This window comes from Kogia breviceps, chromosome 17, assembly GCF_026419965.1.
Source record: "Kogia breviceps isolate mKogBre1 chromosome 17, mKogBre1 haplotype 1, whole genome shotgun sequence".
NCBI lineage: Eukaryota > Metazoa > Chordata > Mammalia > Artiodactyla > Physeteridae > Kogia > Kogia breviceps.
In genome coordinates, this window is record NC_081326.1 from 76,617,056 (window position 1) to 76,738,951 (window position 121,896).

General features: G+C 62.9%; 2 protein-coding genes and 1 long non-coding RNA gene across 4 annotated transcripts; 1 reads left to right on the plus strand and 2 right to left on the minus strand.

The window, feature by feature from the left end:
- Window positions 1-14,912: 14,912 nt before the first annotated feature.
- Window positions 14,913-20,394, plus strand: LOC136792925 (uncharacterized). Its single transcript, XR_010837546.1, has 3 exons — window positions 14,913-15,289; window positions 18,775-18,938; window positions 19,038-20,394. It is a non-coding gene; the product is annotated as an uncharacterized lncRNA (long non-coding RNA).
- Window positions 20,395-36,958: 16,564 nt separating this feature from the next.
- Window positions 36,959-39,555, minus strand: MAFA (MAF bZIP transcription factor A). Its single transcript, XM_059043358.2, has one exon. The coding sequence runs from the start codon at window positions 39,213-39,215 to the stop codon at window positions 38,184-38,186; it is 1,032 nt and encodes a 343-aa protein (XP_058899341.1). The 5' UTR covers window positions 39,216-39,555; the 3' UTR covers window positions 36,959-38,183.
- A 6,653-nt stretch (window positions 39,556-46,208) lies between these two features.
- Window positions 46,209-119,611, minus strand: ZC3H3 (zinc finger CCCH-type containing 3). 2 transcript variants are annotated; one of them, XM_059043242.2, is made up of 12 exons: window positions 119,448-119,611; window positions 116,701-118,018; window positions 115,271-115,467; window positions 93,299-93,452; window positions 69,920-70,095; window positions 64,469-64,511; window positions 64,233-64,394; window positions 64,081-64,150; window positions 62,051-62,182; window positions 49,342-49,526; window positions 48,361-48,728; window positions 46,209-46,675 (listed from the first exon to the last, which is right to left on the minus strand). In XM_059043242.2, the coding sequence occupies exons 1-12, from the start codon at window positions 119,533-119,535 to the stop codon at window positions 46,644-46,646; spliced, it is 2,925 nt and encodes a 974-aa protein (XP_058899225.1). In that variant the 5' UTR covers window positions 119,536-119,611; the 3' UTR covers window positions 46,209-46,643. The 2 variants fall into 2 exon arrangements, with proteins under 2 accessions (XP_058899225.1, XP_058899228.1); XM_059043245.2 differs by having other exon boundaries at window positions 119,444-119,510.
- Window positions 119,612-121,896: the final 2,285 nt, after the last annotated feature.

Below are 121,896 nucleotides of genomic sequence, written 5' to 3' on the forward strand. Positions count from 1 at the left end.
CTGGCGCCCACCAGGCTGGAGAAGGCTCAGCTACCTTCCCGCCCTGCCCCTCCCTCCACACGGCGGCCTGGAGTGCCCACCGCACCACCTCCCACCTGATCGGGGTCCCAGCCAAGGCCAACTACTGCAACACCTTTTACTGCCCCTCCGTGCACAGACCCGGGACCCATCCCTGCTTCCGTTCCTCTGTCCCCTCATCCTGACCCCTTCTGCGTCGAGGGCCTAGATCTGATCCCAGCCCTGCACCTGCAGTCCAGTCCTTTTCCAAGCTGCCGGCCAGGCCCACCTCCCGCCCTCACTTCCCATCTGGCCAAGCTCCGCCCAGTGTCACCCCGCCAGGCCCCGCCCCATCATGCCAGGCTCTGCCCCACCTGTCCTCGCCCTGCAGTGGAGCCTGGGCGTCTGAGGCCCCTGCTCCAGCCTCGGGCCGGAGTCTGCGGGGCCGTTTCACCCCCCTGCACCTGAGCCGAGCACTGAGGGGTGCCACCAGCCCACTCGAGCCCCCGTGGACTCCTCCCCAGCCCCTTTGGCACTGAACTGGGCTCCTCAGACCGTGAGCCTTCAGTGTCCCCCCAGCCATGCATGCTGGTGGACGGCCCCCAGAGACCACGGCGGCCACACTCTCCTGGGTCCCGCGGTGGTGTGGCTTAGGATCTGGCCCCAAAAAGAGTGAGAGTTGGGACGGGGTGCCGCCTGCAGCCCTCCGCAGGTTAGGGTTGGGGGGCAGGGGTCCCCGTGGCCACCAGGGGGCAGCCGCTGCCCGCTTAAGTGCAGCGCAGGTTTGGGGAAGGGCGCGCAGCAGACCCAGGAGAGCAAGGAAGCCCCCCTGCAGACCAAGGCCCAGCCACCCCCGTCTCCGGACATCATCCCTGTCCCCTCTGTGAGGTCCCCAGGCAGGAGCAGCCCTGTGGGACCTGGCCCCTGCCATCCACCACCTTCTTTAGCATTACTGGGGCAGGGGAGTGAGTGGGGGGGCGTGAGAGTGTGAGGGAATGGGTAAGTGGGTGTGATGAGGGCACGCAGCTTTCGGAGTGGGATGGCAGGGTTGCGCCACCTGCCGGAGCCTGGGGACAGGGCATCCAGGGGCGTCCCTCCCCGACCCACCTGCCCCTCCTGGGAGAATGCCCCTCTCAGCAGAACCGGCCAAGGTCACCTCGGCATTTACTAATTTGATTAATAAAACTGTGCATCAAGGAAGCATTACCCGCTAATCGAGGACGACAGGGCTGGCAGGTCCTGTCCAGGACTCAGCAACTTCCCTGCTTCCAGCAGCCGATCTGGACCCCAGAGGGGCTGGGACTGGGCACGGAGCTGCTACCTGCTTCTCGCCCCCAGGCAGGTGGGGAGGGCCCCTTGCCAAGGACCAGACCCTCCCCATGCGGACAGCAGGTGGTGCACGCCCCACCAGGGCCTTCCCAGCCCCACCCTTGCCCTGCACAAGTGGCCCGCCTCCCGGCCCTCAGGCAAGCCAGGGCCTTTGCTCCCCTGGGCCAGGTGGGGCTGGGCATCAAGGGGAGCCCCAGCTCTCCATGAAGCAGTGAACCCACTTTCCAGATGGGAAAGTAGGTGCTGAGCGTGGGGCACGGGCCAGCCGGCGTCCCACAGGGCCAGCGGAGGCCCTGCCCACACGCTTCCAGCCACATGAGGCACCTGTCAGCTGCCACCCTGTGTCCAGCACACCTCAGCACACAGGAATGGCCTGGCCCACCCCGTCTCCCTGGCATCTCCCTAGTGTCCCTGGATGGCTGAGTTGGCCGAAGGCGGAGTCCTGGGCTGGCTCCGGGAGGCCTTGGGGATGAGGTCATGGACACGACTCGGCCTGGCAGGACCCCCAGCGGTCAGTCGTGGCCTGACCCCCACCCTGAGGGCAATACTGCACCCCCGTGGGGACAGGACTCAGAACAAGCTGGCAGGGGCCTGCCTGGCACCTGAGGGTGGGTCCCGCCACGCACGACATCAGCCTGGGGTCGTGTCAGCGCCTGGCCCAGCCCAGGAGTGAAGCAGGCGGCCGGCCGAGGGGCTTCTCCCTGTGTGCTGGGGGATTGTCCAGGCTGGGAGGGGGGCTTTGCCCCGAGGGCTCACCTGGGCCGAGTCCTCTCCCCCGTGGCAGCGGCTGCCCTGACGGGCTGGCGCGTGGAGACCTGCACTCGTTGCCGGGGGTGGGGGTGGGGAAGGCGCGTGCCTGCCTGGCCCACCCGCTCTGCCCTGATGTGTCTAGGCGCTCCGGCTCTTCCCAGCTGCCTGCCCCGTACCAGCGCCCCAGCCCCATTCTGCCCTGTGCTCTCTGCCCCCTCAGTTCTGAGCTGGGATGTGCTCAGCCCTCCTCACATGTGGCCCCGTCTCAGGTCGGTCACAGCTTTAGCCCCCCACTTTCTGGTCCAGCCACATCCCGTTGTCGCGATGCCCCGGGTGGGCCGTGGGCCACAGACAGGGACGGCGCCAGCTCATCCGCAAGCTGCACAAATACCTGGGAAGATGCAGCCGCCTGGTGCGAGTGTCCCGTGCATGTGCCACTCGCGGAGGGAGGGCGAGGCCCGGGAGCTCCTGAGGCGACAGCTGGACACTGCCCCTGTCCCCGTGCCCAGCGCGGGGAGGGCCCGGGGGGACGTGGGAGAGCGTGGGGCTGAGGGCGCGCGCGGAGCGCGCACGCGCTCGGAGCTCCCCAGTCCGCGCCCGGGGGCCGCCCCCGCCCCACCGCCCCCGCCCCACCCCACGCAGGGACGTCTCATTTTCCAGAGTGGTCTCGAGCCGGGCAGGGAGGTCAGGGTGAGCGCACGCTGTGATCCTTTTGCTTTGCCAACAGAAAACTGCCGCGAGGGGAAAAGGCAAACTCCCTTTCGCTTGGGTCAGCAGTGAGCGCAGCAGATTACCGTGAGGAGAGGCGTGGGCGAGGAAGGGAGCGCGGAGGCGGAGGCGGGAGGGCCAGGGAGGGGGTGGGGCGCAGGGGTCTCAGGGGAGGGCCAGGCGGAGGACACGTGTCAGGGCCGCCGGCTGCAGGGACCCCTCCTGGCTTCGCTCTTCCCCCGTACACCCTCAATTCACTTCTCCCAGGGCTCCCACCGCACCCCACCCCCACCCGCACCCAGCCCAGGCCCGTCCACCTCCGCCTCCATCTGCCCCGATCCCCCAAAAGGCAGGGTTGGCCCAGGAGCCTCCAGAACAGGACCTGGATCGATGGCACACTCCAGCCGGAACCCCACTAACCATGGCCACGTGGTGGTTCCCAGCCTTCACCCCACTGGACACCAGCCCCTGGGGTGAGCCCACAGGAGGTAGCACTCGGGGACCCGGAGCCAGTGTGAGAGGCCGTGCGGCTCACCAAAGCTGCACAGCCGCCGCGGGGGTGCGGGCAGCCAGGGGGGTCCCAGGGCCCTGGGGATCCAGAAGTGGGGTGCGTGGGAGGCAGTTAAGTGGGAGAAGCAGCCGCTCGGACCCCGAGCTCCTGGTGGGGCCGAGTCCCCAAGGCCCTGCTGAGAAGGCTGGGTCAGAGGTCTGCGGGCCCTCATGGAGGTCGGGAGGTCGGGCTCCAGCGTTGGGTGTCCCGTAGGGACCCAAGCCCAAGAAGCCCGAGGCACACTGTGCTCCCGGCATCCCGAGACAGAGCTTTTGTTGGAGAAGCTGAACTTGCTGCCTGACTGCAGAGGGCTCAATGGTGGCCCCCAAAAGATACAGCCACCCCGAACCTGTGAACGTGCCCTTGTGTGGAAAAAGGATCTTTGCAGATGTATTCAAGTTACGGATCTTGGGATGAGATCATCCTGATTACCCGGTGGGCCCTGAATCCACTGACACGTTTCCCAGTAAGAGACAGAAGAGGAGAGGCCACGTGAAGACGCGGGCAGAGACGGGAGTGATGAGGAAGCAGCCTAGGAGCACCTGGGGACACCAGAAGCGGAAGGAACCAGGAAGGGTCCTCCCCCCCAGCCTCCGAGTGAGCACGGCCCTGCCCACTCTTCGATCTTAGACTTTTGGCCTCCAGAACTGGGAGAGAACACGTCTCTGGTGTTTTAAGCTTCCGAGTTTAGGGTAATTTGTTAGAACAGCAGCAGGAAGCCAATAAGCCGAGCTCACACGAGTGCCCGTGTTTCTGGGCCTCAGTTTGTCCCTCCGTAGGATGGACATGATCCAGCAGGGCCTCGGGTGTTGGGTTAGAGGGGTGGGCTCGGCCCCGCTGTCCACGAGAAGCATCTCCCACTTCTGGAAAGCCCGCCCCACCCCCAGATTCTGAAGCACGTGGCTAGGGCACTCGGTCACAATGGCCTGAACATCTGCATTTGGGGCTGTCCAGCTAGAGACAGAGCCAGTGGATGAGGCAGCCACAGACTTCCCCCGCCCTGCTCATCTCCCTCCGCCTCAGAGTCCTGGGGGCTCAGAGCCTTCTGTGGCTGCCTCCCAGGTGGCTGTGTGCCTTTGAGGCACCTCACCACCCCTCAGACCCTCAGACGGGCCATGGGTCCCCCTGAGCTGCCTCCTGGGGGCTCAGCCCCAGGGGGAGGTGGGAAGCCGTTCTCTCGGTGGCTGGTGAGGCCTCTGCACAGGACCGTGGGGTCGCTCAGAGCCCGTGTGGAGCAGCCCGGCCACGCCCCTGGCTGTGTGTGTTAGGGGGGCCTGAGGCCTGGGGGGCTGCCCAGGCTCAGCCAGCACCCCATCCCGCCCCCACCCCCCCAGGACCAGGTACCCTAGCAAGCCTTGCCCTCTTCCCTGTGGCCAGGGTCTGTGCGTTCAGCTGTCATGCAGGTGAGTCTACCTCACCGAGCTCCTATGGGGGGCGGTGGACCCAAATACAGTTGCCCCCAGGCAAACTTAGAAAGCTCGACTGGGGCCGTCCAAGGAAGCGGAGTGGAGGTGACCTAGGTCGGGGTCAGTGGTCGGTATGGCCGCCAAGGGAACGGGCAGTGCACGGGTTTAGAGGACACTGAACCCCGCCCCCGTCACCACGAGCCCCAGTCTCCCAGCACCAGGGGTGAGGGTCTCCCGGGGCAACCTCGGGCCGCCCCTTCTGTGGCCCTTTGCCTCCTGGTGTGAGGGAAAGGAGAGCTGCCCTCAGGCCCCTGCGGGGCAGCCCCGAAGCACCCCTCCCCTCCCTGCACCTGCCACGACAGAGCCACCTCTTCATGGGGTGCTCCTGGAACCCCTCGGCGGAATCCCGGCCAACATCTCTGCCCGGCCAGTCTCCCGGGACAGAGGGTCCCTGGGCTCACAGCCCAGGAGGGACAGGGGAGGAGTGGAGGGGACAGCGGCTTGCCGGGGTCCTCAGGGACCAGAGCACACCCAGCACTCTGCTCTGGGAAAAGTCCTGTGCCTCTGGCCTGATGCATCGCTCTCTGCTGACTCTGGGCCCCCAGCCCTGGCCCGCGCCCCCACCACCCCCCCGCCAGCTGCGCCAGTGTCTGGAAGCCTCCTCTGCTTGTTCCAGTGCAGCTTAAGCTCATGAGAACCCCCACCTCCTCCCCTCCCCAGGGCCTGCACTCTCTCAGTGGCACCTAGCTCCGGGGCCAGGCGGGCATGGTCCTCACCTGCCCGAGTGGAGTGGAGGCAGGATGTGTGGGAAGGAGGGCAGGTGGGCTCCCAGAGGGGGCGAGGAAGGACGAGACAGAACTGCCCAGCTGAAGCCCAAGGCCCCACTTGGAAGGGGCTGTCCCTGGGGCACCCTGGCCTGGCCTGCGAAGAACGCATTGCTGGGTCTCAGTTTCCCTACCTGAGACCTCAGAGCCTTGCTGCGGGGTAGACAGCGACGTCTGGGAGTCCTGCGTCCCTCCAGGAGCGGACGTGCGCGCCGTGACTGCCTCCTCTCCGGACGCTGACTGTGGACTCAGCCGGGGTCGGGGTGAGCCCAGCCACCACGCGCTCACACACACACAGCCGCTCCTCTCCTCCCAGGCCATGCAGACCCCAAGCCGGCTCCAGGTCCCGCACGCTAGGCTCACGGCACCACAGGGAGCGCAGGAGGAAGCGCAGGAGGAAGCGCAGGAGGAAGCGCCGGGCCCGGAGGGCGGGGTCAGCCCTGGAAAGGCAGGAAGGACCCTCCTCACTTCCTGGATCCCCTCCTAGGCTCCTGGGCCTTCAGAGGAGCAGAGAGGAGCCGGCCTCTGCCCACCTGCTGCCTCTCCCCTCTCCTCCCCTCCCCTCCCCTCCCCTCCCCCTCCCCTCCTCCTCCCCCTCCCCCTACCCCTCCCCCTACCCCTCCCCTCCCCACCCTACCCTACCCTACCCTACCCTACCCTCCTCCCCTCCCCTCCCCTCCCCCCCACCCTACCCTACCCTACCCTACCCTACCCTCCTCCTCACTCTCCCCCCTCCCCTCCCCTCTCCTTCCCTCCCCTCTCCTTCCCTCCCCTCTCCTCCCCTCCCCTCTCCTCCCCTCCCCTCTCCTCCCCTCCCCTCCCCTCCCCTCCCCCTCCCCCTACCCCTCCCCTACCCTCCCCACCCTACCCTACCCTCCTCCCCTACCCTCCCCTCCCCCCCACCCTACCCTACCCTCCCCCCTACCCTACCCTCCCCTACCCTCCTCTACCCTAACCTCCTCCTCACTCTCCCCCCTCCCCTACCCTACCCTTCCCCTACCCTACCCTACCCTCCCCCCACCCTACTCTCCCCTACCCTCCTCTACCCTCCCCTCCTCCCCACTCTCCCCCCTACCCTACCCTCTCCTACCCTACCCTCCCCCCTTCCCCCCCCACCCTCCCCTCCCCTGCCAAGATTCCCCTTTGCCGCCATTGCCCGCTCCACTTGCCCCATTGCTCCAGGCAACATTCGGACCAGTAACAGCTCCACCTCTGTCTTCACCAGCCCCGTGGCCACTGCCAGCCAATAGCAGCACCTCCACCCCCACCCCGTCCCCACGGCCATCAGCACGGTCCCCTCCACACTGTCCCCTCCACACTGTCCCCGGCATCCACGTCAGCATCTCCCCCATACTGCATCTCCGTCACTTGACCAGCAACACCACCACCACCGCCATGACCGACAGCCACAGCAGTGTCACCACTAACTCGCCCTTAATCCCCTCAACAGCCACGACACGCCAGCTTTACAAGTCCCTGGCCAGGCTCTCCTACACCATCGTCCCTTCTTCTGGACAGAGGACCTCAGGTTGGGGGGTCCAGAGCTAGCCTGGGATCAGCTCAGGAGGGCCACCAGAACCCCGTCAGTTTGCATCACTGAGCTGGGCTCTAGGCACTAAGAAGGCAAGCCAGGCCCCGGCCCCGGGGGGCTGACCATTGATGGGGCTGAGACAGGCGTCTCAGGGCAGTGGCAGAAACAAGCTCAGGGAGCATTGGGAGCCCAAGGGGCCTTCACGCCCCTGCCCTGCGTCAGGTTGGTCCCTGGGGACAGGGCGCATGAGGAGAGCCTAGAGGGGGCAGGAGGCTGCTTGGCAAAGAGAGGCCGGGCCAAGGTGCCGGGGGTGGGGCTGGGGGCCGGGACTCACTGCACGAGCTGGGCCCCTGCCTGGGGGTGGGCATAACTCAGGGCTGCACCCCACTCCCGGAGGGCCCCTGGCGGCCTGGACGCTGAGGACCAGGGCTGAGTTCCAGGAGCACGTCTGCGAGGCCACTGTGGCGGTGCCGGGGCCGGGTGTGGCGGGACTGTGACTCCAGGAGGACGAGCAGGTTTGGGTGGGTCGGCTCAAGGTGCACGCGCGCGGGACGAGGGCTGCAGGCGGGCACCAGGAGCGCGTCCAGGGAGCCGCTGGGCGTGGTCTGGGGCCGGAGGGAGAGGGTGGGTTGTGGGAGGGCCCTGGAGGGTTACCTGAAGCCCTGGGAGAGGGTGGTGGGGCTGGAGGAGTGGGGGACAGCCTGGAGACCCCATAAGAGAAGGCTGGGGGCAGGACCTCGAGGGGGAGGTCAGGGGGCAGTAGGGAGCTCTGCCCCAGGCAGCAGAGGCGAGCGGCTGGGGGGAGGAGGGGAGGAAGAGGAGGTAGTCAGCTCCCTCCCGGCCCCCAGCCCAGCCAGGCCAGCCCTAATGAGGGGTGGTGGCTAGAGCCACAGGCCCTGGGGGCCCTGAGGTCTCTCTGGAGGATGCAGGTGGGCGTGGAGTCCAGGAGGGGCAGGGGCCCCTGCTGCTCAGACAGCGCAGACCAGGCTGGGGGTAGGCCCCCCAGTATCGGGGTGGAAGGGGGCCCTGAGCTGGTGGGAGGAGGACGCACAGAGGCCTGGACAGGTCCCCGTCAAGGTCAGCCCCTCTGGGGTCAGAGTTCTCACCTTACCTTGACCAGGAGGAAGGCCTCGGCAGGCCACCCCTTCTGGGAGTGGGGGCTCCTGCCTCAGTTTCCCCCTTGTCTCTCACACACTGTCTCTGTCCCTATGCGGGCTGCGCCGTCGCCTCAGCAGCCTGTGGCCTGCAGGGGGTCCCCCACCCTGGAGAGGGCCCTGCAGGGCTGCCTCCCCAGGCCCATGCATAATGCAGTATTTACCTGGGGATGATTGGCAGCCCCTCGGGCCCCTCGCTCCCCCCCCCTCGGCCCCTGGATGGGTGAGCCAGACGTGCATTAAGGCAAGAGTGACTTATCGAGCTGTCAGGGGGAACGTTTTAAGACAGAATTATAGGGGAGAGGAAAAAGATTTTTACCAAATTAATGAAAAATCAATCTGGCCTCAAAAATCCATTAGCCTTCATAATGCGCCGGTTACAGGCCAAGCCGCACGATCCGAAGGCGGCTGTTAAATACTGCGGCCCCCACCCCCATTCGTTACCCCACGGTGCTTACTGCTGAGAAGACACCTACCTCCCCGCCCCCCAGGCGTCCAGACTCGGCTGGTCTGGGGCTCCTACCTCAGGGCCCCTCGGAGGCCCCAGCCCTGGACCCCGGTGTCTAGCTGAGTCGGCCAGGGGCTCCCCCGTCAGACCCAGGGGTCCCCGGAGACTGAGCGAGGTAGCAATAGGTGAAGGTAGGGTAGACGGGATGAGGGATGCTGCCCGGGGGGTGTGCTGGTGATGTCGGTGTCCACGCGACTGGCCGCACAGGCGGAAGGCTGGCTGTGGTCTCGGCCGGGCTGCTCAGCGGTCTGTGGCCGTGAGGGTCGCTGTGGCTGGCGATGGTACTGCTGGCTGTGGAGACAGGCTGGTGCTGCCCTGGTGACCATGCCGAGCTGGGTGGTGGGAGGTGCCAGGCCCGTGAGGGGGAGTGGGGGGCTGTGGGAAGGGCAGGAGGCCCTGGGGTCTGTCACTCCGCGGAGGCTGCAGGGGCCAGGGGTCGGGAGAGCAGGAGGGTTCTGGCTGACCCCAGACCCAGGGACTGCCAAGGGGACCCCCTCCCCACTGAGAGGAGGGGACCGGGCTGTCTGAGGTCCTCCATGCCCAGCAGGGGGCCTGCACCGGCCCGGAGGCTGGACTGCTTGATTTTCCATTAAATCAGCAAATCTCTCTCTTTTTCTCCCCTCTCTCCTGGAACCCTGCCTTAAAACTCTCCTGCTCTGGGCTTCCCTGACGGCGCAGTGGTTGAGAATCCGCCTGCCAACGCAGGGGACACGGGTTCGAGCCCTGGTCCGGGAAGATCCCACATGCCGCGGAGCAACTAAGCCCGTGAGCAACAGCTACTGAGCCTGCGCGTCTGGAGCCCGTGCTCCGCAACAAGAGAGGCCGCGATAGTGAGAGGCCTGCGCACCGCGAACTGGAAAAAGCCCTCGCGCAGCAACGAAGACCCAACACTGCCAAAAATAAATAAATAAAATTTTTTAAAAACCCTCTCCTGCTCTGCCAGCTGCACCCGTCAGTGGCCCATCTCCCCCTGATCCCTCTCAGGAGGTGCAGTCAGCACCCCTTCCGTCACCTTGTCACCCACCCCCCTGGAGGGGCTCCCTCGGGCCTGGCCTCAGGGCCTAGAAGGCTGCCCCGTCACCTGGCGCTTCTCCCCGGGACCCCTGCCTGAATAGTGATGGCCACGTGGCCTCACCCACCGTGAGCCCGCATCCCACCCAGACCCTGTCGTGAAGTCATTCCGAGCTGCCACCCCCCTGAGTCCTCCCCGGGCTCTGCTCGCCTCACTTGCTCACCATTCGTTCATTCGCGCGGCTCCGGAGCCTGTCCTGCGGTGCCGCCCAGACGGGGCTCAGTCCCGGTCCCTGCCCCTGGGGAGGGGGTGGGTTACGGGAGGCCCGGCAGGTAAGAGGAGGGCCCACGGGCGTGGGGCAGGAGGCCGGGCTGGGCAGAGACAGAGCAGGCCGGCCCCGGGGTGGGTTTGGGGCAGATGCGGTGCTGGCCCGGGCTAGGCCCTAACGGTGGGTGCTGGGCGCAGCGGAGGGTGGTGCAGCCCCGGGGGCTGAGGCCGCTGGAGGAGCCCCTCGACCCCGCGAGCCCACCTCGCCGCCCCGGGGGCTTGCTGCCCGAGATGGCCCACGGGGGGCGGCACACTCAGGGGGCTGCCTGGCTGTGGGGACCCCCGGCCCAGAGGGGTGGCTGCCCCGGGCCCTGAGCAGGCGGGGCCTGACTCCGCTGCCCGCCCGCCCCTCCCCCGCCCGGCTGGAGCCAGACAGTTGCGCGGCGGCCGCGGTGCTGCTGCGGATCAAATCCCAATTCATTAGCGGTGCCGGCCGGGCTGGGAGGGTAGTTGTGGGCAGGGGCCGAGACCCTCCCTGTCTGCGGTTTTGCGGGAGGCCTGGCCGCCTGGCTCCGGAGGCTCCCAGACCCCACCGAGGGAACCTGCTTCCAATAATGGTCGGGGGTGGCGCGTGCCAACCGTGACCCACTCAGCGCGGCGGGCGGCGCAAGGCGACCTGAGCCTGGTCCGCCTCTGAGCGGCGCCCAGGAGCGAGCGGTGGGGGCCCAGGTCCCGGCCCAGCCCCTCTCTGTCCTGGCGAGTCTGTCACCCCCCTTCGTACCGTTCTCTCCTCCGGGCCTCAGCTCCCTTCTGCCCCGCCCACTCCTGGCCTGTCTCCCAGGTGCCCCTCTTCTGCTTCTCATGCACGCACGCACCCCTCCCTCTCCCTCTCCGTCCAGGCACCTGTCACTCCTCCGCCTGCACCCTCTCATACCTGGGCAGGTCTGGGGTGCCCAGGACCAGCCAATGCAGGAGGGAGACAGGCCCTCCAGGTCAGAGGGCCCCTCAGTACAGGCTGGCGGTGTGCCTGCTAGGGTTCAGAGGTCACAGCCAAGTTCCCACTTTGCCTGGGGCGAGAGTCTCCCTGCCAGGCAAGGACAGCGTGCTGGGGGTGTCTGGAGCCCGCACAGGGCCAGGGGCTGGCCCGCGGAGGCCAGAGGAACTCCAGCTCCCCACCACCGGCCAGGCCTCAGCTCTGCCCAGTGGGACAATGCCAGGGCAGCATCAAGATGCCCCGGCCTGAGGGTCAACCAGGCAGAGGCCGGTGGGCACGAGGAAGGGGGTGTGTTACACCTCTACGCCCACCCCCTGATCAGGCTGCACGGGCAACCCCCCACCTCCCCCAGGGCCCAGCCAGGCCAGCACCCATCTGATCGATGGCCAGGCACAATCCGACATCCCGAGCGGGGCATGGATCTGCTGACCCAGGCCGGCCTGCCGCATCCCGGCCCATCAATAGCAGACTATCCGGGGCTGTGCTGCTCTCAGCCCTCCAGGGAGCCCCGGCAGGACGATGGCCGGGCCCTGCAGCCGCAGTGGGGCAGGCCCTGAGAGCCAGCTGGGCAGCTGGGCAGCCAACTGGAGGCTCCTGGGCCTCTCCACCTACCCGTCTCCCTGGTGGCCTCCAAGCCCCAGCAGGGTGGGCCCCGAGGCTGCCTGGGGGCCTCCACGAGGCCTCACTCCCAGGACTCCTGCAGGGCTTTCAGGACGGCTGACCCCTCACCTCTCCCAGAGGCATTGCCTGCTGGGTGGCAGAGACTGGCAAGACCTTAGAATCCCACCAGGGCACTGGGAGGAATTCCTGGGCCAGACTACTCCCAGTGTGGAGAACTTTCTACGAGGCAAAGCTGTCTCAGATAGAGGGGGGCCATGGAAGGCTGAGCGCCCCATCACAGAGCTGTTCATGAGGAGGCCTAGTGGCCCTGACAGCAGGCAGCCGGGCCCCGTCTGGTCAGAGGGTCCACCACCCACTGTCCCCAAGAAAGTGGGCCTGAGCTCCCCACGCAGCATTCACACCACGTCGGTCGTCCTGCACTTCTGTGAGCAGCCTGACTGGCCAGACAGGGCTTCCTGCCCAAAGAACAGGGGCTCCAAGAAGAGATGAGCCAGCTGGGGGCAGGCCCGGCTCCAGAAGGCTTTGGCAGCCTGGCCCACCAACGCGCCGAGGGCCAGTGAGGAGTGGGTCATGGCCGGGGCAGCGGAGCAGTTGGTCAGAGGCAGTGGAGGGTGGGCAACCTGAATCGGCAGCCCAGGGCCCCTCAACCACCGGGACCACCACCCCTGGTCCTTCAACCCACAATCTCCATGGTGACTGAGCGACCTTCTGTCTGCAGCACTGGCCCTCCAAGCCCTGGACCATGACACAGCCTCTCAGGTTCATGGGGCAGGGCTTGGACTTCTGTTTTAGTGCCCAGAGAGGTTCAGAGACCCGTCCAGTGTCACACAGCATTTGGGCAGAGCTGGTGGACCTAGACACCCACCTCTGGGCCTGTTCAGAGCAGTTTGTTAGGGTTTGACTGGGAGCCCCGAAGGGCAAGCCCACCTTCTGTCTGCCTCTGCATCCCCTGCCGTGGGTGACGTGCACGGTTGGGGTGAGAGGAAGCAGGGCGGGGCCGCTGCGCTCTCTGCCCTGGAGGGAGGCTGTGTGAGGGCATCCAGCTGCCCCCCGTGGCTGACTTGGGGTGGGGGGGACTGGGATTTCCCTGCTCTTGGAACCGGTGTTTATGAAAATTCCTAAAGAGGAAAAATCAATCAATTATCCCGGAACGTGGCCATTTCTCTAACTGGGAGAACATGTAGTTTTATACACCTCAGAAGAGACGCCGGGGTGGATGGATGGCGGAGCAAGCCACCCTTTAAATCCTCTCTGGGCTGGCAGCTGTGCGGCCGGCCTCCGTGGGCAGCCTGCCATCTCCCCGCCAAGCAGCACCCACACAGCCAGGTCAGCAGCCCTCACCTCCCGCTCGTCAGGACGGCAGCCGTGAGCCCTGGGATGGCCAGATCCGCCAGCCTGGGACGGAATCACTCCTTATGGGCAAAATCTCAAGTGCCCCTGCCGAGCTCGCCTCCCCACGCCTGAGGGCCCCCCACCTACACTGTAGACACAGGCTTGTGGCCGACACGGGGATCCGGTGAGGAGCGCTCTGCGGGGTCGGGCCTGCCCTTTCCGACCGGCATCCCGGTGGTCTTGTGCTGAGGGGAGTGGCCAGCCTGCCCGGTGCAGACAGAAGGGGGTGGGGTCAACGCAGAGTTGAAAATCTCCAACAGACCAGCTAAAAGTCGCCCTGCTTTCTATCATCACCGCACTAACCAGTGTCAACAAGAAAATGCCCCTCCCTCTGGAGGACCCTCCCCTGCCCCCCCCCCCCGCCCTGCTTCCTGCAGTCCCAGCGCTGGTCCCCAGCCTTGCTCACGGGGACGGCCTGGGGTGCCCTCCGGAGCCTGGGCTTGTCCTTGGGGAGCCCCAGGCCCAAGCTGGCCCGGAGCACCAACCCAGGACAGTCCTCAAAGGAGGGCCTGGCTAGCATGGGAACAGAAGGACTGCGCGAGGCACACGGACCCCCTCAGTACAGACTCCGCGGACGGAGTTGGGCGGCGGCCAGGAGCTGGTGTTGAGGGCGTGGGACACGGGACAGATTTTTTTTTTTATCATGTTAAAATATACTTAACATAAATGTCACCATCTTAGCGGTTTTTATAAGCACAGTTCAGTGGCATTAAGCACGTTTACACTGGGGTACAACTTTCACCACCTTCCAGCTCCAGAACGTTTTCATCTTCCCAGACCGAGATTCTGCCCGGCTTAAAGTCCCCCAGCCCCTCCCCCAGCCCCTGGCCCCCTCCCGGAGAGCGGCCACATCCACCAGGCTCGGCCACATCACGGCATGTGTCCCCGCAGCTTTGGAGGAGGGCAGGTATTCTGCCCGGGGAGGGGCAGGCCTCACCCAGGGCGGGAGGTGGGGGAAGCCAAGGGAGACCCCACGGGTGGAGGGTTTGATGGAGCAGGCATGGGGGAGGGGAGGCGGCAGTGGTAACTACAGTCCAGCAGCAAATTGATGTCTCCAGGCGGCCAGAGGCGGAGAGGGTTTTTAATGGTCCCTCAAGCCCTCGGTCAGCCGGCAGCGCTGAGCTCAGCATTCCCCCGTGAGGCTGGGAGGAGGCTGGGAGGGGCCCACCCGGCACTCATCTCCCACCCCCTCTCCCCCTCCCCTCCAGGGCCACCGGAACTGGCCGCCACAGAACTCAAGGAGAGGGGGACAGAGCCCTGTCCTGTGGGTCTTCAGACCACAGTTCTGACCCCCGCCTGCCAGGCCGGAACTGCCCTGCCCTTGGGGGCCCTGTTGGGGGGGCAGGGACAGATCGGAAGCTCCCCCAGCATCCTCCATCCTGTTTGTCAAGGGACCCATTAGGTGCTGACAGCTGCTTCCCAGTCTGCCCACCTCGGGGCGGGGCCTCGGCCCCCACACCCCCATCAATCATGGACCCCGGGGTCTGCAGCCCCCTCCACCTTGGTCTGGGCCAGAGGCCCTCAATAGGACCGTTCGTTCGGGAAGGGCACCGTGGAGAACTTGGGAGCATGTGGAGGGGAGGCAGCTCCCAAGCCGGGGGGGTCCAGCCGCTGGTCTCATTGGGCTGAGCCACTGCCGGCATGGGTGCTGGGCCAGGGAGAAGGGAGCCACCGGAAACGTCTGGCCGCTCCTTCCCTCTTCCAGAGGCTGCGTGCAGGCCTGGGTGCAGGTGACGGCCTGCTCAGGCACACCAGCTGCCCCCGGGTCAGGACTGCCCGGCAGGCTGTGGTTTATTTATATGACGAGATTTATTTATTTATAGGGCTCCCACTGGGCGGTGCCCAGCCGTGGACTGGGAACTCCCAGCTGCCAGAGGGGCCTGAGCCCTGAGATACTCAAGGCCCCACTGCAGAGAGGCCCACTGCAAAGGTGGCCGATATCCACCCCCCCCACGGGGAAGCAGCCCCCAAGGGGCGTCCCTCCTCCTTCTGGGTGGGGGAGCAGCGGTCACGCAGCTGAGGGTCACCAAGGGGTGTCAGGTCACAGCCGGGCTGGACCACGATGATGGTAACAGTCCTCCAAGGCCATGTTTCTGGAGCGCCCACGCCGTGGACCAGCTCTCGACTTCTGGGTGCCCTGCTGGCGCTGACTTCGGGAGGCTGGTGGGGATGACTGGGCCCCGCCAGGCTCTGGGGCCACAGGCTTCCCTCCTGCCTGTCCCGGGCTCCCTCCCCACGGTCTTCAGGTAAAGCACAGCACCCCAGGGGCGTGTGCATTTTACACAGGCCATGAATACTTTTTAGTGTAAGTAGTCCCCAGATCAAGCATGGCGCGTACTTATAACTCAAACCGTTAAGTTGTTGTTGATCTGAAATCTGACTGTAACGGGGCCTCTTGGGTTTTTATTTGCTAAATCAGGCAGCTGTCTGGGACCCCCCTGAGGACAGAGGCAGCCCCACCCCCGCAGAAAAGGGCCTGAGGGCTGGCCTGGAAGGCCTGGCCAGACCTGTCCCTGCCCTGCTTCCTCCTCATATTTCAACCTCCCACTTGCCCTGTGCCCACACCCCTGCGCCTGGATTAATTTGGGAAGGACAATGTTTATATTAACCATTCATTTATCGATGTCTGCTTGCTGGGTCAATGGCCAAATTTATTGTCTCACAAGATGGGCCTCACTGAGCCGTGTACGCCCCTCCCCCCCAGCCCTGGGTGGACAGATGCTGTCAATATACAGACAGCTGACCTTGGGCCTGCCAGTCTCTGCTGGGGGCTGGGGGTCTCCCGGGAGAGGCTGCAGGAACAGGGAGGAGAGCAGGTGGGGGGCAGTTCACCCCTGGACCCCACCATCGCTGTGGCCCCTTAATCGGCTACACCCTCCCTCACGGATGGGGGTGGCACTGCCCAGAGGCCAGGGCTCTGACCCAGTCAGGGGGAGTTCAGAAGCTCTAGAGGATGGGGGACTTCAGACCACAAGCCCACTAGGCACCTGCCCAGTGATGCGGAGGCCCGAGGCATAAGTGCGTAATTACACATGGCACTTAGTGGCCAGAGCCTGCGGGGAGGGCCCAGGGCAGGGACGGGGCAGAGGAGCCAGGGGTGCAGAAGGCCTGAGGGCTGGCCACTCACCCTGCTGCCCGGCTGTGTAGACGGCTGGTGTAGACGCCTGGGTCAGCGCTGAGGTCCTGTGCAGAGAGACTGGGGTGTGTGCAGGCCTCAGGGACGCCTGCGCCTCCAGGTCGGGTCTGCCGCTGGCTGAGGGGGAGGGCGAGGCCCGCTTGGGCCCTGAGGGCCGAGCTTCCCCGCAGCCCAGGCTCGTTCAGGTCCCAGGGGCCAGGTGGGCTCTTATCCTCCCTCTGTCTGCAGAGTCCTGCGGGGCCTACAGACAGGGCTGTTCTGGGCAGGAGACCTGCCAACTCCAGGGTCCTGAGCAGGAGCGGGCAACAGGCTGGGGGCCAGGGGCCAGCAGAGCCCAAGGGGGGCGCTCAGCTTAGGCTTCGGAGGGGCCATGAGGGGTGAGAAGGTGAGAGCTGGCGTCTTTGAAGGACGATCACGTGGGTGTGAGAGAGGGGGTGTCTGGCGCTGGCGGTTGGGTCTGCACACTTCCGGGGCAAGGAGCTGGCTGGGGGTGGGGGAGAGGCGCTGCTAGGGAGCTGCTCCTGCCGGAGGTGTCCTCCTGGGGCGCACCCCGCACTGAGCCCCCTCCAGGTCCTCCCCTTTCGCCCCCACCCCCTGCACTGTGCTGCCAAGGGGAGCTGGCGGGTGGGCTCGTTTGTGGGCAGCAGGTGTTTGATGGGCGTGGGACAGCACGGCGCCGATGAAGATGCCACCCTGGAGTTACAGCCTCCTGGAAGAAGGGATGGTCCACCGGTCAGCTCAGCTCGTCTGGGGAGCAGGGCCCAGAGGCGGGAGAGACAGGGATTGGGAGGCTGGGTCCGTCCCTTGGGGTAGGTGGATCCCAGCCTCTCAGAGATCCCCCTAGCCCTCCATCCCTTCCAATGGGGACAGGGCCATACCAGGCCCACATCTTTTTCCTGTTTCCTTTGATAGATAGATAGGTGTACACATAAAATTAATAGACTTTTTTGGGTTCCTTGGTGGTCCAGTGGTTAGGACTTGGCGCTTTCACTGCCGTGGCCTGGGTTCAACCTGTGGATGGGGAACTAAATCCCACAAGCTGCGCGGCCAAAAAAAAAAATTAATAGCAGTTTTATATTTATGGAAAAATGAGCAGGAAGCACAGAGTTGCCATATACACCCTCAGTCCCTTCCCAACGCATTGCCTTAGTGTGATACTTTCGTTATAATTGATGAGCCAGCATTGATACATTATTATTATTAACTAAAGTCCGTAGCTTTCCTTCGGGTTCACTCTCGGTGGGGTATTGTACATTCTATGACGTGTTTCCACCATTACAACGTCGTACAGAAGAGTTTCACTGCCCTAACAATCCCCTGTGTTGCCCCTATTCACCTCTCCTCACCACACACACCCCCCTGGCAAACGCTGATCCTTTTACTGTCTCTATTAGTTTTGCCTTTTCCAGAATAGTCATAGAGATAGAATCACACAGTATGTCAGCTTTTCAGATTGCCTTCTTTCATTTAGTGATATGAATTTAAGGTTCTTCATGTCTCTTCATGGTTGGTAGTTCATTTCTTTCTTTTTTCGGTAGCCTTGAAGAAATCTCTCTCTCTTTTTTTAATTAAAGTGTAGTTGATCTACAATATCATGTTAGTTTTAGGTGTACAGCAAAGTGATTCAGTTTCATACACACACAGAGAGAGAGATATATCAATATATATATTCTTTTCCAGATTCTTTGCCCTTATAGGTTATTACAAAATATTGAGTACAGTCCCCTGTGCTACACAGTGGGTCCTTGTTGGTTATCTATTTTATATATAGTAGCGTGTATATGTTAATTCCAACCTCCTCATTGGTCCCTCCTGATAGTTCATTTCCTTTTAGCACTAATATTCCATTGCTTGGATGGACCACAGCTTATCTACTCACCTACTAAAGGACATCTTGGCTACTTCCAAGTTTGGGCAATTATGAATAAAGCTGCTATAAACATCCACGTGCAGGTTTTGTGTAAACATAAGTTTTCAACTACTTTGGGTAAATACCAAGGAGCAGGATCCCTGGATCCTATGCGAAGGATACGTTAATTTTATAAGAAACCACCAAACTGCCTTCCAAAGTGGCTGCACTATTTCGCATCCCATCCAGCGACGGATGGGACGTCCAGCTCCTCCACATCCTCGCCAGCACTTCCGCTGGTGTTTTCTCCAGGTTTCCAAATAATCTGTGAACGTGGCCCTCTTGGTTTTTCAGCTTCAGTCGTCCCCAGTCCCTTCCTCCTCAAAACGAGGGGCTCCAGCCCCTTGCCATGACTTGTTCACACCCTCATCATCGCCAGCTGTGGTCAGAGCTCCGTTTCTGCTTGGTCACTACTGTGGCAGTGTAGATCTGTCCACAGCTGACACTGTGTGCCTACAGCCCACAGGATCCTGGAGCCGGTCCCCGTCCCCCTCCCCACCCCACCCCCTCCTCCCTGAGGCTCAGTGCCTACGTGGCTTCCCCCACCCCTGTCTGCAGTGTGCCCTGTCCTGGGGTGACCTTGCCACTCCTGTGGCTGCTTCCCTGGGCCTCTCTCCTGTGCTGGGGACCCATGTCCTCCTCCTCCCTGGCTTTCTCTCACAGCTGCTGTCCGCTCACTTCCCCAGGAAGGACAGACACTGCAAGGCAAACCTCTGGGGACCTTGCACACCTTAAAGTGTCCTGATTCTACAACCCAGCTCAAGGGGCAGCCGGTCCAGGATTCTGGCTGCAAGTTGGCTGCGAGGGAACGCTCTGCTGTCTTCTGACTCTTCCCCTTCTGCTTTTCTTTGTATGTGACCTGGGCCAGCCCCTCCCCGAGTCTTTTAGGATATTCTCTTTGTCCTCAGGTTGGGAAGTTTCATAATGATGTTTGGCCTCTTTCCACCAGATGTCAGAGCAGGAGCTCACGGTCCAGGAGTGGGACGTGTTTCACCATCCACAGGCCACGGTGGGAGCGTTCCTCCTCCGTGTCCTGGGAGACGAGCGACGGGGCCCGTGGGACCCACTGGGGAAGATCCCACCTTTCCACACAGAAGCTGCCGTGCCCCCTGCCGGCCCCCAGCAGCCCCAGCTGCACTACCGCTCCACCACCCACGGCCTAGCGGGGACCCAGGGAGGCTGGGGTATAGGTGGGCAGCCAACTGGATGCCCAGGCAGGGCAGGGGCTGGGAACCTGGTGTCCTGGTTGGCAAAAGGGAGGCTAGGACGGGCTGGAGGCTCCGGGGGTGTCCCCACCCCCCAGGCTGAGGTCACCTTCCAATCTCAGCCAGCTGCATTATTCATGTCGTGGTAGAGTGGCCTGAAACCCAACCCCACAGCTCCAGTTCCCTGCGCAGAGCCCAGAGCCTGGCAGGAGGGCCGGGAGGGCTGGCCCACTGAGGATGCTGTCCATCACTGCCCACCAAGCGGAGCCATCACTGGCCAGGGCAGGTGAGGTGAGCAAGGGAGAGGGCAGAGGGGGGTGGGGGCACTGCTTACAATCACCTGGCCGGGGACCTGTCCTCGCCATTCCCTGGCTGGCCTCTGGCCTCTCTGCCCTGGCTGCGGGTCACCTGTGAGGTCATTTCAATGCCACCTCCTCAGGAAGCCCTCCCTCCCAAGCACTGTCCCTCCACCTTCCAAGGCCCTTGTGATAAGCCCTGTGATCCTGGGCCCTAGGAGGCCCTCCCCAGACTCCTGAAGGCAAATTCTGGGCGGGTCCTTGGCCTCTGGGCTGTTGTGCCACCCTGCCCGCGACCCCTCATCCATGGATGCTCCGCCCAGCAAGATCGCCTGTCCTTTCCAGCCCAGCTTGCCCCGCCCACCCCCAGCCCAGGGTCTGGCCTCCTACATGCTTGACCTGATGCCAGGTGTCCCCAGCAGAGTAGGTGGCGGGATCTCTGGGGTATCTGTAAAAAATGCAGATTCCCAGGCCCGCCCTCGGGCCTTGGGATCCCCAGGGTGGGGCGGGGCGTATGCACCTTGGACTGCTCCCGGTGCGGGGTGGCCATGTGGACGGTGCTGCCATCAACCACACGAGGTCTGGGACCCCTACAGAGCTAAAGCCTCCGGAGGATGGGAAAGTGTGGCCCTTCTCAGCCTTTGAGCACCTCACCCCCACCAACGCGGGTTATTTATGATAAATATATTCCACTTCGGTCAAATAGATTTGATTAGGAAAACACCTTAATTTCACTGCTTTGAGAAATATAGCAAATGCAGGTTGGAATGAAATGTATTCGTTTTAATAAAAGTGCACTGGGCCTAGTGGTTTTTTCTTTTTGGGGGGTGGGGGGCCTAGTGGTTTTTAAAAGGAGGCCACAGGCCGGAGCCTGTCCCAGGTCCTCACACGAGCCATTTGCCTCCAGGCTAAGCATCCCGTGCCCAGCCCCACACTCACTGCTCTAATTCCTGGCTGGCCACTCCTTCCAGGAGCCTTGTCTGAGGTGCCCCACCGCAGGCTGCACGACACCCCACTCAGGACCAGGCACAGGAAGAAGTCCTCAGACCCTCCAGACCCTTCTGCAGCCTGAGCCCAGTGACCTCACCCCGCTGCCCACAGCGGTCCCTGGGCTGCAGCACCCCCAATGCCTGCGATGCCCGCTCCCTCAGCCTCCACCCTGCCTGGACTGTTCTTCCCCAGGGATCACGGCACCACCTCCTCCAGGGCCTGGGAGGAGTTGCCCCTCTGGAGATCCCCCAGGCCCCGCCCCTGGCCGCCCCTCCCCCACCCCTTTGCCTGCTCCACCGGACTCACCTTGCCCCCCAAGAGGTGAGGCTGCGGGGAGGCGAGGCGGACCCTGGGCTCCGGGAACACCAGCCGCTAGCTCTGCCCTGCCTGCTACCTGCCGGGGAGCCGCGACCTCCTCCTCGGTCTCCGGCACCCGCACCCCACCAAACTGGGGGCCTCACAGTCAAGTGCTCAGCTCCCCTGGGCCCCTAGAGCCACCACACGGGGACAAGGCCACTGTCCGGGGACTCCCACCCTGTCCTGGCATGTCCCGGGCAGTCATGTGCTTTGAGGCTGTGTGTCCCCCACTGCCCCCCATACGCCTCATCCTCATCCTGGGAGTAGCCGGCCTGGAAGAAGCTAAGGGGGACCCAGAGGGCCCACCAACCGTGCCCTGAGGGTGCCCTTTTAGCTCCGTCCTTGGCGTAGGGCTCTCCGTGGGGAAAAGCCCCCAGGAAAACCGGGGTGTTTTTCACTTTCTGACAAGGACACAAGGGTGACTGGGGTTCCGTTCAGCTGGGCCACGGGAGCTGCTTTTTTTTTTTTTTTTGCAGTACGCGGGCCTCTCACTGTTGTGGCCTCTCCCGTTGCGGAGCACAGGCTCCGGACGCGCAGGCTCAGCGGCCATGGCTCACGGGCCCAGCCGCTCCGCGGCCTGTGGGATTTTCCCGGACCGGGGCACGAACCCGTGTCCCCTGCATCGGCAGGCGGACTCTCAACCACTGCGCCACCAGGGAAGCCCGGGAGCTTCTTTTTGTTGCTGCGTCTCCTCTCCTTTTATCCTTAAGAACGTCTGTTTTCTGCCTTACCTGTGGATTTCCTGCGCATTTTTACCTCAAATCGTTACGCGGCCCCAAGTCCTCCTTACCCCCGGCCTGGGTGGGGAGTGAACAGCTCAACTGGGCCGCAGGGGCAGCTCCGGGCAGGTGCCATGGCACAGAGGCAGTGAGAGCCCGTGGGGGGGATGCGAGGGCCGGTGAGAGCCTGTTGGGAAACGCGAGGGACAGGAAGGGCGCGTGGGAGGGGTCACAAGGGCTGGTCCCCGGGCCGCCCGCCCCGCCCTGGGAGCCCCGGCCGCGCACGCGCACTGGCGGCCCGGCCTGGCGCCGCGCAGCTGCGACGAGACAGCTGCGCCCGCCCGCGCCTTCTCACCTCGCCCCGCCGGGGCGCGTCGGGACAGCCCCGGGCGCCGGCGGTGGCAGCTCGGCGTGTCACCTCTCCTGCCACCCGCGCGGCGCAGCGGGCACGCGGCCCCTCCAGATGCGCAGGGCCCAGGGCCCCAACACGCTTCCTCGGCGGAGGCGGGGGTCCGCCCGGGGCGGCACCATCTGACGCCCCCCTCACCTATCCGCCCACCCCGCCCGCTGCCATCTGTCTGCCGTGGAGCCGCGCCAGGCCAGGGGCCAGGGCTCGGAGAGCGCCCCAGCCCCTCCCCACGTCCAGCCTTCCCGGTGCCCACGCCGGGCTGGAATGCAGAGCCCCTGCTCGTCCAGGATGACGCCCCTAGGGCCGAGGGCGAAGCAGAGGAGGGAGGGTGTCGAGCGGTACGGGTACGGGTGCCTGGACTTCTACGTGGAGCCAAAAGAAGAGCTACTGGGATCCTCCTTCCCGGGGAGTCTCCACTGTGGGGCCTCCTCAGCTTCAAGCACCGGCCTGCCCCGGCCCTCACCGCGCCCCGGGCCCCAAACCCTTGCTGCCCGGCTCCGGCTCTCCGAGGGCCCCCATCAGGCTCCTCAGGTTGGACCCTAGTTTGCAACCCCCGACATCTGCAGCCCCAGAGCAGCAAGGAGCCTGGAGGCGACTTTCTCCTCCACTGGTTCACTCAGCGTGGCCCCTACTCAGGACTGCTAGCAGGGGGGCTCCCCTTGCCTCCGTGACCATGCCTCCTCTCTCCTCGCCAGGGAATCAGGCTGATCAGCAAAGAACCACAAGGGGGGCCGGCCCCATATCCCTGGAGGGAGGCCTGTCATCACCACCCACTTTACAGATGAGGAAACTGAGGCTTAGAGAGAGTGTGGCCATCCTTTGGCCGTCCCACCCTCCTCACCTGCCCATTGGCTCCTTCAGGGAGAGGAGGGGTGTGGTCCTCCTGGGGAGGGGAGGGTGGAATCCCCCAAGCCTTACTGCAGTGGAACACAGGCATTGTGGGCTGCACAAGGATGCCAGGAAGTCCCTCAGAGGGACCCCAATCCCTGGGCTCCCCACCCACCCCCAGCCTTTCCTCCCTCCCCCTTTTTCATCAGCCTTCCTACTCTCTACCACCTCTCTACTCACCCCCAGACCCTGTGGGGAAGGGGCTTCAAAGGTATGGGGGCCTGGCCACAGTCACTTGCCTGTTAGGCCACTGTGTCCAGGTCCCCTGTGGGTCTGTGGCTGCTTGGGGTGAAGGGAGGGAGAGCCAGAGTCCAGAGGAGCCCAGGTGGTCACAGATGGGCCGGGAGCCTGGAGAGGGGCAAGGGCCCTGCCATGAGGTATGGGCATGCTGCCCTCATGGCCAGGAGCCACGGTCAGTGCTGGTGGCTGGAAGCTCTGGGACACATCTTCCCTGGGAAAGCCATCTTGAGAGGGAGGGGGCTCTCTGTCACTGGATGAGCTAGTCCTTTGGGCTCTCCTCTGGGCAGGGGTGCTGAGGGGGAAGGAGTGGCCAAGGGCTGATCCGTCTAAGGTAGTTGGAGAGGGACAAGAGAGGCCGTGGGGGGCTGTCTTGAGGGTGAGGGCGTCAGGGTGGGGGCCAGGCTGGGAGACTCCGGCTGGGAGAGAGCCGGAGAGCAGCCCAGCGGGGAGGAGCGCCCACTGCCAAGGTTACCCTTCACCCTCCTCCAGTCTCAATCAAGCTGCTAATTAGCATCCTGACCACTCAATTCATTAGGCTGTGCGTGCTTAATTATGACAGAGTGCCCGGCGGGGGTGGGGCAGCACGGTCAGCCCGCAGCCCCAGGCCCCCCCGGAGCTGAGGTTTATTGACCAGAAAAGACATACGAGGAGACCCTGGCCATGTGCCGCAGGGTGGGGTGCGGGGTGAGTGGAGGGGTAGGGGAGGGAGGCGGGAGCCCTGAGTGTGTGTGTGTGTGTGTGTGTGTGTGTGTGTGTGTGTGTGTGTGTGTGTAGGGGGCGCTCCCATATCCTTAGCCCGGTTCCTGCCCAGGTCCCTGGGGGCGAGTCCTCCCCTTTCCACATCTCTGGCCCCCAAGTTTCTACACATACCTGCCTTGCCTGAAGACAACAGATACCTGAAGTTATCCCAGGCAGGGTGGGTGTGTGGCCTGGAGCCCCCGGAGTGGAGGCCACACCCCTGCCCAGCCCTCTTCTCTTGGGGCCTGGAGCAGGTGTGTGCCCTGGGCCGGCCGGGACACCTGGTGTGCTCACCCCCGATCTGTCTGCTACGCTGTTCAACTCATATGTGTTCTGCCAGACCACCAACCAGAGTGGCAAGGCTCAAGGCCCTCCCAGACGAGCCCAGCCCCAGAGACTCCTCCCGGTTTACTGTTCTGTGGGCAGAAATAGTTTGGCATTGAGTTTTTCTCAGAAATACAAGAGGTTGTGTGTTATCTCCCAGCTAGATGATCATGAATCTAGCGAGGTCCACAGTAGGCATTGAAAGTGCGTAATGCAGTGGTGATAGTGATGATGGTGGTGCTGGTGGTGCTGGTGGCGGTGGTGGCGGTGATGGTGCTGGTGATGGCGGTGGTGGCGGTGGTGGTGGCGGTGATGGTGGCGGTGGTGGCGGTGATGGTGGCAGTGGTGGCGGTGATGGTGGCGGTGCTGGTGAGGTGAGGGGCCCTGCCTTGGGATGCTTCTCACAGGCTTGAGTGGCATGTGTCCTGAACACAGCCTGGCGAGGCTGAAGGAAGGCGCCCTCATCTAGGAAAGGCAGTGCAGGCTGTGGGCCCCAGGGGCCTGGGAAGATGTTTGGTGGAGGCTGGAGGTCCTCAACAGAGACTCAGTGGGCCCTGGGGTTCCTCTGTGTCCTGAGATTCTGGGCCTGACCTCACCATTTGCGTGGGGAAACCCAAGGTAGAGCTCTGCCTGATCTTTGACCTCTGTCCCAGGTGGCTTGTTCCAGGCACACAGTAAGGCCACACTGTTGAGGACCCCAGTGCCTCTGCCCAGCTGGGCCTGGCAGGTGACAGAGACCTGGAGGCTCAAGCGTGGGGAGGGGAGAGACTGGCGGTGCTGGGGCGGGTGGGGGCAGAGGCCGGGACCCTGGGGGTGTCCGGGGCCTCTGAGCTGGGTCTGAGGGGTTGGCAGCAGCTCCCTAACGTGTGGGGCTGGGCCAGGGTCCCCAGGTGTCTGCCCAGCATGACCCTGCAGGGACCGAGGCTCCCCCACTGTGTGTCTGCACCCACCGTGCAGCCAGAGTGGGCCTGGAAATCCCTGCTGGAAGGTCACGTCCCAGACGATTCGGAGGCCCACCAGCCACGCTGTGCAGCCAGGAGGCCCCCACGACAAGGCCCAGATGGGAGCCGGGGCGCTGTGGGGAGGGAGAGGGGGGGTGCTCTGTCTTGAGGCGTGCAGCCCCATCCTGGCTCTAGTTGGGGTGCCCTGGGCCCCTGCCCCGCCCTGGGAGGGAGGCCCCATCAAGTCTGGGGAGGTGAGAGCCTGGCATTCCGCAGACAAGCGAGGCCAAGGAGGACCCCTGCACCCAGGGGTCAGGGGCTGGAGGTTGGCCCCAGGCAGAGGGCAGAGCTGCCCCGGCTGAGAGGGCCAAAGGCTGGGGCGGCCCCGCCTGCCCGTCCCTGCGGCGTGGTGGGTTCCAGGAGTCAGATACAATTACTCACTCCGTGCATCATAATTACCGCAAATAGCCCATTAAAGAGAAATTACCGTCAATATGATATTAGCAGACAGCGGGGAAATGAAGAAAGAAAAGTGCTTATTCTCCCATTGTCCCCCTAATGGGGACAAGGGATGGGGAGGCAGTGACACCCCCCTGCACTGACCTGCAGCCGTGAGAGAGCCTGCAGGCCCGGCGCCCAGGCCTGGGTCGAGGTGGGCCTCACACCTGCCCAGGTGCCAGAGGCTCTGCCCACCCCCCCCCCACCAAAGGCAGCTCCAGCCCGTCCTGGCTGGCTCAGGCAGCCCTCCACGGGCCTCCCCAAGCCCTTTGCCAGGGCCCTCCCACCCTCACACCTTGGGGAAAGCCCTGCAATAGGAAGGGTCTGAGCTCTGCGCAGCCTGGCTCCGTGTGGAAACACCAGGGCCCTGTCAAGTCCTGGGAACCCAGACTTCTGTTAGACATGGCGGCGAGGGCAGGGGTGTCACTTCTTGGTGTCTGCCAAAAAGTGACCAAAAGGACAGAGAAACAATAGAGAGAGAGGTGGTCTGTGGGACCAAGAGCAAAGCAGAGCCAAGAAAGCCAGAGAAGGGATGCCCAGCAGGAGAGAAGCCAGAGGCTCTGCTCTGGGCCTGGGGCACCAACATCTGTGGGCCACTGGCCGCCCTGTGGCCTCTGCCAGCCACAGGGGACCAGAGATCTGCTGTTGGGGAAGCTGGCTGTGGGCACGGATCAGGGCGGCGAGGGGGGCGGTGTGGTGAGAGCACGTCTCTGTTTGCAGAGCACTCAGTGTCCCCCGTCTTGGCAAGCGCAAGGGACGTGACAACCCAGGAGGTACTTGCAGGATGAAGGACCCCAGCAGCGGACACGGAGCAGAGAACTGGCCAGTGGGGGGCGGCCTGACCCTGCTCTGTGCCCCCGCCTGTGTGCCAGGCCCCTGCCTGGGCTCACTCTGGTGGCAGCAGGTGAAGCGCAGACTTCAGTCTTGGGGAGAAATGGCGGTGGGCAGGGGTCGCAGCCGGACGGTGGCTCAGGGCGCCCCCAACGCTCAGAAGAGGGCGGGGATTGAGAGGGAGGCTCTCAGCGCTTCTTGAGCAACCCAGGCCACCTGGAGGGAAGCAGGAGCCAGAGAACGGCTCAGGGGGACAGCCGCGTGTGGGCAAGGTGGTCGCTGTAAGGAGAAGGAACGAGGGGCTGGAGGGCCCTACAAGGTCAGTCCATCTCTCCACCCTCTTTCCTTTGTTTTCTCCTTTCAACACCTATTTATTAAGCACCACCTCTGCGCCAGGCATGGCTGTCACAGCTCTAGGAAACCAACAGTGGAGTCACGCAGACTCTGCCCTCCTGAAGCTGATCCTCTGCGGTCAAGAGAGACAGAGTAAATAGAGCAGTGAGGTATATGAGAAGGTGACAGGAGTCCGGAGAGGAGCAAGCGTGGGAGAGGAGAGGGGAGCACTGGGGGCCCCAGTGATGATACAGGTTTCTCGAAAAGGCAAGTGTAAGATTTGAGGAGGGCTCTGAAAAGAGGAGAGACAGGGAGAGATGTGAGAAGGTTCTGGTGGGAGAATAAGAGTTTGGAGTTGCTCCATAGCTTTCTACAGCATCCATGTACCTATCTACCCATCCACCCACCCACCCAGCCATCCACCCATCCATCCATCCATCCACCCTTCCATCCATCCATCCATCCCCCATTCACCCCCCCATCCACCCATGCATCCATGTACCTATCCACCCAGCCAGCCAGCCAGCCAGCCAGCCAGCCACCCACCCACCCATCCATCCATCTATGCCCCATCCATTCATCACTGTATCCGTCCATCCATCATCAACCATCCATAGATCCTTCTATCCAGCCACCATCCTTCCATCTTCTCACCCGCCCATCTCTCCTTCCATCTTCCTAGTCACCCATCCAGTTTTCTGTCTGTCCGTCCAGCCAGCCAGCCTACTCATATTTATCAAGTGTCTTCTCACTCCAGGTGGCCAGTCCTGACCCCAGGTTCCAGCTGCTACCCCAATTGTGGTCTGGATTGCGGTGGTAGGAGTCTTGGGGTCTAGATCTGGACCCTGGATCGTGGGCCTGTTGCCTGTGGCTAAAAGTCAGGCTTTCCTGGAACATAATCTCAGCCTGGCCCTAAGTGCCCTGTCCACGCACCAGATTTTCGGAACTCAGCTTAATTCAGCTCCCCAAACTCAGTAGGAAGCGCTGAGAGATGGAAACAGGACTGTCCCCCAAGAATAACCCCTGGTGCGCAGGTCTGGACAAGGGCAGTGCAGGGACAGACCTAGATTGGAGGTGGAGGAAATCTGAGGGGCGGAGGGCTGGGCACCTCTGCGTGTCCCTGCTATGCTTCTTCCTTCCCTGCCCACCTCCCACCAGGACCAGGAGCCTGGCGCTAAGCTCCTGCAGGTGGTGGCTTCCACAAAAGCGTCCATGGACTGGGGACAACCCCTTCTGCAAACCCTGCCCCAAGGCGCCTGGAGAGGCATGTCTTGCTCCATGCCCTCCCCTCCGTACAGCACCTCCTCTTCCAGGAAGCCTTCCCAGACTGACAGAGAACTTGCCTTTTCTCATTTGTCCCTCACAAGGACCCTGTGTGGGCAAAGGGGAGCTCAGTGTCTTTTTTACCGATGAGGTGACTGAGCCCACAGAAGCCACTCCGCCTACTTCCAGCTGGTGAGGGGCAGAGCTCAGGCCTGACTCCAGCCTTGGTGTGGACGGTGATCGGGGGAGGGGAGCCTGCAGAGGTCCCTCCAGCCAGACCCGGCCCTTAGGCTAGGCCTCTGCCCACCCCAAACTGCCATAACCCACTTCCAAGGCATGGGCAGCCCCTATTCCACTCTAGAGAAGGGGCGCTGAGGCCTCTTCTGGTTCACCAACCCCAGGCGGAACCCTCCACACCACCCCATGCTTCCTGAGCCCTTGGGTTGTCATGGTGCTGGTGGGCTGTCTCCAAGCACCCACAAAGGTGCCCGAAGGGCTGCCCTTCGGGGGCACCCAGATCAGCCTCCTGCCTTGGCTTCTGGGAGGGCTGGTGGGATGGAGAGAGGGGCTCTGACCACTATGGGGGTGGAGGCTCTGGGGCCAAAGTTAACCTCACTACACCCGTGGGGGACATCTGTGTCACCCCCAACCACAGAGGAGACTGACGCTAGAACGGGGCAGCCGTTGGCCCGGGTCTCACCCCAGGCAGCCCGGGCAAGTGCATGCCCTGGTACAGCACCCCCAGAAACCGGAGGGCTGAGATGATGGCCGGTCAGGGGACCGCGTGAGCACCTACCCTCAGGAGGAACAAGAGGGTGAGGGGCCCATCCACGCCCCGCCATGGCTATACCCTGCCCCATTTCATCCCCAAGCAAACCAGGGGAGCAAGTTCTGTTATCATAATCGCACGCTCCGCTCCGCTGGGAAAACTGAGGGCTCTTGCCCCTTTGAACTACAGCACAGGGGAGGGAGAGAGAGCTCAACGGCCTGGCCAGCCTCCTCCCTGCACCTGGTGGTGGCCTCCAGCTCCATCCCCCAAGATCTGTCCCTAAGGACGAGAAGCAGGGGGTGGGGGGGAGAGGGTGCCCTTGCCCTGTTCCCAAACCAACCAGACTGCTGTGACCTGCCCTGCTTCCTCTCAGCCCTCCCCCACCCTCCCCCAGCCCCTCCCCTGCAGCTCTGTGGGCCCCACCTCCCCTTCAGGCCCAGCCAGGCACCCCTGCACCTGGGCACCTGCTGCCGCCTCTGTCTGGAGGGCTCTTTCCCTCTCCCCTCCGCCTGCAGTCCCCCTGCTCTCCCCCTCCCCCCGCACCCCCACTCCACCTCCCTTCTGCTCCTCTGCCCCCCACCCAGCTGCGCTGTCTCCTCTGCCTACCTCACCTCGCTCTCTGACTTACTCTATCATCTACTTATTTAACTTGCTGACCGGCTCTCTTCCCAATAGAGCCGAGCGCCCCCACCCAGCCCTGTCCCTGCAGTTCGAGGTGGCGGCAGTGCTCACACCTGCCCACCTGGAGTAACAGGTCCCAGGGCTGTGCTTCCACGTGTACGTGTCCTGCAGTGACCCAGCCAGAGCGTCTCACCCACTGACACACACATGTCTGCAAGTGCCACCCACAGTCACAAAGTCACGAAGTCACATGCCCCACGCTGGGAAGGCGTGGCTCCCACCCCCACGGCAGCACTTGAGGAAAGCCTCGGGCCGGTGGTGGGTGCAGGCCAGGGACCCCCGCCACCATCCTCCGGTGCCCCTCTGGCCTCGCCCCAGCCGCCTCCCAAACCCCAAACGGTGGCGTCCCCTGAGGATAGGGAGGTTTCAGCGGAGTCGTGGCCCCAGGCAGTGGGGGCGAAGATGGGGCTGAACCAGTGGCCGCAGGGGGTGGGTGGGGCTCCATTCAGCACCGTATCTGGGGTGGTTGAGCGTGGGATCACACCAGGAGTCGGCAGGCGTGATGCTGGGACCAGGTGGGAGTTAGCGGGGAGGGTGAGGGAGGACGAAGGCACCGGGGACAGTAATCAGAGAGCCCCGAGGCCCCAGGGCTACAGTCAGATCCCTCAGGAGCTGGGGGTGAGGGCACTGGGGAACCACAGGCGGCTCCTGCCTGGAGTTGAAGAGGAGAGACCAGAGGCACCAGGGAGAAGCTGGGGTCAGGTCTGGGTGGACCCTAACCATGGCCAGTGGTGTTTAAACCCCTTCTGTCTCAGGGAAGCAGTGGGCTCTGCCCCCCGCCAGGTCGTCAGCTGCTTGCTGGGGCACCTGTGCCCTGCAGAGAGCCTGAGGGAGCCTCGAGCGGGCCCCGCCCCCCCCCTGGGTCTGACACTGCGGGGGGAGGGGCAGCGAACTCTCCTTAACAGAGGAACTGGCAACTGCATGGTTGTCGACTGGCCTCTGGGGTCCAGCTGGGCCCCACTGAGCGACCTTGAGGACAGTCCCTGGCTTCTCCATGCCCGGCCCCTCAGCCCAGCCCTTCATCTGCAAAATGGGCCCTCGCCATCCAGGACCATTCCCAGGAGGCCATCGGGCGATCTGGAATCTGGCACGTGCTGGACACTCCACCGTGGCATTCCCGGGCCCCTCTCTGAGGACAGGGTGGGAGGGAGGAGCGTCAGGGGAGGGCCCGTGGGAGAGAAGGGGGGGGCAGCCTCCTGGGGGCTGGGCCCCGACTGAAGTGATGCAGGTGTCGAGGTGGAGTCGCAAGGGCCATGGCTGAGGCCACAAGGCAAGAGGCCAAGGCGCCCGCCCCTGTGGGGACCGGGAAGGGAGCAGGGGGGGACGGTGGGATGGGGGGGCAGAGCGTGGCTATCTGGGAAGGCAGTGACCCAGCGGTGGGAACAAATCCCCTTGAGGCCGGCATGGCCGATCCCAGCTGGCTTCAGGACGCCTAACTGGGGGTCAGCCAGCAAGGGCTCCAGAGTCAGGGAGGCCAGTGTGGAGGAAGTGGCCAGGCTCAGGGTAGTGCCAGGGCCAAGAGGGATGGGAGGAGGGCGACTGCTGCAGGCACCCCTTCCGCACGCTGCGCCCCATCAACTCTGTGTTGAGGCCCCACACCCACAGTCCGCTTCTTTCAGCACCACCCCCTGACTCTTGGGGGCGTCTCCCTGCAGGCCCCTCCATCCTCCCAAACCTGTTTCCTCCTGCGATCCAACCCGGCCCCCAAAGAAAACCTTCTGGTCTCCACACCCCCTGCCCTGTGGCTTCAGCCCCGAGCGCCCTAGAAATGCAGGTTCTTGCCGCCCTGAGGTTCAGGGCGTCTGCATTTTAGCAGGATTCTAGCTTGGCGCCCGAGTCCTGAGAATGTTCCCGACCCGTTCTCCTCCCTAGGCGAGGACGCCAGGTCAGCCTGGAAGCTTACTGAAGGAGCGGGTGGAGGAGGAAGAGGAGGTGGAGAAGGAGATGGAGGCGGGAGAGCAGGCGCGAGGAAGAGGGAGAAAGAGGAGAATGAAGAGCAGGAGCGGGAGAGCGCGGCCAGCGCACTTGGCCTGCCCCGCCCCTCCCCTCCCCTGCGCCCGCCCCTCCCCTGCGCCCGCCCCTCCCCTGCGCCCCTCCCTCCCCTGCGCCCGCCCCCCCGCGTCCCCTCTGACGCCCCCGCCGCCAGCCTTCTTTCCTCCAGGGTCGCGGCTAATCGGCTGTGACAACTCGAGCCCTCAGCAGCTGAGCGGTGTCACCACGAATTAGGCCGGCGCTGAGCCCGCCAACGGCAAATTACTCGTCGCTGCTGCGCTGGGGCCGCGGGCGAGGCTGCGGCGGTGGCGGCGGGAGCCTCGTGAACGGCCCAGGGGCAGGTGTGCCGGGAGCTCGGCGCCAGCGAGGGTGTGGTGGGAGCGAGGGGTGCCCCACAGCGGCCCTGCCCTCCTTGCCCTGCCCTCCCCGCAGCCGACCCCTCCCAACACTGCAGCCCCCGCCGGTCCTGCCCTTCCAGCTCCCGCCCTTCTGCCTTCCCCAGCCCGGCGCCCTCACCCCCAGGTCCACGCGCACCTTCTCTAACTTTCTTCCCGGTCCCCTGCGCTACCCCCGCCGGCTCACCAGCAGCAAACGCAGGACGGCCTTTCCGCCTCCTCTGCTGGTCTGGCCCCCAGGCTGGATGGAGGGCGGCCTCCCACCAGAATAGGACTCCCAGACAGTGAGCTGTCTGTCCCGTTCCCAGTTCTGTCCTCACCTTCTAGAATAGACTTAGCACACAGTAGGTGCTCCGTGAATAGTTTTGAGTGAATGAATGAGTCCCCTCCCCCTGGAGGAAAGGCAGACTTTTCTCCAGGCTGGCCCCCCTTCGATCTGGTGTGGTGTCCCCGTGGTGGCCAGGCAGGCTGGGCTTGTATCTGGGAGAGCAGGGGTGAGACCAAGCTCCTGCACCCCAGCAGGGCCTCCCTGGCCCGTGGCCAGACTCTGTGGCCTCAGGAACTCCTGACAGTGTAGCTGGGCCCAGGGAGGTGACAGAGCTGGTCCTGTGGGGTCGGAGCCTCAGGCAGGGCTACGGGCTGGGGGGGGGGGTGCAGCTTTGGACCTCCACAGGACTGGTGGCCCTTCCCTGTTCCCCAACTGTCCCCTCAAGTGCTGGCGACAACGCAGCCTGTCATCTCTGTGGCCAGCTCAAACCTGCCACTTGTCTGCTTCCCTGAGCGGCTAGAGGTGAGAAGACCCAGGCCCACCGGGGTCTGGGTGACTTGTCCTGACGCCCAACGCTCACCCTGTCCCAAGTCCCTCGGCCTGGGGCCAGAGAGTCCCAGGCCCAGTGCCACGGGATGGTCTGACCCTTCCTTGGGCCCCAGGCTCCCAGCCCTGCCTGGTGGGCAGGTCACACAGCCCCGGCCCCACCAGTTCCCCACAGGTCAGTCTGCAGCTCGGAATCCTTCACAGTTCCCTGCACCCTTCTAGGCCAGGCCAGCCCTGGTCTGGACCTGGTACCCCCTGAGAGAGTGAATTCTGGACATGGAGCCCCCATTCCAGTGCAACTGGTGATGGTTCCCACTGGGGCAGGGCATGGCCTTTACCACATGGGGGGGGGACGCGAGGCGAGCCTGAAGAGGCCTCTGCTCTTAGCCCAGGCAGCGGGAGGAAGCCTCCATCCTGGAGGGCATCTGGAACCTCACTAGTGGCACGGAGGACCCAGGCTGGCCAGAGAGAGAGGATAAAGGGGCAGGTGGGGCAGCCGTAGGGTCCGGGGCTGGGCAGTAGCTGAGGGTGGCACTTCCCTGGGATGACCAGTGTCAGAGTTCATGAGGCCACAGGGCCAGGACGTGGGGTGAAGGGCCTGGGCCTGGGACAGAAAACCCACGCGGTCCCTGTGTGTGTCTGTGCGGGTCCCGCGTGTGCTGTCGTGGGTTCCTGGATGTGTGTGCTCCTGAGCACGTCCAGTCCTGTGCGTGCGTGTGTATGTGGGTCTGTGCATTTGCACATGTCTCAGCCCACGCGTGTGGCCGTGTCTATCTGCGTGTGCGAGCCTGCGTGTGTGCCCATCCCAGGGAGGGGTGAGGCCAGGCAAGAGGACACCTTGGCCTTGGCCGACCCCACCCAGGAGCAGCTGCTATAAATAGGAGGCCGGGGAGGGGCCAGCTGCAGAGGGCTGGGCTGGTGTGGAAATGGAGAGAGGCGGGGGAGGGGGGCTCTGCGGACTGCGAGCAGAAGTGGGGGCCCCAGTACGGAGCAGCCCTGGGCCAGCAGCTGGGGAAGGGCCCCAGGGCCCGCCTCGGTCCCCTCGAATTCCAGCTCAGGGTTTTTCCCGGAACCCTTAACCAGCTGGAGGAAGAGGGCAGCAGCTGTGCTGTGTCTCGCGTGTTTGGGGTGTAGGGATCCCTGCACGAGGGGAAGGTGAGGCCCAGCTGCGTGCTCTGTGTGTGGGGTGAGGGCCTGAAATGCAGGGGCGGAGCAGGGCCCGGGAGGGGGTGTGGGGTGCTGAGGCCTCAGCTCGGGCAGCCTCCCCAGGCTGGGAGCTGGGGCTGTCGGTGCAGGGGTGGCCCTGGGGATCCCAGCGGGCGGCAGTGAGCACGGCTGTGGTGGGCAAGGGCGGGGGAGAGGGACTCCACCCTGCCACCCATGCCCGCAGTGGGGCAGCCGTGCAGGGCAGTGTGTGCAGTGCATTGAGTGCATGTGTGGGAGCCACAGCCGCGCTGTCATCTACGTGTGGATCCGTGTACGTCGGGTGTAATGAGTGTGCATGTGTCCAGTGTGTGTGTATGCTGCCCTGTCCTCTCCAGGGCACGGGTCACAGTCTGCTCTCTCAGCCCCCGGGCCCCCGGAGGGCGACTCCTGGGCCCTCTGGGAACACAAGGTCCTCACGCTGCAGTCCAGGCTCCCCCAAATCTGCTCTAATGTCCTAGACCACCCCCCGCCGAACCGCCACCCCCTCCTTTCCTCCAGGCACTCAGCCGCTGCTGCCCTCTAAGGAGCTTGCTTCCCGGGTGGGTGACCGTCTCCCCCTTGGAACGCCGGGTGAGGGCTCTCATTTTGCTCCCCGCTGTGGTCCCAGCTGGGCCTGGCACAGACTTGGGACTCAAGCTGAATGAAGTAACAAAGGAATGAAGAACGGATTCCCCCCAGAGGCGGGGGCTGGGGTAGGGGGTGGCCAGGGTGCTTGGGGCCCCAAGGCCGCTAGGTGCAGATTCTGTCTGTATGCTGGTTCTGGGGAGCCCCCTCCCGGAGGGCAGAGGGTGGAGGTGTGAGCTGACAGGGTGCGAGGCTCTGGGATCGGCCCTGCCAGGAGTGACCAAGGCAAGGGTACCACCACGGCCCCCTGAACATCCAGGCTGGCACAGCAGCCCAGGGACCTGGGCGTTGAGTAGGGGCATGTCCTGCAGCCTGGACACTGCAGTCACCCCTACCCCAGGCGGGGGCCCTCGCTGCCCCGCCAGCTCCCTCTCAGACCAGTCCAGGTGGCTCCAGGGATCGCGGTGCTGCCACTGCCCTCCCCACACCTACAGGGACACAGTCACGTCACACTCATACAGGCAGACAGAGACACACCTGAGCACTGGCCGTCACACGCCCGAGGTCCCCCTGCTCTCGTGGCCCCGGGCCCAGTGAGGTGGAGTCGCTCCACCACGCACCTCCCTCTCCCGCCCCCACCCCTGGGCCCCGCCCCACCCCGCCCCGCCCCGCCCCGCCCTCGGCTGCAGCAGCACCTCTCCTGCGGGCTGAAGCTCCGCCCCCAGCACCTGCCCGACGGCGCCCCGCTAGGAGGAGGCGGCGGGTAGGGGTTCTAAGCTCTGCACTCCTGGAGGACTCAGAGGTGCTGCTTTCCACAGGCTGGCTGCTCTCCTGCAGGAGTTCGTGGGTCCCCTGAAAGCTTTTTGGAAAACGTCTGTCTCTAAACACAAAAATGAGCGTGCCTCCTGCCTCCCCCAATAATTTCCCCGTCCTCATGTTCATTTGTCTTCATCTTATCCTAGAGGGAAAACCAGAGGAAAGAAGAGGTGGGGGAAGAAAGGAAGGAAAAAGAAAGAGGGAAGCAGGAAGGAAAAAGCAGAAGAAAACAGAAGAGGAAAGTGAAACCAAACCCAGCGCTCAGCCCCTCGCTCAGGCCCGCCCCGCAGAGTAACCCAAACACTGGGGCGCGGGGGCGGGGGTACTTCCCGAGCCTCCCCGCCCCACCCCAGCCCCACTGCCCGGTCCAGGCCCCGAGTCCTGGGCTCCGAGAGGTCTGGGGTGCCGGAGGGAGAGGGGTGAGCGCGGCTCCCTGCCCACCAACCCCTCCCCGCAACGGAAGACCGTCAGGCTGCCTGGCCCTCAGCCCTCCACCCGCTTTCTCTGCCAGGAGGATGGCTCTCCAATGGCCCCTCAGGCGGCAGCAGTGGGAACTAAGGTGCCCTCATCAAAAGCAGCCAGCAGACCGGCCCTCGCACGCACCCAGACTCTGGGCCCCTCGTCGTCGGCAAGAGTCTGAGCCGCGGGGCCGCCCTGAGGTTGGCTGGGACCCGCCGGGGGCTCCTCGTCCCCTCGCCACGCTGCAACCTCCCCAACTGGTCCCCGTAACTCACTCCCCCGCGCCCACACTTCTACTTCTCTCTGCACCAGCGTTCTTGCCCGCGCAGAGGGCAGCTCGCTCCCCTCCCTGGGGGCGTGGAGGACTCAGCCCCTGGGTTTGGGGATTTTGCTCAAACCCTCGCGGAGACCCAACCTCTCGGTTCTAAGTTTCATTCTAAGGCAAAGAGGGAGGGGGCAGCCCTCGGCTTTTCTCTGTCTTGCAGACAGAGACACTAAAACAAACTCAGGCGACATCCTCGCGGGAACTGCAGCTATCCCAGCCCCGAGGAGGAGCCTTGCTGTCCCCAGACAGAAAAGTAGGGAGCCCTTGGCAAGTCCCATGGCAAGCTCTTCTCCAACTGTGCAAACCAAAGACTTCACCGGACTCCAGCCCCCATCCCGTTGCGAACAGAGGTAGCAGTCAAGTATCTTACGGTGGCCCCAGCTCTCTTGGCGTGAAGTTTCCAGAGGTGCCGCCCTCCCCGGTGCCCTCGCAGTCCAGGCCTCGGCCCTTCAGGTGGGAGACCGCAGGCTCGGAAGAGCTGAGGACAGCGCTGGTCACCAGGACGCATCGGCGCTGTGTGTGGGGTCACCACCAAGGACGGCCTCACGCACAGGGCCGCGTCGTGCCTTAGCGGGGCCGGGGCCACCCTGTGCGGCCCTCTCCCCAGTGGGGCGGCCCAGGGGCGGCAGGGCAGGTGCCTGCGGGTCGGGCCCTGACAGCAGCCTTTTTTAACAGCTCTGGTCAGTCTCTCCCTGTCGGCCCAGGCAGGCCACCCAGACCTAAGGCAGGGCCCAGTTAGGGACCTCCTTTTCTTTCTATTCGGGAAGAAATATGGCAAAAACGAAAGCCACAGAAAAACCAGCCAGGCTCCAGTGACTTTTGGATCTCAACAGATTTATTTTGTGTGTTTTTTTTCTTTCTTCAGTTTCGTAGCAAAAGGAAAAAGAACCCAAGGAAATACAACAACACAACGAAACTTGCAACGAGTTGGAGTCTCCTGCGCCCGGTAGAAGCAGGCGCTGAAGGAGTGCAAGATGGGCTGCAGTCCGGGGCTGGGGGCTTGCAGGGGCCAGAGCACCGGCCTCCCCACCCTCTCTTCCGGCTACTCCAAAAAGTGATCAGCTCTTAAAACAAGAATCCACAAAAAACGAAACACATTTTAAATTAAAATAAAAACACTTTCTCCACCCGCCCCCATGCCAGGAGATTCAGGCGAAACCTCCTCTTAAAAATTTTTTTTTTCTGCTAGAAATACTGTGCATTACTTTTTTTCTTTCACTTCTCTTGAGGGTTAAAATAAGATATATTTTCCCGGGAGTCATAAATACGATCTGGTGCATAGAGAAATAGCAGCTCGGGAGTCCGGGCCAGCTCCCACCCCCCTCCCCCCGTGGAGTACAGTAGGGCAGCAGGACTGAACACAGCATAATGCTCCTCGGCTTCAATCTCTAGCGGACGCCAGTGGCAGGGTGGGGGGCAGGCAGGAAGGTAGGCAGGGGCCAGGCCCCTCCGAGAGCGCGACACATGCTGGGATACGCGACGTCCGAGGGCAACCCCGGCCGGGAAGCAGGGAGCTTCCTCTAGGGTTTTCTCTTCTAATCACCGAACAAAATAAATATGAATACTTCGAAAATAAGACCGCTTTAAAAAGGAGTAGAAAAGGGCAGGGTAGGGAGGCCAAAAGAAAGGAAACGAAGGAGCGCGGGGCGGCGGCGGAGGCCCTCGCGGCGGTCCGGGTGAGGTCGGGCGCAGAACCGCATCTCACGTGTGTACAAGCGGACGCCAGGAAGGACTTCGACCCGGCCCAACTCTCCCGGGGATCGCCGCGCTCCGTCCGAGCAGAGGAGTCGTGGCAGCGTCAGGACGGCCACCCGGTAAGGTGCGCGGGCCGGGAGCGAGGAGGCCGCGCCGCGGGAAGGGGCCTCCAGTCCAGAGCCTGCAGACGTCGCAGCGGGGCTCGCGGGGCCGGCCAGGCCGGAGGCGGCGGCGGGCGCCTCGGCCCGGCCATGCGTCCTCGCCCTGGGCCGCGGAGTCCGAGCCGAGGCCCCGGGCCGCCCGCGCGAGCCTCTTCTCGGCGGCGGCGCGGGCTCGGGGTCCGGTGCTCACAGGAAGAAGTCGGAAGCGCCCTTGGCCCCGACTCCCGGCGAGGACTCCCGCGGGAAGCCGGCTCCGCCCGCGCCCCCGGGGCCGCCCCGGCCGGCCAGCTTCTCGTATTTCTCCTTGTACAGGTCCCGCTCCTTGGCCAGGCGCCCCACCTCCAGCTTCAGCTGCTCCACCTGGCTCTGGAGCTGGCACTTCTCGCTCTCCAGGATGTGCCGCTGCTGCACCCGCTTGAAGCGGCACGACTGAGCGTAGCCGCGGTTCTTGAGCGTGCGCCGCTTCTGCTTCAGCCGGATGACCTCCTCCTTACTGAAGCCGCGGAGCTGCCTGTTCAGCTCGCGCACGGACATGGACACCAGCTGGTCGTCGGAGAAGCGCTCCTCCAGGCGCACGTGGTGGCCCGTGCCGCCGCCGCCATGGCCCGCGCCGCCGTGGTGGTGGTGGTGGTGATGGTGGTGGCCGGCGTGGTGCGTGCCGTGGTGGTGGCCGGCGCCCATGTCGTCCGCGCCGCCGCCGCCGCCCGCGAAGCCCTGGCCCCGGAAGGCCTCGTAGGCCGCGGCGGCCTCTGGGTGGTGGTGCGCGCCGTGGTGCCCGGTGTGGTGGCCGCTGCCGATGAGCGCCTCCACCGCGTCCTCGGGCGTCAGGTTGAGCGCCTCGGGGTTCAGGTGGTGCTGGTAGCCGCTCATCCAGTACAGATCCTCCAGCGCCGGCTTCCCCGAGGCGCCCCCGACGGCGCCGGGGCCCCCGCTTGCCGGCCCCGGGGCAGCCCCGGCCTGCGCCGCGCCGCCGCCGCCCCCCGCGCCGCCGCCGGTGCCCGGGCTGGGCGCGCAGAAGCTGGGCGAGGAGGGCACGGAGGAGCAGGGAGTGCTGAGCGGCGTCGAGGATAGCGAGCCGGGCGGCAGACGGTGGCAGAAGCGCTCGGCCTCGGGCGGCTCCTTCTTCACCTCGAACTTCATCAGGTCGAAGTCATTGACGTACTCGATGGCCAGCGGGCTGCTGGGCAGCTCGGCGCCCATCGCCAGCTCCGCGGCCATCGCCCGGGGGGGGGGGCAACAGGAGGCGGGGGGGGAGCCACGGGCCTCTCCCCCCCCTTCGCTCCCCACAGGCGGCGGGTCCCTGCGGGGGCGGCGGCGAGAGGCGCGGGCTCCGAGCCGAAGAGCGCGGGGAAAAGTTTCACGCAGCCAACTCAGGGGTGGCCACTGGGGACGCCGCCGGTAGGGCCTCTCGGGCAGCCCTGGGTCGCTCCCCGGCGGGTGCAGGCCGGCCGCGGTCCCTCGTTCCCGAGCCGGCGGCCGGGCGGCGGCCCGGCGGGTGGCGGTGCGGCCACCGCCTCCGGCTGCTCGGGTTCCCCTCGCTCCGCCCGCGTACAGCCGGCCCCGCCTCCACCGCCGGGCGCCAAGCCTTGCGCTCCCCCTTATAGTGCCGGGCGCCTGGGCCCGCCTTTCTGGGGGGTGGTACGCGCCTCCGGGCCAATCGGAGCCCCAGACCCGTCGCTCTCATTTGCCTATCCCCATGGCAACCCGGAGCCCAGCTGTCAATCTCCTGCGGGGAACAGCTGTGGGAAGGGGTGGTGACCCGCCGCCAGGGAGAGGAGGGGCAGGGCCCTCTGGTGGCCGCCTCGGGGGACTGCACGGGCAGAGGGCGCGGGGCGCGCGGGGGGCGCGGGACCGGGCCCGAGGCCTCCGAGGCCTCGCGTACGCCACGGGGCGGCCACAGAGTCTCGGGGAGCAGGAGGTGCTCCTCGGTGCCTCCTTCTCCCTGCAGCCCAGCTGGCCGTGACCCGGCAGCCTCTTCCCAGGCTTTTTTCCGGCCGGCCGGGAGCCCGCGTCCAGCCCCGCTAGCGTGGTGGCGCCGGGACATTCCGGTCTCCCGACACGGGTGACACTGCGCGGCCTGGCCGGGCGCTGCGCGGGAGCGCCGGTTATTTTTAGCTCCGCGGTTCAGGCGGGTTCAGGAATTTAGTCAACAAAGTTGCTGGCACCTCCGTGCGGCGGGATCCACCGCGGGACGCCCGACTCCAAGGGTGTGCGGCGCAGGTGGGGAGGGAGTCGCGCGCAGGCCGGCGAAGGGGGGGCGCCAGGGACCCTAGTATGGGGGCCTGAGCCGCGGGACGGGTGAGGCCTGAGGCTCAGGGGTTGTTTGGAGGGACTCGGGGTGGGAGGGGCGCTCAGGGCCAGAGGGCCGCCAGGCCCGCACTGCATTAGGCGTCCGGGCTCCAGCTGCTGACCTGCCCAGCTCTGGCCTCTTGGCGGGGGTTGTGGCGCAGAGCTGGGCGGGGGCGGGGGTTGGGGCGGCGGAGGTGGGGAGCCTCCAGTGCGAGGAGAAACCGGGAGGGCTGGGCTCAGGGAGCGGAGGCGCTCCTATTGCCCAGGGCTTGGTGACTAGGTGAAGAACTGTGGAGCAGTGGGTGCGCCCAGAGCGGGGGGGCGGTCCCTGCCACAGCCCGCCAGGGTCAGCCGAGATGGGAGGGCATGACCCAGAGAGGCCCCCAATTCTCTGTGTATTACGTGACTTTTATAATTTAAAAACTCAGTCTTAAATACAACCATCTATGAGCAAAGAAGCAAAAGTCTGGAGGGCCTGTGGGCAAGATGTCACCAGGGGCAGCCTAGCCACGTGCTGGGGGCATTTATCTGCCAGGGTTTTTACCTTGTTCCTGGCATGAATAGCTAATATTTTATAATAAGAAAAGTGTCCTACAAGGGGGAGTGAAACCACACTTCTTAAGATGTCATGGGGGTGGCCCGGCCCCATCTGCACAGTGGGCACCTCTTGCCCCTTCCTCCTTCCCCCCACGTCCCTCTGGGTGGGGCTGGGCTGTGAAGAGAACAAGGATCCGTCCCACAGGGATGGCCCGGCAAGTGGCAGAACACAGGCCCCAGGCCGGGGGTCTGGGCTCTAGGCTAGAGGCGTTGCCAGGTTTGGGGCTCCCTTTAAAGCCCTTGGCGTTCAGAGGGAGGCCATGGCTCAGGGGTGACGGAGGGCTGGTGGTACGTCTGCCGGCCTGAGGGGGAGAGCGCGTCTGCATTGCGCTGCTGTGTCTGGCCACCTGGCCTCTGCTCCTCACACTGTGGCTCCAGCCAGGCCGCTGGACCAGCTACGGGTTTGGTCCCAAGCTCAGAAGGATGCCGGGGTGGAGCCAGGCTTGTGCCCATGTGGGCCCTCCTCACAGCTCCTGGCCGCAGGCCGAGGGCCACTGACCTACAGCCATGCCTGGGCTCTGTGGCACCGCCGGTCCCGCCCAGTCGTCTCCTGTTGTCCTGAGACATGCAGTAAGGCCCACCCCAAGCCCACCCAGAACCCCCTCGAGTCCTCTGCTCAGCCACATCACGTCAGGGACAGTTCCCGCCACATCCAGACCAAAAATGTGATGCTCAAGGATGCTGGGCCCCGCCCCAGCCCAGAGCCGGCCAGCCCCTCACTCAGTCACACACACGGGTCGTTCATTCACTGCCTCCACTGGGGGAGGGGACCCAGTGCAAGGCCTGCTGCAGAGACTGCATTCAGAACTGGGGAGAGGCACGGGGGCCTTCGGGGCAGCCTGGGACCGAGTAGGGTACCCATGTCCCTGACTGGCTTACGCACCCGCTAAGCTCCCTGGTCCTGGACTTTGCCTCGGGGTCGGACCGGCGTCCTAGAAGGCCTTTGGGGCAGCAGGCCTGACCTCAGCTCCTGGCGGCCCCCGAGCGTGGGGAGCAGGAGCCCCTGCGGGGCCCTCAGTCTGCTCTGCGTGGTCTCAGCTGAGCTTTCTTCTCTCCTGTTAGTCACAGCCGGGCAAGTGGGGAAGGGGCCGAGAGTCCCCGTACACAGGCTTTGGAGGGCTCGCCCGACCACCTGGCGCCCTGCACAGTGGGCAGGACAGGCTCTCCCAGCCCAGGGAAGGCGCTGCCCCTTCCTGACTCAGGTGGTGGGCTCCAGGCTGGCTCCTTTCTCTTCAGAAACTCCTCTTTGCCACTTGCTGGCCTGGGGTGGGGCAAGTTCAAAGAGGCGCTTACAGCAGGGTCTGGGGAGCAGAGGCCGCGAGGGACCAGGGTCCATCCCGTCTGCCAGGAGTGGCTGGTCGGAGGCCACAGGAACAGCATGCAGGTGTGCTGTGTGCCCCGGCCGTGGCTGTCCTCTCAGCTCCCTGGACGGTGGAGGCTGGGAGAGAACACGCCAATTCCATGTTGCCCAGAAAAGGATCACTTGCTTCCCATCCAGCGCCACCACGTCCTCTGGGGGCCGCTCACACCCACCAGACAATCAGCACCTGAACCCATGGGACTCCACAGGGGGCACCCGTGGAGCTCGTCATTAAATGTACCCCACGAGTCTTTACTGAGCACATTCCATGTGCCCGGCTGCCTGCCCGAGGGCAGTGTCCACTGCCTTTCACCAGCGAGGTGGCCCTGGTGCGTGGAAAGCGTGATGCAGCCAACACTGTGCTCATGGGCTCTGCAGTGGACAGTTCGTCCTGGGTGCAGCTGGACGGCTCTCTCTGACCCCGACAGCTGGGAGGACTTGAAGGCTCGAGTGAGCGCACAGCTGACGGCTGGCAGGTAACGGGGGCTGTAGCTGGACCGGCTCCACACGGCAGCCGACTGGTTGGGCTTCCTTGCAGCATGGTGGCTGCTTCCCAGAGGGCGTGTCCAAGAGAGGCGGGCGGACGCGCCTGGCGTTTTTGTGAGGTGCGGCAGTGCTCAGCCCACGTCCCAGGGGGGCACAGACACCGTCTCCTACAGGTCACGCAGAGGAAAAACACTGCGCTGGTCCAGCATCTTTGGCAAATACAGTCTACCAGAGTGGGGATGAGAGAGCGGGAAATAAACCATAAAATAATAAGTAAATTATCCATTTCCCACTGCTGGGCAGGAAGTCACAAGTCCAGCAACTTCAAACAGCATCTTTATCGTCTCAGAGCTGTAGTCGGGAGTCCCGCAGGGCTATGGGGTCTCAAGGTCGGGGGTGGGTGCGTGTGTGCTGTGTGTGTGTGTCTCTCTCTGTGTCTCTCTAGTCTCGAGGTTTGTCTGGGGAAAGAGACCCCCAAGCCCCCTCAGGTTGTCAGGACCAATTTCTCGGAGTCTGAGGCACCAAGGCCCCGGGCTCAGGCCGCTGGAGTGCCACGCACGCCCCCTTCCAACTCCTCCCAGCCCCCAGGGGAGGCCGGGCCCCTGCCCAGATGGCACCTCCTCCAGACTCCACGTGGGAGTCACCTTCGCGTCCCCCAGGCCCCCCCGGTGCACCCCCCCACCTCGGGCGCCTCACCTCCCCTGGGGCTAGGGGCCCATATTCTGAGGGCCCTCGTGTGGTGGACCAGGCCCACGCCACCTGCTGGTCCCCTGGCTTCAGGTGTCACCTAGAGGGCCCGCCGGCCACGGCTCCCTGTCCTTGGGGCCATCATCGGAGAGGCTGCATGACCTGCCTCGCTAGAGCAAAGGGCAGTTCACGGGGTAGCTGGGGGACAGGCCTGAAGAGGGCAGCGGGCTCCTGACAAGGCAAGAAAGGCTCCAGGAGGCCCTGCCTGGGCTCCACGGCCCTCACGCAGTCGGGGCTGGTGCACGGCAGTGGGGCGGCGACCCGCACCTTCAACCCCGGGGTGCCCCGGCTGGCCTGCCCCTTAGCACGAGGCGCCCAGAGTGACCACTGCCCCCCCCTCCTGCCTGGGAACAGAGACTCTGACCAGGCTGAGCCTGAGGCTGACAAGGTCCTTAGGGGGTCACAGGGGCTGGAGGGTCCCCGGGGCATGGGCCCAGAGCAGCCGCTGGCGGGGCAACCCCTCTTCCCGGGGTGCCCAGCCCTTCCTGAGCCTTCCACGCTGGCCTGCAGCTGTCAGACCGGCTGCTTCCAGGCGGTGGGCTGTACCGTGGGCAGTGGGGCCAGGGTACAGGTGTGCACACGGAGGGGAGCGAGCGGCTGGGGAGGGGAGACCCCGGAGAGCAGCGGCGGTCCCAGGCAGGCGGTGGGCATCCAGCTGCCCACTGGTGTCGGGAGCCCCCGCGATGGACACACCTGTCCAGCTGGGGCCCACCTTGCAGTCTCGGGTGCGTGTCCCCTCTTTTCCTGTGGAGGGAAGTACAGGGAGGTAGTGAGCAGGTGAGGGTCTGAGCCGGCCTCTGAGATCAGGAGGGACCAACAGCTGTGTCCCCGGGGGTCTCCTACCTGCCCAGGCGGAGGAGGGAGGATTCACCCCCCGCCCTCCCATCATCGAAAGTCTGCCCGCTGCGGTGGCGGTGCCGTGGGCGGCAAGAGGGGGTCTGGGGAGGAGGGGGGGTCGGGCAGCGGGGCAGCTTGCATCCCCGGCTCCTGCTGTCTCCTCTGTGTCATCACGTAGCCCAGGATCCCCGGCCCCCGCCGCACCAATCCACGTGGCTCCTCCAAGGCCCTGGGCCGAGACCACCACCGAGACACCCGAGGGGTGGCCGGATGAGGATACGGGCTCTGCCAACATCTGCCCGCGGGGCCAGGCTGGGGAAGCTAGCCGGCCCACAGCTGGTCCACTCAGCTCCCTGACCGGCTGGGGGCCCTTTTTTAAAATTAATTAATTCATTTTTTGGCAGTGTTGTGTCTTCGTTGCTGCGCGCGGGCTTTCTCTAGTTGCGGGGAGCGGGGGCTACTCTTCCTTGCGGTGCGCGGGCTTCTCACTGAGGCGGCCTCTCTCGTTGCGGAGCACGGGCTCTAGGCGTGCGGGCTTCAGCAGTTGTGGAGCACACGCTTAGTTGCTCTGCGGCATGTGGGATCCTCCCGGGTCAGGGCTCGAACCCGTGTGCCCTGCACAGGCAGGCGGACTCTCAACCGTTGCGCACCAAGGAAGCCCCTGGGGGCGCTTTCTTCACAGCTGGGCCTGACTCCAGAACCCACCATCCTGCCGAACTGGTACACGCCAGGCCCCAGCGATCAGCGCGAGACGATAGGACCCCGGCTCCGCTAGGCTGAGCGGCGCCACCGCACGCCGACGCTGGGCAGGACCCTTGCCACGAACCAGCCTCGGTTCCGGTCACCTCTGGGGCTGCCGCAGGGACGCGCCATCACACAGACAAGGACTGGTGGAGAGCAGGACCCCCAGATCCTCACCTCGGCCTCCCGGGGTGGAGTGTCCGTCCCTCCCAAGCCGGGGCTGGGCCGAGGGGCCTTCTTTGGCCAACGCGACCCTCGAGGATGTAGTGTGGGCAGAGGCCCGAGCTGCACCCACACGGGTGGCCCTCCCACCCTTCAGCCAGTGCTGCCCTTTCAACGTGGGCCCAGAAGGAGCACGTGGAGGACAAGGGGCCGTGCAGCTGGCCCGACTCCAGGCCGAAGTGTGAGGCCGCAGGCTGGGGAGCAAGAGGGCCCCCAGCGCGCGGGGGGGTCTGTGATGCGGACCCCGGGGCGGCGGCCAGCCGATGGAGAGATGCCGGCACGTGCTGGCCACCGCAAGAGGGAGGCTGCGGGCACATGCTCCCAGGGGGAGCGTGGCTCACTTCCCTGAGGGTGAGGGGTAGTACCCTGTGTGGCCATGCACCCCTCTAGGCCTGGGCAGTGGCATCCAGCAGGGGACCGGACGCTGTTCGAGGCCCCCGTGCCCTCGGTCAGGGCTCCCCAGGCCCTGGGGCCAGAGACGCTGCCTCCTCCCTCGGGCCGCCCCGTCCCAGGCCTGGTGACAGCTTGGGGCAGGTCCTCTGGCCCCAGGCCGTGGCATCCAACATGTAGCCAGACCCCCCCGGGTCTCTCCCAGCCACAAATCACACTGGCCTGGCCGTGGGAGACAGGCTGCCCCAACCCTCTGAGCCATCTTGGGGCGGCAGGGAAGTGGCCCACGTTCCTGCCCGAAGGCACGGAGGGGCTGTGCCTCTGCCTCGCCAGGGCCAGGCGGGCAGGTGGAGAATGACTGGGGCCACTGGAGGCGTGGGTCTGTGGCCTGCCCCTCACCTCCCCCTCAATCTCAGGCCTGCAGGTCACCCTGGGGTGGCACCCCCGGGGAGGCTCTGGGGCCCCTGGGTGGTGTGCGTCCACCTGAGCCACACTCAGCAGGCCGGGCAGTGGTGGGGTGGCAGTCAGGACAGCCACGAGGACACAGGACAGAACCTTTATTGCTGAACACAAAACGCCCGCCAGGGAGCCCTGCCTGGCAGTCTCTCTCTCCCTGGGCAGGAGGCCTGCGGAAGGACCGGGGAGGGGGGCGGGGGGCAGGGCGAGGGGGGCCCGCATTGCACGGCCGCTGCCACACCCACAGCGGGGACGGGCCTGGGGGCGAGCCCTGCCGGGCACCCCTCGGGGCTAGGCTGAGGACCCAGGGGTGGGCGGGTGGGTGGAGCCCAGCCCGGGGGAGGCGAGACCTGGGCGCTGATCACACAGGACTGAGAGCCACGCGGGCAGAGCGGCGGCCCTGCAGCCCCCAGGCGGTGCTCTGTGGCGAGCGGTCCCCCCTCGGGGGCGGGGGCGGGCAGAGCCTCCTTCCTCTCCAGGGATGAAGGGCTGAGGTAGGCGTGGGCCGGCTCCCCGGGCCCTCACAGACGGGGTTTGATGTGCAGCGATTTCCCTGTTCGGAGAGGAGCAAAGGTCAGGCACCAGGAGCCCCTCAGCCAGGAGGAGTGCCCCGCTCCCCGAAGCTTCTGGGTCAGGGACCGCCAGCAATGGGGAGAGGGCTTTGACACCATCGTCCTCTCGTCCACCACCCACTGTCCTCCCTGGGGTCCGGAGTCTAGCAGGGTGCAGGCCTGGCCTGTGGGGCTGAGAGCTCCCCTGGGTGGGGGAGCAGAGGCCTGCCAGGTGGGGCAGCCCCTGGGGAGTGGGTGGGTCACGGCGGGAGCCACAGAAGTCTGGAGGCTGAGCTATAAACACCAGGTGCAGGCGGCCTGCACGCAGACACAGCATAGGCTCGCACCTGGACGAGTCTGAGGCTGCCAGACGGAGCCCGACGTGAAAAGCCAGGGTGGGTGCGAGCAGTTGCTGGGTGCGGGGCGGGGTGAGGCCCCTGTGCAGGGTGGCATGCCCGGGTGGGAGGGGCTTCCCCCAGCAGAGCACTCTCCTGCCCTGTGTGGCCCACGCTCACCGGGCGCCAATGCCCCTCCCCCGCTGTGAACACGTGAGGCCAGCAGCCCCGCTGACCACAGACGCCTCCGCGTGGCTGCCCAGCGGCACGGCACTGTCCACGTACCCCCTGACAGCCCGCCTCTCCTCCTGGGACCCCATTTCAGGGCCGAGGACCCCAGTCGCCGGCTCAGCCAAGCCAGTGCCTAGAGGTCAGCCCAGCCAGCCAGGGCCCCTGGCCTGCAGACTCCACCAGCCTCTGCCCGAGGGCCTCGGCCCCTCTCTGCCTGTCCTTCCAGCCCCCGGGAGGTCGGCAAGGCCTGAGCAGGGAAAGAGGCTGATGGGGGCCCCCAGGCCAGTGGGGATCTGCAGCCTCTCACCCACCCTGCCTGCTTCCTCTGATTCTGGGGCTGGTTGCAGGGTTCCTTATCTTACTTAAAAAAAAAAAAAAAAAAAAAAAAAAAAAAAAGCATTTTCAAAGGTGGCTGCCTCGGGCTGTCTGCTCCGTGCTCCCATGCCCCAGTGTGTCCTCCCGATGGAAGGAGCTGGTGACCAGCCAGGCCGGGTGGGCAGGTGGAGGGCCTGGCCGCAGCTTGGGGGCTGTAGCAGGCATGTGAGTGAGCTCAGCAGAGCTGTTAGAAACGGCTGCAGCGAGCGTCTTCCATTAACGCTACAACCGTGAAATATGACAATAAAATGATAGCCGTATGGTCGCAAATTTGCAGCCCGCCGAGCTGCGTGGGGTTTATCGTCACTCAAACGCGCAGAGAGCTGTAAAATGTTTACAGAAAGGGTCGTTTGCAGCCATAAAATCCTCTTTTCTCTCCTAAACAAGGCTGAGTGGAGCCATTTACCAAGCCCCAAATGTTCATGGGGGAGAGGGAACATCTGTTCTCTCCAGGAGCGTGCAGTGATCTTCCAGAACAAATTAACAGAAATGGGTGCTTTCTAATTAAATCAGCCCTCGGCTGGGGCGGTCTGTGCAGGCGGCGCTGCTGTCCTCGCACCTCGCTGGCCCTGCCCCTGTGGGCCTCCGCAGGTGCACACCTGCCAAGCCAGGGATAGGGCACGGCAGCGCCCAGCCCACGCCAGCTCTCCGGAACCATCCAGGCCCCACCTAGAGGTTCTGACCCAGTGGGTCTGAGGCGGGAACTGCAAGAGTGCAGGCTGGGCTCCGGCGGGCGGGCTGCCTACCTGAGTCCTTGGTGGGGCTGCTCCTGTGGGTCAGGGCCCTGGGCTGGCCTCCCGGGCTTGGCGGGGACTGCAGGGAGATGAAGGAGGGCAGCTTGCAGAGGCTGCCGGAGCCCGTCCCCGCCGAGGCAGCCTCCTCCGGCAGAGACGGCTCCTCCTGGTCCAGGGGCAGGGAGGCGGAGGGGGAGGAGGGGGAGGGGCGCGAGGGGGAGGACGGGGGCGAGGAGGAGGAGCGGGAGGAGACAGAGGAGGAAGAGGCTGAGGCTGCAGCTAAAAGCCGTGGGGAGGGTGGGGAGGAGGCCGAGCCGGCTGCCGCGGGGGTGGGGCAGCTGGACGTCTGCCTGGTGGGTCGCTGGGCGGCCAAGGACTTCCTGCGGGAAAGGAAGGGGAGCAGAGGCGTGAGGCTGGGCGGCCGTGGGGCAGGCGGGCGTCGGGGGGCCTGCCGGCCACCTGTATCCTGCCTGTCCCGGCGGCAAGGCTCCCGGCACCGCCCTGCCCCGGCAGCCATCAGGCATCGCTGTGCAGGTTCAAGGCTGGCCCTCGGCCCATGGACAGGCTGGCGGCGCTACAGGGCCTGCAGCCACGCCACGGTGACCCTGTCGTCACCTTCTGCAGCCTTCCTCATCCACACGGGCTCCCATACTCACAGGGCGGTGAGCACACCAGAGGCCCCAGCCGTGAGCATCACCTGGGACCCTCCCCCCTCCTGGGGAGTTGTGGGGGGCAGCTGAGAAGCCCCCACCTTCCTCCCCAGAGTGGGGGCTGGGCAGCCATGCACGGCTCAGTCTGGGCCAGGGATGCCCTTGGCTCCGCCCAGCCTGGGGACCAGGGGGTGGGGCACCTCGAGGTCACTTGATCGACTCTGGCCTGAGGTTTCTTTTGGGGTCTGAAGCCCACAGAGCTGGGCGGTGGCGGGGCGGGGGGCTCCTTCCTGACCACCCCCGACCCCACGCTTACACATGCAGCGCCCACCGTCCCCGTCACCTGGGCCCGTGGCTGGTGGAAGCCCTGCTCCTGGGGGGCGTGGTGTTGGGCTCCGGGGCCGGGGCTGTGGCTGCCCGCCGGCCGAGGTGCCTCTGGTTGCGGTGGAGCAGCTGGCACTGGGCACCCCGGGGGCAGACGCCCCTGCGGGAGAAGTCAGGACACAGCAGCGTGTGCTTCTTCTTGCACTGTGGGGAGAAGGGGCGCGGCTGGGCAAGCCAGTGGAGGCCTCTGCGCCACTGGGGCGGCCCTGCCTGCTCCGCCAGGTGGGGCCTGGGCCAAAGGCTTCCTGTTGGGGGACTGAGGCCCTCGAGCCAGAGTGGCCCCCCAGCCCACACCCCACCCATCAAGAAGATGCCCGTGAGCAGCCCAAGGGCCGAGGGCACCACCCTGGTTGTAGCAGCGCCACCCAGCCCAGCCCTGGGCCTGCACTGAGGGCCGGGCCTGGCTTGGGGGTCCTGCCAGGCTGAGGTGGGGATTCCCAGGGAGCTAACTCCTCCTCCTGACCACAGCCCACCCATCCTGGAAGAGAAGCAGGGTCGGGGGCGCTAGGCCTGGGGGCCCAGGGTGGAGGCGGGCCACACACCTGATCCCCCACACCTGTCACGGTGCTAATTACACCCTGTGGGGGCGGCCTACGAGCAGCTCGGGGCAACAGGCAGCCTCAGCTCTGCCTGCCAGGCCCAAGGCCTGCCTTTCCTCGGCCCTCCTGCCCCCGGGACTGGGGCTGCAGGGCCCAACTCCAACTCTGCAGCTGGGCTGTGTGCCCACTTCTTGCCTGGCTCTTCTAGGGAAGGGGGTCCTGTTCTTCCCCACCCCCAACAGCTGACTTAGGGGGCACGACCCAGCAGGAGAGAGCCAGGTATAGCAGGCCTCATGTTGGGCCAGGTGACAGGCGATATGCTGGAGACAGACCCGGATGGGAACCACTGCAAGCAAAGTCCCTGTCAAACCCACCGAGAGGGGAGTTTAAAACCAGCCCTGGTGCCTGAGCAGCTCGAGGGTGCCCACCGGCACAGCCACTGGAAATATACGGCAACAGCCTCGAGAGCACTTCCTCCTGGGGCCGTAACCTCTCCCAGGGCACGTGCCCCGAGAGTCCCGGATCTTAGCTCTGCTCCCAGCACCCAGGACAAAGCCGGCCGAGGACCCCACGGGGCGTGTACCCATCCTGTGAGCAGGATCTGGGCACTGACCCCATTCTTTTCCGCACACCTGGCTCCCGGCTGCCCCCAAGGGACTAGAAGCCCCTCACACTGGAGCCTGGGGGCTGGTGCAAAGACAGGCAGGCAACAGCCCCTGAGCACCCCTGCACCGCCACAGCAGCCGTCACTGCGCTGGGCACACCGAGCTGTGCCCCTGAACAGAAGGCAGGCTCAGGCCAATGCCTGCTCTCCCTCCCTCCCTCCCACAGGGCTCTCTGCCCTGGGCCTGGCCAGGGACACGACCCTGAACCCAGTGGCCCCGCCCTCACTAGTGCACATATAAGGGACACATGGAGACGCTGGCGCCACGCAGGGCTGCCCCTCGGGGTCTCCTGGGGAATAAGGGGGGTCGGGGCAGGTAGAGGGGACAGGAAGGACCTTTGGGTGGAGAGGGCGCAGCACCGGGCTGCACACGGAGAGATGGCTAGAGGGCACTGGACCTGCACTGTCCCGCCGTGACCACAAGCCCCGCGGCTGCTCTGAGCCTGGACGGTGCGACAGGTGCAACGCACAGGGGGTGCCAGATAAAAGGCGGCACAGAGGTTTCCTCCCTGGTCGCACGCTGACGTTTGCGATCTGCTGGGTCAAATAAACCCATGTCACCTGTTTCTGTTTCACCTTCCTAAGGTGGCTACTAGGAAATGTGAAATCCCACATGGGGTTCACATACAGCTGACCTTCCTACTAGAGACGGCTGGTCTGACCTAGCTGTCCTCCCAAGAACAACCGAAACCTAGGCTTGAGAATAAAGAACTTTCTTAAATCGTCCGAGAGCTATCGAGAAAGTGAAATGATGGAGGAAAATCTATGCAGAGACGTGGTGGACACAGGGCTAGTCTCAGGTCTCAAAGGCCCGACATCCCCCTTAGACCAAGGTCACTGAGGAAGGGGCAAAACCAACCAACCACACAAAACTCCCCGCGGAGCCGGAAATTAAGAAAGTCACTATTAAATAATTCATTGGTCAAACAAGGAACAATGGGAATTAGGTAATATTTAGAACCAAATGATGACACCAAAACAACCCATCAAAATTTGTGGAATGCAGCTGAAGCACCACTTGGAGAGAAGTCCGCAGCCTTACAGGCTTATGTTATTAGCAAAGAGGATATACCTCAAAAGTTAGAAGGGGGGCTTCCCTGGTGGCGCAGTGGTTGAGAGTCCGCCTGCCGATGCAGGGGACACAGGTTCGTGCCCCGGGCCGGGAAGATCCCACATGCCGCGGAGCGGCTGGGCCCGTGAGCCACGGTTGCTGAGCCTGCGCGTCCGGAGCCTGTGCTCCGCAACGGGAGAGGCCACAGCAGTGAGAGGCCCGCGTACCGAAAAAAAATAATTAAAAAAAGAAATAAAAGGAATACGAACTGGAAAAGAGGAAGTAAAACTGTCACTGTTTGCAGATGACATGATACTATACATAGAGAACCCTAAAGATGCCATCAGAAAACTACTAGAGCTAATCAATGAATTTGGTAAAGTTGCAGGATATAAAATTAATGCACAGAAATCTTTTGCATTCCTATACACTAACAATGAAAGATCAGAAAGAGAAATTAAGGAAACAATCCCATTTGCCTACATATCAAAAAGAATAAAATACCTAGGAATAAACCTACCTAAGGATGTAAAAGACCTGTACTCAGAAAACTCTAAGGCACTGATGAAAGAAATCAAAGATGACACAAACAGACGGAGAGGTATACCATGTCCTTGGATTGGAAGAATCAATACTGTGAAAATGACTATACTACCTAAAGCAATCTACAAATTCAATGCCATCCTTATCAAATTACCAGTGGCGTTTTTACAGAACTAGAACAAAAAAATCTTAAAATCTGTATGGAGTCACAAAAGACCCCGAATAGCCAAAGCAGTCTTGAAGCAAAAAAATGGAGCTGGAGGAATCACCCTCTGACTTCAGACTATACTACAAAGCTACAGTAATCAAGACAACACAGTACTGGCACAGAAACAGAAATATAGATCAATGGAACAGCATAGGAAGCCCAGAGATAAACCCACGCACCTATGGTCAACTAATCTACAACAAAGGAGGCAAGGACATACAATGGAGAAAAAGACAGTCTCTTCAATAAGTGGTGCTGGGAAAACTGGACAGCTACATGTAAAAGAATGAAATTACAACACTCCCTAACACCATACATGAAAATAAACTCAAAATGGATTAGAGACCTAAATGTAAGATCTGACACTATAAAACTCTTAGAGGAAAACACAGGAAGAACACTCTTTGATATAAATCACAGCAAGATATTTTTTGATCCACCTCCTAGAGTAATGAAAATAAAAAGAAAAATAAACAAATGGGACCTAACGAAACTTAAAAGCTTTTGCAAAGCAAAGGAAACTACAAACAAGACAAAAAGATAATCCTCAGAATGGGAGAAAATATTTGCAAACGAATCAATAGACAAAGGATTAATCTCCAAAATACATAAACAGCTCATTCAGCTCAATATTAAAAAAACAAACAACGCAATCCAAAAATGGGCAGAAGACCTAAAAAGACATTTCTCCAAAGAAGACATACAGATGGTCAAGAAGAAAAGCTGCTCAACATCACTAATTATTAGAGAAATGCAAATCAAAACTGCAATGAGGTGTCACCTCACACCAGTCAGAATGGGCATCATCAGAAAATCTACAAACAACAAATGCTGGAGAGGGTGTGGGGAAAAGGGAACCCTCCTGCACTGTTGGTGGGAATGTAAATTGATACAGCCACTATGGAGAACAGTATGGAGGTTCCTTAAAAAACTAAAAATAGAACTACTATATGATCCAGCAATCCCACTACTGGGCACATACCCTGAGAAAACCATAAATCAAAGAGACACATGCACCCCAATGTTCACTGCAGCACTATTTACAATAGCCAGGTCATGGAAGCAACCTAAATGCCCATCGACAGACGAATGGATAAAGAAGATGTGGTACATATACACAATGGAATATTACTCAGCCATAAAAAGGAAAGAAATTGGGTCATTTGTAGAGATGTGTATGGATCTAGAGACTGTCATACAGAATAAGTCAGAAAGAGAAAAACAAAATATCGTATATTAATGCATATATGTGGAACCTAGAAAAATGGTACAGATGAACCAGTCTGCAGGGGAGAAACAGAGACACATATGTAGAGAACAAACGTATGGACACCAAGGCGGAGGGGGGGAAGTGGCGGGGGTGGTGGTGGTAGTGGTGGGATGAATTGGGAGATGGGGATTGACATGTAGACACTAATATGGATAAATCAGATAACTAATAAGAACCTGCTGTATAAAAAAATAAAATAAAATTCAAAAATTAGAAAAAAAAAAGAATTTTATTAAATGACATCAAAGGAGAGGCCTGTACAACTAGAGACGGTGTGCCTTGATCACGGGCAGAAGACTCAATGGAGAGACAGATACCAACTGTCCAAGGAAACCTGACTACAGAGGGGCCCACGACAGATCCACGGGGCAAAGGGGCTCTTCAGTGCAAGGTGTGCGGGAGAAACAACACTGGTCCCCTACACAGACACAAAATTACTTCCAGCTGGACTGGTGGGGAACGTCCTACATGGCAAAGATCCGACCACAGAATGCAGTGGGGAAGGAGTCTCATATAAGCACAAGAGGTGCAAACTGTAAAGAGAGATGAATAATAATATTTCCATTAAAATTAAGAGCTTTTGTTCCTCAAGTCCCATCACAAAGATGGGACTTCCCTGGTGGTCCCAACGCAGGAGGCCTGGGTTCGAACCCCAGTCAGAGAACTAGATCCCACATGCCGCAACTAAAGACCCCACATGCTGTAACTAAGACCCAGTGTAGCCAAATAAATAAATAAATAAAATAAAATATTAAAAAGAAAAAGATATATCACAAAGAAGTGAAAAAATAAATGACAAACTGAAATAAGATACTTGCCACTAATGTGAATGACAAAAGATTAATATTCAGAATTTTTTTTTTTTTTTTTTGCAGTACGCAAGCCTTTCACTGTTGTGGCCCCTCTCGTTGCAGAGCACAGGCTCCGGACGCGCAGGCTCAACGGCCATGGCTCACGGGCACAGCCGCTCTGCGGCATGTGGGATCCTCCCGGACCGGGGCACGAACCCGTGTCCCCTGCATCGGCAGGCGGACTCTCAACCACTGCACCACCAGGGAAGCCCCAGAATATTTTACATTGATATATATATATATATATTTAATTTTAAAAAATATTTATGTATTTATTTTTGGCTGCATTGTGTCCTCGTTGCTGCACCTGGGCTTTCTCTAGTTGCGGCGAGCAGGGGCTACTCTTCACTGCGGTGCGTGGGCTTCTCACTGCGGGGGCCTCTCTTGCTGTGGAGCATGGGCTCTAGGCGCACGGGCTTCTGTAGTTGTGGCACGCGGGCTCAGTAGTTGTGGCTTGCGGGCTTAGCTGCTCCATGGCATGTGGGATCTTCCCAGGCCAGGGCTCGAACCCGTGCCCCCTGCATTGGCAGGTGGATTCTTAAACACTGCATCACCAGGGAAGTCCCACAATGATATATTTTTATGTTCACATTTATATTTTATAAATTTCCCATGAGTCAGTAAGAGAAAACCGACACACTGGAAAAATTGTCTCCACATTCACTTAAAAACAAAACAACAAAACCCCAGGTATTTTTCAGAAGAGAAGGCACAAGGGGTTTAAACATTAGGGAAGATGTTCTGCTTCATTTAAATCAGAGAAAGGCAAATTTAAAAATGCAAGGTAGCTTTTAATCCTTAAAACGATCAAGAAGAAAACAGAGGGCGCCGTCACGAGGAACGTGTGGGCACGGCCTCTGGGAGTCGCCTGGAGGTTCCGACTACAGCAACCCACCGCACACTCCACGCCTGCGGCCCAGACTGTCCCCAAGACGCCAGCCTGCCCTCCCGAAGCTCTTCTGCAGGGGCGAGGCCGGGAGGACCACTGGGCCGCACACCTGCACTTGCCCCTCAGCCACCGTGGCTCCTGGGGGCCACTGTGTCCAGGGCGCGGCCCCGCTGGCTGTCTGCGCCAGGCCTGGTGGTGACGGTGGAGGAGCTGGCGTGGGGCTGCGGGTCCTCTCCTCCTTGGCCAGCAACACGCCGGACTCTTCCGTCTGGACTGTCCACAGCAGCCCCACATGCTGGTGCAGCCCAGAGGCCGCTGGCCCTCGCACTCTACCTGGGTCCCGCCCACTCATTTCCGCCCTCCCGTGGAGGCCAGGTCCTCCCTCAGGGGACAGCGACACCTCCACTGGGTGGCCCATCAACGTCCCCAGTGACTCACCAGCTTCCTTGCCACCCTCCCAAACCAAAGCTGCCCCCTCTTCCAGCTCGGAGACCCCCTCCCTCTCCACCTCTGCCCACCACTGGCGCCTCTGCAGGCCTCGAGTGCGTCTACGCTTGGCCACTGTCCGTGGAGGCCCTGCCTCAATCACTTCATCGTTCATTCCAAAACTGGCACCCGAATGCAATGTGATATCCCAGAACAGAGAACAGAAATTAGGGGAAAACCGGGTAAAATCCAAACAAAGCCTCGTTAAGTTGGTAGTAACGTACCAATGTCAATTTTTTAGTTTTGACAGACAGTTACAGTTATGTAAGATACCAGGGCCTTCCTGGTGACGCCGTGGTTAAGAATCCACCTGCCAATCCAGGGGACACGGGTTCGAGCCCTGGTCCAAGAAGATCCCACACGCCGCAGAGCAACTAAGCCCGTGCGCCACAACTACCGAGCCTGCGCTCTAGAGCCCGCGAGCCACAACTCCTGAGCCTGTGCGCCACAACTACTGAAGCCCACATGCCTAGAGCCCGTCCTCTGCAACGTAGAGAAGCCACCGCAGTGAAGCCACCGCAGTGAGAAGCCCACACACCACAACAAAGAGTAGCCCCCACTCGCCGCAACTAGAGAAAGCCCGCGCGCAGCAACGAAGACCCAGCGCAGCCAAAGATAAATAAATACATATTTAAAAATAATTAAATAAATAAATAAACGGCACTTACCAAAATGATATTAAAAAAAAAAAGATACTAGCAGTGCAGGAGCCTGGGTGAAGGGTGCGCGGGCCCTCCTTCTCCGTACTACCTGCAACTTTTCGGACAATCTACGCGATCACAAAGATGCTTATCACGCGATAAATGACGAGCACGCGGGACCCCGCGCAGAGAACAAGCTGCCACCGCCCAGGCAAGGTGCCCGCTGGGCTCCTTCTGAGGGCATCAGAGGCCACTGCAAGGCCAGGGCCCTGCAGCAACAGAAGCTGGTCCCAAGGGTGAGACCTGTTGTCTGAAAAGGACAATTAGATGGGTAAGCCTCGGGCGAGACGGCCCAGAGGAAAGGCGAGAAAATGCCAACTGAACACAGAGGGAAAAGGTTAAGAGCTCAAGATACAACAGAGAATGTTACACACACAAAGGCACACCAATACACCGAAAACCTCGATAAAACAGATCAATTTCCAGGGGGAAAATAAGTCAAAATTGGCAAAATAAAGCAATAGAAGGGAATTCCACTTCCTGGAAGACGTCCCTACCCCTCCACTAAGCACCACCAAACCCCTGAGAACCGTAGGAAGGACCATCAAAGGTGGAGAGGAGACAGGCCACGAGGGACCTGGGATCCAAGGAGGGACGCGGCGGTGGCTCCTGGGACTTCCTGCTGCCTCGTCATCCTGACCCGGAGCGCAAGAAGTTGGCAACTTGGAAGCGTCCGTGGGTGCAGAATAAGGGGTGGTCCCCTCGCACCCGGGCCAGCAAGGGCTGAGTGGGGAGCCTTGACCCTGGCGTCCCTCCCTGCCCTGCTAGGATGGTGCCGGAGGAGGCCGAGTGGGAAGCGAGTACTGCCATCCACCCAGGACCACCAGGGAGACCCCTCCTCACGGGTCAGCGAAGGCCGAGTCGGGGAACCAGGATTTCTACCTGCACACCCCCTGCCCACCTGCTGGAGTGGACTCGGGGGAAACCTGCTGAAACAGCAGGTTTAAATAAGATCCAAACTCTCGCAACAACCGAAACATCCAGGTTTCAATAGGCAATGACTGATCACACCAAGAGCAGCTGGCAGGGAACCACATTTCCGGAGGAATAACTGTAAAGTTGCATGTGGATTTCCAACTGCGCCGGGGGTGTTGGGTGTTGGTGCCCCTGATCGCCCCCCCGCCGTGCTGTTCAAGGGTCAACTGTATTATGGCGAGCTGCGTCTGACCAGCAGAATAACAGTCGCCACACGCTAGATTCTTCTCGTGTCACACTTTATTGGAGTACAGCTCGGTTATGGAAAGATGGAAGGAAGACCCCGCAGCCTTAACGGCAGCTGCCTATATAAGATTCGGGGTACCGTGCAAGTCTCTGACTGGTTCATATCGAAGGCATAGCTACACGTCGCCTTCGGACTGGTTACTGCTCCAAAACCTTGTTAGCATATCTCAACGCATGCGCACTGGCTACAGGATGGATGACTCAGCTTTTTCTATCCCGCTTTGCGGCAACGCTTTGCCGCGCCCCGCACTGTATAGTGCAGAGACTGAATCAGTAATCAAAAGCCTCCCCACAAGGAAAAGCCCAAGACCAGATGGTTTCAACAGGTGAACTCTGCTAAACATGTATAGAAGAATTCATACCTAGTCTTCTTAGATTCTTCCAAAAAACTGAAGAGACAAGAATACTTCCTAACGTACAACAGCCAAAACAGTCTACGAGGCTAGCCTTACCTTGATTCCAAGACCAGACAAAGATACTACGGGAAAAGGAAACTACAGATCAATATTACTCAGGAATACAGCTATAAATCCTCAACAAAATACTACAAAACGGAACTCGTGGCATGTGAGAAGGATTATACCTCGTGACCCCGTGGGATTCTGGGATTCCGTCTCAGGATGCAAAGACGGTTCAACATCCAAAAATCAATCAATGTAATTGTGACTGATCAATGTGATCAACGGTTATTGACCAGCTTAACAGAATGAAGGGAAAATCCCACGTGATCATCTCAATTGATACAAGAAAGATTTGACAGGACTCAACACCTTCTCACAATAAAAACACCAAATAAACTAGGACTGGAAGAGAATAAGCTCAACATAATAAAGGCCACGTATGACAAGCCCTCAGCTAACAACATACTCACCAGTGAAAGACTGAAAGCTATTCGATAAGATGAAGAACAAGACAAGGGTGTCCCCGTTCACTTTCATTCAACATAGTACTAGAAGCTCTAGCCAGAGCAACTCGCCCAAAAAAAGGAAGGAAGAAGGGAGGGAGGGAGGGAGGGAGGGAGGGAGAAAAGACTAAAAGGTATCCAAATCAAAAAGGATGAAAATTATCTCTGTTAGCAGATGACAGGATCTTGTATGTAGAAAACCCTAAAGAATCCACAAAAACAATGTTAAGAGTTAATAAGTGAATTCAGGGATTCCCTGGTGGCGCAGTGGTTGAGAGTCCGCCCGCCGATGCAGGGGACACGGGTTCGTGCCCCGGTCCGGGAGGATCCCACGTGCCGCGGAGCGGCTGGGCCCGTGAGCCGTGGCCGCTGAGCCTGCGCGTCCGGAGCCTGTGCTCCGCAACGGGAGAGGCCGCAGCAGTGAGAGGCCCGCGTACCAAAAAACAAAACAAAACCCTACTGAATCGTACACCTGTGCAAACACATGAACGGGGCGATGTATAAACCGTACCTCAATAAAGCTGGCTTTAAAAAGTGGCACGACAAATCAGAGAGGAAAGAACGGACAGCTTAGCACGTACCTGCGGGGAAAGGCTCTCTACGTGGAAGAAATGAAGTGAGGTCACACCTCACACCACAGGCTAGGTTACAGGGACACGGGAGCCTCCCTGACAGCCCAGGGCCTGCTCAAAGTGCTGTGAAGTGCTGCACTAATGTATGTATGTATGTATGTAGGTATTTACTTACTTACTTATTTATTTACTTATTTATGGCTGCACTGGGTCTTTGTTGCTCCGAGTGGGCTTTCTCTAGTTGCAGAGAGCGGGGGCTACCCTTCGTTGCAGTGCGCGGGCTTCTCATTGCAGTGGCTTCTCTTGTTGCGGAGCACGGGCTCTAGGCGCGCGGGCTTCAGTAGTTGTGGCACGGGGGCTCAGTAGTTGTGGCTCGCAGGCTCTAGAGCGCAGGCTCGGTAGTTGGGGCGCACGGGCCCAGCCGCTCCGCGGCACGTGGGATCTTCCCGGACCGGGGCACGAACCCGTGTCCCCAGCATCGGCAGGCAGACTCTCAACCACTGCGCCACCAGGGAAGCCCCCTGCACTAACGTCTTAATCTTCACCACGTTCCTACGTCGTAAGTACTACCGTTATCCCAATTTTACAGAAAGGAAACCGAGGCCCAGAGGGTGAACAACTTGTGCAGGGCCACGGCCGCCAGTGGACTTGGGTCTGAGCCCCAGCCGGAGGCTCGCCTCCACCCCGCCTCAGCCCGCCTCACCGCAGCTCGAAAAGGCAAACTGAAGAAGGCGCAGGAGGGGCGCGTGGCCTTGAGTGGGGGCAGATCCTGGAACCAGACCCACATGGAGAAAAATGGAAGGACGCTCCCAGAAAAACAGGAAGGATTTCAGCCTGAGAAAGGGTACCCGGGGCAAGTTATCAGGCGGTGACAAGGAGACGCTGTCTGTGACTGCAAAGACTGATAGGCCGGGACAAAGAGCCTCCGAAGGGCAAGAGGAAGCGGGGGACAGGGGCGGAGGGGCCTCTCCAGCAGGCAGAGCAGCCTCTCCAGCAGGCAGAGCGCCCCTGGAGGCCCGGACGCTGACACACGCAGGGGCAGGGCGAGAAGGAGGCCGAGGAGAGTACGTGAGGGCGGCACACGGGCCGGGACGCAGCCGGGCGGGGCTGTCGGTGCAGAGGTGGCCGCGGATGAAGACTGCACGTGAGCTGCAGCAGGAGGGGCTGGAGACACGCGACACCCCAGCTGCAGTGAGCACCCCGGCCACAAGCTGTGAACACAGGGAAGAGGAGCCAGGCTGCCGGGAGGGACGGCCGTTCCAGGGCGGGGTGCGCGTCCTGCAGCGCCAGAAGGCACCCTGGGGAGCACGTGAGCAACTGGACAGCGACAGTGAGGTCCCGGTGGGAGTCGCCGCGTCTGCACTGCTACCCACTGCCGGCGGGGGCAGGCAGGGGAGGGCCACTCTCCCTGTGAGGGCAGCGCTGGTGGCGGTGTCCCCCACGGCACGCGCATTAACAGCTGCTCCGCGGACCCGACAGCAAGGGACCAAGGCGACCCCGCCACCAGTGCCAGGAATGACGGGACTCGGCGCTCGCGCAGGAAGCTCTGCGGCGGTGACCGCGGGACGTGTGGCCACTGGACCACCCGAGGTGACAGGCGTCCCACAGGAGGACGCCGTGTCCCCAAGTGTCCTGAGAGTCCGGAGGGACACAGTGAGGAGACGCAAGAGGCTGACCTCTGAGCCTCAGGCCCAGGAGCAGCGCCTGGCCCCCGAAAAGGGGAAGGAAGAGAGACCTACTCCGGGCCTAAATTATTCACAAGAAAAGGGAACGCGCCTCTTTAACAAGCCCGCGCTTTGTGAAGCAGGCTTAACAATTCCACTTGATTCAGTGGGATATTACAAACTCTCTGGGGCCCGTCTGAGGACTTCCACTTCAGGAGCAAGGTGACGACTCAGCACTTTTTGTATTATTTAGAGAACAAAATTAACCCTCGCCGGCCCAGGCCGCCGCTTCTGCTTCTGCCGGATCCGGCCTGCTCAGCGCTTTTCCCGCCTATAATTACAAGCCGCTATCCATCATGGGGCAGCCTCGCAGCCCGCAGCCCGAAAGGGACGCAGTAAGCACTTCCACTGATAGAGGCACACCTTAAAGACCGCTTTGATATTTTCATTTAAATGGAATCTCTTACAATAATCATCCCCAGCCTCCGGGGGTCGTGCCGCCCCCCTGTCCCACCTGGGCTGCTCTGGAGCTGCCTGCTGGGCCCCGGCTCCAGCAAGGGCCGCCCTCAGGGTCACCGCCGGCTCTGCCGGCTCCCTTGGCTTGGGGCCCAGGGTCTGCAGAGCCCGGCCCGGCCCGGCCCTTAGGCTTGGGGCAGGAGGAAGAGGATCCGGGGAAGGGCTCCGCGCAGGAAGGGAGGGGTGCGGCGCGCGACGCGGGGGCCGGGCCGGGCAGCTGGCCCCACGCTGACACGCACTCCCCAGGCCCAGGGCCCAGGCCTGGTCCCCCACGGCAGACGACGGGTCCCCGAGGCAGGGCAGTCACTCACAAGTGTGTGGGCAAGGGTGGCGGCGGGCCTTGCTGCAGCCCTAGGCTGGTGAGGAGGCTCCCTCTCGGGGCACCGGGCCCGAAGAGGCCTGTCCGGGGTCCCCCACGGCCGCGTGGCCTCCCCCCAGCGCCCCCGGGCCCGCGGGGGTGGGCCCTCCCGGAAGGAGCTGCCGGGGGGGCTTTCCCAGCCACGGCAGCCCCTGTGCTGAGCTGAGCTGAGCCCACAGGTGAGGACACGAGGACACGCCCGCGGGCCCCGCCCCCGCCCCCGCCCCTCACCTTTGCACCCAGCGGGCAGTAGCCTTTGAGGAAGTCAGTGCAGACCTCCGCCTTTCGGGACACGTAGACGTGGCTGTAGGGACAGTTGCTGTTGCTGCAGATCCCTTTCAGGAAGTAGGAGCACACGGGCATCTGGTGGGGGGCGGGAAGGCAGTGAGGCCGAGGGCGGGCCACGTCCCCCGAGCCTCACTCCTCACCCCACTTCACAGGCAGGAACGCTGGGAGCCCAGGGCCCCCCCCCCCCCCGGGCTCCACGGCCAGACATGAGCCGCACACTGACTGTGGAAATAAACAGTGCCGGCCAGCAGGAGGGGCCGCCCGCCCTGAAGTCAGACCCTCAGCCTCCCCAGGAGGCGTGGTCGCCCGGGCAGAGCATGTCTGCCCTCACACGGGCCAGATGCGGGGACTGAGACGGGGCACCCAGCCCGGCAGGCTGGCTCAGGCCCAGATGTGCTGTCACCTGAGTCCATCACCTGCCCCGAGCCTGCCTGGTTTGCAGGGTGTACGGCTGGGCCAGGAGCAGGTTGGTCTAGAAGAGCAGGGCTTGGGGCTAGGAGGGAGGCAGCGCGTGGGGGCTCTATGTCAGCCCGTAGGGCCTGAAATCCAGTAGGGTTTCCAGCTGCCTGACGCGTGGACACCTGGCAGCGTCCGTGAACTGGAGACCTGACTTGACCTGGTGCAGCCTGGCCGCGGGGCTCTGCTGAGCACTGACTGCAGGCGGGCACTGTGGAGGACTGGTGCAGAGGGCAGGCTCCCAGCACCCCGGCCCGTCGGCAGGTGGGCCCAGGGGAGAGCTGGTGGGGGACACCGGGTGGGCAGCCCCCCTTCTCCCCCCGTGGGGGGACTGAGGCCTGAGGGCCGGCAGACGGCGGGAGGGGAGGGTGTGTGCCCCTGAAGCCACCACTCTTCTGGGCAGACTCCTCGGGTGGGGCCCCTGGGGTGAGCCCTGCCCCTCCTGCAGGCCAGCCTCCTGGGGGGATGGAACCTTGCCACGAGCTCAGAGCTCACACAGCTGTCACCCTGCAGGTCTCACACCTTCCACAGGCCTGACACCTCTCGGGGGCCTCCTCCCTCCGCTGTCAGACCTGCCTGCCCTGCCCACGTGGTCCCCGGGCACCCCCCACTGCTGGCCTCTCCCGGCCGGACTCCTCACCGCACCCCACTGGACTCCCGCCTGCCTGCAGAGGACACACAGGGGATTCAAAAAGCCACTTTTCTGGGGAGGGGCGTGGGGTGGGGGGGAGCTGAATACGACTACAGCTAAGGAGGAAAGGAGAGAAAGCAGAGAAACAAAGGGTGATTTAGCGAGGAGACTTTATTTTTAATTGTCTTTTAACTGCAGCGCAGAAGGCAGCGGCCGGCCTGGGGCTGGCAGTGCCGTGGCTGCAGACAATTCCCTTAATGTGCGTTTTGATACAGGGCCCAAATTAGCGCTAATAAAAGGGTAATAAAGCCAACTCTTGCACCAAACGGAACTCCTCTAGCTGTCAGCACCACTATCAAGAGGAAACTGCGTTCTCATTTCAATTAACCTTGTTTGCACCCAGCACGTCCACACAAATAACAATAACATTAATTCAGGCCGCTGGTGCGGGGCTTCCGCGTTAGACAGCTCAGAGCCGGAGCCGGCGCTAATGAACCCGAAACTCGACGTGAATTTCCAAATTGCTCACAGCAGAGTTTCGAAGCTCTGCTAGGGAGAAAAATGCTGATTCTTTTCAAGTTCCTCAAGGGGAAAAGCTGCAGCAGCAGCAGCACCTCCGCCAGATCCTGCCTCCGCTGACCCGCCGCAGCCCCCGCTCCGGGCGGCGGGCGGCCCCCCGGCCAGCACTGACCCCTGACATCAGAGCTCCCCACACTGTAGGCGGCCCAGCTGTGCGCCCCTCTCCGCCACGGCCCGGCCCCACACAGCTGCCCCTCGCCAAGCCCAGGCGCACCTGGGGGCCACCGGGCACGTGGCGGGACGGAGGGGCAGAGCCTCCAGGTCCCACCCCCGGCCCCACGGGCGCAGGGGACAGGGGAAAACTCACCTTCTCCTTGGAGACGTGGTGGGAGAAGGGGCAGGTCCCGTCCGTTTTCTTGCACGTGCCCCGAACAAACCTAAGCGAACAGGGAGGGTCTGAGGGACGGGGAGCCTGGGGCAGCCCCCACCCGACCCGCAGGGAGGCCCCGGCGGGCACACCTGGTGCACACGGCCACCTTCTCGGGGTCGTGGATGTAGGGGCAGCGCTCGCCGCGGTTGCACCTGCCGAAGCGGTTGTAGTACATGCAGTACTCGTCCTTCCGCCGCCGCCGCCTCTGCCGCGCCTGCCGCACGATGGCCAGGCTGCGCTGCACGGCCCGGCTGGGGAGGGGGCGGACATCCGTGAGCCCCGGGAGGGCGGGGGGCACCCCCGCCCCCAACCCCAAGAGACGTACCTGGCCAGGGAGCGGCTGCAGCTACTGGCAGGGTCCAAGCGGCCTGTGGGGGGGGAGAGGCCGGGTCACTCCAGGCCCACCGCCCCAGGCTCCGCCCTCTCCCTGCTCACCTGCCTGGCACCGGCCCCACGGGATGCCCCACCCTCAGCTTGGGCACTGCCACCCCTCCAGGAAACCGCTTGCCCTCCTGGGCCCCTGCCAGGCCATCTCCCAGCCCCGTGCAGGGGAGAGGCCGAGGCGAGACGGCAGAAGCGGGCGGGGACGAAGGCTCAGGGACCAGATCTGGTGGCACAGCGCCCCAAGGCCACCCCGGTTGCTGGCCAGTGGTCTTTTTTTTTCTTAATTTATTTATTTTTGGCCGTGTTGAGTCTTCGTTGCTATGCACGGGCTTTTCTCTAGTTGAGGCGAGCGGGGGCTACTCTTCGTTGCGGTGCGCGGGCTTCTCTTGCTGCGGAGCACGGGCTCTAGGCGCGCGGGCTTCAGTAGTTGTGGCTCGCGGGCTCTAGAGCGCAGGCTCAGCAGTTGTGGCGCACGGGCTTAGTTGCTCCGCGGCGTGTGGGATCCTCCCGGACGAGGGCTCAAACCCGTGTCCCCTGCATTGGCAGGAGGATTCTTAACCAACCACTGCACCACCAGGGAAGCCCCTGGCCAGCGGTCTTGCCTCAAGGCAAGTGGTTCCAGGAACAGTGGGTGGTGGGGCTTCCCTGCCACCTCCTTCTGCCTGGAGGAAAACCCAGGGACACGTGACCTGAGTGGGGTCTGGGAATGCCACCACCTGGTTCTGCAGTAGTTAAGAATAGCTTATTTAAAGCATCGTAAGATAAAAACAAAAAAGATGTGTACGGCCACAAATCCTGAAACCCTCACTCCCAGGCCCTGAGGAAGCTGTGTGCCGACCTCGGCCTGTGTCGTGTGGCTGGAGGCCCTGGCGGGTACCCTCCCCTCACAGTTTCGGGGGCACCTTGTCAGACACTCCTCGGAACCCCACGGGCACAAACCAAGCAAGGCCTCTCTGAGGTCACTGACTGGTCTGAAGGGGAGTTGCTCACAAAGTGGTCAGTGGCGACGGGAAGGGGACAGGTGGACGCTCAGCCAAGGCAGCTGCGGTTTGGGTGGGGCTGGGCCCTGGGGGCAGGGGATGCGGGGCAGGCGGGCGGCACTGTCTTCTGCCGTGTGAGCTCACCCCACAGAAGGGGCGTCCGGGCTAACATACGACTCCCGCCTGCCTTTTTGATACCAGGTCACTCCCCAGGACCAAGGCGGGCCGGGCAGGGCGAGAGCTGCTCAGGATGGCCGCCGTTCCTCAACACACACATGACCCTTCCCAGACCAGATCCGGTTTCCCACAGGCAGCTGCTGAAACGGATCCGGCAGCAGGAGGCACGAGTGACATCACTCAGAAATTCTAGGGACCTGAGGCGATGACAAAGCATCCCGGGTTTAAAAAGGGACGTCCCCAAGCTGCCTGGCCCCGAGCCCCCCCCCCCCCCCCCGACCGGAGCCGGAGCCGGAGCCACGTGGGAGGGCTGGGCAGGGGGCCCTCCTGTCACCTGTAGGGCCCCCTCCCTGGCTCGCCCCAGGGTGTCCTCTCCCAGGGCCCGCCCAGCTTCATCTCGCGAGCTCCACACCCAGTCACACCAGCGTTCTGACACTTCGCGCGGCCTGTCCAAACCCAAAGCGCTTTGCGCCGCACGGGCCGGACCCTCAGACGCCCTCCTCCACAGCCCAGCCTCTGCTAAGCCCGGACCGCTCCCTGGACGCTCTGTGAGCCCGTTCTGGGCCAGTGCCCTCACTGCCTGCTGGAGCTGCCCTCCGGCCAGTGTCCGCCCTCCTCCGAGCCTCAGTCTCCTCGAGTTAAAAAAGGCGGCTCCGGGGCTCTGCAGCAAGACCCCCGCGGGAGCGAAGCGCTCTGCACGGCGGCCCAGGCGGCTGAGTTACTGTGTGTGAAAGGCGGAAGGGAACGCGACGACACAGAAGGGAGAGGGGGCGCTCAGAGGGTGAGGGCTGGCGGGGAGGGGGTCTTAGGAGGGCTCCAGGCCATACTGGGGTCTGGTTTCCAGGCCGGGGACACCCATCCTCGGGGTGGCAGCGGAGGCTGGCCCAGATGGCCCGCGGTGGCCCACCGCCTGCCAGCCTGGGGGTGACAGCGCAACCTGATCACCGTCGGTGAGCGCGGCTTCCGGGGCAGTCACCCAGGCTGCCAGTGGCGCCCTGGCGCCATCTGCTCCCGCCACGGACCCGCTGGCGTCATGTGCCTGCCTGTCAGAGCGGCCCGCAGGCCTGGCCTTGGGGCGCCTGGCCTCGGTCGGGGAGGCGCGGGGCGGGGGGCGGGGCAGGGGGCGGGGCGGGCAGGTTTACTCCTCTTGCCAATGCCACTCTTAAAAAGATGCCACTGCAGGGCCCTGTAGGAGTTTTCGCAAGAACAGGAGGCACCTTTTCAAATACTTCGTGGTGCTAAAAATTGCACATAAAGTAGCTGTTTGAAAAGAGGCGTGGAGGCGCTGAAAAGTTCAGCTGAAGACCCTTGGTGACCTCAGAGCAGGAGGCACTGAGCCTTCTGGAGAGCTTGCACTTCCCAGGGGTCTTCCCAAAATAGACTCAGGCGGTCAGGCAGCCCCCCCACCCCCCCGCCCCGCACTACCTGCCCAGGGCGCGTGGTGGCAGGTCAGCAGCTCCCCACCACAGCCTACGACTGCCCCGGTCTGGGGCCTGGGGCTCAGAAGAAGCCTGGGAGCCAGGCCTGCAGCCCCGGCTGAGCAAGGCGGCTCTGACAGGGGACTCGCGGCTTCTGCTCCGCTGCAGGGACCTGCTGGCTCCTGGGGCCGAGGCACAGGCCAGGCCCAGTGGAGCCCCCCATCAGAGCCCCTGCCTGGGAGGACCCCCCGCCAGGTTTCAGGCCAAAGCATGTGGGGAGGGGCCCCAGGGTTGGGCCCTTTGCGGGGGCAGACCTTAGACCTGGGAGGAAGTGCTTGGCCCCGGGCTTCCTGGGAAGCGAGGCGTGCCTGCTAGAAGGCCCTGCCCCTGGGGCTCGGGAGCTGGGTAGGGCAAGGCTCTCCCCCACGAAGCCTGGGGTGGATCGGGCACCCCAACCGGGGGCTGATGCTGTCCCCGAAAGGCTGGCAGCCAGGAGGAGAGGGGGTGGAGCCCCCGCCCCCTCCCAAGGAGGCCTGCACTTTCTCACTGGAGTCAAAGTTCTGTCAACTCCGGAGGAGAAAATTTATTTCTTTAATTATCATTCACCTAAGCGGGCTGCTGGCCCACAGGCATTCCCACAGCTGGGAGCAATCCACCGTCCTTACAGCCAGGAGTCAGCCGCCCGTACGGGGGTCCAGGCAGCTGGTGCTGTGTTGGGCCGGCCTCGTGCCCCCAGGACAGGCTGCCCTGTGGTCTGTGCTCCAGACCCCACCTCCCTGCCCCGACCCTGAGGTGGGAGGGCTGAGCCCCAGGACTGCCCCTTGGCCGCCAGCGGGCTAGTCAGCAGGGCGTGGGCAGCTGTGGTCTGCAGGAGCGGGTCGGCAGGAGGAGGCCCCCATCCTCACGTAATCGCCCAGAGGCTGGAGGGCTGGGGGGAGAGGGGTGGGGAAGGCCAGGGCGCTACCCTGCAGCCGTCCAGTCCCTGCCGCTCTGTCTGAGCGGGAAGGTGGGATTCTGCGGAGCTCAGCAGCCGGAGGGCGGCGGGCTCAGCGTGGCATCCTCCCCGGGGAGAAGCATCGCAGCCCCCTCCCTCCCCGGCCAGCTGCCGGCTCAGGCGGCGGGCCGTGCCCCACATTCCCTGACGCCGGCCCCTCCCACCTTCTCTGACCGCACCCCGGGGCGGCAGCTGGCTCAGACCCGGGGCCCAGTGCCCAGCAGGTGGCTCGAACGTGGGGCCCCGCGATGCCCGTGGGCAGGCGGAGTCCAAACCCGCTTCCTCCTCTCGGCCTCCAGGCGCCTCTCCTCTGCCTGGACGTGGGGACGCGAGGAGCCCAGGTGGCGCCCGGTCCCACAGGCGCGCCGGCCCATTTCGGCTCAGGCTCACGTGCAGCCCAGGGTCCCGGCGAGGGCCAGGATGACCCCAGACCACAACCTGTCCAGCCCAAGGGAGGACAGCAGGGAGTGGAGCCGGGGTCCTGCCTGCTGGGCCGGTCGTGAGGGTGGGGCGGGGCCCGGGCATAGCCGGGGCCAGAGGTCGGGCCCACAGAGAGGCTTGGTCCCTCGGTCCCTCGGGCTGCCAGATGGCCTCTCTGGCGAGCGGCTGCTGCAAACCCTGTGGGTTTGTCTGGATGCCCGGGCACCCACGGCCCTCTCCAGCCCGCCAGCAGGCCTGGCTGCGGCAGCCCGGTGAGGCGCCCGGCTTGGGGAAGCAGCAGGCGGGACGCGGCCACGGACAGAGGAGGGGTCTGAGGTCCCTGCCCTCTGAGATGCCCGCAGCTGCGTGTGGGCCCCACAGACTACGAACACACGTGCTGCAGGACCGCTGAGCTCTGGCGTCAGAGGCAATCGGGGTGGGGCAGGGCTGTTCCCTGACCCCAGGCACCAGCCCCTCGCGGCCGAGTCTCACCACGGCCCCGAGGAGGCCCGGCCAGGGCTCTGCACCTGCTCCTCCACCACCAGGCTCTCGAGGTCAGGGCAGAGGCCCTGAGAGCTCACACAGTCCAACCCCTCAAGGTGGGAACAGGCAGGAAGCAGGTGGAGAGTCTCTGTCCTGGGGAGCCCGGGGCACCTGGCCTGGAATTAGGCAGCTGGGTGCCCCAGGCCAACAGACAGAGGCCCTGGGAGAAGAGAGGCAGGGCTTCCAGGAGGGGCCCTCCAGCTGTCACCCACGCCCCACCTCCTCCCTGGACCGGGCCTCTTCTCCCTCCTGCCCCTTCGGGCGGGCAGGGCTGGGGGCTGGGGGTACCTGGGCCCGTGCGACCCCCATACCACCTGCAACCTCCGCCCGTTTTCCCTTTTCGACAGCAAAGGAAAAGAGTAAAATTGGACTGAAACCAAAATACTTTTCTAGTTAATGTGCACAATAAGCAAATCCAAAGCGTCTCCTTCTCCGCGGCCTGCCGCGGGGGCGCACGTGGTGGCGACGGCCTCCAGGCACAGCGGGGAGGCGTTGCCAAAGCGATTAGGCACTGCAGCCCCAGGTGTTCACTCGCCCAGGCCGCGTTTACCATACCTGGCTCATCTCCTTTGTCCGGGAGCAAAACACAGAAAATCAGAGGCGGCTTAGCCAAGCAAGAGGCAGGTGCACCCAAGCCATCCCTGGGGGGCCTCCCCATCATGGCCGCGGCCAGCCTGGTGAGGGGCAATTCCTGAGGCTCTGCGGGCAGCAGTGAAATGGCCCTGGGGCTGGGGCACCGTCTGGGAAGCCGCTCGGGCCGGCCCCGGGAGAGCCCCAGGCCTGGGGCCTCAGACGGGTGGCCGGCCTGGAGCGACAGCGCACGCACAGCCCTCACCCGCCTCACCCGCCGGGAGCCTCACCTGCGCGCAGGAGGGGCCTGCTGCCCCCGTCTCCATAGGTCTTGGAGAGCTTGTTGGCCGACACCTTGTAGAGGACGCCTCCGATGCAACGGTAGCCTCTGCTCCGCCACCGAGGGGAGCCGGGCGGGGCTTTCCCACCCGCTGCAGCAGTACGCAGGCCGTTCAGCACCGAGGACCTGTGAGGACAGGGAACGCCTGTCAGCCCAGCCCCGGGGCCCGAGGTCGGGAAACCTCTGTCCCCCGCCCTCCGCCGGCACAGGAGGGGGCACCCTCAACCCCACCAACCAGGCTGGGACTGAGCCTCCCCCTCCCGACACGCGCGCCCCTGCGATGCGGCTTCGAGGGGGCTCCTTTGTGCCCTCGGTGCCTGCGCTAAGGTGGCCCTGAGGGCCTACCCCAAGGCCTGTGGCCCTCACCACTGCCCGGGGACACCTCCTGGACGCTGCCCCAGTGGTGCCACAGCCCACACTGTGCGGTCAGCAAGCCCCACTGCCCGTCCTGCCCGCCTCTCCTCCCGCTGCACAGGGGGCCCTGCACGGAGACTGGGAGGGGACAGGACCACAGACCCCGCTCCCGCCGGCAAGCTGCGTCGGGGGAAAGACTGAGGTCTCCTCGAGGTCAGAGGCTGGCGGAGGACTGAGCCGCCTGTCCTGGGGTTAGCGGACGCCCAGGCCAGCCCAAGGGCAGATGGGTCGGGAGAAGTCCCGCGACAGGCACGCGGCGGGCGGCGGCCAACCCCCCAGACTCAGGCCCCACAGACGGCAGGCCTGCGGCTGCCTCGAGGGGTCTGAGGTCCTCCCGCTGCCCAGGGCCTCAGGGCTCCAGAAGGATTGGCCTTGCCCCCCCCCCAACCCGTGCGGTGCGTTTCAGCAGGAATCTGTTTATGCAAATTGCGCTTACTTCCCTATGAGCTCAGTTTCTGCTCATCACGCTGTCACCGCCCAGTGTACACTCAGGCCCCACCGGCAAACCCGGGCAAGGGAGCACCGGCTGTCACGTGAGCATCACCTCTACCCGAAGGTGGCCCCCAAGCAGCAGGAGGGGCGGGGCGTGAGGAGGGTGGCCCTACTGCAGGCAACGCCACCAGCAGCAGCTTGGGGCCCAGCAGAGGAGCCAGCTGGAGTCAGGGCCTGTCCTGGGGCACACATGGCACCCTCCCTCTGGGCTCTCCAAAGTGCTCCCGCTGAGGCCCCCACGCCCTGCAGCCCCTTCCCCTGAGAGCATAGGAACCCCAACTCCACCTGGGCAGCAGCACACCCTCTCCTGGCTCCCCAGGGCCAGGGAGGGGGCCCAGACCCGGGTCTGAAGTGCAGACGGGACGCGGCGGGCCTCCGGGCACCCTAGCACACAAGCTGGCCCGCCCCCTGGCCCCCATCTCTCCATCTGCGAGTTGGGGGTCGTTCTAACCAGCCGAGTGAGCCGAGTGCTGGGGACGTGGAGCAGCAGCACCAGGCGGGAAGCCGAGGAGGCCCGCCAGAAAGCGCGTAACCCCGTTTCCCTCAATTAAAACTTAAGTTCACAAGCGCCAATCTTGCAGCGAAGGACTCCTGCCGAGGGTCCTCGGCGGCCCGGCTCATGCTGGCCGTGCCGACAGGCTCCAGCTGTCCTCTCGCGGGGCGCGCGGACACCCTCTGGGGGAGGAGCCAGACCTCCAGGCTCTCCGGGACCTTGGGACCGCCGATCCACCCGCCTTGGCCTCAGGGCATCTGCATGTCCAGGGGGCACCTGCCCCGCCCCCTGGGCTCACAGCAAGGCCAGGTGGAGGTGTGGGGGGGGGCAGGGCTGGCTGGGGTCTCCCCCCCTCACTGCGGCGCGCTGTCAGCCTTGGGAGCCCAGGACCCTCGGCAGGAGCCATGGCTGTTGCCCGGAAGGCTCGGCTCGGCCCGAGTCCTGATCCCCAGGGTTGAGAGCAGAGCCCAGGCCAGCGGTCACCACAGCTCACTTGGCCCGAGGCCGAGAGGCCCCCGCCAGCCCTGGCCCCCAGCCCCACACCGTCCCCAGCCCTCGAGGTCTCCCCGCCCACAAGGCAGCTGCCCTTTCATATGCCAGCCCCGGGCCAGGGGCAGCGTCGGGCCCCCCCCACTCCGCAGCCCCCACCTGCGCACCCGGGGCCGCCCCCCGAGCGCCGGCTGCTCGTGGCGCTCAGGCCCTCACCACGGGGCGGCCGCTCAGGGCCGGCCCCCAGCCTCCCGCACAGGCTGTGCGTCGCGATCGTGGGACTGCGCCCGCCGGGAACAAAGACGCGCTCAGCCGCCCCTCCACGCACGGGGGGCACCCCCTCTCCCACCTGCCTCTCCCTCTGCCCACGGCGCTGGCCCCCATCAGACACGAGAGACGGCGGGGGGGAGTCCGGCCCTTCGAGGGCTGAGGAAGCTCCCCACCCGTGGGCATGCGCTCCTGGCTGAGGCTGGACAGGGACAGACCACCGCCCCCAGAGGCAGCCACGCAGGTCACGCTGTGGGGTTCAAGCAGCACGTGGCAGCCCAAGGAAGAGGAGGCCCCGCCCAGGCAGGACCCAGCAGGGTGGAGGCCGGCAGGTCCCGGGGTCAGAAGGAACTGGAAGCTTCAGGTCAGAGCGTGTGCCGGCCCCCTCGGGCGGCCCCCCACGAGGGCCTGCGTCCCACAGCTCTGCGCACGGAGAAGCCTCCGTCTGGGGCTGTTGCTGGCCACCCCCCGTGCCCAGGAGAAGAAGTGGCCCCGTTAATCACTGCCTTCCGCGATTTGCTCTTACAGCTAAGATGCCCGTCTCAGGTGACACTTCTTTCTCGGGACAACGCTGATTATTCTCATGGGTGAGCACGACCAACCGATCCACCCCCTTTCCGACCCGGGAAGCCCTGGCCCTGGGCTCCGGTGCAGTGGCGGGGCGACTGCGGGCCTCTGGGAGGAGCGGAGCCGCAGCAGGCCTCCTGCTCCGAGGTCCTGGCTCTGTGCTCACAGTCTGTGCTCACACCTGGGCCCGAGGACCCCGCATGCCTGGGCACAGGGCTGCAGCGCGACAACAGCCCTGGAGCCACAGCTCCCAGGGGCACCCCAGGAGCCTGGGAGCCAAGCTGGGAGAAGCTGCCTTCTGCATTCCCAGATGGTGCCCTGGGGCTGCCTGGGGGAGGTGGATGCACCCAAAGAACTCGGGGAGGGCTGGCGAGGGCTGGGGAGGGCCCCCCGCCCATGGAAACCAGCCTGGCCCGCAGCCTCGCAGAGCCGCCTCTGCCCTCTCCTCTCCCGCTGGTCCCGCTGACTTTGGACCTGTGGACGGGCAGGTGCCGGGCGGGCAGGGGCCAGAACAGTGGGCTGGGGGGCACCCCCCCAAAACGCCTTGTAGCTTTTCATTGCCGTGGGTGTCACAGCACTCCAGTAAATTGTTACCCTAATGGAGAGGACAGCCTTTGGAAACGAACTGTACTGAGAAGAGGGGATAAAATTAATGAGATAATAGCAGGGCCAAGGACCCGGAGAACGCGCCTGCCCTCGCAGCAAGGGCCTGTAATTCCTTTTCTACAACAGGAGCCTCAGATCTAAAGGCTTCTCCCATCCGTCCGGCAGGCCCATGCCGCCAGGAAATTTCATTAACGCTGGAAAATAGGAAAGGTATTAAGCGTGGATAATGAAGGCAGGGAGGGAACGGGGCCTTAAGATAGTCCTCTTTCTCGCCTTTGTAATGGGAGGCATGAACTTTCCCTTCAAATCCATTTCTAATCCATTTGAAATACTACAGCAAATTATCTTTCCTTCAGCCCGAAAGCGGCCAGCCAATTTACTCCGAATAGCAGTGACAATGCCCCAGGATTTATCACCATAACCTTGACTACTCTGGGGTGAGGGCTGGGCCTCCCCTCGGCCCCCTGGGGGCCACGAAGGACAGGTGGGGGGGAGATAACGTTTTAAATGAAAAGCGGCAGTAATGGGGAGAAAGACACACACGCCACAAAAGTAGGTTTAAAAAGAAAAGTGGTCCGCGTGTCTGCTGCCTGGGGAGCAGCTAGAAACTTCTAGGCCCAAGGCCATCCAGCAACTCCAAGGGGCTCGGCCAGCGGGGCGCACTGCCAGCAGTGGCCGAGTGCCCAGCCTGCCAGGGCTGCCCCAGCCCCCGGCGGTTTTGAAGGCTGGTCCTGGACACCCAGGCTCCCCGCACGCTCCCTGGCCACTGCCCAAGCAGGCCCGTGCAGCCCCCAACGCCGTGCGCAGGGCGCCCCTGCTGCGGGCCTGCTTCTCGGGCTGCACGGCTGAGATGGGCCCACCCAGGGCTTCCTCGGCTAAGCGGCCTGGCAGCCGGGGGCGCAGGTGTGCACGCACGGAGAGGACAGGCAGCCCAGCTCCTGAGCACCACGCACCTCGCCCGCCCCGGCGCACCCAGGACCCTGGGCCGAGGACAGGCAGCCTGCCAGGCCACGTCACCTGGAGGCCCACAGAGCGGCCCCTCCTAAGGGAGGGCACAGTCAGGTGCAGGGAGGCGAGGGGCAGGGAGCCGGCCTGGCCCTGGAGACCCTGGAAGCAGCCCCAGCCTCCAGGACACCTGGGCAGGGCGAGCCTCACCCTGGAGCTGCGCCCGGCTGCCCAGGCCTCCTCGCCAGGTCCACTGGCCTTTACGCTGACACCGCCTCAGGCGCCAGCGAAGCCCCGCGGCTCCTCCTCAGCCGTCACTGCTCAGGTGGGGTGGCAGGACCACACTGGAGCTGAAGGGGCCCCGCTCCGGCGTATCCACTCCTGAGGGCTCCAGGCCTCTCAGCAACCAGTCCCAAGGCAGCCTGGCACAGGCCACGTGGACCCAGAGAGGGTTGGACAGACCCCGCTGGGGACAGGGCCAGGCCCAGGGAGCCCGCGCCTGGACAAGAAGCTGCTGAAGGAACTGATGGCTGTGTCCACACAGAAAGGCCCCTCAGGCACAGAGGTGTTTTGCTGGCACCTTCTTCCCGAGTCCCACAGACTGCCCCACCCCAGGATGGGGACGCAGCCCAGACCTCTGTCACCGTTACGCTGCCCTCTCGCCCCAGAGGCAGTCTGGGGTCCTGCCCTCATTCACGGCTCCCTGGTGGGGTCCCCGTCCCATCAGTTGGTTTGAAATAAGCTGCAAGGCTGCTCAAGCTCCCCGCGCTCCACCCGCGCCCCCTGCAGGCGGATCTGTCTGGCCCTCGACGGCCACTGCTTCCTGGAGTGCACGCGACCCCCCCGAGCCGGGCCTGTGCACGTGCCCAACCTCTGCCTGCCACACGGGTCTTCCCGGAGACCAAGCTCAGACGCCAGGTCCTTGGGAAGCCTCCCCCAAACCCCGACGGCTCACTGTCACGGGCCCCAGGCCCCGCACAGGGCCGTGTCACACCTGGGAGCGAGCACCGGGGGTGGGGGCCGTGCCGGTGAGCGGGGGCTCCAGTGAGCCGTGCTGGGTGAACGCACACCAGGAGGGAGGCTGGGGGGCCACCCGGGTCCCGCACACGGGGGTGCCCTGAGGCGTGAGGGGAGACACGCAGGCAGGAGACCTCGGTGGGTGGGAGACGGGACACGCGGGGCACTTAACACCAGGAGAGTCCCCTGGGCTCAGTTGGAGGGACTGAGGCCGGGAGGCGGGCGGCGGAGGGCCGGGAGGCGGACAGCGGAGGGCCGGGAGGCGGGCGGCGGAGGGCCGGGAGGCGGGCAGGCTGGCCAGGAGCAGAGAAAACCAGCGGGGAGGCATTTTTCAGGAAATGGAGCGGCTTCCACGCAGCTCCAGGCAAGCGGGGAGTGCGCCGTCAGCAGAAGGGGCGCCCGGGGAGGCGGCTGCGCGGCGAATCCCAAGTAGGTCAGGCTCAGCCGCTGCCGCCACCGTGACGGCTGCAAACTGCTTAAGCGGGCTTTCCACGGAAACGCTGACGGCCTGGCTCCCCGCCACAGGCTGTGCCCTCCCAGCCGAGGCCTCACTCGGGGTCCCGGCCGTCGTGCAGGGCATCCTGTCGCGCAGGTGCTGACAGAACGTTCTGGGTTCTGGGGGCGAGGGCCCAGGAGGGGTGGCGGGGCGGGCTCCCGGGAGCCAGGGACTCAGCGGATGGACGGACGGACGGACGGACGGTGTGGGCCTCGGGATGTCTGGGGCCACCTGGCCTCCTAGGACCCTCCTCCCGGCGCATGACGTGCTCCCAGCCACCCTGGGGCGGGGGCAAGGTGACGGCTCGGCTTCCCGGGACACACCTGCTTGCGGCGGACGCGGGGCTATGGCTCTGGTGGGAGCTGAGGCCTGAGGGCCCTGGTGGGTCGCGACAAGGACAGGATGGCCCTGGAGAGGGCTGACCGGCCCGGGACACAGGCTGAGCACTTGAGGGTGGAACTGGGGGGCCGGGGGGTGCAGGCCGGGGGCTGGCTCCCACAGGCCCCCCTGGCCCAGCAGGACACCTAGGCGTCGTCTCTGAGGGTGCTGCTCCTTCCCAAGGGACCCCTGCCCCAACTCTCCCTGGTAACAAACAGAAGTGATCTGGGGCGCCCCTGGCCAGCCGGCATCCGGTGGGCAACACTAACCGTGCTGCCCGCAGTACAAGCGCCACGGCTGCGTGATGGGGGGCTGGGTTGTTTCATGCGCTCCCATCTATTCAACTGGCGTTTCGATCAATGCATGCATTACAAGCTTTCCCTTTAAGAGCCCAATAAACAACAAGATAGAAAGTAAAATTCTCCATAAAATGACACTTTAAAAAATCCATTTCAGCTGAAGCTATTGGCGTTTTGTATGTTAGCTGCAAAGAAACAGGTATTATTGGGCCTTAATGGCCTCACTCCAGAGGGCAGAGTTCAGCTCGCGGGGCTGAGGGGCTGGTGGGGGGCCCGGAATCAGGCAGCCAAACGGCTGGTGTAGCCAGGGCGGGACCTCGGTCCTCTGCGCCCAGGGTCGCCCTCCAGGCTGGGCTGTCGCCCGGGGTCCCCGGCCCCTGACTGCTGGTGGGGGCAGGGCGGGCCCTCTTCCCCTGCTCCCTCGGGGCCCCTCCCACGTCGCTCTCTCTTGCCCCCCACCCCCGCCCCGCTCACCGTGCCATGGAGTCCAGCTCACCCACCCCAGCCCTCCCCCGCAGGGCTGCATCGGGGAGGGGCTCCACGTGGCAACAGACGAGGGCAGGCTGCCCAGGCAGCAGAGCGCCAGCCCGGGCCCCCTGGCTCCCAGGGGACACCCTGAAGGAGCCCTGGGCCAGTAGCCTGGCTCATCCGGTCCCGGCCTGCGACCCGAGGACGCCCCTGGGCACCACCCGTGATGCCCGGGCTTCAGGTCCAGCCCAGCCTCCACCGCCCTCCACGTCCCAGCTCGAGCCACGACCTCTGATTCTGCCCCTCAAGCCCCGAGGGCGCTTCCTCAGGCTCCCTCCTCAAAGCTGGGCCGGCGCGTCAGCCCCTGCTGCCCACACACCACCCTCAGAGCAGACCCCCCTCTGCGCCCTGGTGTCCATGGCTCTGACCCCCATCACCAGGGATGCGGGCACCAGCCCGGAGAGTGCCCCCACAGGGCCCCAGCGGCGGGACGGGCCGAGGCCCCAGTGAAGAGCCAGGCCACCTAACCTCTGGCAGCAGAGGGCCCGCGCTCCTTGGCCAGGCCTCCCATCTCCTACCTGCGCGGCGGCCCATCTCGGGGCCTCTGCCCTCACACCGCCCCGCAGCCCTGCCGGCTGGCGCTCAGCACGCCCCACCTTGCAGCAGGCCCTTCTCGGGATGCGGCTCGCAGCCCCTCACTCGCTGAGCGCCACACGGCCTACTACCTGCACCCCTCCCCGTCGCTCCACCTCCCCTCCAGCCCCAGGGCCCAGGGCTGCCATCTGCTCAGCAGGGACCTCCCTGCACCCCCGCTGCACCTCCGGCTCTCACACCAGTCGCCCGTGTCCCTCTGGTGACCCCCTAGGACATTCACGCTTGAGTGTATACATCACGAAGGGGCCCCAGCACCTGGATATGGCCGAGCTGAGAGACACTGGAGGGCAGCCCAAGCGGGAGCGTGTGACACACTGGGAACACGACCAGACCCCCAAATGCTACAAGCCCAGGCCCTCAGGGACCCGCATGTCACCGCTACCTAAAGAGACTCAGGAGGGGGGGGCAGGTGCCCCCGTCCACAGTCCCCAGTGGGGCGGCTCCTCCTAGAGTCGCACGCGAGCACAGCCTGGCTCCCCGGGAAGGTGTGGTGGCCGCGCAGACGCGGGATCCGCACAACCCCAGGGAAAGGCCCACGAGCTCGCCAGCAAAAGTTCCTGAGAGCCAGAGGGTGAGGAGGCAGCTAGTGCGAAGCGAGCACACGCCGCCAGGACTCCAAGACATCAGCAGCTCTGGCTGGGACCACAGAAGAAGCAGAACTAAACACTAAAGGCAACACTTCGGCAGGTGTGCCCAGAGACGGCCAAAACCCACGCAACACAGAAGGCAGAACAAGAAGCTTAATTAAATGCAGGTGGGTGGCTTCGGAGGCTGGCTGGCTGGGGAAGGCTGAGAGACTGGGCCAGTGTTGCTACGGTTCACCTGAAGAATACGGAGGCCAGATACACAGGTGGGTGGTGAGGACGGAGAGCCCAGCAAGAGCACAGTCTCTGGCTCTGCATTTTGGTGGCGGGGTGGGGGCTCGTCTCAGCAAACGTCTCTGAGGAGACAAAGAAACCTTGACCCCCCCACCTCAGACGGCGAGTAAAAGTTAACTCACGAAGGATCATAGGCTGAATATAAACGCTAAAATAGCCAAGCTACTAGAAGAAAGCGTGACCCTGGGGTAGGCAACTATTTCTTCAACACGACACAGAAAGCACTACTCATAAAAGAAGACTGATAAACTAGACAGCACTGAAAGGCAAGCCCCACACTGTGAGAAGATATGTCAGAGAAATATAGCCATAATATATAAAGAACACTAGCAAATCAATAAAAAGACAAACTAATAGAAAAGCGGGCAAAAGACTCCACAGGGCACTTCATGAAGGACTGAAGAGATGGGAGAAGACGCTGGCACCGTGAGTGAGTCATCGGGACGTGAGATGCCTCCCCAGCCCCCGGGACCGGAGCACCCTCAGGCTGTGGCATAAGTGCAGGCTAGGACGGCCACGGGGGAGACCGGCCTTCCCTGTTACAGCCCAGCATCCGTGCACCCGCTGAGGCTGCAGTTCCATAGAGAGAAGGGCTCCTAGGCGCTTGGCAACATGCCCAACAGGACAGAGAGCAGCAGAGACTGGAAATGACCCCGACGTCCATCGAGAGCCAAACGAGCACAGCGCGGCACACCGAGGAGTACGGCGCAGCGAGGAAAAAGCAGCCACCTCTGCTGCACACAGCACCGTCTCAGCCGGCAGAGGGCGCCACAGACAGGCGGCTACATTGGCCCACAGTTCTGGAGGCCGGAAGCCCCAGCTCAAGGCACCAGCAGGGCTGGTTCCTGGTGAGGCCTTTCCTCCTGGCCTGCAGGTGGCGTCTTGAGTGCTCAGCTCTGGCGTCTCTTCCTCTTCTCATAAAGACACCAAACCTGTCAGATTAGGGCCCCACCCTAAATGACCACAGTTAACCTTTACCACCTCTGTAAAGGCCTCATCTCCAAATATAGCCACACTGGCGTTCCGGAACTCAGCCTATGAATTTGGATGATTCAGTCCACAACAAACGGTGCGCAAAAGAAGTTACACACAAAACAGCACCTACTATATGAATCCACTTGTATGAAGTTCCAAAGTTTTGAGACAGAGCTAGTAGCCTAGAGGCCAGAGGCCAGAGGCCAGAGGAGTGGGACCTATGGGCTGGCTGGCTGGGGACGTGACGGGAAGGAGCGTGTGGGAGCTTCCGGGGCAGGAGACGGGCGTACCCTGACCTGTGCGGTAGGCACACAAGATGAAAACCCACAGAACTGACCACTGAAAATACAAACCACCACAGATGTTTTGCAAAGGGAAATCAAAGAGAAGGATCTGTCCAGAAGGCCGAGTTCAGGAACAAGATTTGTCCATGACAGAAGTGACATTTTTAAATACTGGGAAAAAAGTCTGAACGTCTGGTGGTCCAGAGACAACCAGGTAAGCGTTAAGCAAAATTAAATTTGACCTTTAGTCTTACACCGTGTCTCCAATAAAGTCCAGGTAGGTTACAGTTTTAAATGCAAACCTTGAAAACATAGCACTAGAAGAAAATACTTGAACTCATGTAATCTTGGGATGAGGAAGGCTGTTCTAAGCAAATCAATATACTGAGTCTTAACATGACAGATTTAAGAACACAGAAAAGTAAAAAGTTCTGTTAAAAATCCAAAAGGGTACCCCCCACCCCGAATGCTTAGAGAGTCTTGAAAACCTGTAAGAAACAGGCCAGAGACAAATGAACAGTACACATAAAGAATGCTGAACTTGACAAAGAGTATGAATAAAACTGAAATTAAGAGTTCCCTGGTGGTCTAGCGGTTAGGATTTCAAGCTTTCGCTGCTGTGGCCCGGGTTCAATCCCTGGTCGGGGAACTGAGATTCCCACAAGCCATGTGGTATGGGAAAAAAACAAATGAAAACTGGATAGCATTCTCCTCCAGTAAACTGTCGAGAAGGTTCTGGCAGTGGCAGCTAACACCAAGGACATGAGAAGATGCAAACCAGCACAGCAGGAGGTGCCCCCCTGGCTCGACAGACCTCAGTGAGGTGGACAAAAGAGGCACAACGTCAACAGCCGGGTCAGGCTGGAGCCACCTACACGGCGAGCCAAAGGTCACCTCCTTGCCCCGGGAACACTTCCGGGCCGCAGACACCACCGGGCAGAGCCATCTGTGGGAGGGAGGAGGTGGCGGCAGTGCGGTCCCATCGGCACTGGGTCTCACGCGGCAGAGACCTTGCTAGCACCTGCTGGTGAAGGACGGTCCAGGTGGAAAGCGCTCAGCCGGGGCTCGGCCCCAAGGAGGCCCCAGGGGTGGGGTGGGGGGAGCCCCAGAGGGCAGAGCGGCGAAGCCCACCCTCCCAGGGCCCGGGGTGGGGCGGGTGGCCTGGCTGCACCCACATGCAAGCCCCGACCCGGGCATACCCGCCTGGGCCCCTACCGGGCAGGTGGGCGGGGTGGGGCGGACTGGGAGGGGCCTGGCGCACCCCCCCCCCGCCCTGCCCCACCCCCAGAGGATCCCCCTTGCCAAGGGGACAGAGCCTGGGCCATAATTTATGCTCCCCCGCCTATGCTTCATGGCTTTCTTAATTCGGCTCCTGCTACTATTAATGTAGTTAATGCTGAGATTATATCTATTTTCTGGCGTCAGACGGTGATTTATTCCAGCCATTTTTCCGGTGGAGGCTGCCGCGCTGTTAAATCAAGCGCCTCGCCAATTAAGTGCTGACTTGGGAAGTGGGCGCGATCTCGACAGACAGCAAACCGCGAATTAAACCGGGGCTCCTCACTCTGGGGAGCGGGCGCGGCAGCCACAGACACCTTGCTGACTTCGGAGAAAGTCCGAGGAAAACAAACCGGCTCTGCACCCGCTGCCGCTCAGGCTCCAGGAGATGGGGGCGCGGGCCCAGAGGCAGGCTCAGCTGGAGCTGGGCTCCGGGTCCTGCCTGGCCGTGGTGACTGCCCCACAGCAGGGGTGGCCGGGGCAAGGGCAGCCGTCACCGGGCCTGCCCCAACACACAGAGGTCTTCGCAACTGCAGCCCCTCCCACTTGGGACAAACCTTTAAAAGGAGACACCCCACGATTCCGCCACTGTCCACCAGTTCGCACGTGAAGTGGCTGGAGAGGCCCTCTGACAGCCTCAGCAGGGTGTTGGGTGGGAGAAGGTGTGACATGGACGCCCCAGCAGTGGGTGGACGACATTCTGGCTCAGCAACCCCGGTCCTGGTTGGAGCCCTCAATGGCCAGGGGTGGAAGGGGGCAGAACCACAGGCCCACCTCTGAGGACCCGCGTGGCGACATGCTGGGGGTGGGAGGGGAGGTTAAGTGCCGAGCCATGGCAGGGGGAGGACGTGCCCACCCCACCCCCCAAGGGCCCAGCAGCTCCTTGGGTGCCCTTGTGCCCTTTGGGAGCCCCCTGCCCAGAGAAGCTGAGGGTGATGCGGAGCAGGGCTGATGCCACAGGGTGGGGCACGGGGAGGAGGTGTCGGCCAGGCTGCCTGAGGCCCACCAGGGCCTGAGCGGGCACCTGCTTGTGGGAGCCCTTTGGGCACGGTCCTCAGCAAGGGGAGCCCCCCGGACCCCGCAGCCAACGCGGGGAGCCCATTTCCTGAGCTACGCAGACCCCCGGAACGACGCCTCCCCGCAACCCATCTCCAGAGGCCCCGGCTCGGCCCCGAGAGGGCAAGCGTGCCGTGGGGTAAGATCAGGCAGGAGGGTGGACATATGCAAAGAGTTAAATACGGTTTTGATTACTTGAACGATGCTTTACTACCACCTCGAAAGCCAGGATAAAAGTGGTGTTTAAAACGGTGTTTGATTGTGTAAGGCACCCGGGAACTGCTGGGAGGACAAGGACATTTTATTTCTTCCCGTCGGGGCAGTATTTTCAGCTTCCCCTGCTCCTCACCCCCCGGGACACTGACACAGACGCACAGTGCAAGGTGTGGCCACGGCCTGGGCACAGCCGAGGGCCATCTCCCACGGGGCTCCACGGGGCGGGACCTCACGGGACCTGCCCAGCTTCCTTCCAGGAGCAAAGCTCCCCCGGGGGCGAACGGCAGGGGTGCTCGCTCGAGAGGAAGGGCGCGGGGTGCGGGGACAGGACAGAGGGAGGCACGCGCGTGTCCGTCCACGGAGAGCGAGACGCCCGTGTGAGGAGGCAGCGACACAAAAGCAGGGCCAAGGATGAAGCGAGAGGACCGAAGGCTAGAGGGCCCGCGAGTCACACACAGACGAGGGAGCAGCAGGGCGGGGGCTGGCCGGACGACAGAGACCGTCCCAGGAGGGGCCTGCGGCAGAGCGCCCGGGCCTTCTCGGGGGGGCCCTGCACCCCAGCCTCGGCCCCAGCCCTGTGCGGCAGCTCCCGCCTCCCAGCATGGCCCTCAGGGACACTGACCCGGGGCGCACCCCGGGCCAGCGAGCTCCGGGCCAGCTCACCACGGGACCGGAGAGGGAGGGGACCGTGGCCGTGGAACAGCAGCCCCTGGCCTGAGACGGAGCAAACGGGGGCTCCAGCGTAGGCCGCCAGCCTCCGCTCCCACGCCGTCTGCGGATGGAATACAGGCGCCGCCGGTCACGTGGTCCCGCCACAAACGCTCTGGCCACAGTGCCTGTGAGCCTGGGCCCACGCCAGCGGTCCCCACGGCCGGGGAAGAAGTGGTGGCACAGAACTGCGTTGGGGGGCAACTGTCACGGGGGCTGTGTGGTCACCGGGGAGGACGGGCCAGAAGCTTGGACGGATGGGGAAGAGGCACGTGAGCCCCACCCGGCCCCACCCCACATCAGTGCCCCCGCAGTGCCAGCACAGAGAGCCGAGGAGGAGCATGGCTCAGCCTCGCCCCTGCCTGGGAGCGCAGGGGCCGCGTGGCACCGGGGTGGCCTGGCCGAGCGCAGCCTCCCCTCACTCAGGGCTCCGGACCCTTAGTGCTGACTCCCTGAAGCACTGGCCGTGTCCCCCGACATCACACGGGTCCATCCTAGAGCTGCCCACGTGGGGCAGGACGGGGACTGAGAGAACGAAAAGACCCCGGACCCGGAGGGACAGGCTGGCCCGGTGCTCGGCTCCTAAGGGCGGGGGGTTCCACGTGCCAGCCCACACCGGTGGCGGCGCTTGACAGAGGGCACAGAAAAGAAAGAAGGCAGCGGGGCCACCTCGGCCTGTGCACCAGCTGGGCCCTGGCGCCCAGGGCCCTCTCCTCACGGTCCTGCATCCCAGGCCTGGCCATGCCGGCGAGGGGCTGGGCTCTAACGTGGCCAAGAAAGGCCCCCCTTCTGGACCAGGTTCCGGAGGGAGAGCGGGTAGCCCTCAACGTCCCAGCCTCAGTGCCAACAGGGGACAGCTGTGCCCTGGCAAGGCTGGTCTCCTCCCTCACCTCCCCGAAACCATGAAGGGGGTGAGAGGTCAAGGCCCCACATCGAGCCCCAGGCACTCCCCAAACCCACCGGGGGGCGCAGGCAGGCATTCAGGCCTCAGGGCTGCCGACAGCTGAAAGGCCTGCTAGACTAAGACAGAGAGATAAATAAGTAACCGAGACGCGCTTTGAACAGACTTCCAAATTAAGAGTTGCATCCTTGCTGTCAGGCCCCCGCCAGCAGTTTCCGCGGCACCTCCCGCGCAGAAACGCACCTCAGCCCATTTATTAGAATGATGAAGGCAAAGGGACCTACGACTGCACTCCTTCCTTAACGAGCAGCCGAAGGGATCGGCAGGCATAATTTCAGAGGCCAGTAATATTTTATATAATCGCCGAGTGGTTTAAATTGAAAACCCCCAACTGAATCAATATTCACTGCATTGAAACGAAATGAATAGTAATAAGTCACTAAGCTCTCTGTCCTGTTTCATAAAATAAAAAATTATAAAAATGAGCCCAGGCGCAGGGAGGCCGTCACATTAACTTTTACAGCACTTGGGGGGCCGTAACCGCCTGTTCTCATAAAATAAAATTCTAAAAAACCTGCCGGAGAAGACCTGCTTCAGCACCACGTGGGGAAGCAGGTGGGGGTGGGGGGCGGGAGGGGAGGGGGCAGGGGCACCCCAGGTCCCTCCCTGACCCCTACTGGTGCCCACCAATTCCCTTAAAGAGGCCCCACCCTAATCTCTCCAAAGCTCAGCACCAAGAGCTGGGCCACACCTCCCTGTCACCCTCAGGCCAAACTTCCTGCTCTGATTTCTTTTCTCATAATCCTTCTTTCTTTTCTTTTGAAATAAATAAATGTATTTATTTTTGGCTGCATTGGGTCTTCGTTCCTGCGCGCGGGCTTTCTCTAGTTTCTCCAGGTGCGGCGAGCGCGGGCTACTCTTCGTCCCGGTGCGCGGGCTTCTCATTGCAGTGGCTTCTCGTTCCGGACCACAGGCTCCAGGCACGCAGGCTTCAGCAGTTGTGGCACGTGGGCTCAGCAGTTGTGACGCACGGGCTTAGTTGCTCTGCGGCATGTGGGATCTTCCCGGACCACGGCCCGAACCCGTGTCCCCTGCATTGGCAGGCAGATTCTCAACCACTGCACCACCAGGGAAGTCCTTCCTGCTCTGATTTCTTTACCTAATACTTCCAATCCCACCCTGAGGGATGCTCTTGGCTGCTCCCGTGGCACTTAGGAAAGGCTGTTCTGTGACCACTCCCAGGCCCGAGGCTGGTGAGGGGTGAACGTGAGTGAGGACGGAGGACAGGGTCCAGCACCGAGCAGCAGCCTGCGCTCCCCGTGGGCCCGGAGAGGTTGAGAAAGGCCAGGCTTCCCCTCTGGGGCTCCAGGTCCCCCAGAAGACTCAGGCCTGCAGGGTTCCCTTGGGGGCTGCGGAGGCTATGCTGGAAGAGAGCAGAGCCAGGTGAGAGCCTCGGGTGGGGGGGGGGGGTCCTTGACCTCACACTCTGAACGTGGGGCTGAGGATGGCAGCACAGCAGCCACAGGGCACAAGCCCCCCAGAGGGCCGAGAGCCCCCGTGGACCCACCACTAGACTCCCGGGCAGGAAATAAGGTGCTCATTCAAGTTGAGGCTGACTTGGCCAGGAAAGGCGCAGACACAGGGCCCTGAACAAGTGGACCACTCCCGCAACTCAAGAACAGGAGGCAGGGCTTCCCTGGTGGCGCAGGGGTTGCGAGTCCGCCTGCCGATGCAGGGGACGCGGGTTCGTGCCCCGGTCCGGGAGGATTCCACGTGCCGCGGAGCGGCTGGGCCTGTGAGCCGTGGCCGCTGAGCCCGCGCGTCCGGAGCCTGCGCTCCGCAACGGGAGAGGCCACAGCGGTGAGAGGCCCGCGTACCGCAAAAAAAAAAAAAAAACCAGGAGACAAACCTGCAATTAAAAACGGGCAAAAGATGTGAGCACAAAAGAAGACAAGGACAGCCTTAAACAATCCCGTGCCTGAGTGTCCAACATGACTGGTAACCAGGGAAACGCAAGTTAAGGCACCTTGAGGACGTGCTGTGACGGGACTGGACAGGACAGGGGCGCTGCTCCGGGCGGGGACCCGGGTCTACACACAGAGCCCTCGAGAGCGGGGCGATCAGCAACCGCCGGGGGTGGCTGCAGGTGGAAGTGCCCGGCGAGCACCTCCCCTGCGGCGCCTCGAACCAGCCAAAAGGACCACAGTGAAAGCGGCCAGAAGAGGGCTCCTCAGGGGAGTCACGAGGGCACAGGGGGAGGCGGCCTGAAGCAGCAGCAGCAGCAGCAGCACGGAGACCTAGCTGTGCGCACAGGTGCGCGGACTCTGACCCAGGAAGGCCTGCAAGGAGGACGCACCCCGCTGCCCAGGCCCGCTCGACATGCTCCCGTCACCCCTCGGCACTGCTGACGAGACCCTCGGCCGTGCAGCTGCGGGCGGCCAGGAGCCACCGTGCTGCCAGGAGCCAGGGTCCGCAGACGCGGCTGGTTCCGGGCTGGAAGAGGGCAGGTCCCAGGTGAGCCTGGAAGCTTCCCCTGGGCAGGTGAGGGAGGCTCGGTGAGTGACGGATGGTGCCACGTGGAAAGGAGACAGGGCCAGCCCAGAGCGGGCCTCCGCGGGCCAGCGCCATGGCCAACAGAGGGTCGAATGAATCACATCAACAGATTATAGCCTGAAAAATAAGAATCGGGAGTCCACACCATTATAAACAAATGAATATACAAAGCAACAGGGGATGAGAGACAGCACTTCCTTACAGGACCCCGACCAACCGATACGCAAGGACATGAGGGGCTGGAAATCACTAAGGGTCTAGAAGGAGCGGGTGAGGCCCAGCAAGGAACAGGACGCCCACACAGGCTCGACGCCACAAACACCCAGAGGGGCCCTCAGCACTCCTGCCCGAACGGCGGAGCTGAGTCTCGTCACGCACGAGGAGGCCTCTGCTGCCCCGGTCAAGGGCACCGAGGCTGCAATGTCCTCACAAACGGTGGTCTGCGGACAGAGAGAGGAAACAATACAGCAGACGGGGCAAAAGTACCTGGTGGATTCAGGGGAAGAACACGCAGCAGTTCCGTGTACTACTTGTGCAACTCTCCTATAAGCTCAGAAGTATGCGAAATAAAGTTACCCCCCAAAATTAAACGCAAGACACCGATTAGGAGACGGCCCAGGAGCGAGCCAGGAGCGCACGGCGACAACCCCCGGACAACCCGGACAGTCCCGACTGCCTGCTGCCGACGGAGCATCCGGGACCCTCGGCCCAGGGGGCATCCCGGTGCGACCAGGGGCATGTCCTCCTCGCTTGAGACGGGCACTTCCCGCTGTAACAGAACCAGTCCAGAGCTCTGCTGCCCACTCGCCACAGCCCCTTCGGCCCCTTTGCAGGCCAGCTGAGCGGCACGCGGCCTGGCCGCCTCCCCGGCCGTCGGTTCAAGCCGCCCACAGGCAGAGCTGCCATGGGGCAGCCGGAGGCGCGGGGCTGGACGGAGCCGGGCGTGGTGTGCAGCCCCCCAGGCTCCACATCAGAGGCAGGCGGGCGCCCCCAGGACCTCGCAAGCCAGGTCAAGGTCAAGGTTGGCCACGGCGTGTGCCCAGGGCCTGCACACAGCAGTCACAGCCTGGGAAGGGGGGCCGTCAGGAGGAAGGGTTGCAGCCCCCGCCCTGACATCCGCCCGGCCCCCGCGGGTCCAGCAGCAGGGCCCAGGTCCCACCTCCCACGCCAGCCTCCACTGCCCTCTGAGCAGACACCCCAGGCTCCTTCCCAGCCCCCGGGGAAAGGCCCTCACAACGCAGCCCACGCTGACCTCGCTGGCCCCGGCCCCAGAGGAGTCTTCTCTGGGCTGCTTGCTGGCCCGTCCGCCCTGGGTGGGTCTCGGCACTTCTCAGCACTGGCCGCCGCGTGCAAGTACTCGCTTCATCCTCTGCTTGCTTCCTGACCCTCTGCCTACCGGGAGGCGAGTGCTGTGGGCAGAGAACTCGCCCGCGCAGGACGGCAGCCCGCAGGGATCCTCAGGGGAGCCCCGCCGCCCAGCACCGGGCACCCTACTAGCTCCGTCACGGGGTTGCGGCCTGGGCTGAGCTGGGAGGGGTCTCTGCACACCACCAGGCTGGGGCCTTGCCAGAGACAGAGCTGGGCCTCAGGCTGCGGCCACGGTGGAGGCGACTGGAAGGGAACACTGCTTTCCCAGAAGGGTTCTCCCCGGGTCCCTCTAACTGCCACACCCTTCGGGGCAGGGCAGGAGGCTGTGGGGACCCCAGTTCCGCTGGCCTGCGCAGGACATTCCCTGCTCTGGCTGAAGGCTGTGTCTCCCCCTTCAATTCCTATGTTGAAGCCCTAGACTCAGTGTGATGCAGTTTGGAGGTGGGGTCTTTGGGAGGTGATGAGGGTGAGATGAGGTCGTCAGGGTGGGGCCCCGTCATGGGATTAGTGTCCTCATTAAGGCCCCGAGCCTTCTGCTCTCCCTCCACATGTGAGGACACAGCGAGCAGGTGGCTGTCTGCAACCTGGAGGAGAAATGGGCCCGGCCAGCACCCTGACCTCAGACATGCAGCCTCCCGACCGTGAGGAGCACACGTCTGTGGTGTAAGCCGTCCCGTGTGAGGCGTTTCGTTACGGCAGCCCGAGCTGCCCAGCTCCCCGATAACCGGAGGTGAGAAGGAGGCCGAGCAGGGTCAAGGCTGGCCTCCTGCTCACCGGGGAGCCGGCAAGGGGAGGCGTGAAGGGAGGACGTGGAGCCGAGGCCACCCGCAAGGACACTGCCCATCCTCGCCCCGAATTCCTCTTTAATAATGACTCGTCACTTCGGAGAAGCACTTTAGAGCCTTCAGAATCGCAGCCCAAACCTCGTCAAACTGCCCAGAGGTTACTTAAGATTTACCGCACAGACACAAAAATAAAATAAAATAAGGCAGCCCGGCGAGCAGCAGCCCCTGTGACAGCACCGTTTGTAGTCGGGATGGAGCAGCCGCCAGACTCATCTGCTTAAGCACAGGGGCTTCTGTTTATTCTGCACTTTCATGTCAGGTGAATTTGGACAGAAAAAAAGTGACAGGCAGTTTAGGGATCAAAGTCACATTTCCGCTTCAGTTCAGATTAATGAACTTGTTGGAAGCCGGCGAGGGCAGAGGCAAATCCACGAACCTCAGAACAAAAAAAATTAAATCCTCGCTCAGTGTGCGCCTCAGCCCCGGGGTGTGCTCGTGGGCTCCCCTGCTGCCCAGGTCTCGGGGGCCAGCTCTGGGCAGCGGCGCTGTGCAGTCCTCGAGCCCCGGCCACACCTCCTGGGGCCCTGGACCTGGCCTGCCCGGGCCAGCTACCACTCCCCCTGCACGCAGGCGGCCCCGAAGCCGGGCATCTGCTGGCCGGGGCAGCAGCACAGACGTGGCGCCGAGGATTCCGCCCCGCTCAGGCCACGGTCCTTCCCAGGAGGGGCAGCCCCCCCCAGCCTGTGTCCCTCCTGCTCGGGCCTCCACACGCTCCCCTGGCCGGGGCAGCGGCCGCCGCATCCAGCCCACGGCGCTCGATGGCATGGGCAGCGCCCACGGCGTCCAGGAGCTGCTGCCCGGCCGCCCCCCACCTTCCGTCTGCCCCAACGCGGACGAGGGCCGACCGGCTGACAGAAGTGACGGGCTAACTGCCCTCCTTCCAGCTGACTCTCCTCTCGGATGTTTCTGGAGTCAGGGCCTCACCACAGAAGCACCAGAACCTCCTCCACCTCCAGACCAGACAGCTGGTGGGGGGAAGGGGACCCCAGGACTCCTGCTGTGAATGTGGGCTACCACGTGGCCCCTCAGCTCCCCACACACTAGGCCAAAACCGACACGGGGCTCAGAGTAGGTTTCTGTCTAAACCGGGAAGCAAAGTGCAAAGCCGCCTTGCGAGGCAGGCGTGCAGCCCGGCGCCCAGGACAGCACTGTCAGCGGTGGCCACACTGCCACGGTGGCTCGGGTCATGGTGCGGGACACGGGCTTCCAGGGAGGGGACCAGGCCAAGGACCCTGCAACCTTCTGCCTCTTCCCAGACACCAGGAGCCAGGCCTGGGGCTGCCCAGCTCCCGAGCCCCTCCAGAGCAGGGAGCGGGCAGAGGAGCTGTGCCGCCCCAGACCCAGGGCCAGCAGGATGGGGAGGAGAGGAGAACACTGCAGCCTTCAAAGGCAACATGCCTCTCCTGAGGCCGCCGGCTCCGCCCCAAGAGTGTGGAAGGCGAGGGGCCCCAACACGAGTGAGGGCTGTGCTGAGTGGAGGAGGGGCCCGTCTCCAGCCTGGGCAGCGCCCTGTCCCATCCCTCTCGGGAGAGGGCTCGCAGCAGCCCTGCCACCTCGGAAGTCTTTCTAAAGCCAGGCCCCTGCGGTGCGGGACCGAGCGGTACCCACCACTACAAGGGGCACGTAATTCGTCGCACAGGGAGGGCAGGGATTTGCCAAGGCCATGGCCGTCAGGCGCGGGTCTGGGCTGAGCCCAGGGTCACACGCTGTGTGCCGCCTACCGGGGGCTCCCTGGGCTCCCCCAGGCTGGCAGCATCCCCCCCACGCACACACAGCCTCCTCTCTGCAGAGACTCACAGTGAGGGGTCTGCCGGGGGGTGGGGTCCAGGGCCACCTCATGCCAACACTGGCACTTAGCTGCTGGGCCACCCGCCTCACCTCCCACCTGTGTCCACCAGCCCCCAACTCTGCCCACTGAGATTTCCAGGACTGCTGGAGCCTGCCTGCCAGCCCCTCGGAGGTGTCCTCTCTCCATGGGGGACACAGATTGGGAGGCCCAGGAAGAGCCCTTGGCTCCTGGGCTCAGCCCCGCTGCCTGCTGGGACCGCCCTGCTTCCTCATCACTGCAGCAGCCCGTAGCCCACACTGGCCTCAGTCCGGCCACCAGCCCAACCCCCGCCTTCTGCCAGGGAGAGCTGAGGAACCTGCAGCTGCACAGGACAGAGGTCAAGGCCAAGGCCAAAGCCAGTTGGCCCCAGAACCTCTCTGGGACCTGCTGACCACACACAGGCAGCCCCAGCTCTGATGGAGCTGAAGGAGGAGGGTGGGAAGGCATCAGACTGGCCTCCGGCCCTGGAGACAAGCCCTTCCTGCTGCCTCGACAAGCTGAGCCTGGCGCGTACAGCCGACGGCGGGCTGGGCAGCTGGCGGGTGGCAACTGCTGAGAAGGCAGCCTCACCAGGGCACAGGTGGCCTCGAGCATAGGAAGCCCGGGCCACTGGCAGCCCAACCCACGCTTCCCAGGGCGTCCCGGCAGCTTGGCCCCGCCGCCCCAAGGTCCAGGCCTCTGGGTTCAAGGAGCCTCCCAGGTGCGTGGCGACGGGTCAGGCAGGCCTGCAGAGAGGCAGCAGGCGGGCGGAGGGAGGCTTCACCGAGCACAGCCCACACGTGCCCTCAGTGCAAACGTGGCCATCCTGGGCTGGGCTCGGCCGCACCTCCACACCCAGGGAGGGCACTGGGGCCTGGCGCAGCTGGGAACCTGCCTCAGAGCACCCAGCCACCAAGCACAGGCCAGGGCTGCGGGGCCTGAGCCGTCTGGCACTCGGCACGGCCCCTGGTGGGGCTACACACAGCCATCTAGGGGTGCGCCCTCCCCACAAGGCCCGGTACCACCTTCGCTGGGAGCTTGAGGCAAGCAGTGGCCGGGGGGGGCTCGCAGCCTGGCTGGGCCTGTCCTGATGGCCTGTCCTATCCGCCTGACCCGAGTGCGGACCTCACACACCTGTCCATGAGGCAGCCCCCACCTGTCTCCAGAACTGAGGGGAAGGTACACTCCCCGCCCTGCTGCTGACCAGGCTGTCCTCGGCCTGATGGGCTTGACACTCCAGCCGAAAGTATGAGGCGGCAGCTGCCTCAGGGGCGCACCCAGCTACCTCCCTCCTCAGGAGCCCTCGACCCCTAAGCCTGGCACCCGTTTCTGCTCAGTGACCACATCAGGGCCTGGCACACTCAACACTGGGCCAGCTGGACCCACACCTGGGCTTCCGTGGCACTCAGAGGCCAGTAAGGAGAGGCCCGCTGGTGCCTCCCTGACGAAGGTCACCCCTGGCCCCCAGCCAGGCCCCCTGGGAGAGGCGGGGCCAGGCCCCCTGGGAGAGGCGGGGCCAGGCCACGGCTGCCAGTGTGGGCAGGAAGGCCGACTGCAGGAGGGGGAGAGAGGAGCAAGAATCAATAAATCTGAACCTCATTCACGAAGATCTGGGGCTCTTATTAAGTAAATTAATTTAAGTTAATTTAGCTCGATCATGACTCCCGATCACAGTGATTTAGTGAGGGGGAAATTGCATTAGGAAAGGCCATGCTCACCAGATAAGAGAACGGAAGAAAATGAGACCCACTTAGCACTGTGAATTAATATGGAAATAGCAGGTGTAAATTTAACCTTACCGAGAGAGTGAAAATTATCTTCATAAATTTGTAGAAATAGCCCCCAAGATGCTTATAAATCTATTTAAAACAAAAATACTACAAAAAGTGCAGTAAAATTAATTTAAAATATACTTCCAGCTACTGCCTCCAGAAAAGTCGGCAGCAGGGCCAAGTTTCGTGCAGTCAGGTGGGAAGGGAGGAGGCAGCGGCCACCGCTGACCGCCTGGGCAGGCTGACCTCCTGGCATAGCTACCATGGGCCAGTAGGCCAGCACCTCCTCTCCCATGTCCAGAGAGTGGGGGGGCCCGTGGGGGGCTGGCAGGATGGCCCCGGCCCAGGACTATAGCTGCTCTGCCCCATGGCCCAGCCCTTTGGGGCACAATGGCCCCTTGGCCCCAAGGCCCGAGGCCATGTGCTCTGGAGTGCCCAGCGTGGCCAGCTGGAAGCCCACACTGGGCCAAGGGGCTCCCACACTGCTCCCCAGAAGGACAGAGGACAGAGGGAGGGGACCTGCCACTGCCCGATGCCAACCCACCCAGGCTGTCACCCCTGCACCTGCCTCACCGAAGGAAGGAGCCGCAGCCCTCCTGCTTCTGGGCCCAGGGGACCCAGAAAAGAAGAGAGAGGTGACCTCACCGCCCGTGCCCTCTGGCAGAAGCAGCCTGGAGCGAGGCCACGGGCTCAGCGTGCAGGCCAGACCCTGGTGTGGGCGGCTGGAGAGGGACACAGCCTCAACCCCGCCCGAAACAATCAATACATCGACAGTGATATGGTCCAGCCTCTCTCACCAGAAGTTTCTCCCTGAGGGACACCCAGGCATGGTGTGGCCTCAACGGTCTGGCAGCGGCTGCTCCCAGACCACCTCCCCGCCCCGCGCCCCAAGCTGGCAGCTTGCTGCTAACGGACAGGGAGCGTGCGTGTCTGCGTGAGTGCACAGCACACACAGGCCGGCCACGCGTCTTGTGCAGAAATTGCCAGACAGAAAAATTAGCCCGTTCCCCAGCCAACAACTGCAGACCAAGCACTTCTGGGGGCGTGCTCGGTCCTCAGGCCCCGTCCTGCACTTTGGAGCCCGCCAGCCACAGGCCTCCTACCTGGACAGGGAGAGCCGCAGTGCCCGCCAGGAGGGCGGGGCCAGGGGACCGGGGGCGGCGCTGAGAGGCGAGGCCTGGGTCTTCTTGACGATGCGGTAGCGAGTGTTGATCACTTTGCTGGTGGGAGGGGTCCGCTGGCTGTGCAGGCTGGAGGCTGCAGGGAAACCCAGACACGGGTGGTCAGTGGAGGTCGGTGGGGCCCCCCATCACCCCCCGACCCAACCGCCCGCCCACTCCCAGAGAGCTCAGCAGCCCAGGGCTGTTGGAGCCGGAGGCGGCCAGCGCGGCCTCCAGGAGAGCAAGCGGGAGAGGTGCGGCCGGCTGCAGCAGCCGGCATGGCAGGCCGGCGCTCCCCGCGGCAGTGAGGAGGGGCCCACGGGCGCGTCCGTGAGGCTGCGGGTGTGAAGCACTCACCTCCCTCTCTGGGAACCCTCACCGGGTATCCGCACAGATTTACGTACTTAATCACTTCTGTTTTCAGAACATTTTGCAGGGTGATGCACACCGCAGCTTCATCTCTTGCTGAATGTTTCATGCAATTAACAGGGGTCTGTTTTGCCCCAGTTCCCTTCCACTTGACGGCCAGCAATTTCCCCATAGCTATGAGGAACGCATCTAATTGCCCGACTTTCATAATATACAGCTCTAACTGCCCAGATAATTAAAGCTAACGCAGCACGGGAACATGGGCGCCACTGCCTCTTGTGACCCACCCAGCACCCCAGCCCCTCAGGCCAGGCTGCTCGGACCCAGGTTCCCAAAGGCGCCTCCTTGCGGCCCCACCTAACCTGCCTGCACGAAGCTCAGGGCTCTGCTTGGAAGGGGCGCCCCTACCAGCCACCCCAGCAGCAGACAGCTTCTGGGCAGCACAGCCAGGCAGGGGGTGAGGGGTGTGGGGGGAGGGTGTGGGAAGGGGCAGAGACAAGGAGGCCAGGAAAACACACAGGTGCTCTCACCACCAGAGCTTCGGCACAAGGACAGGCCTATGATGCCTGGGCAAGAATTAGCTGACCCTCAGCTGAAGGCCGCCTGGGGTCCAGGGTGGCCCAGGAGAGGGAGCACGGCAGGGGCACGGTGGTGCCAGACCCACAGGTTCCTACACTCCTGGCTGCTCAGGGCCAGCCCTGACAGCGGCCAGGCACCCCACTCCCTGACAGCACAAACCGGCACTCCACGACCCGAACCTGCTCCCCTAGGCCCCAAGGACACATCCTCCCAGCATCTGTAAACTCCACGAGAAGCAGTGACTGCTCCGTGAACAGTGACGTAACACTGGGTAAAAATCACCTTCCAGAGCCCTAAACACAACAGACCACCAGCCCACAGCCAGGCCCTCCCCCAGTCAGCAATCAGCACCTTGACCCAGATGCCTTCTCTCCAAGGCTCACGCAGCCCGACGGGCGGTGGGGTGCGGGGCCTGCCTGGGAGCAGGCAAGACAAGCCCCCCCCCCGGGAGCTACCACACCTGCACGGTCATCGGAACGGCACGGTGCCTCCTCGTCCAGGTGCTGGAAGAGCCCCTCCCTCAGGTGTCCCCAAACCCATCCCTGGGGCGCTGCAGCCTCTAACAGGGCTCCCACGCGCCCACATGAGAAGGCCAGGACACAGCACAGGCTCAGAGCCCCCCTGAGAGCCCCCACACCAGAGGAGCAGGACGTGCAGGCTCCACGCACCCAGCTGGGCTCGGGGTGGACATGGGGCTGCAAGGCCCAGGGAGTGCTGAGAGCGGAGGACGCCTCTGCCCCCAGGACTGGACGCTGCCCTCCAGGGGTCCACAGAAGTCCGTGCAAGGCCAAGCCAGCACCCCACCCAGTCTCCGTCTCCGTCTCCGTCTCTCTCTCTCCTTCCGAGGGCAGCAGCTCAGGGGGCGGTCAGGGAGAAAGAGGGAAGCTCGGCAGAGGCACCGGGCGTCAGCCAGGGCGCCTGATCCTGCTGAGCGACCAAAGCGAGGGACTCTTCAGCTCCAGGCAGCCCCCACGCGTGTGGGATGTACGGGAGAGCCTAGCGCACAGGGGGCATCCGTAAGTAAATGTCTGTTGAATTGAATTTTCAAGGTCTTACAAGCAAGAAGAGACCAATGAAAATCAGTAACAGCTTGTTCCAACTAAGCGCTCAGGAACACGGGAATTCCTCTAAGTTACTGCCAAGCCCCACGCTGACCCCACGGCCTCCAAACCCACTCCCTGCTCCCACAGCCTCTGCACCTGGACAGCCCACCTACCTATCCCCTCCGCCGCTGCCGGGGCCACCCGCCCTCGGCCCCCTTCTGAGGGGGGGGCTCCCACACCAGCCACCACCTGCCAGTCTGGGCTGCGACACGCACCCTAGAGCCCCAGGGCCGTTGGCTCTGCAGCTCGGGGGCACCAGTGTGCAGGGCGGGAAGGAGGGCTGTGCTGTGCTGGGGCAGGGCCCCTCCTCACCAACCTTGTTTTCATCCTGAGCGCTGGGAGCCCCAGGCCTGGCCAGCTTCACTCCCCCCTCGCCCAGATGCACAGCATCGGCTTCTCCCATCCCCCTCCCCGTTCCACCAGATGCCACCTCCTCCAGGAAGCCCCCAGCCCCCAATGGCCAAGGGACTGGACTCTGCACTCTGCAAAGTTCCTCTCGGGACACATACCACCTCTGGGCCTGGCCCTCATCCCTGCCCTTAACAGGCATGAGTATTTATAACATTCCTTTGCAATGCAGCCCCACTTGTGAAATTTAACTTTTCACTAACTTACTGCATTTCACTTATTAGTACCTGATAACCACTTCTAAGAAAACACAAAGTAATAAAGGAGGCCCCCCTTAAAAGGCTAAGCGTCACCTCCCAGGCTTTGGCGCCCGTTAGACCCCAGCCCCCGCGATCCCGAGAGGCAGAGGGGAGGGCACACCAGCCCAGGCCCCACCCCCCAGAGTGGGGCTGTGACCCTCACGGGCCCTGCAGACCCTCCCGGTCTTCCCCATGAGCCCTTGGCCATGGAGATGGAAGCACTCATGACAACGGCCCTGAAGAGAACAGTCCAGGGCACCCATGCTGAGGGCACAGACAGCTCAGCAGGGCGGACAGACGGGTGGTGTCGCCCCCCCGCGTCCTACGGCTGATACGAGTGAGAGCTCCTCACACCACGCATGGCACCCAGGGACCGGAACCTCGAACCCAGTGCAAAGGCAGAGCGGCAGGCGTGGGCGAGCTCCCCGCGGGCAGGGCGCCTGGCCTCCCCCTGGCCCTGTGGTGCTGGAGGGTTGCCCCGGCAGCAGCCCCGGCAGGCAGCACTCTCTCCCCTTCCTCCCGGCAGGCTGAGGGTTCGTGTAGATAATCATGTTATTTAGATAGGATGTTGGTTTAATTCCCTTCATTACAGACTCCCAGGGCTGTAATTTTGTTCTCTGCGTGATGTACTCCCCGTGGCACGTTTCACTCAAATCAAACCCTTGGTGCCTTTATCGCCAACGACGCCCGGGCGCCGCATTATCAGGCCCCCACACAGCCCTCTGCGCCCTGCCGTGCAGAGGTCACTTCTAATGACTAATCGATCTCATTAGCTTCCCTAATTAAAAACTTTACTACCGCAATGGAAGACAAACTACAAAAAAACTGCTGGCATCATATGTGAATGGGATGTGAGCCCATCCATCAGCGGGGCCCGGCTCCTGCAGGAGCAAGCTGGGGAGGGAGGCCACCGGCCAAGAGGCGGGGACTGGACCGATGGCAGCAGAGCCCAGGCGACCTGGCACTCGGGCTGCAGAAGCGGGGAGAGCGGCAGCCTTCCCAGGGCCTGTGCAGCTCGCGTGGCCAGTCCGGCGGCGCTGTCTACAGCAGCCCGGCCTCCGGCTGACCCCAGCCCCGGCCTCAACGAGCCACCACAGATGGCAGAGCCCATCAGATGGAGGTCACGGCTCTTGCTCTGTTTCACTGCGACTGGGGGCGGGTTGAGAGGGAGTTCAGGCTTTTATGGAGCTTCAAAAGGAGAGAGAACTAGGAAGAGGGGGCGCTGCCAGTCTCCCCACTATATAATGAGTGAGGAAGAGAGGGAGCCAGAACTCCTCTGAGCAGAGACTGCCCGGGGCCACCCGCAGGAGAGAGGCGGCTGCGGGACCAGCCCCAGGAGCCCGGCCGCGAGCAGCCCCCGCGGCCTCCCAGCAGCCCCCGCGGCCGCCCAGCTGTCCGTCCAGCTCCAGACGTCCCAACAGAAACAGGTCAGGCTCCGTCAGGAAAGGCAGGGGCAGGGGCAGCAAAGCAGACCTGGAACCTCGGCGGGCAGGGACCAGAAGGCCCCCCCACCCCGACTCGCCCTGACCGTGCCCCAGGCCCCGCGGTTCGTCATCCACCAGCCTAGAGAAGGAAAATTACCTGCCGGCCATGCCCAGCAGGATGGGGCCCAGGCTGGGCCAGGGGGGCACTGGGCCAAGGGGCCTCTGCTCAGAAGTCTCTCAGGAAGGACAGAGATGGACTCAATTCCCACTGACATCAGCCTAGAAGACACACGCCGCTCCATCCCATAAAGACAGCTAGAAACACACCTGCAGACCTTCCCCTGCACTCCCAGACCTCCACCTGTGCCTGTAGATCTCCACCTGTGCTCCCAGACCTCTCCCTGCACCCCAGATCTCCCCCTGCCCCTGCAGACCTCCCCCCGCGCCCCCAGACTTCCCCCTGCACGCCTAGACCTCTGTCTGTATTCTCACCCGGGTGCACTGCTCACCTGGTGCCAGCGCTGGGCCCACTGCATTCAGCGCTCCGGCACCAAGCCAGCCCCGGCCAGTCCCGGCCGAGGCCCTGCAGGTGCAGGGAGCACGCAGGTGACAGGGCTTGGCCCTCCTGCTCCCACCCACGAGAACACAGCCGTAACATCATGACAAATCCCCAGCCCCGTGAACGGTTCTTCACGTGCTTGCAGAGGCCTGTCCATTTCTCCAAAGGAGCAGGGACGGCAGCGGGCACAAGGCAGCAGACGCCCCGCCCTCGCCCCTGCCACGGCGGGAGCTGCCAGGGACCGCGCTCGAACAAGCTTCAGACGTGGAACGACTGGGATCGCAAAGTATGAATTTTTATGAGTCTGAGAAAAATCACTCCACTTTTCCTGCGCTTGATGGTTGCTGACACTTCCAATACTGGAACAGCCCCGCTGCAATCAGGCAGCTCAGCCCTCATCTCCAGTGGCAGTCACAGAGGAGGTGACGGGACAGCCAGAGGCCCCTCCTAGGCACCCAGGACACCCCAGCTCTGCACCCTGGGGCCACTGGAGGCCAGCACTCATACAGGCCCCTCGGGCGGCCCGTGGAGAGGCCCTGCCGGACTCCGACACACAGGTGGCTGCAGCACCTCTGCGTTCCCGGCCAGAATCCACACGGGCGGCCCTGGGAGGATGAGCGGACGTGCTCGCTCACACACGCACACACACACACACACAGACACACGGTGTGCACACGTCTGCAACGGTGCGGGGGGACGGGACGGGACACCAGGCCCTGGGAGGAGAGGTCTGGCCCTCGAGGGAGAGGGAACGGCCCCCAGCCCAGGGCCTCACCCCGCTGGGCTTCCTGCAGCTCTGCTGTCTGAACTGGGGACCAGCCTCTGACACACATTTACCGATTACAAAGACTCAAAGCAGCCAAAAATAAAAAATAAAATAACTTTATAAAAAAACACAACATTTACCGATGACTAAGTCACAGTGGCAGCCCGACGGGGCCGCACGTCGTGGAGCAGCGGTCGGCCCCGCCGCAAGAGGAGCGTGGCAGCTGCGTGATGACAAACCGCCACTGTCAGCTGCCCGTCCCCGCGGCCGCCTTCTCTGTCGTCCCGCACTACCTGGTGTTTAATGACAACACTGTCAGCCTGAGACACGCGGTGCTGGGACTGTCGGGGCCCTATTAGAGGAAAGATTGAGACCCTACTCTTCTCAAACTCACCCAAGCGACACAAGCCGCTCGCTCCTATAATTACTGTGCGCGAGCCATCGATCGCGCGACGACGCTGACCCGTCTGTACGAAATGGGAGTAGTTTGCTCCCTGACAGTTGCTGTACGTTATGGGGGTGGGTCTTCCCTCCCCTTTTAACCATCCCTCTAGAGGATGGAAGAGGAGAAAGCGAGCACCTCCCAGCCCCCACCCCACCTGCAGGCCTTGGGCCCAGGGGGAAGGGAGCCCCAGCACATCCCAGGGAGGCGTGACCCAGAAGGCGGAAGTGACAGCACAGCGTGTGGCTGGCAGATCCAGGTAGGGGGCAAACTCCCTGAGCGGGGCCCACAGGAGCAAGAGGCGGCCACACCCCAAGGCCATGAGCCCCAAGTGAAGGCAGGGAAGGCAGGGTCCGTGCCAGGCAGAGAGCGCGCCCTCCCAAGACGGCCCCCCGGAGACAGGACCAGGCCTGAGCGTGATGCAGACTCGCCCAGGTGCTCACCCCTTGCCCAGCAGGCCAAGCAGCCCCTGCCCGCCTGGGGCCACACCCTGTAGGCACCGGACGGTGAGGCCAGCTGCTCCCCCCAGTGCCCTATCTGACCTCAGCCAGAAGCAGCCAAGACAGAACACACCCTGGGACTGGGTACCCTACCCTGCCCGCTTTCACTCAGACCCCGATGAGCAAAATCCACCTCCTTGCTCAGGACAAAAGGCAAACCCACTTCTGGCTCAGCAGCCCCGGCAGGGCTCCAGGACCCGCAGGCACGAGAGGTGCCAGTGTCCAGGACAGCGCGTGGGGTGGCCACGGATGTACCAATGCGAGCCCCCAGGGCCTCACAGGTGAGGGCACGCGCGTGCACGTTAGAGACAGGAATCTGCCCTCAGCGGGGGGCCGGTCCTAAGGCTCAGCTCCAGCCTCCAGAGATGGAGCTCACGACCGGGGGGCCCACCCTGGTCCCCTCCTCCCCTTGGCCCTGGGTCATGGAGGACTGTGCCTTCCTAGGCTCCGAGCCCAGCCCTGACCACAGTGACCCTTGGGGCCCCTCGGCCCTTCTGCGGCCTACTGGCCACTCCTGCTCGCCTGCAGCCCTCTGACCGGGCGTCCCGGGCCCCGGCCCCTCACTGGACCCACGCTGACGGTGCACAACGCTAGGTGATCAGCCATCTATCTGCAGCCCGACACTGAGCCAGGCCTGCCATCTCACAGCCTCTTTTGCTTTTGTGGCTTGAGGTCCTCTTATTCCTTACGTGGAATCAAGTGACCAGGGACATGAAAAAGCTTAGAAAGAAAACATTGAAAGTGAAGTGTTTTAAAAGCAACTGCAGACCATGGAGGAAGCCAGAGAGGGAAATAGACCCTCATGCTTGACAAAAGCCACCCCAGAGGCCAGAGGGCCGAGGAAAGGATGCCCAGGCAGCACCAACGCCAGTGTGTCCCTTGCACAGAGCTCGCTCAGTCAGTCAACAGACATTTGGCAGGCCCGCCGCACGCTGGCCCCTGGCTCTGGGGAAGCGGCAGGGAGCACAGCAAGCGCCCCTTCTCAGGCCAGGCGAGTCCCCCCATCTCCTCCCGGGAAAGGCAGGTCCCTCCACAGCACGCCGGAAGAGGCAGAGGCAGCACGTGCCCTCCCCTCTGGGATCCTCCAGTCCCTGCACAGGATGCAGCCCCTGAGCCAGCAGCAGCGCCCGCCTCAGGGTCAGTTCCCAAGCACACAGCCGGCAAAAAGTTCCTGCTGGGGCCAATGTAAGGTTGGGGGCGGCTGGGGCCATACAGGTGGGGACCAAGGGCCATCCTGGGGCCCCTGAGAAAGGGGGCTCAAGGCATCCCCACCCATCTGTGAGAGCTGGGGCACCCCCAGAAGACAGGGTCTCGGCCCTCTGTGAGAGGAAGGAGGGAGAGGGTTGGGGAAGGGGGAGGAAAGGGGGCAGGGAGGAGGGAAGGAGGTGCAGGGGTCTGAGGAAGGGCTGTGGGGCACAGGGTTGGCCCGGGCAGGGCAGGCAGAGGCCTCCCAAACTCAGGGTGGTGGGTGCCCGCAGGCCACTCTGTGGACCCTCAAGCAGAGGGCGCCACACATGATGCACATGTCATGTGGCGGGGGAAAGGGAGCCCCGAGAAACTCGACAGAAGGAAGAGAGGGAAGCAGAGGGGCTCCCAAGACAGGGCCCGGGGCGCAGGCTGCCCCCCAGTGCCGACGCCCCAGGTCTCGGTGCCCACCGGCACCACAGCCTGGAGGGGCAGCCGGGGTGCCCGAGCTCAGCCGGGGAGGTCCCGGGGTCCAGCCCGCCCCCCATTTCAACATTCCAGACCCCCACGCGGGTGTAGAGCAAGCAGTGACGGGAACACACGGTGCTGGTGATTTGCTGGACCACCGTGGGCTCCAGCGGGGCTCACCCCAGACACGCTGGGAGATGGTGGGCCCGGGCCCGCTCGGACCCCCGGTCTCCCACCTCGAGCAGGGCCTGGCACAGAGCAAGCCTCTCTCCTCGGCCTTCCCAGACTCGGCAGTAGGCCCGGGCCACAGAGTTCCACTTCTCTCACAACGTCAGGTCTGTCTTCCATCTCCTGCAGACACAGGGAGGCGCGCCCTCTCGCCCCGCCGCCCCATGCGCCTCCCCCCGCCCGTGGCGGTTCCGGGTCTGGCGGCTGCCCTGCTGCAGCCCGGCGTGCAGGGTGGGAGCAAGCCGCTCTGAAGGCAGCCCTGCAGCGAGCCATCCTTCGCGCTACGAGACGTCTCCTGCCAAGCAGGCTCACGCCCCTCCCCGCACCCAGCACGCACTGCCTCACAGGACGCCACCTGCCCGGTCAGGCGGCCACTTGCTGCCAGCGGCCGTGCCGCCGCGCCCACTCTCAGCTGCCACCTACCCGCACAGCCGCTGGCGCTGCCAGAGCCCATCAGGGATTGGCACAGCTTGGGATACGCCGTGAAAAGGAAATGTAACAGCTCTGAGTTCATTTAGAAAGCACAGCGCCCCGAAGAATGACAACAAGCGGCCGGCAAGCGCTGGGGGACAGGCAGGACGGGCCCTGCCCACCGGCCCACGGCTCTCCTGGGCGGAGCCAGCCGGGGGTGGAGTCTCTCGGAAGTCTCCCCATCCACAGATGGGCAGGAAAGGCAGAGCGGCAGCACGTCCCTTAGGTCCCTGCCACACCCCAAAACTTTAACGAGACGGGAGGGGGCGAGTGTGCCAGGGACAAGACCGCTGGGCCGGCGCCACACCCTGCAGACGCCCTGAAGCATCCCAGGATGGGTCCCGGCACAGCTGCAGCGGCTGCAGACAGGCCCGCACGGGGCAGAGGCAGTCGGTGGCCCACGCCCGGCCCGCAGAGAACGCTGGCCCTGGAACCCGCCCGGGCCTCTCCACGCACAGCACCTGAGGGTTCAGCCCCCGGGGGGCACAGGAGGGCCTGGGGAGGGCAGCGGCTCGCTTCCACGCTTGCAACCCCACGGCAGGGGACCCGCCGCCTCCCTGAGCTAGACACCTTGTCCCAGTGCTGCCCGGAGCAGCCCACAGTGGGAGCAGGAACAGGGCGGACCCGTGAGCACCACTGGGCCAGAGACACCAGAAGGGCCGGGGCTCCTCTTGCCGGCCCGGGAGACACTTAGGCAAACCAACAAATAACTGCGCGCCTGACCGTTAGAAGCTGGTAGGTTCACAGTCGCTGCGTGCGGCTACCGATTTTCCTTGCAGGTTCCATCAATTCTGTGCATTAGGGCCAAAGCTTCAGAGTGGAAGGATACCTGTGACTGCTGAGAGCCCCGGGCCACACAGGTGATGCCCAGGTGGTGCCGACGGGGCCCAGCTGGGCTGTGGCGCCTTCTCAGCCTGGGATCTGCCTGGAAAGGGCTCAGTCTTGGGGGAAGCGCTGCTCACTTCCCATGGATATGAGAGGCAAGACGGGAAAGCAGGAGGGCTACGAAGAGCAGAGGGCCCCACGGACACCGGCGCCTTTCCGGGGTCATACGGCCTGTCCAGAAGCCCCCGGCAGAGGGACACACAGCCCCGCCCTTTCCAGGACAGCTGAGCCCACCGCCCTCATGGCCTCCCTCTGCAGAGCAAGTAGCGGGGCCCCGGCACGGTGGGAGGCAGAGGGTCTCAGCTCCTTGGTGCCCACCCTGACAGGGCTCCCCCTCTGCGTCAACATGCTCCCAGGAGGACACGGGGGCGGGGGGCGACCAAGGGGACACAGCCGAGGGGGCTCCAAGCAAGTGCACCATCACGGCCCGCCGGCTCTGGGGCAGCAAGCCCTTCCTGCCCATGACCCTTCCCAGCACCCCAAGAGGAGAGACGCGGCCTCAGGTACAACAGAGCTGGAGCCAAGTGTCACCAGATGCTGCTCCTTTCCCAAAGCCAGCAGCTCCAGCCCACATGAGCTGCAGGAGCAGGGAGGGAGCTGCTGGGGAGTCTGAGCCCCACCGGCCCAGCCTGCAAGCCCTGCGGGGCAGAGGGACACCCACCCTCCCAGGCTGAGGCCTTTCGATGCTCGGGTGGCCGGGCCCAGAGGAGTGTGTCCCGCGGCGGTCAGCTCTTGTCCGGACCAGGCTGCCCCACTCCTCGGGCAGCCTGTGCACCAGGGCCCTCTGCCGGTGGCCACCTCAGAATCCAACGCTCTCCCTGGAGGTCACCGAAGGCCCTACTGACACAAGCACCGCCACCCCAGCTGTCACGCAACCCCACTGCAACTCTTCGCCCACCCCTGGGCAGGCAGCACCTCTGGCCCCTCACCCAGCCTCCACCGCCTGTGCCCAGGCCTGCCCGGCCCCTACAGCAGGCTCTGCATGGGGAGGCAGGCAGGGCTGCCAGAGGCCCCTCCCAGGGCCTGGAGCGGAGGCGGGGCAAGGCCTACAGGCGCAAGGCCACTGTGCAGGAGGCCCACGGGCTGCCCCATGTACCCCTCACCCGGAGACCCCTACCTCTCAGAGGCCACAGGTCAGTGAGCCCCTCCTGTCCCCAGCACACAGGTCGCTGGGGGTTGCAGGGAGCCGCCCTTCTTCCCCCACCAAGCACACACTGGGGACAGGTGGGCAGGTGGGCTCCTACAGCCCCTCTCTCGCCCTTCTCCCGCACAGACCCTGTTCTGCAGGCCAGCCTGCCCGTGCGGTGAGCCCGCCCCAGCGCGGGGCCCTCCCTGGGCAGGAAGTGCCTGGCACCCTCACTGCCCACACTGCCCTGACTCTGCAGGTCTGCTCCCCCAGGGGCCACGCACCCTGTCCGGGGGAGCATGACATCATCCGGCCTTGAATTAGCTCCAGAACTCCGTACGCAACGTCCACCACTCAATACAAAATAACCAGACATACAAGCAAATCACACTCGACCCAAAACTAAGAAGGAAAAACACAGGCAGTGGAATGAACAGGGATCCAGATAACGGGGTGTCAGACACGGGCTTTAAAAACGATTAATATGTTCACGGGCTTAAAGACAAGATTGCAGGGCTTCCCTGGTGGCACGGTGGTTAAGAATCCGCCTGCCAACGCAGGGGACACGGGTTCGAGCCCTGGCCCGGGAAGATCCCACATGCCGTGGCGCAACTAAGCCCGTGCGTCACAACTGCTGAGCCTGCGCTCTAGGGCCCGCGAGGCCCAACTACTGAGCTCATGTGCCTCAACTACTGAAGCCCGCGCACCTAGAGCCCGTGCTCTGCTACAAGAGAAGCCACCACAATGGGAAGCCCGTGCACTGCAACGAAGAGTGGCCCCCGCTCTCTGCAACTAGAGAAAGCCCACGTGCAGCAACAAAGACCCAGCACAGCCAAAAATAAATAAATAAATATTTTTTTAGGGCTTCCCTGGTGGCGCAGTGGTTGAGAATCCGCCTGCCGATGCAGGGGACACGGGTTCGTGCCCCGGTCCGGGAAGATCCCACATGCCGTGGAGCGGCTGGGCCCGTGAGCCATGGCCGCTGAGCCTGCGCGTCCGGAGCCTGTGCTCTGCAACGGGAGAGGCCACAGCAGTGAGAGGCCCGTGTACCACAAAAAAAAAAAAAAATTTTTTTAAAGACAAGATTGCAAATTTTGGCAGAGACCAAGTAACTATTCTTTAATAGAAATTTTAGAATTTAAAAGTCACTAAAACTAAGACCTCAACGGATACGTTTTGTAGCAGATTATACAAAGCTGAAAAGACAATAACTAAACAAGAAAATAGGTGAGAATTAACTACCCAGATTTAAGCATGGAGACAAGTCACAAAAGACACAGAGAAGAACATAGAAAACATGTAAGATATGGTGAAAAGGTTCAGTACAAATGCAGCTGAGGTCCCAGAAGGAGAGGTGGGAGTGCAGCACCAGCAATGCTTAAAGACAGGATGGCTGAGATTCCAAAACTGATGAAAAGCATCAAGCCACAGATTCAAGAAATACCACAGACCCTAAGCAGGACAGATAAAATGTACAGGAAGCACACCACAGCACACCTGCTGAAAACCAAAGACAGAGAAAGCCCCACAGCCAGAGAGGGAAGAGCCACGCTACCCTCCTGGGAAGGACAGCTGACTTCACCAAAAGCCGTCAGCTGGCGATGGGAAGGGTGTCTCCCCAGCACCGAAAGCCCCACGGCTTCCCAGGCAAAAACACTCTCCAGAGAGTAAGGCAAGAACAAAGACTTTCCCGATACACGTCTACTGAGAGCCACGGTCCCCAGCACACCCGCAACAGTACAGGATATAGTAAGAGGTGTTCCTCAAACAGAAGGCAAGGAAGGGGTGAAGAGAAATGGGAAAATAAATACACAGTCTAGGTTAATGCCGACTGTACACAATGTTTTCTAGGGTCTAAAATACATGGAGAATTAAAATCATGGCAGTTCCCCACATTTGATGGAAGAGAGGAAAATAGGGCTTAAGTACTCCAAGCTTCTTACACTGTCTGGGGAGGGATCAGACAGTAATTTCTAAGTACCAATAACAGTGAGTCAAGAACGCACAATATAACCTCTGGGGAAACCACAAAAAGAAGTATAAAAGAATGTAAAATAAGCTAATTGAGGAGAAAATGGAATTAAAAAATATACATCCAAAAGAAGAAAAAAAAAGGGAGAGAAAAAAAAACAAAACAGGTGCAACAAAGAAAAAGCACACAGTAAGACAGTAAATTTAAACCCAATACCCTAGTAATTGCATTAAATGTGAACAGACAAAACCCTTTTTTAGAAAAACAATTTCAGATTGCACTTAAAAAACAACTACCTGCTAGATACAAAAAAATCTACACATAATAACGGCTGAAAGTAAACGTTTGCACATGTTACGTGTAAATACATTTGCATAGTGTGAGTGTGTGTCTGAGTGTGTGTGTGTACACGTGTATATACACACATTTCGTGACACTAACTAAAAGGAAATTGGCCTAGCTATATCTGCTTCAGAGAAAGAAACTTTAAGGCCAGAAGCTTTACTGGAGATAAAAAAGACATTTCGTAGCAGTAAAAGATTCAATCCACCGGGGAGATATAACGATTCTAAGTGGTTTGCACTCAGTCAAATGACCTCAAAATGCTTAATGCAAAAGTGACAACTGGAGAACAGTGGAAGACCTTAACATTCTCTCTCCGTGACTGGAAAAAACAGACACCCGCCCTGCCCCGCAAAATCAGTAAGTATACAGAAGACCTGAACAACACGATTAATACAACTTACCTTACAGAGCCCCAAACTCCCCAAATGGAATCATTCTCTCTAAGTGCACACAAGAGCTTTACCAAAACTGACCCTAAGCTGGTCCTTAAAACAAGTCTGAGCACACCTCAAAGGACTGAAATCACGCAGACAGCTCGCCCAGTGGAGTGAAGCTGGGCAGCGGCCATTACAAAGAAACTCAAAAGCCCCAGGCGTTTGGAAATGAAGCAATCCCTTTTGAACAACCCTGGATCAAAGAAAAAATTGCAATGAAAATTAGAAAAAATTTTGGAGGAACACAAAAATAATTAACTTGCAGAAGACAGCTAAGGCTATGCTCAGGGGAGGATTTATAAGTTTACACCTGCATATTTCAGAAAAAAAGAGAACCTGAAGGTCAACTGTCCAGCCGTCTGGTCCTGTTGCGCTCCGTCCAAGCTCAGCCCCACTGGCCGTGTGGGCAGCTCTGACCCTGGACGGCAGCCCCCGGCGCCGGCCTCTGCTCCCCAGCTGCCTGTCTGCCCACGTGCTGCCCCTTGGGGCGCTGTCTCACGGCCCAGGGTGAAGGACATACACAGCCGGGCCGGCCCCGGGGTCAGGGCAGCAAGAGGGGCGGTACGGCCCTGCAGCCCCTCCCCCTGCTGCCCTGCCTTCCCAAGCTGAGGGGACCACACAGCATGGGGGTGGCAGCCTGAGCCAGACGCAGGCCACAAACCCCCGCCCCACCTGGCATCTTCCCCCTTTAAAACGCAAGCAGTAAGGAGAGCCCAGCTAAAGAGAGCTCCACAGGGGAAACGTGCTTTTGGAGTTCCTTTCTCAGATGCCTTCTCTGTGCCCAAGCCCAGCTGCCCACTTCGGTGGCCCCAGCTTCACTCAAAGAGCCGGCCAAGGAGGAGCAGCTCCGGCCCAGACCCCTGTGGCTCCGAGTCTCGTAGGGAGGCCACTGCATCGCCGTCCGCCCTGGGCGCAGGGCCAGGCAGAGTTAGGCAGGGGAAGGGCTGCTCCGTGGCGTAGCCCGCGGCGGGCTCCTGGATTGGGAGCACAGCACGGAGGGGTGGGACGTGGGCCTGGGTGGGGGGCCCAGCAACACCCTGAAGCTGCGAGGGAAGGACCTGGAAGGCCACGGCCCACCTCTGGCAGGTAGGAGCTCCCACGCCCCCATCACCAGGTGGCCCCCACTCCCCAAGGGAAGAAGGGGCTGGGCCCAGGAGGGCAGGTGGGACAGACCACCTGAGGGGCCAGCGGCAGCCACAGGGAGACAAAGCAGCCCTAGAAAGACCCCGCGCCCACTGACGGGAGGGCTTCTGGGAGCGCACCGGTTGAGAGACCCTCAGGTCAGGCCAGGCCCAGCTGGCAGAGAGGCTGGGCTTAACTCGGTCAGCCAGGACACAGGGGCGGGCCACCCTCAGCACACCGTCTACACTCGTCAGACACCTGGGGACCCTGGCCCACGAGACCCCAGGGCTGCGAGCTCTGGCCATCGTGAGAACATGACCCCTCCTTCCCGGGTGAGGAGCGGCTCCCAGGGCTTCAGCCTCACGGAGTCACTCAGGTGTCCCCGACTCCACGGAGGTCACAGCTCCCCTAGAGGCCCCTCGCCTGCCGGGCACCACACGGGCAATGCACATACACATACACGCACTCCCACGTCAGCTCTCGTGGAATAATTAATTAGCACGGCCACGACGAACGTAAAGCTGGAGGCCTCCGACACGCCTGATAATTTATGCGAGGCTCAGGATCGCTGCGGCTGCCTTTTGCGGGGCCTACTTCAGCATTTTCATTTTCCCTTAGGAAAGCAGGGCTCCAGATTGCACTGCTCTCCCGCCCTTTGCAGCGTCTGCCGTAGGAAAGCCAACAGCCCAACTGCACGCCAGAGAGCGATGAGGGATCACAGGCCGCTCCGTGACGGGAACTCCAGCAGCCACCCAGTCTAGGATCCGCCAAGCCGGCCCCAGCCCCTCAACCCGCACAGAGACCCCCAAGAGATGACCCTTCCATAGCTGTGGGAAGAGAGCAAGGCAAAGCCAGCACCAGCCCGGAGGCTAACAACCAGGGCTTGCCCGCACCTCAGGACCGGGACCCGGGACCAGAGCAGTGGACAGGACGGGGACACCACCGGGGTCGCCTGGCCCAGGCCCCGCGTCCAGCCGTCTGGCTCACAGCAAGCCTGCCTCCTCCCTCCCTCCCTCCTGCCCTGGCCCCTGAGCATCGCAAAGTGCTCCCAGCAGGCACGGGCGACGAAAACCGCTACTGATGAACGTGGAGCCCCAGGGCAAGGCTTCGCTCTGCTCTGCCTGACCGCCGGCCCCCTGCGGTCCCGAGGCCGCACAGGCCACGCACAGGGCTGCCTCCCAAGAGCGATGCTGCCGTGTCAGTACCTGGCCCACCGCCTGCCCGTGTCCACTGGGTACATCTGGTCAGAGGGGAGGCGGGGCCTGTGGGGAGAGGCTTGGGGCGCGGTAAGACGGGCAGGGCCCGAGACCACACCTTCCTTTTCTGATCCCGGTGACCCAGGATGAGTGGCCGCCCACTGCATCCATAAACAGGTGACAGCAGATCCTCCAGACCGCGTGGCCGGCACGGCAGACCAAGCGACACGTGGGAAGCGCCCGCCGCATGCTGGCAAGCTCCGAGCCAGAGGCAAGCGGCTGTGTGAGGCCTGGCTTGAGTGAAAGCCTCGGCAGCGCTCAGATCCACACCTGATGGCACCGTGAACACTGCCCTGAGCGACCCGCCAGGCCCACACCCCACCCACTGCGCTGGCCACGTGTCTGTGCGGAGGCAGGCGAAGGAGAGGTGGGAGGGCTCTCGCCACACATGCACCGTCCTGGGCGCCCCCTGGGAGGCGAGGACGCCACTGCCCGCCCACCCGCCCGTGGCTTTTCCTTGGCACCTGACAGCAGACCTCCCCCAGTGACTGAGAGGAATCGCATGGCCTGTGGCTACCAGGAAGCCCCCCAGCCTGGGGCCGAGTACACCGCAAGCGTCGCGCTGGGTTGCTGTGGATCAGGCAGCACCCTCTCTGCACACACGAAGCCTGTCACCTCAGGGCAGCCCGAGTCATGGCGCTGGGCCTGCTGTGGCCGGGGGAGAGGAGCCCCGGAGCTGGCCCCTAAGCTCCAGGTCTGCGCCGGAAAGCGCACGTCCACACCGCGGGCTGTGACGACTAACGTCCGCAATCGGACGGGTGGCCAATCGGAGACCCTTTTTGAGGTCTACGAAAAGGTCTCTTCTCTGCTGCCTTCTCTGGGGTCTGTTGGCCCTGAGGTGGATCAAGTGGGGCCTCTGGCAGCCAAGGAGGTGTGGTTATCCCCCAGGGAGCACGGGGTGGGGTAGGGGTGTCACATGGGGACCCCCAGGGACCACCTGCCCCACCGCCCAGCCGAAGTCTGACTCTAAGCCCAGGGAACTAGGCGGGAGGGTCAGAGGTCTCGGCCGGAGAGGGCCGGGGTGGGGGCAGAGCGAGAGGAGTCTTCGTAAGGCCAGGTCCCCCAGGCTCGAGGCCCCAGGCCTGCTGAACGTGCAGTTTCGAATTCAATTAAAGCGATTATCTGCTGTGTCAAATAAACTGTGCGCAGCATATATCCGGCGGCACTGTACACCTCGGGCTCATTATTCCCTAACTGCTTCCTCCTGTTTACGCGCCCTCAAATTAAACTGCTGATGATATAAGCCAAAATAAAAAATGAGCACACCTTGTCCCGAGAAAATTGATTCTCCCTTCTCCCGAACCGGCGATCGCCAGGTTTTATGTGCTCCGTTCCTGGTGGTCGTCAGTAATTCCATTTTCTTTTTATTAGCCCCCTTATCTGCTGAGCAATACAGTGGCAGAGCTGACCTCTTTCACACGGGTAAATGTTTAAAATCTTTTCCCTGATTAATTTTGCCAGTTAAGAAAAAGAGGAGAAATGGCCCGGCTCTTAGCCATCACAATGAATAAAGCTTAATGTTGATTGTGATGGAATTTCTAATGCCAGGGAAATTGATTGAACGCGGCAATTACACTGCAATAGTAACTCAAGGGAGATGGGATCGCTTTCTCCTGGCCGTAGCCTTTTGGTTATTTAAAACAATCCAATTTGCAAGGATAATTATGTATTAGTGTTTTATCTGCCACTTGAAATGAACAGGGGAGTTTCGATACTGGCCCAGCATTAGCAGGTTATTGCTGCAAATTACTTGATATCTGCTTTCTTTCACATAAAGAGGAAATGAGGCAATCAATTCCCAGAAAAAGGTGGATGAGGAATAAGAGGGGCAAGTGCACCCTCTGCTGGCCACCGGGCTGCACAGCCGGCCTGAAGCGGGGACGCCCACCTCTCCCTCTCCCCCTCCTCAGCCCTCCCGGCCTCAGCAGCGAGGGAGTCCCAAAGGGGTCAGCTCTGACACCGCTCCAAGTGGAGGGCTGCACCTGGCACTAAAAGTCTGTGTGGGAAACAGGGCAGAGACGCCTCAAAGCAAGTAGATGCAGAGGCAGCCTCTGTCCCATTCCCAGGGAGCCCCTACCAGTGGCCCGTAGGTGGGGTCTGCACTTTCCAAGAGACAGGAGAGCACGCCCCGAGAGCGTGCGCGCGCACACACGCACGCACACGCACAGCTGCCCAGGCCCACCAACGGAGGGCAGGCAGGCAGAGCTGGGAAGCGGGGAGCCGGGCAGGCCTTTCCAAAGGAGGGGGCTGGGGGAGCCGTCAGCCCAGGGCAATGACCTCCGCCTGTCCCGGCCTCACGGCGCCTGCCCAGCACGCTCGCCCTCGCCAGCGCAAGCCTCTGCAGTGAGTTCCCTGCCATCGAGTCTCGAGGATGAGGAGCTCACCCCTCGGCCTGGAGTTCAGTCCTCAGCCGCAGTCTCACCCTGGCTGCTGCCCCTCCGGGACCGCTGCACACTGCTGGGGCCCCGACGCGGCTGCCTTGTGTCCCTGAGCACACCCATGCAGGCCCAGGTGCCTCCACTGTCCCTCAGGGGCTTCCCAACAGAACCCCCTTTTCCTTGCTGTGGCCTAGCACCCCTTCCCGTCACCTGGTCCTGCCTGCCCTCTGGCCTCGGCCCCTCCCACCCTCCAGGACACCGGCCGCAAAGGACCAGTCTCTGCTCCCGGAACAGGCAAAGCAAAGGCTACCTGTGGCTTCGCCTGCACAGGTGTGCCCACGCGCCCCTCTCCTCACGCAGGGCTCGGTTCAGATGTCGCTCCTCAGAGACGTGCCCGCCGCCCCCCTCCCCGGAGCCCCCTGCAACACGCCGCTGTCCCCTTCTCCTCAGTGCTTCTGCCACCTGAAAGCAACTTTTCTTTTCTTTTTTTTCGGCCACGCTGTGCAGCCTGTGGGATCTTAGCTCCGCAACCAGGGACTGAAGCTGGGCCCCCAGCAGTGGAAGCGCTGAGTCCTAACCACTTGACCGACAAGGAATTCCCCCTGAAAGCAACTCTTCAGCCTGTTTACAAGCACCCGAGGAGCCGTTTGTGTCCACCGATGCAGCACAGCCCCAGCACACACACACCCCAGGAGACAGACGTGCAGGAGATGGGGAGGGGATGAGGGGGTGGAGGACAGAGGATGTACGGGGGGATGGACAAGCGGCTCAGTGAGGGGAAGCCTCCTGCAAGCCCTTCCCCCAGCAGGACCCTCTCCCCTCCTCTGCCTCCACCTCTCCCACAGGGCATTCTGTACGCGGTTATCACACTGTCTGTAACTATGAGCTGATTCATCTGCCTCCTAGTGGAGAGGAGCGTGAAGGCAGGGGCTGTGGCAGCCCCCCTGGCAGGCGCCGCAGTACCCACCTGACAGCGCCACACCCAGCGGTGCCCTCAGCCTTTCTCTCCCTCCCACCGAGTACCACAGCTGCCCTGCCAGCAGGCGGCAGCCGCCACCATCCGCAGCCTGCACCCCACTCTGCTCTAGGCCTACAAAGGGGCCAGGCTATTCACAAGTGCAGATGCAGCTCCAGGGAGGACACACGCCACCTCCTCTCCCACCTGGCCTGGTTACCGAATCTGCAGGCCCAGCGTCCGCGCCCCCGCCAGCCTCACCCCTCTGTGCACCCCGTGACCGGGTGAGCATCCCAGAACATCTCTGGCCCATGGCCCTGGGACGCTGCCCACAGGCCCCTAGCCAGCTTTCCAGCTCCCCGGCCGCCCCTTGACCCGTGGTTCCTGCAGCAAGGATGCTCCCAGGCTGTTCACGTGCCTGGGGCAGCCCTCACCCCGGCCCCCAAGCCACACCAGAGCCCTCCAGCCTGGAGCCAGGAGAGAGGGCACCCAGGACCACCTGGCCAGCTGGTGGGAAAGCTTGGCTCTGCAAGGAGAGTTCCCGGTGCTACCGCTGCCCACCCGTCTGCAGGGGGCCCCTCGGGCCGTGGGTCCCCAGCCCATGAGACAGGAGGACCTCCTCGACCATGTGGCGCTCCTTCCCCGGGGTGCCCACGGCACGGGCCAGCAGCAGCCTGCCTTGGGACTGTCGACCCCCAGGCCGGGCTCCTTGGGGGCAGGGGCAGCACAGGCCTGGCAGGGACAGAGTCAAGGCCAGCGCGCGTACCTGCATCAGGACTCGGCACCCCTGGGCAGCAGGAAGGGCGCCAAGAGGCCCGGGGCCCTGTGTGCCACGACCACGCCACACTCAACACCTGCCCAGCAGGTGCTCCACACTCACACCTGCTTCCAGGCCCAGCAAGGGGGCCCGACACCCAGCGGACACCCACCAGATCCCCCAAGAGCTCTGCTGTCAGGAAGGGCCCGAGAAGGCAGGACAGGGCCTTAGGGCCTTCCCAGCACGCTGCCCGGGCTGGGACACTCCTCCCCCAAGCCACCTCCAACCACGTCCATCAGTCAAGCCTCGCTGAAATACTACCTCCACAAGGGGCCCTACCTGGCACCCCGCTCCCCGTCGCCCCAACACACCCTGCTAGTGGCAAGTCACGAAGGGAACGTCTCAGCAGCTGGCCAGCTCGAATGCAGGCACCAGAGGGCAGGAGGGAGCACCCCTGCCTTGGGTCTCCTGGACCGCCCACTGCCCACCTCCCGCAGCCGCCCTGAGCGCCACCGCGGCCTGCACGCCGCCATCCCACATGACGCCTCATCTGCGGGGACAGATCTGTCTGCAACGTCTCCACACACCCGACATCTCGGCCAGCTAAGACGACGCCGTGACAGAGAGGATCTGAACAGGGGCCATGAGTCCCCACAGAGGCCCACATGTCCACAGACGCCACCTTCTGGCCTCTCTCCCAGCTGCCCCAAGAGGCCACCTGACCCCCCACCTGTCCTCAGGCTCCCTGGGCCCCCCCCCACCTCCACCAGTCTCTCGAAGCAAGGGGCATCCTCAGCTCGTCCTCTCCAGTCACGCCGCGGCAGCCTGACCGCTGGTCACCTCCAACCTCTTCGCTCCCAGCCAGTCCTGCGGCCAAGGCCCAAGCCGCAATCCAGCCACCTCGCAGCAACCAGGGGCCACTCACGGGGCTTCCTCGGCTCCGTCACCCGGCAAGAAATCTACACTTGCCACGGCGCACAGGACACGGCCAGAGGAGAATGTGTGGGAGGCCGGCACCCTCCAGCCTCCCTTCCCCACAGCCCTCTCGCCGCCCCGCTAGACCCTCTGCCTGGGACCCCACGGCCCACCCTCCCACGGCCGGCTTCGCGCAGATACTCAGCACAGCCCAGGCCCCAGCTCCTTCAGAAGCCTCCTCCAAAGCCTCCCGGCCAGGCCACGGACCACGCCCTCAGCGGGGCTCCCCAAGCACCAAGCACGGCACAGTTGTCAGAGCACAAGGCCCCGGCTGGAGTGCCCGGCGCCCAGCCTGCCCGGCCCCAGCCCGTCACCTCCAGATCTCACACGGGTCCGTCTAGAAGCCACTGCCGCACGTTCGCCGCGCCGCTCAGAGGGGCCACCTCAGGACCGGGCACCCAGATGACGCCCGGCTCTGCAGCCTCCGCAGAGCACTGCCACCGCGGCAGCGGGGAGCCGGCCTCCGGCGGGGGCCACGCCCACAGCACTCCCCGTTCTGGTCCTGGACTCCGGAGCCTCATTAAGAGGGCAAACCGACCCCTCGCAGGCCCGCTCAGGCTTCCTGAAGAAAAGACAGCAGCCGGCAGGGAGGGGAGGGGTAGACCTGCGGCCCAGGCAGCGAGGAAAGGAGGGAGGGGCCCTGGGCGGCACAAGCCACGTCTCCTCCCCCTTCAGGGCTGCGTAGCTGCCACCCTCTCATCTACCTTCCCGCCCTTCCTGCCGAGAGGGACTCGGCTGCACCTACCCGGAGGGATGCACTGAAAAGACCACCGCATGCCTGCCGACCCAGAGCGCAGGGCACGGTTCCCCGGTTCATCCCCTCCTCCACTCACCAGCCCAGGCAACCCGCTGCCCGCCAGGCTGAGCACTCCTGGGCCAGCGCCCAGCAATGCAAGGTGGATGGCGAAGGCGGGTCCCAACAGGGAGCAGAGGCAGCACAGCCCAGGGAGCCCCTCCTCCCGGTCATACCTTCCTTGGTGGGGAGCGGGGCCCGGCCAGGAGGCAGGCGGCACAGCCGGTGCCTGCTGACCTGCATCAGGCCCTTGCTGGGTGTCTTCCTCAGCACGGGGCTGCTCTTCCCCCGGAGGGCCTGCCTCCGCCGCAGGCTGAACTGGCTCTTGGACGTGGCAGGAGGTGGGGGGCTGCTCTTCTTGTCCCCAGGAAGGCTGCAGAAGAAACAAAGAGCAGACAGCTCCTAACAGGCTCCCCCAGCGAGTGGCTCACCTCCCCAGCCCTGCCCACCCAGATCCCAGCAACATGGACTCAGCCCCCGGAGGCAGCCCGCTTTGCTTTCTCACCTAACCAACCTCAGCAGCCGTCAGAAGGCTGCTCTCCGCCCATCCCTCCCTCCACCACCCCCCTCCTCCTGCCTGCCGGGCTCCCAGCCACAACCCTGGAGGATCCCAGGGCCAAGGCAGGCGGAGAGCACAGGAGAGCAGCCCTCGACCCCCACCCAGTGTTCCACAAGCACCTCCTGCACCTCCCCAGGCCAGATGAGCCACCGCCTGGAGCTGGGGGAGAAGCAAATCAGGCAGGCCTTGTACGGAGGAGGAGCTGCCACCAGCCTCGTGACCCCCTCCCCACACTGGCTGAAACAGAGACCGCTGTCCAGAAAAAGTGAGGAGGGCAGAGAGCCCGAGGAATCCAAGACAAGACAGCACCTATCTGGGAGAGCAGGGCCCAAGATCAAGGTCAGACAACAGAAAGGACCTCTGGAATGGGACTTGCTGTGAGGACAGCGAGTGTCCCCACGTCTGATGGCAGAGGCAGGCCCTCTGCCCTTGCCACTGGCAGCCACCACAATTAAGTCCTGACCCCAGATGGAGTACTGGGCCATGACACCGTCCTCGAGCCTCCTCTAGATCCGAGACAACAGAGGGCAGGGCAGGTGACATGGGTTCAAGTGAGGCAGTGACTCACCCTGTCACCCGGCCATCAAGGGGCAGCCTTCCTCCCCGGTGGAAAGGCGACCCCCTCCTGCAGAGACACTGCACCCTGGGTTTGCTTGCCCTACTCCTGGCCTGGGCACAAACGCTGTGGGCCCAGAACAGAAACCACCCAGCAATCTCTGGTCTCCTGCCCACAGGAGAAAGGGTGGGATGCTGCCACCACCTGCACCTGTCCGGCCTGGCTGGGGGCCCAGGCCAGCCCCCAGCCAGGCTGAGCCCTGTCATTCAGCTATAAGGGACAGCAGTGACCCTGGCCTTATTCCTACTGACCATGGTGATACCACCACAGGCAAAGCTCCGCGCTCAGGCCCCTGACGCTCAGGTCCCATCAGGGGCGATGCTTCCCTCTCTGCCTCCCACACCCTGCAGGTGGGCCCTCCCACCTGCTCTGCACACAAGGCAGAGTCTGCCTGGCCAGACAGGGCCCTGGGGCGGGGCAGGGACACACACCTAGCACTCCCCCGCCTCCGGATGATCTTGGTGCGGCTCTTCACTTTGTAAGAGGAGAGCAGGGTCTCACTGAGGAGGGGCTTCAAGCTGCTGGGCCCCACTGCTGGTCTGTCCCCTGGGGGGGACCTAGATGGGACTGGGGAGAGCTGGGAGGCATGGTCCTTGTTGCCGGCCTCTGACTGCCAACGGAAGGAGGAGGACGAGGAGGCCGAGGCGCTGGAGGCCTTCCACTTGTACTTGCTCGGGGAGGCCCCAGGCACGGAGGCCGTGGCCGACCTCTTGGGCTTGACATCCAGGTCGGCTCTGAGCTGCGGCTTCTCCGTTCGTTCCGCTGCAGAAAAGGGGGCCTTGCACACATTCCCCACTGCTGCTCTGGGACTGAGGGTCCTCCGAGGGGCCCGGGGACTCTTCGCCGAGGCAGCCACCCACTTGTAGTTGTTTTTCCGGAACTTGTTGGTCCGACAGGACACCAGCAGCAAGGGCTCCCGGCTCTGCCTGGGTCCAGCAGCAGGTCTGGCTGGGCCTGCCACCAGGCCAGAGGCAGCTGACTGATCTGCATGGCCGGCGTTCGCTCTCCCATCCCCAGGGAGCTGTGTACCACAGCCGGCCACAGAGTGTGAGCCCGCCTTCCGGCCCAGGGCCGTGCCGCCGCGCCGGGGCGGGCTGGAGGGCAGGACGCGGGCCCTGGCCGCGACTCCGCTCTCCCTGACCGTCCGCCGGGGCTCCGAGGCGCTGCTGCTCACGGTGCCCATCGACTTCACCGCCCGGGCCTTGCCAGGCTCCTTCTGGCAGACCAGAAGGGGGTCCTCCTCACTGCAGCTCCCCTTGGCTCTTCCTGGCCTCGAGGGCTGCCGCTGCCCACCGAGAGGCTCACCCTCACCTTCCTGAGGCCCGTGGCTGCTCCAGGGGGGATCCCCGTTTTCTTCCAAGGAGCCCCGCAGGACCCCTACAGCGTTAGCTGAGCCTGGCTTTGACGGTGGTTTGACCTTGATGACCATGTTCTGATCCGGACTGAGCTGGACCTGCCTCTCCAGGATGCACTGCTGGGGGTCGGGACCCTGGCTGCCCCCAGCCCCAAGGGGCAGCTGGGCAGCACAGTCGCCAGGTGGGTCCGAGGATCCCAAGGGCCGATTCACAAGGGAGTACTTCTTGCGCCACACAGGCCCATGGTTCTGGGAGAAGCCCCTCCGGCTCAGACGAGGGTAGCGAGCGCTGAAGGCCCTGCCACTGCTGTAAGTGGGCGGCTGCCACTGGGAAGCGGCGGAGGTGCCTGGGGCAGAGGCGTTGCCATGGAGGTTTTTGTAGTCATCGATCAGACCTGAGGAGACAGGAGCACAGGCCCCGTTAACCGGAGGGTGAGTAAAATCAGTGAGAATTCCCTGGAGGGGCATCAGCTGACCAGACACCCCACAGACCCCAGTGGATCCTGCCAGGTCCCAGTGCACGAGGGGCAGCTGCCAGTGCCTGAGAACCACTGAAAGTCAGCCCAAATTCCCTAGGCCAATCTTCTCCATAAGTCTTTTCCCATCAGTTCTACTTCAATCCTATTTCTAGTTGCTTATCCTTTAAATGCACTCCTGTGGCATATTCCGTATCCACCAGGAATATTATGCTGGGTTCACAATCCTTTGAGAAGTGTCACTCAGTATGAAAAGACCAGCAAAGCCCTATGCTGTAATGCCTCAAGAGACGTGGAGGCCCTCTGGCTTGCCCACAGATAGAGAGGGAGCAGGGCTGCACCTTAATGAGCTCCATGTGAGGGTAGACAGGGACAAGACAGTGAGGGTAAGATAAGTAACACCCCTGGCTACTCCACACTTGACAAGAATGTCACACCATCCTCCCCTGAGGAGAGGAGAGGCCTAATCATCTGGAATCGCAGTGCAGTGGACTGCCACGGGGCCTTGCCAAGGAAGCCCCTGGACAGCTGTGCCCGTGCAGGTGGGGCACAGGCCTCGGCTGAAACAACCCAAGCTGTTACAACTCAGCCAACAAGCCCCACAGTTACAACGCTCCCCCACCATATGTTCCGCCCCCAGGCCCAAAGAGAGCCAGGTCCAGACCTGGTGACACCTCAGGTCAGATATGATGGAGGGCCAGGAAGTACCTGGAAGGTGGGCTCAGCCCACCTGAACTCTCCCCCATACACACTTTCCAAGTCCTTAAGTCTTCTCTTTGTGGGAATAACTTTACAAGGGGAATTTTTTTTTTTAAGTATAGCAAACCACATTAGGTCTAAAAATGGAAAAGTTTGGAAATTGAAGACTGGGGAGTCTGGGCCGGGAATATCAAAGAAAGTGTGGCTGTACGGACGGAAAGAGCGTCAAAACGGGCTGTCCGGGGAAGAAACACACACCTGGCCCCGAGGGGGCTTTGCCACTGTCGGGCGCCGGGAGAGAGGGAGCGCCCAGGGAGCGCCCAGGGGGCGCCGAGTACGTGCCCACGCGTGCGGGTGGGGGGGCCACTCCCGCCCGCCGGTTACTAAGCGACCGCCCAGCCGCCACCCGCCGCAGCGCCGGAAACGCTCGCACCCGCCGTCGAAACCCGAGCTGGAGGTGACCCAGGCCGGTAGGGACGCCCCTCCGGGTCCCCTAGACCCGGCCCGACCCCACCTACCTCCCCACCCGACCGGACCCAGCCGCCGAGACCGCGGGCGGAAAGCCACCCCCTTAGGGGAGGCGGGCAGGGGCCCGCTGTGAAGTGAAGGGGAAGAAAGGGACGCGCGACCCGGGCCCGACCCGACCCACCCTGCAGGAGACGGATTTGCCGCCGTAATTGCTCCTTTTCCTCCATCTCCGGAGTCCGCGACGCCCGGCCAGGCCCCCGCGACGTCATCACCGCGCGACCGTTTCCCCGCGGGCTGGGCGGAGCGCGGGGAGGTGCCGAGACTGCGCACTGAGGCGAGGCCTGGGCGACTGCCGGGCCGCGGGAAGGGAGAGCGGGAGAGTTGCGCCGTCGCCCAGGCAACGGCTGGAGAGGCGGGGTCACGCATGCGCAGAGCTGGGGGGGAAACGTCACTACCGAGCGTCGGGAAGTGGACTCACTGCCAGTGTGGAGGGGGTTGTTGCGGTAGGTGGTCACCGCCCTGGAGCGCCCTGGCCGGGTTCTCCGCCAAGAGCTCTCGTTCCCTGCGGGACTGGGCGAGGGGCCGAACCCCAGACCCCACCCCAGCTGCGGCGCAGTTCCTTCCGCGTAGAATTAGGCTCCGGGGGTTCTGCAGGGGCGACCTGGTGGGATGAGGGCCCAAGAGATTCTATTGTTTCGCGGGCCAGGACAGGAGAAGAAACGTCCAAGATCGAAGAGGCCCTACAGAGACGTGTTAAACCTCTGAAAACATGAACGATTTTGGTGTATCAGTGGAAACAAGTATAAAATCGGGTGTGTAAATTCCTCTATAGAGCTGGGGCGTGTAAAATGGTATGGCCGCTGTGGAAAACAGTCTGGTGTTTTTAACTCAAAGTTAAAAACACAATTAGGGTTTGACCCAGCACTTCCACTTCCGGGTATATACCCTGAAGAAGTGAGAACAGGGACTCAAACGTGTGCCAATGTTGGATGGAGCATTATTCGCAATAACCAAAAGGTGGAAATAGCCCAAGTGTCCACGAGGATGAATGGATGAACAGTGTGTATCTGTACAATGGAACAGGATTTAACCTTGAAAAGGAAGGTAGTAGTGATCCATGCTACAGCATAAATGAACCTCAGAAACATTATGCTAAATGAAGTAAGCCAGTCACAAAAGGACAAATATGGCAAAATTTCACTTATATGACATAGCTAGAATAGGGAAATTTATAGAGACAGAAAGTAGATCAGAGGTTACCAAGGGCTGAGGGGAGGAGGAATGGGGAATTAATGCTTTTTGGGTAGAGAGTCTGTGGAGCGATGAAAAAGTTTTGGAAACAAGCAGTGGTGATGGTTGCACAACACTGAATGTACTTAATGCCACTGAATTGGACATTTAAAAATGATTTTATAACAACTTGTATATATTTACCACAATAAAAAAAAGTGGACAGAATGTGTTTGCACAGACCTGAAAAATAGGGAATGTTAAAGGAAATTCTTCGAGCTGAAAGGAAATGATACAATATGGAGACAGATCTACATGAAGAAAGAGGACAGGAAATGGGAAATATGTTAGTAATTTTTAAAAAAATTCTCATTTCTTATTTTCTCTAAAAGACAAATAGATACAGCAAAAATAATAAAAACGTATTGTGGGTTTATAACATGTAGAGGTAAAACACATGCCACCAATGATTCAAGGGGTCACATGCACTGTGTCTCCTGCAGGTGAGGATGCAGCCCACAGCCTCTTAGGTCAGCACCTGAACCCACCTTAGGGAGTCAATATTACTCCACTCAACATACAGCAGTGGGCACCCTGGGATTTCTTTGGCGGAGGGGGCCCCAGGCTAGGAAGACCAGGCAATAGAATGGCCCCTGCACTCAGGCTGTGAGACGGGGTGAGCCACAGGTCATGCCCCACCAGCTGAACACTGTGTAAGACCCTTAGGCCTTGGCAGAACTCTGAGGGCAGGGTAGGGGAGTTCTCGTAGAATGAGGGAATTTCCCACCAGGCATCTTGAAAAGCACTTCTTTGGACTTGCCCTGTCTTGCTTCTCTTGAGAATCCTGCAGCCATCACCTTATGAATGAGCCAGGGCCGGCCTGATGGAGGATGGACAGCACATGCCTAGTTAATTCCACTGACCCTCTTGACAGCCAGCTGTCTGCCAAACACATGAGACCAGTGGTGGCCAGCTAGCCACAAAATCCATGAGCCCAGGTGATACCACGTGGAGCAGAGATGAGCCTAAATGTCATAACTTAGGGCACCTCACATAATTATGAGCAAACCAGTGGATGTTTGTATCACTAGGTTTTGGGGTGATTTATTAGCACAAACTGACGGATTCATAGGTCTAGCGCTGAACTTGTCTTCTGTGCCCAACAAGCTCTCTGCTCCTGGACTTCAGTCCTGGGGTGGTGGAGGGGAGAGCCCAGCCACTTGCTGAGAGGAGGCAAGGTTTGTGGGTTTGTCTCCTGGGGTTGTGAAACTATAAGTGGGATGTAAGTGCTGTCACGTTTAGCTCCTTAAAACTGACCTTGACAGTTACACTTAAAACTCTTTGATGTCGGGCTTCCCTGGTGGCGCAGTGGTTGAGAGTCCGCCTGCCGATGCAGGGGA

Bases quoted from the DNA above. Each gene is read 5' to 3' on its own strand.
- MAFA (XM_059043358.2), bottom strand. From the start codon at position 39,215: ATGGCCGCGGAGCTGGCGATGGGCGCCGAGCTGCCCAGCAGCCCGCTG.
- ZC3H3 (XM_059043242.2), bottom strand. From the start codon at position 119,535: ATGACGTCGCGGGGGCCTGGCCGGGCGTCGCGGACTCCGGAGATGGAG. The intron at 118,019-119,447 runs GTGGGTCGGGTC...CTGTCTCCTCAG, and splicing joins GCAAATCCGTCTCCTGCAGG to GTCTGATCGATGACTACAAA. The intron at 49,527-62,050 runs GTGAGGGGCGGG...TTCTCCCCACAG, and splicing joins ACTGCCCGCTGGGTGCAAAG to TGCAAGAAGAAGCACACGCT.